This window comes from Urocitellus parryii, chromosome 10 (assembly GCF_045843805.1).
Source record: "Urocitellus parryii isolate mUroPar1 chromosome 10, mUroPar1.hap1, whole genome shotgun sequence".
In the NCBI taxonomy this organism is placed as follows: Eukaryota; Metazoa; Chordata; class Mammalia; order Rodentia; family Sciuridae; genus Urocitellus; species Urocitellus parryii.
In genome coordinates, this window is record NC_135540.1 from 131,841,789 (window position 1) to 131,985,967 (window position 144,179).

A 144,179-nucleotide genomic window follows, 5' to 3' on the forward strand; every position below is an offset into this window, starting at 1 on the left:
CTTGGTAATCATATCAAAAGTCAACTGACCATAAATGTCAGGATTTATTTCTGACCTCTCAAGTTTATTCCACTACCACACTGTATCGTTTTCTGTAACTTTAGAAAAATTTGTAGTTAGGAAGTGTTTGTTCTACAACTTGTTTTAGATATTCTGGGTCCCTTGACTTTCCATATGAATGTTAGGAACAGCTGGTCACTTTCTGAAAAAATAAAAAAGACAGGATTTTTCTAAGGATTGCCTTGAATCTGCAGATTAATTTTAGAAGAGTTGTCTTCTTAACAATATTAAATTTTCCTATACATGAATAAGAGCTGTCTTTGCATTTATTAATGTAAATTTATGTTTCTTTCATTGTTTCTATATTTGTCAATGTGTAATTCTTGCACATACTTTGTTCAAGTTATTCCTAATTAACTATTCTGTGTGAAATTGATTGCTTTGATAATTTCCTTATGAGTTCTTAAATCTTTCTGATCCCTAGATTCCTATGTAGATTTAGTTATAATATCAAGGCAATTTAACAAGTATCTAAGGGATATATATTAACTTCTATACACAAAGCAATTTTCAGGCTGTCATAGGGAATACAAGAATAGGGAAAACATTGTTTGTGTCCTAGAGAAAGTAATATGTTTATTGGAAAAATAACCCATATTAAATGGCAGAGCACCTGGCATATGATAAATGCTCGTGAAACAGGAAATAGATGAATAACATAATGATGGCATGGTGACAATCATGTTTGCCTTAGTCAAAGAATGTGTCACCCTTGCTTACCTTCTCAGTCCTGCCCTCTATTCCTATGTCCTCTCACTTTGCATCCAGGAGTTCGAAACCACCTACATCTCCATCACTGCCATTTTACCCTCGCCTGTCAGCTACTAGATGCCAAAGAGTGCGCTGAGACGCTTTTCTATACTCTGCCCACAGCTCCCCACCTTTACCTGAGCTTTTCTTACCCCTCTGGACTCAGTCCAGTTTAACTGTCACTTCCTTTGGGAAGCCTTCCCTGGCCCTTGTGTTGGCCCTGGGCCCTCTCTTGTTCTCCATGGCAGATCCTGATTAGCCTCATCTTGGCACCTTCAAGTGTGATGTTGATCCTCATGTCTGCTGGATTGAGCCCCTTGGAGTGATGACATTCTGTTTCTCCATTGTTCAGAGCAAAGACTGGCAGATAGCAAGTGTTCAAAACTCCAAGAGAATAATCTAACCCAAAAGAATAATGTTGCCCAGAGGTACTACATGTTCTCAGGGCTTTGGGTTTCATCTGTGTTTTCTCCTCCAGTGCCTCAGTTCTCCTGTTCTCTTCTGTTGCATCTCTACCTTTCTTTTCCTCTGCCTTCCATCTTCTAAGTTTTATGCCATGTCTGTTATTAAACATGGTCTCTGTTTAAAGTAACTTGAAAGCTTCTCTCTGACCACTGAGTTGTAAAACAATTGAATTCTTACATAGAACCATTATGGAAACTCTTGTAAATATTATGTATTTGGGGGGAAATATAATTATCTACTAGTTGGATTTAGTCAATATTTTGATTTTATATTTTTTTAAAAAAAATATATATAAAATACATGTTTTCAAAGCCTCTATTGTTCTACTGTGTTCTCTCTTGCTCCTCAACCCAATTTCTGAATTGCATATTTGGTCCAAAGTTGATCAACTATGAGAAGTTAAGCATATCACTTCACCTCCCTGACTTCTATTATCCAGGAAAATGACATGTGAACACCACCACCCAATTCTCATGCTAAGTGGAAGAAATGGAATTTAAACAACATGTTAACTATCCATCCTGGTTCCTGGCTTTTTGCATATGTACAATTAATTAGTCTCTCCCAATCCTTCTTACTTCTTAGGTAGATACAGCTATGGTCCCTTGTTAAATCCTTAATTAGGAGATTTCATTTTTGAGTAAATGCATGGTTGATGATTACTTTGGACAATTTATCAACAAAAAATAGAGAAGCTCCCTATAAGTCAAACAAAAATAATTTGATTTCTATGTTCCTCCCTCTCCCTCCATTTTTAAAAGGTTTATTTAATCACTCCAAACTCTGAAATTACGATTCCCTCTTGGGATTGGCTTCAGTTATCCCTCAATATATGCACCTTCCTCTAGAATGTCAGCGTGGTTCATTGACATTGCCATATTTTGCTCAGAGTTGACGATTTTCCAAAACCCTGTAACCCATTTCCCCTATAAATAATTCTTATTAATGTTTTTATGCTAAAATGCCTACACGTTGCATTTCTTTTAGTATGGGGGCAATTTCAATATTTCAAAACCCTTATAAATCAAGCATAGTGTTGTAAAAACGAAGCAATTTGGCTGGAAAAGCAAAGACGTGGTTCCTGTCTGACATTTGCCTCAGAAAGTCAGCCAAGCTTCTGAGTGCATGAGTCCATGGAAACAAGAGTCCTCTTATGATAAACAAGCGCTCTGGGAGACAGGGTATTATCACAAAGAGGATTATTTATGCTAGTTCGAGAAACAAGAAAGGGGGGAAAATGTAATCCCCTTCAGATCTTGAGGCTGCTGATCAAATAAAAGTTTCAAAGTAAAATTTTTTTTTTAAAATTGGCTTTGAGAATACTTATGGTTTTAGTCAGAAAAATAAGTGGGCAAAGGGACCTGGGGATGATAGAATATTGCACAAATACAAGGGTTAATGTTGAATTCTATTGAAGCAGGATTTTAGTTCTCTTAAATATCAGGAGCCATCCTTACTTCATTACAGACTTTGTTGAGAATAAAATCATCTCTGCGGGAGGTGGCAGGGAACCAGACTCAAACATACCCATATTGAAATGTACACTCATTTCAGAACACATACATGAAGTCCACAGACCAGAAAACACACTCTCAAAAATACCAAAATATGCCATTCATGATGTTTTCATGGTGATTCTGAGGTCACACATAAGCCTGGGGATGAACTGCAGGGTCAAGGGTTTAAGCCAAATTCCTACCTTTCAAAAGCGTGAAGTATGTTTACATTTAAAAAGGCCAGATCAAAAAAAAATTTTTTTTTCTTTAAAATGTTTCTAGAGGGGCTGGGGTTGTGGCTCAGAGGAAAGAGCACTCACCTAGCATGCCTGGGGTGCTGGGTTCTATCCTCAGCACCACATATAAATAAAATAAAGGTATTGTGTCCATCTACAACTAAAAAAAAAAAAAAATGTTTCCAGAAAATTCTAATCTGAGTATTCTTCTTTTGCTTTCTTTTATTCAAACAGAAAATTTCAAATATATATATATATATGTATATATATATATATGCAAAAAAACATCATTTTTACTTAAATTCATATACATATAAAGTAGCTTGAACCTTAGAAAATAGAGGGAATGGTGAAGAGGTAAAAGAAGCATCTTCTGCATACATCAGGTTAGAAACAAAGTGTGTCACCTATATTTCATGATTTGGAAAAATCAAAATCATTTGAGGAATCACTGACTAGTGGTCCAATGTGTTCAGTTGTAGTTATCAGCCATGGCTTAGAAACTGGGTCTATCTGCCATTTATAAGCTCTGTAGCAATGAAAAGATATTTAGCTTTGCTGTGTTAGTCCTGCAGTCTTTAAATAGATGTAACAAATACTTGACATTCAGATTACAGTCTCTTATTTTGGTATAATGCCAGGGACATATTAGGCATTCATTTAGTATAGTTATTATAATAATATAATGTAATATAATATAATATAACATAGCATATTATGAGTTGAGTATCCCTAATCTGAAAGTCCAAAATCCAAAATGCTCTGAAATTCAAAACTTTTTGACCATCCCATGACACTCAAAAAATTTTGGAATTTGTAGCATTTCAGAATTTGTATTTCCAGAAGAGAGTGACTCCATCACTAAGATCTATGCAAATATTCCAAAATCCAAAAAGTTAAAATCTGAAACATTTCCCAAGAAACTGAGATAAGGGGTATTCAACCTGTAGTGGCTTAAAATGATTTGTAGATTATATTAAATGGAGTCAATTTTAGGATAATCTTATTCAAGCTGTATTAAATGAGTAATGAGATATGTTCAAAAGAGATTCAGACTCTGAAAGCACAATTAAATGTCTTTAGTACTTTTTCATTCCAAATAGTTGCATTTATCAGCAAAATTCCTGGGTTCTTGGAAAGAAGCCCCTTGATGTACAATACCACGGAACAGATAAGCAGATGATACTGCACAGGCTAGAGGTAGTTTGGGGAGAAGGTAGATCTGCAGGAAAACTGCCTTTCAGTGCCAAACAAAGCAGCTTAATGTCAAGGAGAAAATCCATCCTGCACCAAACAATTGATGGGATGCATGCTTACCACTGCATGGCACAGTCACCAACTGAGGTGCCTTATGTCACAAGGATTTGAATTTGATGGAAGTCTCCATTCTGTATTCCTGAAATTTCATATCACAGCTATATCCTAAAGGATGGATGCAACCAATTATTCTGAGACAAGAAGGCAAAACAGTAACAAAGGCTTCGGGTTAAATGAAGATGATGCAAATCAATATCAGAGAGGATGGAGATAATAAGGACGGAGTTTTTAGGGTTCTTATGAAAATGCAATGAATGTAAAACAGCACATGGTTACTTCTCAGAAAATTTTGGTCAATTTTTGTTGTTGTTGTTCTAATAAATAATTAATTACTATAATTACTGAGCTCCTAGATAAACATATTATTATTTTAAATCTTATGCCCATTGAAAGTTTCAGTCAGCATGTACAGTGAATGAGAACAATGTTGATCAGGATCAAACTCCAAAGACTGAGAATTTTGGAGACAAAGGAACAATAAGACCCAATAAGATGAAAATGGTGACTGTAACTCAGAGAAGGCTACTAATGGGGATTTCTACTTCACATATTATCCAAGGAGTAGAAAGGCAGGTGGTGAGTTATGTCAAAGGAGTAGTAATGGGACAGTACAGTTCTTATAGCCCATTTCTTCATCCCTGTACCCCATTTTCATCTTTGAACTGTTTGTGTCTCTATGAGGCCTTTCATACTTACAAATGGTTCATTGATTTTCCTTGGCCATTACAATATCTTCATAAAAAAATAAACAAAAAAAATATTTTATACCATGTCTCATACCATCAAAATCCTGCTTGCTTTCTGATCTCTGAAATGACAATAATATGATAAAACTGCTCGTGTTAAGAAGATATTTTGAAAATCGCTGGCCATATAGATTTGTTTCCTTGAGTAACTGGGGGAGGGGGGACACAGCCTGTTATGGACTGAATGGTATTCTCTCAAAACTTACATGTGGAAGCCCCAATGGTACTATATTTAGAAATAGGACCTTCAAGGAGATAAACAAGGTTAAGGATGCAGCTCTTCTCCAATAAGGCTGATGTCCTTATGAGACAAGGAAAGGACACCAGTGATGGCTTTTCCCATACACAGGTCATGTGAGGACACAGAAAGTGGACGGCTCCCTGCAAAACAGGAGAAACATCCTCACCAGCAACCAACCATGCTGACACCTTGATCTTGGGCTGACCTCCTCCAGAACTGTGAGACATAAACACATGTTGTTTAAACCACCCAATCTGTGTGTGTTGTTCTGTTGTGTCAGCCAGAGCAGACGAAGGCAGAGGTTTACCCAAAGGACTGGATAAAATGGTGATAATTTCAGAAATTCTCAAAAATACAGTAAACAGACAATGCAAAGTGTGGACTTTACAAACCTCTCAAAATAATCCACAGAAAGCCTAACCTCATTTTCCTACCATCATAACTAAATATTTTGCTTAGTTATGCATTCTAGAAAATTAATCTTGCATTATGCTTTCTTAGTACGTTTTACTCAAGGATCGCCTGTTGCCAACAGAAAGAAACAATTCTAAAGGCTACTGAAGATTTTTTTTTCAGTTTTGGGGGAATGGAAGTATTAAGAGAAAGAAGAGGAATCTATAAAGGGATAATACTAATGTGAGGTGATGAGAACTTGTCACTCTTTTAATGTTAATTTCATAGAACAAATATACTGAGTTTCTGTCATTTTAATCAACAAAAAAAATATTTATTTATCAAGTACAACAGGAAATATGTATGTGTTGTAGAATGGGTGATCAAATCAACTGACATAAGCATTTCCTCAAATACTAGTGGTGTGTGTGTGTGTGTGTGTGTGTGTGTGTGTGTGTGGAGAATACTTAAAATTTGCTCTCAGTGATTTTTAAATATAACATATTTTTGTTAACTATAGTCAACATGTAGTGAGGTGACTAGTCAAAGAAGGACAAATACCACATGATCTCACTTCTATGTCTATATAAGTTAAAATCAGAGAAGAGTAAGACAGTGGTTTCAGGGGCTGGGCTAGGGAGATGTTGGCCAATGGAGACAAAATCTCAGATGGATAGGAGAAATATGTTCAAGACATCTATTGTATAATATGAGATGCTCTTCTACTTCACTAAGCTTGCTATATAGGAATACTTGCTACTGTCAGATCCTTAATTTATAGTGTGGATATTTGTTGCTCTTATCAAAATCTCCCTCTTCCCTCTGAAGTTGCTTGCCATGAAATCCTATAGGCAACCCTTCCTTAAAGAAGGTATTAATGTCAAAGAGAAATGTCAAAGCCGGTGGAATCCGAGTCTCACATAAGTAGAAATGTAAAAAAAAAAAAAATCAAGATTAACAGAGCTCTAAAACAAAATTAGAATACATGAAATGTTTTAATACATGGAAGAAGAAAGGATTTTTTTAAATGGTTGAAACATCTTAGAAATTTTCTCCCACAAATCCAGGGAGTAAAGGCAGAGATTATGTACCGCCAAACATGTCTTTTTTATGCACAGCTTTGTTCTTTAGTATTCATACTATAACTGGCCCTAAGGAACTTTCCCTGTGACCCTAACTTTGGTTATTATTTTCCTAGAGAAAAATAAAAAAAAACTCAAAAATCATTCTGTAAGCAATTCTTCCAAACATATATTTACTTACCCTGAGCAATTTTTAGACAATTTCATGGCTCACGGATATCTGACCTCAAAATTTTGGCAAATTGCTAGGCCTTGTCCAATCTTTTTGCTCCTACATTTTTTATTATCTTGTCATCACCATATTTGCAGGGTTGAATTTGTTTTGTGTGTAAATTCATATTACTGTATTCCCAGGGTTGTTCTCTCAAACTGAAAATTCAACTCAAGTTGATGGTTTTAAAAAACAGGAGCCTTGAACTACCCAGGGCATATCGTAGAATTTTTGAAGCCTGTGTAATCAAGTAATTGAAAACAAATTGTGCTTTTTTTCAAGGGCTTAACTCTAGCTACTATTTTCAATGATTTAATCTTCTGTTATATCACCTCCCACAAGACTGCCTGCAGACACAGGCTTCCAGTGGCACATGAACACCACCTCTGTCAAGTTTCCTGAACGGCTACAAAACATTAAGTAGCTATTTTTTTTCCTTCACTTTCATACTAAGAACCTAGTGCATGATGCATTGGTTAAAATCATCCTTTTATAATCCATACATTTAAATGACTTTTAATGAGTAACCTCTCCTCTCTGAATTTCAACTTTCTTATCCCTTGAATGTAGACAAGGAGATCGCTCCCAGGGAACTGTTTAAATAGCATGCACAAGACATGGGTTGCTAAGAATTCCCTCGTATCTATTCTTCCTTTCTTCCTTTTAATAATTAAGCCACCCTGTTTTCAATGAGAACATAACTTCTTGGTTATAGACTATATTCCCCAGCGACCCTGGCAAATGGGTAGACCCTATGACTGAGTTCAGGCTAGTGATATTTGACATAAATGATGTGTCCAACTCCTAGGTGGGGTTCTGGAAGAACGTTTCTTCCTCTCTCTGTTCACTTTCCCATGGGCTGGGACACATCCAGGTGGTGGTGAATCAACTTTGTCAAGAGCACAAGGGAACACCTTGGGGGATGATAAACAAGAGAACAAAACCCCTGAGTAATTCAGTGTGTAAAGCACATAGTGTAGATTCTCTGGATGTCAGAATAGAATATCTTACGTTGTTTTCTCTCTCTTCCTTTTGAGCAGAAATGGTTCTGACCCTGCAGAGAGGGCTCCCAAAGTCTGGCTCCATGATGTTGTCAAACTCAGACATTCCTTGTATACGAGGGTCACACTGTAGTTTAGGCAAGACTCCAAATGGAAAGGTCACTAGGCTTCTATGCACTGATTGCAAGTCAGAAATGACTGTCTCACTTTATGAATGGGGAACCCAGGATTCAAGGGATGGTAAGTGACTTCTCCATTCTCACTGTGAAGAAGTTGTCCAATTACACACACACACACACACAAAAAAAAAAAAATTCCAACAGAAGCTGTTTTTAAGTGTATACTATTGGGAGGGAAATTATGGAGGAATACTGAATAGCACATGTTGTGAGGAAAGGCCTCACCACTGGAAGAAAATAATCCAAAAACAATACTGGGTTAACCATAAACTAAGCCTGTGCTTCTCAGGTGGACAGGTAATTTGATCATGTAGGTGATGTCTACAGTTTACCTGCTCTTTCCTTGGTCAGGACCATCTTTAGGGGCTGGCTCACAAGCTGCTTTCCCTCTGAAGTCCTCCTTGGTTATCTAAAGCATTTAGACACTTGCTGTGCCATATCTTCACATAATGGATTATGATACTGATGGCGTCCTATTACTCATCTTGGCATCTCTCCGTTTCCCTTCAGGCAAAACCAATTTGACTTCTCTAACCCTTTCCTCGGGTTCGAATTGGCATAGTAGACATTTATTCAATATTTTGTATAAATAATTAATGCCAATAGTATTTTCTGTCCTTACAGTATACCAACCACAGTGCTAATTATCTCATTTGATTTCACCTTGCAAGGACTATTATTAACCCCAATGCACAGACAAAAAGGTTCAAGTTTAAATAAGTTGTCCAAGATTACACAACCAGTAGGAATCTCATGGACTCAGCCACAACTTTATACTTAGTCCTTATTAAACAGAAGATGAGCCAACTATATCTGTTGAGCACCTACTATGTGCTTCTTATTGTTAAGCATAGAATGTAATAAGAGTCATTACCTCTGGTCATCAAAACATGTATTTCATTTAAGGGGATACAAAGAATATATCCATGCATATTCAAACATGTAAAAGGGCAGAAAATGATTAGATATCAAATAAAAAGCCCCAAACACTCTCCATACCAATTTTAACTAAATTCATGAAAGCAAATGATGATGTTTAAAAATCTGTCATATGATGGTGGTGTAAAAATTCCTCTCTCTGTAAACATATTTATTTTTAACTTCTCTAGGATGATGAACTACCTATTCATAAAAATAGTAGGTTATTTTTTTAAAGCAATACAGTATAAGTCAAAATTAGCATAGATTTTCAAAGAAAAAAATCATGACAGAAAACGTGACTCTTGAGGTCATACATTCAGAGATAAATTGATAATGGAAGCACTGCAGAAGTTTTGGATTATATGTGATTTATTCAGCCCAAGTTAGTGTCTCAGGGAAACCTGCTCTTCTATTAGGCAGAATTGCTACAGGTGTCAGATGAGCACTGTCAAATAGATTGCATACTAACTGAAAGGTCATAAAACAAAGCATAATTGCAAATTGCATGGCATTTAGATGAAAATACCCAACCTGCAAGAGTTTATGAAACAGACAACCCAAAAGTGATGACTGTGTCAGACATTTCCATAAGCCTAAATATGAAACATCATAACTCTCCTGTGAATGGAGCAACTGAAATGTCAAATAAACTGATAGTTAGAGAAGCTGTCCTTCAGCTATCTAGTATTTGGGGTTTTTTCCATATGTTAATACACAATAACTTGCATTACTTTCATGATTCATTTGGCAAAATATTAAATTTGAGTACATATAGGAAGAAAGACAATTACGTTTACCAAGTGCCTAATATATATGCCATGTTTTCAGTTAGGAACAGTTAATAATTTCTCTTCTTTAAAAGTGGCATTGTCGTTCTGTGCTTAGATCCTAGCCTCACATGTTAACTGTGTGCCTTTGGCCAAGTCACATAATTTCTCTGTTCCTCAGCTTCCTCCTAAAGGTGTGGTCAACATTAAATATGTGATTTTGTATAAAAGGTTTGGCAGCTAATCTGTTTTGTTACCTGTAGCTAGATGGTTCCAATTTTTGCATTTCAGTTTCTTCATAATTAAATTGAGGATCCTTCCTGTCTTTTAAGGTTGTTATAAAAATGAAAGTTAATAAATTCAATTTTCTTATCAGCTTTCCTGGCAAAATAAAAATTCTCATAGAATGGAAACTGCTATTGTTAAGAAATTTACACATGCCCTTGGAACTCACGGCTTCAATCTCAAATTCAAATAGTTGTTCAGAAGCTATTTATATTTTTTAATAAAAACTCTGATTGAATGTTTATAATCTTCCATGATTAAAAGCATATACATCCATAATCCCCTAGACCAGCAAACTTATATCCCTAAACCCCTAAGCAAGTTTTTCGTCTATATTACTTTTTATACTGCCCTATTTATTGGAGATATACCAGATGTTTGGAGAGTACAGGGGTCATTTAAATTACTGCTCGATGTCAGACCCGGTAAATTATTCATCCTACACAAACATGTTCTTAATGTTAGAAGCATTTTGCAATACTGTGGCTTGCTTAAAAATCAGACATAAAATTATTTGACATTACAGTTTTGATTTACAAGTTATGCAAGGTTGACTCAGAAATAATACCTATTGTTACACTTGAACATAACAGCTTCTCTGGTTTGAGGATTGTCATCCATTTTTTAGAAAATCATTTTACTTTATATTAATTCTATCTAATATTAATTAAAAGCAATTAACCTTGACTACTGACCTACTGTGTGCTAGGCTTAGGGATAGGAAGAAAAAAAACAGAAATAGTGTATCTCTTGCCAAGAACTTAAAATTTTTGGCAAATACAGACAAATTAGAGACTGTAGCAATTATTACAGCAGAATCTTTATATAATTAGTTCTATCCCTACAGTATTCAAAACGATGAGTATTTATGTTAAAAAAGCAAGATTAGCAAAAGGACTTGTAGTTGTTGTTAGAGACAGATTTATTTAGGAAAGCAGATTCATACTAAGAGAGAATGTGGGCTATCTCAAGGGGCAAAGCCAGGAATGCACATTGAGGGGAGATTGCAGCCCATCTGCAGGGGAGAGGCAGCCACTCTAGACCTTGGACTCAAATTATACATTGCTAATGTAATGTAAAGTTGTGAATTGCTTTAAGTCTTTTTACAATAGTTATCTTATAATTATGCAGGTTCAAATCTTCTATCTTAGTTATTTTTCTTTCTTTCTTTCTTTCTTTGATTGCTTGCTTTTCCATCTTAGCTGATCAACTCTACCAGCCTGCCTTGTGATTAAGTAAAGGGCATGAAGTTCAACCCAGGACACTACAGAAATTTTTATCAGTGATGTAGTTTGTAAGAAAATTTGAATATTTTTTTCTAATTCTCAGATGAAAGTATATAACAATGGAAGTATTCACTATCATGCCAACTGTGATGTATTAGAAAAAAACAGATGCAAATGTAGAAATATCTTCTACAGTGACTATGTGGCTTAAGCTCCAACAGTGTGGCTTTTAAAATATTTTTAATAGAATCACCCATCATATACATTGATTAGTGTGAGATTTTTGATAATAGATAATGAGTATAGGAAAGTGACTGTATAGCAGTGTCAAGTGTCAACCCGCCTCCTGTCTAAATGAGAATAAAGATCAATGGATGTGCCCTCACTTTTATGTAGCACAGATTGTCCCACTGTGAATTAAAATTTACCTTGATCTGAACACTGAAAGTTGAGATGCAAAGGTCAAAATGGTACTTAACTCATCTCACAGGCTCTGTGCATCATACCAGATAATGTTCATAGATATTATTTTATATAATCTTCCACCCAAAAACTTCAAGAATGCAGGGCAAATATTTTTATATTCATTTAAAAAGTGAGATATTTAATTCTCAAGGGAAAAAAAATGCTTCTACACTGTTAGATAACTAGTAAGTGGTAGAATTAAAAGTAAGGTTTAGCTTCAGACTGTTCTGTAACCTTCCAGTAAAAATATGTAGGTCATTTTCTTTTACCATTTTAACTACTAGGCCACTTCTATTCTAACATTACATATCTGTTTTATGTTCTAGATACTTCCATATGTTGAACATAGTTTCTCCTCTTGGACTCTCAGGTGCTTACATCTCTCCCTCTAATGGTGATGTCAGTCCAGTGGTGATACCAGTCACTCACGCTCATGATTGTACCTCACCCTTGACATTTCCCACAGTGGTGATCTTTCCATAATATCAATCCTATGCACACCCCTCTTTCACAAGCATCTGCTTTCTTTCCAACTCATTTCCAGTGTTCCAACCATCCAGTTACATAACTTCCTGAAATCCTTCCATCTCACTTGCTCTCCTTGTTCACCTTGAAGTGCTCAACAATTGCATTCATTACCTTCTCCGTACTCTGAACTTCCTTGTCTTTCTCTTATTGTACTATTACATTGGTCTGAAAAATAAAGGTGGAGAATGTTTAGGATTCATAATACACTCTATTGTCTCTATTGTCAGAGAAGATTGGGAAAACACAATTCTATATTCTCTGCATGCTGAAAGTTGAGTAACATTATCCTTACTTTATATGAGTGTAAATTATTCCTCACGGATTAAGTAACTTAACCAATATCAAAACAAATAAAGACAATTTAAACTCATTTTCTCTCAGGTGATAAAACTCTATGGAAAGGTACTGATTTAGGAATGCAGAAAACTCTAGATTGCAATTCAAATGCAGACTCTGTATAAGTTTAATAGTTACTTAGAAAAGTAAGTAGCTGCTCATAAGTGCTGTATATAAATAGACTGTGTTGAAATTATTAAAGATAGGATATTTCCATCCATTTATTCACACAGAAGGCACTAATTCAACATCTTTGATGTAGAAATTATTGTGTTGGGATCCTCAAATTCAAAGGAGTTCACTGCATGGTGAGAAAGATGGATCAGCACAATTATAAGCCAGCAAGTTATGTATGCAAATAAGAAGCAAGCAGGCACTGAAGAGTGTGCTTAACCCCACCAGGGGTAGAAGGAGAGCCAAGTCAGGGAAGTTTCCAGAAAAACCTGCCAAAGTGCCTGGCATAATGCAGAAATGTAAATAAGTAAAGGTAGGTGCTCTTACTGTTATCTTCTGTTGAAGTCCTTTAGAACAATAACTGTGGTTTTCCAGAGAATAAAGGATTCTGACTCAGGACTACAACAGACATTTCCAGGCTGCCATTTTGACTTTCCAATAAATTTCAGACTTATCAGCTCCATATGAGTTCCTTAAAATAAATTTATAGAGATAAATGTAAAAATTTCTCTAGAGAACTATGACAACCCTGATTGACATAGAGGGCAAAGGACAATTTCACAATCAATCCTAGAAGAGTTTACTGAATTTTGGAAAAGAGTTCAGTGACAAAGATGAAAGGAAGTTGCCAGACTCAAGACAAGTTTAAAAGACAAAATTGTGGTGGGAGGTTAGGGAAGAATGAGTCAAGTGAAAGCTACAGAATCTTAGTTAAGCACACTAGGACTAGTGAAGCACTCATCCCGGTGAATTCTGACCACATTTCAGAGGTTCCTCCAACAATTTCCAAAAGAAGGGGAAATGATAGTAGGCTGTAGCAGTCTGGAACTCAGAGGGAAAGGACAGGTTGGAGACAAAGCTAGTGTGCCATTTGGATACAGCCAATGATGGAAGCCATTGATGTAAAAAGAGATAACTGGACAGAGAGAAGAGAGGGAAACAAGAAGGAAGCTCAAGACAAAGCTAAGAAAACTTTTAACAATGTGAGGTTTTAGATCCAGAACCCATCTGGTTCACACGTAGAGGACCCTGTCCAAATCCCAAGCCTTCTTCCACAATTTCATGTGAAAGTCATGACAGTTTTAGCTAACAGGGGAACCGAGTGTGTTAGACTAGGTAACACTGGTCAGTTTTACCAAGTCGCCAACATGTTCCTCTCCCAGGTGTTTCATAGGTAAAAGTAAACTCAGTGGTTTCTCTTTCATGAAGCACTTACTGACCATTTTTCTCTTGCATGGATCCTCATTTTGTAAATGTGTATTTCCATTAGAAAACTTAAGGTTTTTCTACCTGTCTTTTCTAGAACTTATTTTTTGTACTCTAAGGACTACCTCACTTATCTAAGGGATCAATTTATCAAGAGATAAATGTGATAGTTCTTAGGGTATTTCCTAGATGTTCAAGAACTGATAAGAAACAAAAAATGTGTAGAATATTAGAATTGCATTATTGATTTAGCATAGCTATCATCACTAGTTCTAGCCGTGCACAAATGCTGGGTAACTCTTACAATCTCATGTCCAAAATTCCCATCTACAATTATTTTGGGCAAGTTATGAAAGACCATACAGCTACATTCAGTCTATATAATTTTCTTCTAAAAGTGTATTTCCATCAATGATAATATTTTAATCTATACTCTATGAATCCTTCCAAGAAAGTCATTTGCTCCTGATCTCAACTATCTCTTCCTTGTGCAGTGAAGACTTTAGGTAATGACTCAGGGATATCAGAAAACCAGACACAGGAATTTAGAAACCACAGGGAAATTTTGGTGTGCATTTAGCACCATCCACCCCAAAAGACAAAGCTATTTGAAGGCCTTCATCCATTCTTGGCCACTGAAGTCACCAGTAAACATTTATAGAACTGCTCCAAAGTGACCTCACAGCTTTTCCTTTTCTTTCAGGTCTTACATTATTCAAAATAAGAATTGTGCCTTCTACCTCTCTACTCAAGATTATTCAAAATCTTCTTTTGAAAGTAAATCAGTGGTTTAAAATACACATGGAGAGAAAACTTAAACATACATTTTCTAAGAAAAACAAAATTAAAGAGTTTCTTCCTTATTTTTTTAAAGACAGTATCAACTTTGATGTGATGGGTGCACTGAACATGTCAGGCAGAATGTTATCAAAAGAAAACTGTTCCAGGGGGACATAGATTCTGAAGTCCAACTGTCCTTGTCTTACATGAAAGTACTTGGTTTAGAGAAAAATTTGCTTTTTTGGCCAAGAAATAACAAACACACACAATTAATATAAAAATACAACAAATCTAGGCCTTAGAATAGGGGACTTTGAACTCTTTGATTAAAGTCAGTTCAAACAACCTGACCAGATAATGCTTTCCTAAGAAAACCCAATTTGTAAACAGATGAAAATTGTTTCACTAGGTTCCCTGAGAAAATGGCAAGACCAGAAGTTCAATCATGAGCATTGTTTTGATCCCTGTAAGACCACTAAAATCCTCCCTTCTGCAAAGATAAATAATATCTTGTCCCCCCCCATCTCTATCTCTATCTCTATCTTTATCTCTATATCTCTGTCTTTCCCCTCTTAAAAAAAATTTGACAAGCAATTATTGTTAGGAACATCAAATAATTGTCAATCTAGGATTGTTTATATATTTTTTTCTTCTTCATTTCCTGTTTTGCCTGAGGCTATGGTCCAGTATGAGGAAGGGTTTCTACTCTTGTGATGCAACCTGATCCTTCCTAATTATAATTAAGAAAAAACAACTTTTCATATGTGAGATTTTAGCAACCACTGTGGCCTTTCAGAACATGAGTCCATCCAAATCCCAGCATGTTCTCTATCTGATTTGCTACCCAGAGATGAAATGAAAACATTTCTTAAACTCAGCCCCTGTGGCTCTGCCCTGGGAACTTGGAACCCAGAGTATTTTGCCCAAAGCAGAAATGCTGCCAAAAGAGAGCTTTCCCCCCTCTTGTCTTTCCATTCTTTCTTTTCTCTAAAGGAAAATTGCTGCAAGCCTCTATTTCGCCTGGAGGCATTTGTCTTACAAATGGAAGCACATCTTTGAAAGGGAGAAAAAAGTGAGGGGAACCCATGCTCCCCTTGCCAGAGGGCATCCTGAGGAGATCTGGGAACTCAGGTCCAAATCTGGGCAGGAGGAAGAGGGAAGAAGCCCCTGTCTGCCTGCAGGGTCATTTGATAACCTCAAGCTGGCAGACCACCAAAGAGAGCAAAGAGAAGGTGGCAGCTGGGGAACTAGGGGACTTGCATGAAGGAAAGAAAATGTTGAGCTGGGGGTGGGAGTAGGGTTCAAAGGAGGAGGGGGCTGGGGCTCCCAGTCATTGTATTTATTATTATTATTTATTTTTTTTAAAGAGGGCTCATCCTGGGAAATCAACAATGCACAGGAAAGGATTACCACCTCATGTTTATTCTATATTTTGGTTTTGCATTTATTTTATGTCCCAATATCTGCATATTGACAGATTCCCAGCTCCGTGCATTGTAACTCAACCTAAGCCTTACCACAGTTCTTACCGGATGTGGCAAATTCAAGCTAGTTTACAAAGCTCCTAATATACTATGAGATAAAAAAGCAACAAAGTAGAGTTATAGAGAGAGATTCTGTGCAGAGCTGCAAGGAGAATTATTTTAATGCTCACATTTAAAAATTGAAGGGATAGAATGAGGCACCTCTGCTAATGTCTTCTGAGTTGGCACTTCGTTTGCAGATAAAGCCCAAGCAGAGATAATGAGACTTGCTTTCATGCTCCAGAAGCATAGAGAAGAACTCCCTCCAGTCCTCAGTACTGACTGGACCATGGAAGCCTCAACCATCTGAGTCAAAAAGAAGTTCCTGTGGGGGTTGGCGGGGTGGGAGTCATCCCTGTTTTCCTGGCTGAGTCCATGAGTGATGGCCCTTCAATCTTGCTCAAAGTCATGAAGAACTCATCTCTTGGGACTGGCCGTGACAGAAGCCATTTATGACCCTCCAACTGAGAAAATCACTTTGCAGTGACCTTCTTATCTTACAAGGAAGGAATCCCTGTTGGATAGGGCTGGTTACATGGGGGAAATTGAAAGTCATTTCCAAATCCTGCCTTTCAGGCTGTAGAAGTGAATTAATTAGAGCAAGACTGGTTCACAAACACAAATGCACACTCTCTGGCACACAAAGGAGACACAAAAATAGTCAACCCTGACCTGCGTTGAGCTCTTCACTGGGACTCACCATGCTGATGCTCACTGTGAGATTCTGCTCAGAGCAGCAATGAGAAATATAAATTCTGAAGCCCCCAGTCTAGGTACTGACTCCCAGTCCCTCTCTTACTACTGTTTTCAAACTCTTTGTATCTGTACTTTTCTCATTAGTTAAAAGAGACACTTATCAACACTTACTGTTCAGGGCTATAAGACTGAATGACTTAGTTTATGTGATGAATTCAAGGAGAATGTCAAGTATGGAATGAGAACTAAGAGTTAATACTACATGTTTGCACCACATCATACCATTAGGCTGTATCTATTATTATCCAATTTTGCAGATGTATCTTGCTTATGTCAGCTATTAAGAAGTCAGGTAGAGGTTCAAACTCATGTTTATCTGATTTGAATGCCTACTGTACTGATCAAATTTTGTGTTCTGATATAATTCATGCCCTCAAAAAAAAAAGTTGAAATAGATGCAAAAACCAAAGTGAAGACTATAAAAGCCAGCATTTTTTCACATTGTTTTTTAGAAGACAAGAATACAGAAATCCTAACAGTTCACTTTCTCATAAGCTTCCTCTTTGTCTCCCTGTCTCTTTATCTTGCTCTCTTCCTCTCCTTCTTTCTCTAATGACAAAATGATCTGACATTACACAAAATGCAAATTATGTGCTATTGCCTTAAATTGTTCCAGTTCATTTAGCTCACCATGAGCATTCATTACAGCTAATTATTGTAACAGATTTTTATTATTCATAATTATTTTTTCATGTTGTAATGATCATAAATTTTAAAATTCCTGGCCATCATGAGTCGCTATTCATGCTTGTCAGAGGCTTCTTCTCCCTATTTTTCCTTAAAGAACATTTAGATGATCATTATCATCAATATATTTGTAGGTTATTATTATTCATATCCAATAAAGTCCTTTTGGGGTATGCAGAGTGTAGTAATTCTCAGGACTAATGATAAACTGACGCTCTGCTTAATTTTAGAAAATCAAATTAACTACCTCTGATTAAATGCATGGCAGATTTCACTGTGTTAATTGTGTCAGGCTCATGACCCCAGGCAAAAGAGATGCTTTTTTAACTCACCACTATGCAGAAAATATCCTTTTTTAAAGATCATCCTCTGAAACTGGTACACTAGGCAAATGTAAGCACTCCCTGGAAATGGGGAAATGATGAGCAATGCACCCTCTCTCCATTAGTCAGAGAAGCTTACTTAAACCACCAGCGACCAGAATTAGGGCATCTTTGGTGCAAAGCTCAGACCACATGGAACAAATTATCTCATTATTTTCTTTAGATTAACTTAGCTTTGGTTCATGGGAATTTTGGCTATTTGGGGCACATTCTTTTTTTAAAAAATAATTAATTAATTAATCTTAACTAGGTATATATGACAACAGAATGCATTTTGATTCATTGTACACAATTGCAGCACAACTTTTCATTTCTGTAGTTATATACAATGTAGCTTTGCACCACATGTGTAGTCATACATGTACCTAAGGTAATGATGTCCATCTCATTCCACCATCTTTTCTGCTCCCATGTCCCTTCTCCACCCCTCTGTTCCCTTTGTCCAATCAAAGTTTCTCCATTTTTCCCATGCCTCCCCCTCTTTGTGGATAAACATCCACTTATCAGAGAAAATATTCTGTGTTTGTTTTTTGGGGATTGGCTTACTTTGCTTAGCATGATATTCTCCAGCTCCATTCATATACCTTCAAATGCCATAATTTTATTCTCTTTTAATGCTGAGTAATATTCCATTGTGTATATATACCACAGTTTCTTTATCCATTCATCAACTGAAGGGCATCTAGGTTGGTTCCACAGTTTAGCTATTGTGAATTGTGCTGCTATAAACATTGATGTGGCTTTGATACTATAGTATGTTGATTTTAAGTCCTTTAAGTATAGAGTGAGGAGTGGGACAGCTGGGTCAAATGGTGGTTCCATTCCAAGGTTTATAAGGAATCTCCACACTGCTTTCCATATTGGTTGCACCAGTTTGCAGTCCCACCAGCAATGTATGAGTGTGCCTTTTCCCCCACATCCTCACCAACAATTACTGTTATCTTTATTTTATTTTATTTTTTTTTGGTGGTGGTGGTGGGACTTGGGCATGCTAGGCAGGCACTCTACCATATCCCCAGCCATATCCCCAACTATCTGTATTCTTGATAGATGCCATTCTGACTGGTGTGAGATGAAATCTTATAGTAATTTTGATTTGCATTTCTCTAATTACTAGAGATGTTGGACATTTTTTCATATACTTGTTGAACAAATGTACATCTTCTGAGAAATGTCAGTTCAGTTCCTAAGCCCATTTATTGATTGCGTTGTTTGGCTTTTTGGGTGTTAAGTTTTTTGACTTTTTTATATATCCTGGATATTAGTGTTCTATCTGATGTGCATGTAGCAAAAATTTGCTCCCAAAATGTAGGCTCTCTCTTCACCTCACTGATTATTTCTTCTGCTGAGAAAAGCTTTTTAGTTTGATTCCATCCCATTTATTAATTCTGGATTTTATTTCTTGCACTTTAGGCATTCTTGAAGTGCTAAGGGAACTTGATGGATGCTATTATGATTCAGGTCTTAAATATTCCCTAAAGGCTCATGTATTGAAGGCTTGGTCCTCAGTACAGCAATGTTCATAGGTAGGACTCTGGGGAAGGACCTTGATCTTGAGGGCTCTCTCATCATTAATGCATTAATCCATTGATAGGTTCATAGTTGTTCATGTTATTGGGAGGAAGTAGAAAGCATAGTTAGTGGAGCCCTGTTGGAGGAAGTAGGTCACTGGGCATGTCCATGTATTTTGTTCCCTGCCTCTCTCTCTTTCCTCTTCACAGTTGACATGAGGTGAGGAAGTTTGGTCCATCACATCCATCTGCCATGATGTCCTGCCTCACCACAGAATCAGAACAGTTGAGCCAACTTACCAAGACTGAAACCTCTAAGGGTATGAGCCAAACTAAATATTTTCTCCTTTAAGTTGTTTTTCTCAGGTATTTTGTCGCATCAGTGGAAAGTTGATGAGCAGAGGCACATTCTACCCCTTGAGGCCACATACTGGGAACTATTCAATGCCAAAGTGTTAAATAGGCATCTAACAACTTGTAGATCTTTAGCTAAACTTACAGCCATCACTTCTCCATTTCTGGGCACAGGTACTCACCAAGAGGCCATCCTTTCTCTATATTCCCACCTGAGAGAATCTCCTCAAGTTATAGGTCATTAAGTAGCAGCTGAATGTTAATGGTTTCTCTGTGTGAATCAGAATCTGTGAGTTGCTTTCTGAGCTTCAGACTCTGTATCTTCTTGATATCTCTTCATAAGTACCTAATAAACTTTCCAATCTTTGTCCTTAGCAGGGATACTGATTGGCTTCTCCAGACCTGCTCCTTTAGAGTTTCCCAAGTGGCATTACCTTCCACTCACTCACTCCCTGCCCAAGACCTTGATTCATTTTTATCTTTCTTTATTTATTTTTATGTGGTGCTGAGGATTGAACCCAGTGCCTCACCCGTGCAAGGCGGCCTCTCTACCTCTGAGCTACAGCCCCAGCCCTTTTATCTTTCTTTTCCACTTCTTAGCCATCTTGTAGCAAATCGTATCAACATTGCCTCCAAGACTGATTGCTTCTCACCGCCATCACTGCCAGAACCCTAGTCCATGTCCATCACCCAACCCCTGAGCTACCACAGTTAACACCCTGACTCAAACCTTGTATCCATTCTGACCTCAAGGCAGACCCTGGCCCTCCCTACCTTGCCCATAGCACATCTCTCCCCTTCCTCCCTCTCCAGCTGGGAGCTCCAGTGGCACCAGCCTTCTTCCTGTTCTTGGAGCTTATTTATGTGGCTATTAATATTTATTGGCCCAGGTGTTGCAATTACACAATTTTCAGGTGTTTTTCAATTTAATCCTCATAAGAGTTTTAAAAAATTAGATTATATTATTATGGTATTTTACAGAAGAAAAAAAAAATAGAGGTTTAGAAAACCTATACTCCGTGAGGCAGATCAGGGTGAGGGAAGTAAGGGAAGGAAAAGAATGATATAATACAGATTGGTGCGGCGTTGTACTCACACTGTTTCTTCTAAGCCAGGCACCCTCTAGTAGATGTAACCACCAACACAGCGGTCAGTCCTCCACCAACACTGGCTCCATTGCACTTTCCCTTATGAACCCTGGGCATATCTTTTATTCAATTAGCAACTCAATTAGAAATTACCAGGACAAAGAAACTTGAAAGAGTTGAAAGAGAATAAGGCAAACACACACATACATGCTCATGTATGCATACATACACATAGATTCATTCTTTCCAACTGAATATTTCTATCAAAAAGGAGACAGTTGAAATGTTCGTAAATAAACAGAGTGTGTGTGTGTGTGTGTGTGTGTGTGTGTGTGTGTGTCTTCTTCTTTATCAGTGGTTCTCAAATTGAGGCAAATATGTACCACCGAGAGCATTTGGTAATGCCTGGGGATTTGTTTGTTATCACCTATAGAGGACAGAGATACCCATGGGTACAGTCCAGAGATTCTGTAAACATTCTACAATGCACAGAAAGCTCCCTACAATAAAGAATTATCCTCCCCAAATATCAAAGGTCTTGATGTTTGAGAGGTTTGCTCTTTATGGTGAAATTTTACCCTACTAACAAAAAGTATGTGTGAGAACACTTGTTATATGGGCACAAATTCTGGAGATCTATAATGATATATTTAGAAAATGACAATCAGAATTGTGTTTTATGCTTTCAATTAAAAAAAATACATCACATACAACTCTTCTAAAGAAAAACAAAACACAATAAAAACAGACTCAAACAGCAGCAGAAGTTACCTCTGCACAATTATATTGCCATTAGTCCTTTTTTCTTTGTTCCTTTCCTTATTCCACTCAAGTGAATATATTACTTTCGTAACATGGCAACTTTTTTGTTTGTTTCTTTGTTTGATTTTAAATATTTCTGAAGAAGTAGCTCTCCTGTTGTTTAGAAAGCAAGTGAGAGATTAAGGTCAACCCACACTCACACACTCCTGCTGTGTTCATAGGCCCTCAGTTAATCTGATGAAATATCAGGATGAACCTGGTTTTGAAATCAGAAATTGGACCTTTACCTGTATACTCTTTCAACATTTAATCCATGCTCACTGCCAAAAATTGTATCAGGCTCTACACATACAGAATTGATGTATGCATATGATTATAAAACCATGTGGGGTGGAGGAGTAAATGGTTCAGAGGGTGTGTCTGGAGCAGTGAGAAAGAGGAACCTCAACTCAACCAGCCTGATGTTGAGGGCACACATTCTGGAGGAGGTGATTTTTTTTTTTTGGAGTAGGGGGTTACCAAGGATTCAACTCAGGGTCACCCAAACACACCACACCTCCAGCCCTATTTTGTGTTTTATTTAGAGACAGGGTATCACTGAGTTGCTTAGCACCTTGCTTTTGCTGAGGCTGGCTTTGAACTTGCTGTCCTCCTGCCTCAGCCTCCTGAGCCCCTGGAATTTTAGGTGTGATTTCGCACCCAGTGAGGAGGGATTTGTGAGCTTGGAATGAAGGTGGCAGAAGAGGAGGAGACTCCATGCCACCTCAGGTTAAAAGGGAGGTGTTTGCAAAGGGATGGACATCACCAGCAAATAGGTGTGTGCAGCGAAACTTCATGTTTCTGGTTCCTTCACACACCATTCTTGGGATTATCACCAACTTGCTCTTCAGCACAAGCCCCCCTACTGACTTCCAATGTTCCCTTCTCAGTCACTGAGGCAAATATACTGTGTCCATATACGTGCTTTGACTGTGGCATCTTGACCTGAATTGCAGCTTGTCCATGCTTTTCTAGAATCATATAAATCCCCACTAACTCCATTATTTACTTAGTTTTGGGCCCCAAAGGATCTATGGTTTATCAAGATTTTAGTATAATCAGGCCATATTTGGCTAGGCAACTTGATCCTCTGCCACTCCTTACCACTACCACCAGCTTAAAGATGATCATGTATAGAGAGAACCAGAGTTCTCAGAGCATAGTCCCTAAACAAGCAACAAAACCACCTTCTGATACTCGTTAGACATGTGTATTTTCAGGCCAGCCTTAAGAACTATTCAGTCAGAAACCGTGTGGGTGAGCCCAGCAAGATGGGATTTAACAGATATGCCTGGTGTTTCTGAAAAGCACTGAATTTGATGCATGACTGATTCGGAGAAAATGGTCAGGCGATGTCTTAATTGCTAATAAGTGCCACAATGAAATCCCTTGATGCTAGCTGGATGGAGAAGAGCTGTAAGAAATATTTCTGCACATGATAACTGATGGCCTCCTGATTCCTTTTCCTTAAAACCTTGCTATCAGTGTCCACAAAATAGTGGGGCTGGTATCTCACACCATTCTAGTTAAAAGTGCAGAATTTTAGGTTCTCCCAAAATTGAATCAGAATCTTCAGTACAACTACATCCCAGTTGACTTGGTGAGCATTAAATAAACACTACTATCAGCCATCTTCTAATCTCAGAGCTCTAAATCAATGCTTACTTGACTACACTCAGTTCAATGATATTGGCATGAATTTAGCCCTATCCATGCACTATGGGTGCTATCACTTAAAATTTCTATGTGAACCCAACTCACATTTTTAATAGAAAATGAATTGTTTATAGCCTAACTTTGTGTCAATTTCATTTAAGGAAAAGCATTTCAATTGTCTACAAAATTGAGTATACATAAAAACACAGTGAAAACTAAGCAATTTTAGTTTATTATAGCTAGACATTGACAACTGCCAGAGTCTCCTGAGCCTGCCCTTCCTCTGGGGAAAAGGAAAGGCCCAAGGAATAAGCAGTATTGAAACATCTAGCTTAGAACTCCTAAGAAGGAGCACTGAAAGAAAACGAGAAAGGGAATTGTCATTTCTGTCATTCAATATTTTATAAAGCCCAATTCCAGGCAAGTCTAAAATCATACAACTTTTTACCTAAAAATCAACTCCTGTATCTCTGCCAGCAATTCTATGGGAAGTACTGTTCCAGTAGAGTGCTTCTCCATTTTCAGTGCATCAAAATTATCTGAGGACCTTGTGAGATAGAGGATTCCCGTTTTTTAAGTTTGGGGTGAACTGTGGCTTCCTTTATTTCTAACAGACTGACAAGGGATGCCCATGTTATGGTTCAGGGGACCACACCTTGAGAAGCAAGGGTGCAGATAGGACCATAGCAGTCGGGAGGACTTTCTCAGGAAAGATGTTTAATGGGAAAAGGGGAAAAGGGGGAAAAAAACAAGATGGACGACAGCTTTCACATCAGCTTTTGTATAATTTTGCTGTGCTGAAGGTCTAACCTCTCATCATAGGTCATAGTTATGGAGGTGACAGTAGTTGCAGGTTTGGGAAAGATGATGCCTTCTCAAGTTTGAAGTATTTGATCAACAGTGGAATTATCTGGTCAGCATGTACAACAAAGAGGAGCTGGATGTAATAATTAGAGGCCAGAGACCATTAAACACACACACATCCACACACCTCAGTCTGCCTTTCCGAGGGATGCCAGCCTGGCCTGTCAAGTATTGCTCAGCTGCAAATTGACAAACTTCTTCATCAGAGAGCCCCAGCTGTTGGTAATGTCATTAGGTTTTATCTAAGAAGAATTCTAAAGAGGAGCAACTATAACCTTCTTAACTATACTATTCACAAAAACAACAGAAAGAAAGAAAGGAAAAAAGGGTGGGGTCTGCTTTTGGATCACCCATGCCTTTTAATTTGATCTTTTATTTTTAATATCTTTTTAGTTGTAAATGACACAATACCTGTATTTTACTTATTTTATTTTTATGTGGTGCTGAGGATCAAACCCAGTACCTCACATGGGTTAGGCCTGTGTTCTACCACTGAGCTATAACCCCAGCCCCTCAATTTGATCTTGCCTAACCTCTGAACCCTAATCTAGTTTAGTACACATTCATCACATAGACCTGGGAAGCATTCACTCTTACCATGTGCACTGGGGATAATTTAAAAAAAAAAAGTGTAGGTTACAATGCTCAAATGGGAAGCTCTCTTGTTTGATATTGAACAACTATCATAGGCCTGGGTCTGGCAGCATTCAGGCACACCTCGATCTGGCACACTTGGCCAAAAAGAGAAAGCAAAACTAATAAAGGCCTCTGAGTACATGAATCATAATGTCTGGCCATGGACAGGAGCCTCATAAACCCGTGATTCTCCTCTTCATGCCCTGGAATCATGTCTCTGGGCACAGTCATGGCCCAAGATAATCATTCCAAACCCCATTTCCCTAAATTCAAAATTCACTGGTCAGCTCTCAGCCTGTGTTCAGCTGATTCCTTCCTGTTCCTCAAAATAAAAAAAGGAAAAAGGCTATTTTGATCCCGTCAGGCAAACTGCCAGTCAGCTCGATGTAAAAGGATCAGCTACACTGATGTTTAACTGAGCTGACGAGGTGTGTGGTAGATTTTTCCTCCTTTTTTCTTCTCTGAATTGACACATCAAATCAGTCAGAAGAAATTACCAGCCCCAGGGAGACAAAGTCTAAGTTGCTGTCTCCTCTGTGTTCTTTCTAAAGAAAGGTTAAGATCACCCACCTCAAAACCAAGTGCCCCCTCTATTGTATTGCTGAAGTCATACACAAGAGAGTTAGGAAGATATCAGTTTTATTTAGCAAACAATTAGAGTTTACCATGCACACACATATTGACTAGCTTAATTCCCCCATAAGGCACATTATTATTTTACAAAAGAAAAAAATGATTTACATAGAGGTAAAGTCACTGAGGGAAAATCAGACAGGCAGTGGGTGCTCGGGCTAGGTGTCACTCAAGGCCACTTGGAACCGGAATCATGACGGAGACACCTCCATCTCGTGTTCATTGTATTTGGAGGTCATATTCCTAGGCTCAGAGGCCTAGAATCACTACCCATCAGGAAGCCAGGAGCCAGCAGTGGCCAGGACAGCCTCATGGTCTTGCAGTAGAGACCCAGTGTGATCTCAGTTGTCTTCTTCAAATTTTAAGAGAGCAACATTTAGAACTGTTCAGTTCCTTCAACAACCCGGGCTAGACTGAGTGTTGGGAGATAAGTGTTGTGCTTCATTCATTTGTTTGCTTACTTCTTCCTTCCTCCATTTGAATTCACTGTGAGTACTACACTAGGGTTAGGAGCACAGTCCTCAGAACCAAACAGATGTGGGAGGAGCAGGTCCATGCTGATATTCAGCAGCTGCAGTTACCATGGGGATGGATTATGCTCTGTTATTCATTGCTCTTGGTCTCCAAAACGGAACTGTGCTTACCTCATAGCACTGTGAGGATTAAATAAAATCACAGAACTCACATGATTTATCATCATATAACAAGTAGCATTATCTGTATAGGGCCTGACTCCAAAAAATTAATTTTTGTTAACATTGCTTTGTTATAGGCTGGAGAGGAGATGAGAAGAGAGACCTATCCTTGTCATTGGGCTAGTAGAATTTGCAGTTCTATCTCTACTATGATGCAGAACACACAGTACCTTGGGAACACAGAAAGGAAACTAACAACACCAAGGCAGTAGTGAATGTCCCACCAAGGTAGTAATATCTTTAGGTACTAACAAACTAAATAATGTATGTAGTGGATAAAAGAAGCAAATGTTGTAGAAGCAGCTTGTAAAAATTCAGCTACACATATTCTTTTTAAATGAGTTTGAACGGTTAGGGTAGGAACACATAATTTTGGTCAGAGTGAGGGGATGAGGGGAACACATTAGATGGGCTATTTCTAATGCAAAGTCCCTCAGCAGAGGAATAAGATGAGGCTCTTCCAGACTTTCATATTTGGGGTATTAAACAGAGGCTAGAAAGCCATCTCTCAAAAAGGGAAAGAGTCTTGATTCTCACCTGTGATGAGATTTTTGCACAGATCACTTAACCACCTTGAGCTTCTGTCCACTCGGAATAACGTAGTAACACACACTCAAGAGGTGCCTCTGGTGTCTTACATGACTGCATGTGTAGAAAGACTTTTAGAGAGTCATTCATCCATCGAGCGTTGTGTCTACAACATGCTAGGGAATACCTAGCATTTGGAATCTGACAGTGAACAGAACACCAGCCTTGCACTCAGGGCTTATATGCTAGTGCCGGGAGGTGTGTACCCCTACGTGTAGATGCAGGATGAGTTTCACGGCAAGTGTTATGAGGAAAGTAAGGCCAGAATGGGAGGCACAATAGTGGGACTGCCTCTGGTGGGGAGATCAAGAAAGTCTCTGAAAAGATAGTATCTGACCTACAGGCCATGAAATCACTAGCCAGTCAGGAAGGAGCCGGGGATAAAGGAGACAACAGAGAGGCTGGCTTCCAGGAGCCATGTGAGGTACAGTGGCAAAGAGGTGGTAACGTTCTTATTCTTGTGCATTGCTGAGGTTGGGACAAAAAGTAAGGATTGAAATAGTGAAGACTGAAGTTGATAATGGAAAGGTGACAGGTAATACAATGGAGAGGAGTGGCATTGGTAGGATGCTGGGGATGGAAATCTGATGGGAGTGGCTTCAAGAGAGGTTATGAGGAAAGGGGATGGAGAAAACGGTTGTAAATAACTCACTGGACTGCGGCAAGAGGAGCAGGGAAGTGGGCTGCAGCTCAACAGGAATGTGAGGTCAAGGGAGGGGTGTTCTCCTCCTTTTTTATCCCTGGAGGGCAGCTATTACAGCATTTTTATATACTGATAAGGATAATCCAGAAAAGAAGAAATAATTAATAGTACAAGTAAGAGAGGAGGAGACAGCTGACCCATTCCTTTAAGTAGAGGAGAGGGGATGGTATCCAGTGCACAGAGTGGCTGGCCTGGTAGAAGAACAAAGAATAGGAGAGAATTCAGAGTGCAATGGGCACACATCCCGGGAGAATGGAACACAGGCTAATAGCAAAAACTTGGCATGGCGGGCAATAAAAGTATAAAGTTTGAGAAAAGAGAGAAGATAGAAAGTAGTTGCATAATAGAAGCCTGAACAGCTAAAGCATGGTCAGCCTATAGGATTTGTACACAGCATTGTTGGAAGACAGCCACACTCACTCATCTACATACTCCCCATGGCTGCTCTCCTACTATAATGGCCAGCTTATGACAGGCAGTTTTCCCCAAAAGCTTATGATACTTGCGCTCTGACCACTTGCAGAAAATAACTGCCAACCACTGATTGAAAGAGTTGCATTTGGATTTTGACACAGTATTAGGATGCACAAGGTAGTGGCCATACATTTAGAGGCCAAATAGAAAACATGGATGTGCCTGTGTGTGTAAGTGTGAGGGTGAGAGGAGGTCTGGGAGAGGTCTCTCCAGTTACCTGCAGCCCTTCAGGTACATGTGTAGACAAGGAAGAGCACTGGCATCAGCCAAGGGTGGGTGTTCAGCCAGGCTAACACAATAATTGAAGAGAACGAAAGAGGGATTGAAAGAGTAGACAAGGTGATGGGTAAAAGACAGGGACATCAATGGCCATTCAATGAAGTCACAAAGGGAAGAGTGACATCCAAATAAAGTATCCATGGATTAAATTTTAGTGGACTTCAGGAAATATTAAATTGGCTTACTAAAGGGAACAAACACCAATAAGTATGATAAAGTTAGGATGGTGGAGGGATTGACATTGGAGTAATGGAAAGGCAAGTGAGCTTCTGTAAATAAAAACAGGAATATGTGCTCTTCAGAAGGCGTATCCCAAAGAAATCTAACAGGTCCTTTCCAATCTCCTAGACCTACGTTGGCACATGGTACAGCAAAGATTCAATTTGTGGAGCAAATTTAGAGAGCGTGAGCGGTGAAGAGCTTTTCTCATTTGTCTAGTATCCAGGAGATCAGTGAAATTGCATTAGGAAGAGGGAAAATCAAAAACAGGTAGGAGAGACTCCAGAAGCACTCAATGTATGTCTCCTTAATAACTCCATCTCCCCAGGGGCACGGCCCTGGCTGAAAGACGCTGCCCAGGATTGCTGTCCCTGGAATGGTTGAGATGACAGACAGAAAGCAGGGACTGCAGATTTCATTATTTCCCCACGCGGCTGATGAAATGGAGCCCAGGCTGAGTTATGTGAGGTTTTCAGGTCTTTCCAAACTAAACACAGTTTGTCAGTTTTGAAATCGTAAAGAATAACCCATCTTCCTGCCTCTACCCCTGACCTCACTCGCATGGCTTTCTTTTCTATTTTAATCATCGTGTGTCTCACATCAAACACTTTTAAGCGGGGAGAGTCCGGGTCTCTCCGACTCTGTCCACGCTTGCCATCTTTCCCCATCCACCTTCAAAGTTATGGATGCATTCCAAACTGATTAAATGGGTCACAGCCTTTCAGAGAGGCCAACGCCAGCTGGTTCAAGTCAATTGTATTGCTTCCAATTGGCAAACAATAAATGGAGTTTTTTTTTTTTTTTTTTACCCCCCTCAGGAGGTTGACTCCACCGTTGGTGATTGATGACTTGATATTATGCTTTTCAGACCAGAGTAACATCTCACCCTCAGCCAGAGTCCATGAATCTGTCTGGATGCTTGGATTAGCCTATCTGCCCACCCAAAACATTACATAGGAGTTTATTTGTAAATCTAGTTATGTATTTAAGGATTTAGTTACCCACCTATTTGCTTCTATATATACACAAATGTTTTCTCTTTATACAAATGATATATGATTATACATGTATATATGGCTATATAGATATGTACAAATTATACACATAATCTTGCATATTATTGAACTACTGAATATATATGTATATGTGTATGTATGTGTATGTGTGTATGTTTATACTGGTATAACTGGTATAGTATATATATATATAAATATATATATATATACACACTGGTTGTGAGGAAAGAGAGATCAAAGGGACAATTGCTCATCTAAAACTCTCACAAGCTACTGAGGACATGGAAAAATAATTTTAAAAAATTATCATAGTGGGACGGGGTATAGCTCAATAGTAGATTCCCTGCATAGTATGTGTAAAGCCATGGGTTCAATCCCAGCAACAACAACAACAAAAAAAACCAAAATCAAAACAAAACAAAAAAGCTGCATAAATATGATAAGAAATCAGACAGATTCAGTCAAGGGGAACCTGAAGGAGAAGCATCTAACTTGGCCTACAGGAGGTTCCCCAACCTCAGTACTACTCACACTTGTGGGTAGACAGTTCCTGTGGGGCTGGAGGATGAATGGTAGAATGTTTAACAGCATCCCTTATTTCTACCTGCTAGATGCCAGGAGCAACCCCCTACGAGTTGTGACAACCCAAATGTCCCCAGACATTACCAAATGTCTCCAAGGATGGAAGGAGACAAAATTGCCCCCATCTGAGAACCACTGGGCAAAAGCTTCAGGGAAGGTTCCCTGGAGAAGATGGATCTTTAAGGATAAGTGATTGTTCCACCAATATACAAAAAGAAATACATTGTTAAGCAAGAGAAGCATAGGGTGCTCGCCTGGCATGCGTGTGGCCTGGATTTGATCCTCAGCACCACATACAAACAAAGATGTTGTGTCCATCGAAAACTAAAAAATAAATATTAAAAATTCTCTCTCTCTCGCTCTCTCTCTCTCTTAAAAAAAAAAGCAAGAGAAGCAGCCCACAAAGGGAGAGCATATTTAGATAATTGTAGGTAATTTGACAGTTTGTGCAGCATACATAGAGAACAAGGTGGAGAAGACTAGGCTGCAAAGATAGACTGGACCCGGAGTAATCAAACCCTTCAAAACTGGAATGTCATTGGCAATTTCAAAGCAAGGTATACTGTCAGAATTCCCTATGCTGATATTTTAAAAATCTGATTTCCATAATATTGATTCAGAATCCCTGGGAGCAAGTCTTAGATTAAGGAATATTCGGTTTTGCTACTCAAAGTTTGACTTAAAAACCAGAGTATCAGCATCATTTGGGCACTTGTGAGAAATGTAGAATCTCATTCCAAATCTACAGAATCAAGGCCTACATTTGGTAAATACCTCAATCGATTCCTGCTCATTAGAATTAAGAAACCCTGTTCTGGTTGACAGAAAGTCCTCCAAAGACACAGAAGTGAGCACTGTTAATGACCCCTAGAAACATACAGTAACATTTTTTAGCTATTTTCTTCCTTTTTTTTTTTTTTTTTTTTTTTTGCAGTGTTGAGCATTGAACTCAGGTCCCCTGCACTTGTTAGGCTAGACCTTTTCCTGCTAAGCTAGATCCCCAGTGCTGCTTAACATTGCCTGGCATGGGAGCTCACAGTTGTATTCCCAGAAACCTGGGAGGCAGAGCCAGGAGGATTGTAAGTTTGAGGCTAGCCTCAGCAATTTAAAGAGACCCTATATCAAAATAAAATAAAAAATGGGCTGAGGATGTAGCTCAGTAGTAGAGCACCCAAGGTTCAATCCTCAATACTATAAAAAAAAAAGTAAAAGCTGGACTTACACCGTTGAATCACTCTTTTCAAATTTGCTTCACATGATAAATTGAAGATTTATTAGTAATATAAAGTATGGTCAGCCTTCATAAAATTTTATGGGAAAGAAGAGGGGGGTGAATGTCACCATTGATCACAAAATAACTTCGTCTGACCCCAAATCCAATCCTAATATAAATCTGCATTTTCCAGGATCACAAATCAATCTGACTACTTTAGAGCCAACACGAGGCATGAGAAAATGAACTCCATGCTGGAATAATGACAGAAAGTAGATATTACTTTTAAGAATATTACATTTATCATTCCATATTGTTAGCATACTTTAAATGAAGAATGAATTGGAAATTGAACCCACCTACAGGCAATGGAGAGATAACTAACTATAAAGACCAATAACAATGACCAATTTGGAGAACCTTTACAAATTGCTGGGCACTATGCTAATGTGTCACAGAACCAATGGTTATAAAAATTATGATTCAGTTTAACACATGAAAACACTGAGGTGCTGTGTGAGAGTGTCTGTGGTCTCCCAGATGTTGTGCAGTGAAGTCTGAACACAGTTATCTATCACCTCAAGCCTTGACCCTTGCTCCTGACCACTCCCACTTAAGCTTAGCATCAAGGACACACATATTCCACCCTCAGCCATATCTCTCTGCAGGTTTAGTCATAAAATATCTGAGTCAATTTCTCCATTTGTAAATGAAAACCACTAATTTACAATCTACCATATTCTTAGGATTCACTGAGCTCTATATAAAATCCTGGTACACTGCCAATCATCACAGCTGTATACGTTTCAGCCAAAGCACAGAATGCTTTTACTGAGAAATGTGATTCAGTACCCCTCTTCAATTGCAAATCTATATAAAATTTAGAAATATATACAAAAGAAAACAAATTTTTGATCATACTTATCTCAGTGGACCCTGAAAGGAATGTAAGCACAGAAGTGAGCAAGAACTCATGCTTGGGTTTGTGTCTGGATCTGAAAGAGAAGAACAATTCTCAGGACGTATTAGTCAGAGTTCTCCAGAGTAAAGGGAAATTACATTTTTGTATTTATATATACAGTGAAAGAGAGGGGGGAGGGAAAGAGAGAGAGAGAGAGAGAGAGAGAGAGAGAGAGAGAGAGAGAGAGAGAGAGAAATTTATTTTGAAGAATTGACTCACATAATATTGGAAGCTGAGAAGACCTATCATCTATTCACCTCTATAAGTTACAGAGATACAAAGAAATGGTGAAGTAATTAAATCAAATTTTGCAAATCTGAGGACCAGGGGAGCCAATGGCATAACTCCTAGTCTAAGGGCAGGAGATGAGGATTCCAGCTCATGCAGTGAGGTGGGAAAAAAGAAAACAAATGTCTTTTCCTGGTCATGTTGACATGTAATATAAAACATCACACTGGAGTTTGTTTGCACTGGACAGTTTGAATGTGCAACTTATTCATGGCAGGAAATGGGGGTATGAGCTTTATCTTGGCTGTCTACCCATCGCTAGGGGCCACCATGAAAACTGAGGGTTGACTAGATCCATGGTCATGAAAATAATAAGCTAATTTTCTGGTGCAGTGGGGAAAATATGGCCTCACACAGAAACCAGGCAAAGCCACAGGCTCACTCAGGTGTTACTCTGTTGGAGAAGTGTTTTGAGCTGACTGACATGATGAGGAAGTGGAGAGTTGAAGAGATTGGAAGACGCCTCTCCCAATTAGCTAGACGAGAACCTGAATGTAGGTGAGAGAAAAGGAAAAAGGAAGCTCCCAGTCAGAATGAGCAGGTTCTGCTATAGAAGAAAGATTGGCCCGAGGAAATTACAAGGTTGTGTCCTGGCCCTTCAAGACTCAGGCTCTGAGAAGTCCTCCATCTCCACTGTACCCTCTGCTTTGCATAGGCAGGATGGCACTGTAGTTTAGGAGATGACAGGAGAGACCACCAAGGCTTAAGTCCCTGCTCCACTGGAGACCATCAGTAATATCCCTGGAGCGGTGCCTCAGTTTCTACATTTGTAAAATGGACATGATGGTGAGGCCTACCACATAAAGTTGCGCAGATCCCACAGGTGGACACAGAACCCTGAGGATAAGGCTGGGCTCCTAAGCACTCCACAGAGCTTCCCTTTGATCTCGGGCCGCTGTCCCTGCGATGATAAATTGTGATTATCATACAGAATTGTGTTTCTATGAAAAGGTGCTTTTCAAGAGTAGGAGGCTCTCTAATTTATCTCTGAGATGAAATGCTCTGGCAGACAGTTTAGGCAACTAGTTTAATCATTCTGGCTTGAACTAATGAAAGATCCTTAGCTGTGAAAACAGATGAAGACACTATGACAATTTGAAACAACTGCTGGACCAGCAGAAAGATCTAACTTTTTCCCAACTCTAGTTCTGAGGGTCTGTGTGGTTTTAAACATGTCATTCCTCCGTATCAGGATTCTACTTTCTCATAAATAATGTAGTCACACGAGTCTATGAATCTTCTAGAATCCCTTTTGTCACTAAGGCTTTAGGAATCTGTGTGTTATGCATCTGAATTGACACACTCAGAGATATCGGATGGGTTACGTCACTCCCAGATAAAAGCATTGGGACAATAGATTAAAACATACGATGTCAGGCTCTAGAAGCTGGATATTTAACTCTGAAGGAAAAGTAATAGGATCAGGTTCTATTTTATCCCATGATTCACACTTGGATTTTTATCTACTTGTCTTTGAAAAATGCTGAAAGAGCAAAAAGGTTTTCTGTGTTCGTGGAACTACAATTCACGGGGGGAGAAAAAGAAACAAATGTTGAAATAACAGCATGTGATACTTGCTGTGAAGGCATCCCGGTGTTTTGGTGGGTGAGGTGTAGTGTAGGGCATGAGCAGGGAGGTCCACTCTGAGTTTGTGACACTGGAACTTGCGCCCTATAAAGATAAGAAGACCAGGGGGAGGGATTCCAGGCAGTAAAATCATCTGGCACTAAAATGATGAGGTCAAAAAGAAGTAAGCATATTGAAGGACCTAGATTCAGTAGGCTGGTGGAAAGAAGAGGGACAGAGACAGGCACAGAATGTGCCTGGTGGGAGCTGTACCCCTGGAGCTCGTGGATAAATAAATAAAAGCTTGCAGATGTTCAGTTTCACTGATGATATTTAAACAGAAGAACTATGGCAAATATTGAGTTCTTAGTATGTGCCCGTTGCTTTCCTGAGTTCCTTTTACATATTAATCCATTTAATTCTCACAGTCATCTTATGAGATGGAAACCGTTATTATCCAACTACACAGAAGACGAATCTAGACAGAGTTTAATAGACTTGCTGAAGATCACACAGCCAGGAAGTTTGCAGGCCAGATCCATTTCTGGGCAGCCTGGCTCAGAGACTATGCTCTGAAATGAGGTGCTATCCAGGTCTGTTCCATAGATTCAAGGTCTCAGGTGCTTGATTTATGTAGACTGAAAGTGTTCCAGAGGTGATTTTGATTTTTTCTTTTCCCTACCTTAACAAGAAGCATTGCTTGACATGACACAGTGGTACATAATGTTTGTGAATGCTGTGAGCCTGACTTCTTCAAATTGAAAAGTCAACTTCTTAAAAAAAAGTAGAGTGGTGGACAAGGAGTCTGTGATGGCACTAAAAACACTTTATTTAAAAAAAAAATAACACGTAAAATGTTTAGCCTCTATGTTCAGCTAGGTTCAATTAGTTAAATTAGCCTCATTGTAAGTTTAATTGATATTATTCTGTACCAGTTTTTTTTTTTTTCCAACTAAAATAGTTGATCTAGATCTGGTAGAAATGCCAAGAATTCTTTGTCCCTCAGTTTGCACATCTGTGACATGGGGAAGATCTACATATGATACCTAGGTAGCTTAGGCAGATGGATAGATGAAGAGAAAAAGAGCAGTGATAGATATAAATCAAGAAAGATAGTGCTATATACAAAAGAGAAAGAGAGGCGATAAGGTATCTAACAGCATGGCTATTATGAATATGCTACATAAACAAAATAAGAGCCATTGACATGTATAATGAGTGTCCTTCATACTGGTTGCTCTTCCAAACAATTTACATGAATTATTTCAATCTTTTTTTTTCTATTTTTTTTTATTGGTCGTTCATAACATTACATAGTTCTTAATACATCATATTACACGGTTTGATTCAAGTGGATTATGAACTCCCGCTTTTACCCCGTATACAAATTGCTGTATCACATCAGTTACCATTCCATTGATTGACATATTGCCTTTCTAGTGTCTGATGTATTCTGCTGTCTGTCCTATTGTCTACTATCTCCCCTCCCCTCCCCTCCCCTCCCCTTTTCTCTCTCTACCCCTTCTACTGTAAATCATTTCTTCCATTTGTATTCTCTTGTCTTACCCCTCCTTTCCTCTTATATGACATTTTGTATAACCCTGAGGATCGCCTTCCATTTCCATGCAATTTCCCTTCTCACTCCCTTTCCCTCCCACCTCTCATCCCTGTTTAATGTAAATATTCTTCTCAAGCTCTTCGTCCCTACCCTGTCCTTGTTTACACCCCTTATATCAAAGGAGTCATTTGGTATTTGTTTTTTAAAGATTGACTAGCTTCACTTAGCATAATCTGCTCTAATGCCATCCATTTCCCTCCAAATTCTATGATTTTGTCATTTTCTAATGCAGAGTAATACTCCATAGTGTATAAATGCCACATTTTTTTTATCCATTCATCTATTGAAGGGCATCTAGGCTGGTTCCACAGTCTTGCTATCGTGAATTGAGCTGCTATGAACATCGATGTAGCAGTGTCCCTGTAGCATGCTCTTGTTAGGGCTTTAGGGAATAGACCGAGAAGGGGAATAGCTGGGTCAAATGGTGGTTCCATTCCCAGCTTTCCGAGAAATCTCCATACTGCTTTCCAAATTGGCTGCACCAATTTGCAGTCCCACCAGCAATGAACAAGAGTGCCCTTTTCCCCACATCCTCTCCAGCACTTATTGTTGTTTGACTTCCTAATGGCTGCCAGTCTTACTGGAGTGAGATGGTATCTTAGGGTAGTTTTGATTTGCATTTCTCTGACTGCTAGCGATGGTGAGCATTTTTTCATGTACTTGTTGATTGATTGTATGTCCTCCTCTGAGAAGTGTCTGTTCAGGTCCTTGGCCCATTTATTGATTGGGTTATTTGTTATCTTATTGTCTAATTTTTTGAGTTCTTTGTATATTCTGGTTATTAGGGCTCTATCTGAAGTGGAGTAAAGATTTGTTCCCAGGATGTAGGCTCCCTGTTTATCTCTCTTATTGTTTCTTTTGCTGAGAAAAAACTTTTTAGTTTGAGTAAGTCCCATTTGTTGATTCTATTTGTTAACTCTAGCGCTATGGGTGTCCTATTGAGGAATTTGGAGCCCGATCCCACAGCGTGTAGATCATAACCAACTTTTTCTTCTATCAGATGCGGTGTCTCTGATTTAATATCAAGCTCCTTGATCCATTTTGAGTTAACTTTTGTGCACGGCGAGAGATAGGGATTCAGATTCATTTTGGTGCAAATGGATTTCCAGTTTTCCCAGCACCATTTGTTGAAGATGCTATCCTTCCTCCATTGCATGCTTTTAGCCCCTTTATCAAATATAAGATAGTTGTAGTTTTGTGGATTGGTTACTGTGTCCTCTATTCTGTACCATTGGTCCACCCGCCTGTTTTGGTACCAGTACCATGCTGTTTTTCTTACTATTGCTCTGTAGTATAGTTTGAAGTCTGGTATCGCTATACCGCCTGATTCACACTTCCTGCTTAGTATTGTTTTTGCTATTCTGGGTCTTTTATTATTCCATATGAATTTCATGATTCTTTTATCTATTTCTACAAGATATGCTGTTGGGATTTTGATTGGCATTGCATTGAACTTATAGAGAACTTTTGGTAATATCGCCATTTTGATGATGTTAGTTCTGCCTATCCATGAGCAGGGTATATTTTTCCATCTTCTAAGGTCTTCTTCTATGTCTTTCTTTAGGGTTCTGTAATTTTCATTGTATAAATCTTTTACCTCTTTTGTTAGGTTGATTCCCAAGTATTTTATTTTTTGGGGGGATATTGTGAATGGAGTAGTTGTCCTCATTTCCGTTTCAGAGGATTTGTCGCTGATATACAGGAATGCCTTTGATTTATGCTTGTTGATCTTATATCCTGCCACTTTGCTGAATTCATTTATTAGCTCTAATAGCTTCTTTGTAGACCCTTTTGGGTCTGCTAGGTATAGAATCATATCATCTGCAAATAGTGATAATTTAAGTTCTTCTTTTCCTATTTTTATGCCTTTAATTTCTTTTGTCTGTCTAATTGCTCTGGCCAGTGTTTCGAGGACTATGTTGAACAGAAGTGGTGAGAGAGGGCATCCCTGTCTTGTACCAGATCTTAGAGGGAATGCCTTCAATTTTTCTCCATTCAGAATGATGCTGGCCTGTGGCTTATCATAGATTGCTTTTACAATGTTGAGGTATGATCCTGTTATCCCTAATTTTTCTAGCGTTTTGAACATAAAGGGATGCTGTACTTTGTCGAATGCTTTTTCTGCATCTATTGAGATGATCATATGGTTCTTATTTTTAAGTCTATTGATGTGGTGAATAACATTTATTGATTTCCGTATATTAAACCAGCCTTGCATCCCAGGGATGAATCCTACTTGATCATGATGTATAATTTTTTTGATATGTATTTGAATCCGATTCGCCAGAATTTTATTGAGGATTTTTGCGTCAAGGTTCATTAGAGATATTGGTCTGTAGTTTTCCTTCTTTGAAGTGTCTTTGTCTGGTTTCGGAATCAGGGTGATGTTGGCCTCGTAGAATGAATTTGGAAGTTCTCCCTCTTTTTCTATTTCCTGAAATAGCTTGAAAAGTATTGGTGTTAGTTCCTCTTTAAAGGTTTTGTAAAACTCTGCTGTATACCCATCCGGTCCTGGGCTTTTCTTAGTTGGTAGTCTTTTGATGGTTTCTTCTATTTCCTCTATTGTTATTGGTCTGTTTAGGTTGTCTATATCCTCCTGGCTCAATCTGGGCAGATCATAGGACTCAAGGAATTTATCTATGCCTTCACTATCTTCTATTTTATTGGAGTATAAGGATTCAAAGTAATTTCTGATTATCTTCTGTATTTCTGAAGTGTCTGTTGTGATATTGCCTTTTTCATCCCGTATGCTAGTAATTTGGGTTCTCTCTCTTCTTCTCTTCGTTAGCATGGCTAAGGGTCTGTCAATTTTATTCATTTTTTCAAAGAACCAGCTTTTAGTTTTGTCAATTTTTTCAATTGTTTCTTTTGTTTCAATTTCATTAATTTCAGCTCTGATTTTAATTATTTCTTGCCTTCTACTTCTTTTGCTGTTGTTTTGCTCTTCTTTTTCTAGGATTTTGAGATGAAGTATGAGATCATTTATTTGTTGGTTTTTTCTTTTTTTGAGGAATGAACTCCAAGCAATGAATTTTCCTCTTAGAACTGCTTTCAATGTGTCCCATAGATTCCGATATGTTGTGTCTGTGTTTTCATTTAACTCTAGGAATTTTTTAATTTCCTCCTTGATGTCTTCTAAAACCCATTGATCACTCAGCAAGCTATTGTTCATTCTCCAGGTGATGCTTGATTTTTCCTTTCTTCTTTTATCATTGATTTTCAGTTTCATTCCATTATGATCAGATAAGATGCATGGTATTATCTCTACCCCTTTGTATTGTCTAAGAGTTGCCCTGTGACATAGTATATGGTCTATTTTTGAGAAGGTTCCATGTGCTGCTGAGAAAAAAGTGTAGCTACTTGATGTTGGGTGGTATAGTCTATATATGTCAATTAAGTCTAGGTTGTTAATTGTGTTATTGAGTTCTATAGTTTCCTTATTTAACTTTTGTTTGGAAGATCTGTCCAGTGGTGAGAGAGGTGTGTTGAAGTCTCCCATGATTATTGTATGGTGGTCTATTAGACTCTTGAACTTGAGAAGAGTTTGCTTGATGAACACAGCTGCACCATTATTTGGGGCATATATATTTATGATTGTTATGTCTTGTTGGTGTATGGTTCCCTTGAGCAGTATGAAGTGTCCTTCTATATCCCTTTTGATTAGCTTTGGCTTGAAATCTATTTTATTAGATATGAGTATGGACACTCCTGCTTGTTTCCGCGGTCCATATGAGTGATATGATTTTTCCCAACCTTTCACCTTCAGTCTATGTATATCTTTTCCTATCAAATGCGTCTCCTGTAGACAGCATATTGTTGGGTCTTGTTTTTTGATCCATTCTACTAGCCTGTGTCTCTTAATTGGTGAGTTTAAGCCATTAACATTTAGGGTTATTATTGAGATATGGTTTGTTCTTCTATCCATATTTGTTTATTGATGTTACTAAACCTGATTTGTTATCCTCTTTGACTACTTTCCCCCCTTTACTGTCCTACCTCCCATTGTTGGTTTTCAATGTTATTTTCCATTTCCTCTTCCTGTAATGTTTTGCCAAGGATTTTTTGAAGAGATGGTTTTCTAGCTGCGAATTCTTTTAACTTTTGTTTATTGTGGAAGGTTTTAATTTCATCTTCTAACCTGAAGCTTAATTTCACCGGATACACGATTCTTGGTTGGAGCCCATTGTCTTTCAGTGTTTGAAATATGTTATTCCAGGATCTTCTAGCTTTCAGAGTCTGTGTTGAGAGATCAGCTGTTATCCTGATTGGTTTACCCCTAAATGTAATCTGCTTTCTTTCTCTTGCAGCTTTTAAAATTCTCTCCTTATTCTGTATGTTGGACATCTTCATTATAATGTGTCTAGGTGTGGATCTCTTATGATTTTGCACATTCGGCGTCCTGTAGGCTTCTAGGATTTGGGATTCTGTCTCAATCTTCAATTCTGGGAAGTTTTCTCTTATTATTTCACTGAATAGACTGTTTATTCCTTTGGAATGGAGCTCTGTGCCTTCCTGTATCCCAATGACTCTTAAATTTGGTCTTTTGATATTGTCCCATAATTCTTGGATGTTCTGCTCATGGTTTCTTAGCAGACTTGCTGAGCTGTCTATGTTCTTTTCCAGTTGAAATACTTTGTCTTCATTGTCTGATGTTCTCTCTTCTAAGTGATCTACTCTGCTGGTAGTATTCTCAATTGAGTTTTTAAGTTGGTTTATTGTTTCCTGCATTTCTAGAATTTCTATTTGTTTGTTTTTTATTACCTCTATCTCCCTGTGAAATTGATCTTTTACTTCCTGGATTTGTTTGTCAATGTGATCTTTCATTGTCTGATTTTGCTGTCTCATGTCTTCCTTGAGACTCCAGATCATCTGAAGCATATATATCCTGAACTCTTTATCTGATATTCCATCTGTTGCAGCTATTACCTCTTCTAAAGTTGAGTTGACCTGCATTGCTTGTGGTCCTTTCTTTCCTTGTCTTTTCATACTGCTCGCGTTTCTTTCTGCTTGGTGCAACTGTTGTGTTTTGAAATTTACCCCCTATTTATTTATGTTGCTCTTGTATACTTGAAAAGTCTCCCTTGCAGGTGCGGGCGGCGGCTGTGCCCCTACTCCAATTGGGGTGACGTGTCTACCACGCTGGCGGCTCTCTGGGCCTGTTCCGGGAGTGGAAGGTGGCTCTGCTCTGTCCCTATTCCAATTGGGGTGTCGTGACTACAATGCTGGCAGGTCGCTGGGCCTGTTCCGGGTGTGGGCGGTGGGCTTGGCTGGCGGGATTCCACCTATGGCAGTCCCTAACCTCCCTGCTTGCTAATTAATGGCTTCTCTGAGGCGCCACGCCTTCTGTAGCTGCGGGGCAGGCCGCGCGAATCAGTTGGCCTGGATCTCCGGGGTCCTGCTGCTGGCTGTTTTGATGTTGCAAGCTGTTGGAGAGTGGTGGTGTATCCTTCAGCTTTCCCGGATGGTGGCCGCTGACTGCCTGGATGGAATGTCCGCTGTTGGGGATGGTACGGGACTGTACTGCTTCCTTCCCCTTCTGAAATCCCGCACTCGGCCCAAGCGTCCGTGTGGGCTTGGCTGGCGGGATTCCACCTAATGGCAGTCCCTAACCTCCCTGCTTGCTAATTAATGGCTTCACTGAGGCGCCGTGCGAATCAGTTGGCCTGGATCTCCCGGGTCCTGCTGCAGGCTGTTGGGATCCCTGGCACTCTATCACTTTGATTTTTTCTGCTTGCCCCTCCCCCAGCGCTGGCTAGACAGGTTTCGTTTTGGCTGCTACTGGGAGGAGGGGTTGGAGGTCAGGTGTCTCTAGTTTCCCCCTAGTCTTTATGGAGGCTCAGCTTGATACTCCCTCTCCCGGCAAGCCTAGGAGAGATTTTATGCGAATTCCCGCTGTCTGGGGGGTGAGCTGAATGACACCGACCTGTTTTGATGTTGCACTCTGAAGGAGAGTGGCGGTGTATCCTTCAGCTTTCCCGGATGGTGGCCGCTGACTGTCTCGGTGGAGTGTCCGCTGTGGGGGATGGGACTGTACCGCTTCCTTCCCCTTCTCAATTATTTCAATCTTTTCAATGATTTCACAAAGTGAAATTGTCCCCATTTTGCAAATAGGACACTGAGGCAGAGAGACTAGGAAACTTAGATAACAGTAAGTGGTGGTGGTAAATCCCCCCCCCCCGCCTGGACTCAGAGTCTGCTCCCCTAACTGCTGCCCACTCCCTGACTTACCCATGCACATGTGCATATCTTAATTAGTGTCCCTTTATCACTGTCAGGGAAGATTTCCTCACACCACTACACACAGTGTAGCAACACTGGATCATGTTTCTGATAGTTGTCCATGAATGGGACCAATTAGTACGGAAGAAAACGTCATGGGGAGAAATCCTTTATATAAAATTTCATCTCTCTTGTCCTGACTTGTATTTAAAGAGGCAGCCAGTGCAGCTGTGAAGAACTCAGTCTTTCCTAAGCAACCCAAGTTAGGTACCCACACACATCTGTTTCTACACAGTCTCTCTCTGGCTCCAGCCATCCTACCTGCATCCACCAGGTGAACACCTGACAGCCTGGGTAGACATCTGCTCCTTTGTTGCCTCTTGCATCTGATGACAGAATGCCCACAGGGAGAGTGAGACCCCCTGGGGACCAGTTGTGTCAGCAGCAAGACCCTAGCTCTGAAGACACCCCAGGCATCACTGGTACAGAACTGAGTCACTAAGACTATAATTCTTTGTGATTACATCCTTCATACATGACTGTGTATGACTGAGGGAAGGGCTGTTCTTTATTTCTGTGTGTGTGTGTGTGTGTGTGTGTGTGTGTGTGTATGTGTTTTGGTTGTTGTTGTTCTGAAAAAATATAATTAAAGACATTGTGAAATATTTCTCTATTTCTTTCTGTCTCAACTATATAAAGATTCATGAGAAATGTCTTTCTATTTTTTTTCGGTAGTTAATTGCTGGGAAAGCTTCAATATTATGTTTTCTTTTGTGGAAAATCAAACTGTGTAATTGGCCATCTTTGAGTATTCATTCTTATTCATCCTTGCATTCTTTGGCCACTAGGAAACTCTCCTTTTTCTTTCTTTTCTTATCTATCTATCTATCTACCTGGTATAGGAAAGGACTGTTTCGTTAAATATTTAGTGAATGGATTAATAATTTAAGGAGTGTATACTATTGCTTTGTATGAAATTCAACTTAGTAAACATCTTAGAACAATTGTCACTAATGAGTCACAAACAAAATGAAAGAATATGGTTTATCTTAACATAATACTGTCTCTAAAATTAGAAGAAAATGCCACATTTATAATTTTCAGTATTCTTTCTGCAAAGAGAAACATATCTTCATTTTTTTTTCAGTAAAACTGAAGTAACACTAAATAATTTTAAGCAAATTCACATGGCTTTGGCAAACTAGATCAAGAGAGGACATCTAATTAATTGCAATCTATGCAACACTCTGGTAAAAATTCTGGCTATACCTGTATCCCAAATATAATACCTTTCATGACTGGCTGAAATCTATGCACTACCTGCTATTTTCTTTGTGGAGGACTATTGTTCAACACTTCCTGTTCCTTGGAGAAATAGCTTCTTTCTTCCTTTGTTGTTTTTATTTGGGCAGGAACCCTACCCGAGGCAACTTCCACCCCTAGGCAAAAAATTTGAACTCGACCTAGCAAATTGTAATAATCCATTTCAGGAACCACAGTGTTGGAACCAAGGATGGGCAAAGTGAACTGGGTTCAGCCAACAAGAGTCTTTCTCTTGGTTTATTTAGTTTGGAGCTGAAAGAAGAAGGACCGTTTAAAAACTCATGTGCATTGGAAGATGCTGGTCATTTTCCCCACTCTGCAAAAATGAGGGCAAGTGTCATACTGAGGAGAGACAGAAAGTGAGAAAAGAAGAAGCTGAGGGGAAGAGGAAGGAAGATGAGAAGGAGGAAAAAGGAAAAAGAAAGTGGAAGAGGAGAAGCAGGAGGAAGACAAGGAGTGGGAAGAAAGAAAGAGGGAGAGAAAAAGGAGAGAGAAGATGACGAAGGAGAAAAGGAGGAAGAGCAGGTGGAAGAGGATTCATGAGCAGACCCACGGAACTCATTTGACTCATCTGTTCCACATATGCTTGAAGTCAGCTTGGATTGCACTGAGGTCACCCCCCACCTTGTGACTTGTCATTGCAAATGTTTCCATTAATCAATCTCCCCTAACATTCTTCTTATCTGTCCTCAGTTATTACCCAACTTGCTATTCCTAGGTTAGAAGGAATAGCAAGTTGAGTAAACTCCTGTCCGGTTTGCACCTTAGGTGATTGTTCAGTCACCTACTCTGATTGTTCACGGCTCTCTAATAAGCTCTCCAAAAGCCTGATGGCTTATAGAGGCATTTATTTTGCTTATCTTCTTGATTCAGGAAGGACTCAACTCCACCTAGCTCTGCTAAGGCAACTGGAACTGGAAGACACACTTCTCTGTCAGCTTCGTCACATGCAGTGCTCAAGAGGAGGCTCCTGGCCTCTCTGACTCAGTGCCATGTCTCCTCCTCCACAGCTCAGCCGCCTTGCTCAAACCTCTCATGGCAGTAGGGCCCCAAAGAGGTGCATGTCTGTGACAGGTCCCAAGAGGGAACATCTCAAAAGTTAGAATTTGAAGAATCCCAGGTAGAAATCATAAGATTTCTTAAGATGTAGCTTAGGAAGTCACAAAGCAACTTTTCTATTAAACAAGACTTACTCAAACAGCCAGCTGAGACTCAAAGATTGGGGACTGCACAGGGATATGTCATTTGGCACAAGGCTGGGGGAGGATCTTTAGGCTCCAGGGTACACCCACTTCTCTCTGGAATGGTTTGTCCTTATTGTCCTGGTTACTCCTGCATAGCTCTGCATTCTTAGCATGAATATTTTCTCCTCCAGGAAGTCTCTCATTGCAAAGGCAAAGCTCCTTGCCCATAGATCTGTCATGGCAGGTGCTACATCCCTTAGAGAATGATTTACAGGTCTGCCTGTCTCCTAGACACTGAATACCTTGAGGGAGCTAAAGAAAGATGTCTTGATTCATTTTTATACCCGAGACCTTAATGGCTGGTGCTCAGTAAATGTTAGGTGGGTGAACAAGCATGTTCATGACAACACACCTACCTCCTTAGGCTGGGAGAAAAAAAAAAAAAACAGCAATAGATAATTCTTTCTCCGAGAGAAGTTTCAGGTTCGGGTCAGTGCCACTTGCAGACTCTTTATCCCCATGATGTCTTCACATTATGATGTCAACTAGAATAAGGGCATATCAAGTGGACCTGGCCTGAAGTAACCCAAGCAAATGACGTCAACTTGTTTCAGGGTCCTGTCAGCCTGAGAAGTCTAATGTCTGTCTGTTTCCTGGCACTTTCAGGATATTTATTAACTCATACACACAGAGTCAGGTTCACAAAAAAAGCAGGGAGCACAAAATGCAGCTAAGATTCAGCCAGATGGAAGTTATTTTCACAATTTCTCTCATTTGATGTTTTATGATTATTATGGTTGGACTCTGAAGTGTCCCCTGTGTGTTCACGACCTGGTCCCCAGCCGGTAACACTATTGGGAGATAGAACCTTTAGGAGGTGGGCCCTGGTGGGAGGAAGTTGGGTCTCTGGGGGTGTACCCTTGAAGGGGGTTTAAGCTCTAGCTTATCCCTCTTTTCTTTCTGGCCACTATGAGGTGAGCAGTATGCTCCATCATGAACACCCCACCTAGATTCTCTGCTTTGCTTTAGGACCAAAGCAAAAGGGTTAAGTGACCATGGACTGAAACTTCTGAAACTATGAGCCAGAATAACATTTCCTCCTTGGAGTTGAGTTGTCTCAGGTATTTTGCCAGTGATAGGAACGTGACCAAAGCTAACAGTAAGATTCACTAACTCTCCATTTTGAAAGGGAGCTGTGGGATGCTTGCTGCCTGTACTAAGGGAGCTCTATCCAGACTCCTGAAGATGAGATGTAAGCTACTGTAAGCAAGTGTGCAAACACTTGCACTTAAGTCTAAATAATCCTGAGGGTGAATGCTCATGTTAAAGTTTTCTTTCTTTCATTTACTGGGTATCAGGGTGGACATAGTGGCCTATATCAGTAAGCCCAGCTACTTGGGCAGCCAAGGCAGGAGGATTGAAAGTTCAAGGCTAGCCTGGGAAATTTAATGAGACCCTATGTTAAAAAAAAAAATCTGAAAAGTAGCTCAGTGGTACAGTGAGTGTTTGCCTAGCATGTGCAAGGACCTGGTTTCAATCCCCAGTACACACACACACACACACACATACACACACACACACATCCCACATATACAGAAGTCAGTTAAAAATTCTTGTTCTTTAATGTTCTCTTTCTTTAAATGAAGAATGAAATAGGACTTACCCAAAGAATGAGCCAGGAGATCAATGAAAGGAAAAGAAAAAGAAAACAATTGGATGCTGAAATCAGTAAAATCAACACAGCTTTAAAGAGAAAGAAAAAATGGCAATAAGAAAACCTAATTCAGGTTAATAGGTTTTAGAAAACCTATTTAAATAGTTGAATAAAGACCCTGCAGCTCATTGGAAAAACTTCTTGTTAGAGAAAACTTTTTTCTTTTTTAATTCTGATTTGACCCATCCTGCCATTCAATTAAATGTTAATGTCTAGGCACAGCATAGCAAAGTAGTAGACATCATAAGATAAAATGATGGATGTACCAAAATATTTACAGAATAGCAAAACTAAAATTACAAAGAAGCCAGAAGTGTATGATAGGGGAAAGTATGCTTAATGAAGCTGTCTAATAAGTACCAAGATGTCCCAGGCACAAAGCAGCACATGCTCTAGATCCTACTTGGGTGCTCTTGGTTTGGCCTGTGTGGCAGGCAGGAGACTCTTCCTAAACCCGTTGAAGCAACTTCGTTGGTGCCATCACTCAGATTGGAACATCAGCACTTCCCACCAGACCTTCTCCTTGAGCAGTAGAGATGGTTCCCAGGTGTTCAAAGAGTGTGAGAAGTACCAACCACAATGTGATAGTGAAGAGTACGGATGGAGACCAGCAGCTGCTGACTCCTCTGTAAGAGACAGGTTGTAGATATTTTAGACTTTGTGGGTCATGCAGTCTCTGTACAACAGCCTAACTGCCTTATAGCAGGAAAACAGCCAAAACCAATATGTCGACAAATTGGTGTGGCTGAGTTCCAACGAAGCTCTGCTGGATCATGGAATTTGAATTCCATTACATTTTCAAGTCACAAAAATATTACGTAAGAATTAAAAATGTAAAAACATCGTTAGCTTGCAGGTCATACAAAAACAGGTGGCAGGCTGGATTTGGTCTATGACCTATAGTTATTAACTAACTCTAATTAGTGACAAACTAAGGGAACACTTTGTGAGTGAGTGTGTGTGTCTCTGTGTGTGTGCATGTCCCAAGCATAGCCTAGGTTTATCTTGACAGTAGGTCTAATTGGCCCCAGGGCCACTATTCCACAAGTGGAAAGACAGAGATCAAAGTCTCCCCCCTCCCTCCCCTTCTCCCTCTTTCCCTCTCTCTCTTTCTCTCTCTCTCTCCCTGTCCTCATTATGTCCTCCCTTCCCCCCCATTTATCATCTTCTCTTTATTTCCACACATTCCTGAATACTAATCCAGTTATAATATAGCCATAATATCTCTCGTTGACCTGTATAACATTTTTAAGTGGTGAGGAAGTTTGAAACGAGAATAATATTCTGTGACATATAACAATTATAGGAAATTCAAATTTGTGTGACTATAAATTTGAAATATACACCTGTTGATTTGTTTATATATTGAACATGGCTTGTCAGCTTACTTCTGCCATCTAAGTGTTAGCTTAGGTGACACAAAATAATAATTAACATTTATTCTTTGTTTTATGCCAGTGTTCTAAGTGATTTATATTACATATGATCGTTTGTATTGAGAAAATGATGCTTCCTTCATAGAATGGCTCAGGAACCAGCATTTAAGACAATTTTTCCTAACTCTGAACAATGCAATTGAATTTTATCCATTAATCTACTCACAAACAAAACTAATGAATTGATGTGAAATTTTACCATAAACTTATTTACTTTTCCTTCCTAGTTTGAAACAAAAAAAAATATTCTCAAAATGATTACTTTTATGAAACGTAAGCAGTCCTGATAGCTAGTGTGTCAATCTTAAGAATTTAGACAATCAATACTCATATTTTACAGATGAAGGTGTGCTAGGAGCCACAGCAAAAATATTGATACAGGCACCTTTGGATTTAGTGACTGCCAGCCAGCCATTCATATTATGATTATGTTAAGTTACATTCATATGGTAATTGGACTCCTGCTGTTTACCTGGGCCCGTTTCGGGACTCAGGTTACTCATGTCACTCTTGTAATGGGGGAGTTCCCATTGGTTGGGAAAGGATGGTAGGAGGGTGTTCCGGGGGAAGTGGAGCCCCCCCCCTCAGGTAGAAGACACGTGGGTGGACCCACTTGTTAGGGGACGCACACGGCCTCTCACAAAATAAAACTTTGTTTCAGTTTGACTGGCTTGTGTTTTTGTGCCCAACCGGGTTGCAAGATTGCAAGCCCGCGTGCACTGACAGCCCAGTAGGGAAGCGCCCAGCAGGAGTGCGGCAGGCGGTGCTCGGTGACAGCAGCAGCAGGAGCGGAGCTCAGCCAGCTCGCTCGGCCCAAGGCCGAGAAGCCTGCAGCAAAGGTGGTCAACCTAGGTATGTTAATTCAGATCCACTAAGAAGCAGATGTAAAATGGGATTACACATGTAAGAGAGGTAAATACTTATGAGAAAGAAAAATGGAGAAGTAAAGGGAGAGCCATACTAGGATGCAGTTCTCATCCCTGTGGAGGACAGACAGAAGGACATGAGACTGAGCAAGAAAGGTCTTAGACTGTGCAGCTCTCAGAATGTTCTTTTTTTTTTTTTTTTTTTTGTACCAAAGATTGTACTCAGGGACACTTGACAAACTGAGCCACATCCCAAGTATTTTATTTAGAGACAGGCTCTCACTGAGTTGCTTAGGACCTTGCTTTTGCTGAGGCTGGCTTTGAACTCTGTGATCTTCATGCCTCAGCTTCCTGAGCTGCTGGGATTACAGGCATGCACCACTGCACCCAGCTCTCAGAAAGTTTTAACAGTCCATAGACAGATCTGCACCAATAAAGGTGTACCACTCCCACGAACATGCCTGCATGTGTAATCCTTCCTCATTCCGTTATTGACTGAGGGCAGTCCAGAAGGGTGGCCTCAATGTGAACATAGATGGATCTCAAAGCATAGCAATGGAGCCATCAATCAAGTAGACTTCCTGCAGTTGGAGATCTGAGAATTACATAATCTTTACTGCCACACCAAAGACACAGAGTTCCATGACAGAGATCTGAGAGTTCTTGGATATATGGACAGGACTAGAAACCAGGTTTTCAGACTATTATTCCAAAAACCACAATGCCTATCCCATGCCTTTACCAGTGCCTGGCCCCTTATTGAGATTGTTCCTCATCAGCAGATTCATTTACTCACTTTTGGATAAGAAGCACAGACCAATGTCTGGGGTCAGGCCAATGCCCTTTGCTGAAGCAATAAAACTGACAAGGTGTCAATAAGGGAAGATCTCTAAGCATAAAATGGAAAACTAAAACATTAATGTACATTATGAGTTACCTTCTAGGGCAGGGATCGTAACAAATTGATGGATTGTATGATAGACTGTAACCCATCAAAACTAAAAATACTTTAATTTTTTTTAAATACTTTAATTTGAAAACTTAATATGCCTAACCTCCTAGACAACACATCGTAGATAAACAGAACATGTACATTAGCCTATGGCTGGAAAAAGCCATCTAGCACTTTGCTATTTTATAACAAGATATTAAATGTTTCATGTTATTTGTTAAACATCTATATCCAAAATGTTCTGGAACCCACTACACAGTGATTCTATATGTCTCAAAATCCATGTGATTCATCCTATATATATTCATATATTCATTTTATATATATGATCACCATGTTTGGTGGAAGGTCATGGTTAATTTGTAATGTACACCATGGTTTGTATTCTCCTTTTCTAGTTACCCTGTCCTTTCTGTCTTTCTTTCCTGCTGACCAGTCATTTTATCTCTAAAAATCTATGAGCATTAAAAAAAGAAAAAACAATTTCACCTCAATTCTATTGTTAGGAAACCAAGGCCAAGGTAGAGAGTAAACCAAACAATGTGATCTATTGTGACCTGGCTTCAAAATCAGACAGGTTCAGGTGCACTGTCACACAGAATGTCCAGACAGCCTTTGTCAGACAGTTCTGAGCTCAAGTTCAAGCCCTGCTAAATAAAAAAAAATGCACACAAACCATTTCTAAGCAACAGAACTAACTTTCAAGATATTTTTAAACATATTTACAGAGAATAAATTAAGTCATATTTTAATGAAATCACTTGTCCAACATTTAAACCTGATAAACATACTGTTGAGATTCAAACTCAGGATAGATTCCAGGACCTTTCTTCTTTTAACAATAATGGATTCCATTTCTCTAAGGAACTGGGTTTTTTTTTGTTTGTTTGTTTTTGCTTTGTTCTTGTGTAGGCAGTTATTTGAAGGCAGTCCTAGAAATAATCAGGATAGGAACTGATTTTCTCAAGAAGTAAAATTGCTGAAAAGAAAACTGAGTCTTAGCTGAAATGGATTCCACAAGAATCCTTAGATTCTCCATTCAAAGACCCAGAAAGTCAAAGTGGGCACAGATGGGGAAAAGTGTAGCAATATTTTGTAATTTTTTACTCAGAGAAAGGTTATCAAATGGTTTTTAAAAATAGACAGAAACTGAGATATGAGTGAGTGGACAGAGTCCAGGTGAGAGTGTCCAGGGAGCCCCTAAGGAGCATCTGTGTTATTTTGCAGCAGGTGACAGACAACACACCTTTTTCTTCACCACTCCCTGCAGAAGAGAACCCTTTCCTCCCCTCCGTTGGGATATGGCAATAACCAGTTTGGAAGGCTCTGTCAGCTAAAAAAGCAAAATGATGAACTGTCTCATGGAGTAAAGAAACCATGAAAAATGATTACAATATTGACCCAGTGAAAGACAAAAGCAAGGCTTCAGATGAAAGCCTAAGAGCACTGAAGAATAAAGTATCACCCAAAATACATTTTGCAGCTTAAAAACCAGAGCATGATTTCTCCATGAAGCAATCAGTAGACAATGATCAAAGTTTTATTATTGATCTAAAAGAACAAGTGAGAACAATATCAAAAAGCAAAATGTAAAATATAAAACCTGATACAATGAAGAAAGGGATGATAAATTTGGACTCTCCATTCCTGTGAGAAACACACAGAAGGAATACCTAGATCCCCTTCTGGTGGTCCAGCTGTAGAGCCCTATAGGTTCACTGTAGCTGCTGAGACCTGGGGCACACCTCTCGAGTTGTCCCCCCATCTAATGGCTGATCTGTACTGCGATATACAGGTCCAACCATTTCTTACCAATTTTGGACAACTATCAGGGGCCATCTATGTTCCAAAGCTCACTAACTGGATGGGAAGAGACTGTTCCAGGTCTTTGATGTGATTCAACATCTTCTCCTTTTACCCAATCTTGCTTTCCTCCCCCTCTCTTTCAACGGAGTAGATTTCTAATAAATACCCTCCATGCCAAACTCCACCTTAGCACATGCAACCAATGGTACTATCCTATCACAAACAATGCTGAGAAAAGCAGGTGCTATGAGAGGTTTTGGAAATGCATCAGTTGTTCAGCCGGCAATGACTGCCTCACTGGTCTCTCTGTGGGTGGATGGAATATCATCTGCCTCTGTTACTCTCAGTGGCTCTCATTCACTATCAGGGTGATGACACCCAGCGTCTCATTAAAGGGTCCTTTTTGCTGCCCAGGATAATCCAAGCTTCTCTAAAACTTACCATCTCAGATAATTAGTAAGTAACAAAGCACAAATACTCAGAAATATATTTACAGAATGGGAAGCCCCTGATAGATCTAGTCCACATGGGTTCCAGAACTAGAGAAAGGGAAAATGGCTCTGGTAGTTTATTTAAGGGGGCATATCAAAGGCAGTGATAAGGTTTCAAGGGCAGAGTCTTGCTTCATGATGTCATGGCAGTCAGCAGGTTGACTGACATCTTGGCAGGTCCCACCCATCTCAGGCACTGTGTGGGCCACAGCAGAGTGGGAAAGAAATTCACATTGTCCCTGGGCAATTGACCAGAGAAATTCCCAGACACCAGATCTCTATCCACGTGGCTTCCATGCACAGTGACACACATGCAGCCCACGGATGGCTCAGCTCATGACAATTCAACAAGAGACACGGGAACCCAATAGCTGTAACTGCCTTGTCTAGCACCCTTGTTTTGAGAGACTATCAGGGAAGGACAGGAATCACCATTTTGGCTAAAGTTGGTGACTCTGAATAGCAAGGACAGGTTGCATTGCTGTTGGGAAAATCTGGCCAGAGAAGAAGGTGATTGGTACCTAGGTGATCCACTCGGGAACATTTTGGTTGTTTCTTGCCCAATTGTGTCTTCTCAACTGCAATTTCACAGTTGGGGAAAAAAAAAAAAAAACTCACTATGGAAAAGACCTATGACTAAAAACCTTATCTCCGTTCCAGATGTTATGCATATATAACCACCAGAAGTAAAATGTGATAAAATTTAATTATTAAAGTGATAAAACTTACTATGGCTTGAATATGGTTTCTTCTTGCTGGCTTCTGTCTATTTATCCAGCTTTTCCAATTATTAGCATTCAGTCAAGTACAGATGCTCTCACAATCTCTTTTATCTCTGTAATGTGGATACAATGACCCTCTTTCATTTTTATTTTAGTTATTTGGATCTTTTATCTCTTTTTTTCTTAGCCTAGCTAAAAATGTTTGTAAGGTTTGTGGATCTTTTCAGTAATTCAGTGTACAGATCTTTTCTTTTAAACAACAAAATCTTTTCTTTGTTGTTTCCCTATTCTTTATTTAGTTTGCCTATAATGTTTATCACCTCCTTCTTTTTGCTAGCCTTGGGTTTAGATTGTTATTGTTTCTCTAGTTTCTTAGAAGGTAAAGTTAGGTTGTTGATTTTAGATATTTTTCTTTTTTAATATACATGTTCACAGCTGTAAATTTCATTCTTAGTACTGATTTTACAGAGTCCCATGAGTTTTGATATATTGTTTCCTTTTTTTTTTGTCTTAAGACATTTTCTAATTTCCCTGTCATTTCTTCTTTGACCCATCAGTTGCTTAATAGTGTTATTTAACTTCTATATATTTGTGATTTTTCAATTTTCCTTCAACTATTAATCTTTATTTTTATCTTTATTTGTAATTAGAGAGGATACTTTGTATCATTTCAGTAGTTTTTAAATTTTTTGAGATGTGCTTTGTGTCCTAATATATGTTCTATTCTGGAGGGTGTTCCGGGCATACTTCAGAAAAATATTTATTCTACTCTTATTGGGTGTAATGTTTTATGTGTATTGTTAGATCTAATTGGTGTATAGTTATTTAAGTTCTTTCTTTCCTTATTGATTTTCAATATTGTTTTCATTAGTGAGAAGATGGAGACACCTATTATTACTGTAGAGATGTTTGTGTCTCTCTTTTATTATGTCAATATTGGATTCATATATGGAGAAACTATGATGTTTGGTTCATATATGTTTACAGCTATAATATATTCTTGATGAATTGACTCTTTTATTATTATGTAATATCCTACTTTGTCTCTTTTAACAGTTTTTGACAAAGTCCATTTTATCTGCTATTAGTATAGCCAGTGCTGCTCACTTTAATTTATATTTATATTTTACATGAAATAGTTTTCTCGGTCTTTCATTTTACCTCTCTATATGTCTTTACATCTAAATTGAGTCTTTTTTAGATAGAACATAGTTGGATACTATTTTGAAAGGTTTTGTTGTGTTTTGTTCATTCAGGTTTTTTTTAGCTCTTATTTTTATTCATTCTGCCAGTCTATGTCTTTTGAATGGAGAATTTAACCTATCTACATTTAATGTGATTGCTGTTAGAAAAGTACTTACTACTGCCACTTTCTTAATGTTTTATACATGTCTTACAATTTTTTTTTGTCCCTGTATCCTCCCTTACTGGCATCTTTTATGTTTAATTATTTTTTGTAAGAAGTAACACATTCTGGTTCTTTTCTCATTTTCTTTTATGCACATTCTGTTGATTTTTTGATTATTACGTAGATTATCAAAATGCCTAATGTTATAAAAATATTTTTAAACTTAAACGCCTTAAATTTAATAATATACAAAAATTCCACTTCTGAACCACTCCACTCCCCATACCATATAAATGGTATGATATGAGCCCTTTAACATACATTTATATATAAATATATATATATATATATGCATACTTTGAATTTTATTTATTTTTATAATTTGTATTTTAAATCCCATAGCATAATTAGAAGTGCTGTTGTAAGACAAAATAATAAAATATAAGTTTTCATATTTGTTAATATATCTTTGCTTAAGATATATGTTATCTTTGCTTAAGAACTGTCTACTTTTGTGTGGTTTTATTATCACTATCTTTTCAATTCAAAGGACTCCCTTCAGCATCTCTTATATGCTATTTTTAGTGACAGTGATCACCACAACTTTTGTTTCTTTAAAAAAAAATCTCGGGCTGGGAATGTGGCTCAAGCGGTAGCGCGCTCGCCTGGCATGCGTGCAGCCCGGGTTCGATCCTCAGCACCACATACCAACAAAGATGTTGTGTCCGCCAAAAACTAAAAAATAAATATTAAAATTCTCTCTCTCTTCTCTCTCTCTCTTTCACTCTCTCTTTTAAAAAAAAATCTCATTTTTTCTTCATTTTTAAAGGACAGTTTGCCTGATAAGATTAATCTTAATTGACAGTTATTTGCAGCACTTTACATATTTCCTGTTACCCTCTAGCTTGACAAATTTCTGCTTTAAAAAAAAAGAAAAGAAAGAGAAAGAAAAAAAAAACTGCTAATAATCTTACTGTGGTTCCCTTGTAAGATTCTACTGCTGCATCAAAAATTCTCTTTATCTTTGACTTCCAACAATTTGATTATGTGCTTCATTGTGAGTCTCTTTGGGCTAATTCTATTTTAATTTTATAGATTCTTTTATTTTATATCATTTATGCTCAAATTTAGAGATACTTCTGTCATTGTCCTTCAGATAAGCTCTCTATCCTTTACTCATTTACTTTCTTTCTAGGATTTTTGCATGTGTTGGTTTGCTTTTCCTATAAATCCTACAAACTAAGTTCACTTTTCTTTATTATTTATTTTTTATTGGTTCTTCTTAGTTATACATGCCAGGAGAATTCTTTTTTATATGATTAAATAAGCTTGGAATATATCATATTCTAATTAGGACCCCGGTTCTTGTGTATTTATAGATATATTTGGGAAAATTATGTCAGATTTTTTCCACTCTTTCCTTTTCTTACCCTCTCCCTTCATTCCATTCTCCTTTATCTAATCTATTGAATTTCTATTCTCCCCTCCCCTCTTATTACAGATTAGCTTCCAAATATTAGTGAAAACATTTGACCTTTGGCTTTTTGGACCTGGCTTATTTCACTTATAATGATAGACTCCAGATTGATCCAATTACTGGCAAATGTCATAAAGTCATTCTTCTTAATGGCTGAGTAATATTCCATTGTGTATATTATTTTTTTTCTCTTCTGTTTCTCAGACTCAATAATTTTAAGTGGCCCGCCTTCTAGCTCGTTGATTCTTCTAGTTCATTGATTCTTTTGCTTATTCTAATTTTCTGAATTTTGAATTTTTAATATTTTAAGTTTTCCAAATAAATTCTCTCTCTCTCTCTCTCTCTCTCTCACACACACACACACACACACACACACACACACACACACACACACATCATTAGTACCCAGGGTTGAAATCAGGGGCACTTGACCACTGAGCCACATCCCCAGCCCTATTCTGTATTTTATTTCGAGACAGGGTCTCATTGAGTTGCTTAGCACCTCGCCATTGCTGAGGCTGAAGTTCCTGTACTTTTTGGTTCAGATTTTCTGTTTGATTCATTTTTACAAATTTCTCTTTATTGATATTCTGGTTTTCTTCATATATTATTAGTTACCTGTATATAGATCCTTCTGCTCATTGAGAGTAGTTAAGAAATGACTTTGAAGTCCTTAATAAAGTAATTCAGAAACCTATGTGTTTTTATGGTCAATTCCTTAAAAAATTACTTTGTTCCTTTAAGTGGGTCATGTTTCCCCTCAGTCTTTGCCTATCTTCTGATCTTTCCTTCAGAATTCAGGATTTGAAAAACAAACCATCCCTCTTGGCTTCATAGTCCCACACCATGCATGAGAAAGCCTTCATGGGTCAGCATAGCATAAAGGTCTACATCCTGTCAGCTTTTTCTAGGGATGTCTTTCATAAGCTTGTACATGTGCTTTAACAGCATTTCTCTAAGGGTCTTAACCTCTCTAAGTGTCTCACTCCCACATTCTTGTGCCCTATTTCTCATAATCTTTTGCCCCTACACCCCCTTCTGTTGACTATATGCTGCTTATATGCAGCAGAGGCAACCTCTGGTGTCAGCAGCTTCAAACTTGAGATGCAATCCATGCCGCAGGCCTCACCAGCATTCTGAACCAGGTGACACAGAAAGCCTTCCCTCACTTGGTCCCTGGAGAAACCAGAATACAGAAAGCAAATATGACTTTTTCCTTTTGTTACACGGGAGGAACGGGGAACTAGGTGATTTCCATGTGAAGGTACCACACTGTGCCTGGCAAGACGAGAGGCAAGAATGTGAAAAAATGCTATAAAATACCCAACTGTTTTAAATGGAAACTTTTTCTTGGTGAGATGCTCACTTGGTTGCTGCTACTTAGTGATTTCTAGAGGTTTTGCAAGGTTACTTGGGTCCGTATATTGTTGAACATTCAGTTTTCTGTGTTGGGGAGAATGAATCTGGTCCACCATCTGACTGACATCTCTTTCTCTGAAGAAGTTATTTTTATCATCAGTTAGATAATAAGATTTTATGATTTACTTATTCTAGATATAACAACACAAAAATTTTGATAACTTCAGCTTCTACATCAATTTAAAGAATGCCACTATTTACTTGGACACAATTATAAAGCATCATAGTTTATTTAGACAAAATTATATTGTGTGTGCACCAGAATCAAATCCAATAATATTTCTCTTTCATTAATTTAATTATGTAGGAGCTTTGCTTTTACCTAACATTGAGCTCCACCAAAATGAATGTTTGTATTAGCATAATAAATCAAATTGTTTTATGTTCAATTTTTAACTTCTAAATTTGAAATATTATCAAAGATAATTCCAGATATTTTTGACAAAAGAAACTGAATTTTATATAACCCTTTTAATTTTTTTTAGAAATTAAACCATTATTAGAATTTTCCTAACTCAATTTTTCTCAAAGAATTACATGACATTGTTTCTCAACTAGGAGAAATCATCTGTTTGCAAAATTCCCTTTCTATTAGATTGGGAAAACATATCAATAGCTATATTCTATCTTCCTACCTTCAAAACGAAAGTTTTATTTGAAATAAGAAAAATTAAATAAAAAAAACAATTATTTCGTCTAAATGAAAAGTCACTTGTGTTCCCAAAATGTTATGTGAACATACTTTCTGCTTCTGCAAATAATCTATTGTTACTTTCAGAAACAAACTTTTGAAATAGTGGCTGATGCATTAGTAGCTTTGTGTAATCTGCTTATTCATGTACCCAAGAATATAACTATGGCTTTGTGGTATATGGTAAATGTAAAAAAAAAAAAAAATGTACAAATTAGATGTTTTTCATCACCCTTCTCCAGTAACAGAAACACAGTCTTTAAATTTCCATTAAACATGTGCTTTTGCTTGTTAGTGCTTATTATTTCCAATAGAGCACATTGCTAAATAGAAAAAAACATGGCAAAATAATAAAATTAATGTATGTGACAATAAATGACAAACCTCGGTTGCAGACAGTTTAGAGTACTTTAAGCATGCTCTATGATGACTCTTGGCTGCTCTTTCCCATGCATACTTCATGTTCATCTAAACCCAACTTTCATATGAGCCATTCACTGGTGGCCTGGCAGCTTTGTTTTCCATAGGCCACAATATAAACCATGAGAAAATTGGCCAGAATCACACTATGAGTGGTAGAAGTTAGCTGCCCTTAGCTTTGGATGGCAGATAGAAGACCTAGATTTATCAGCCAATGTCCTGCAGTAGATTTGGATAGTGTTGGAAAAGGAGAAGTTAAATTTAGATCTATAATCATGCAACTGAGCTATATAATAGAGAGAAAATCTTGTTGATTGTACATGCTCTATTATGAAAAAACATGGAAGTAAGCATGAAAAGGAAGAATTTCTTTCAACCTTCACCAAGATTGGACAAATCCCAAACTAAACAGGTGGCAGTAAAAATATAAGCACATATACTCTCAAGGAAATGGGAATATAATGTCAGTCTGTCCATCTGTCTATCTATCTATCTATCTATCTATCTATCTATCTACATTTATCTCATCATCATTATCCACCTCCAGTTTATGAATAAAGAAGCATAGGCTATCTTGGAGCTGTCTTGGGATATTCTAACAAGTTTGTTGATTAGTCTCATGTTGTTGTGTTTTTTTTCCCCCAAACCACCTATTTTTAGTCAGCCTTTTCTCACTGTGACCAAAATACCCAACAAGAACAACTTAGAGGAGAAATAGTTTATTTGGGGTCATGGTATCAGAGGTTGAATCATTAGTAGGCCAATTCCATTGCTCTGGGCTTGAGGTGAAGCAGAATATGGTGGTAGAAGATTGCTATTCCATTCATGGAAGCCAGAAAGCAGAGGAAGAAAGGACCTCAGGGAAGATGAACTCTTCCAGGGCATGACCCCAGTGACCTCCCTCCTCCAATCATGCCTCACCTGCCTACAGTTACCACCCAGTTAGTCTATTCCACTGGGATGGACTGATGAGGTTTCAGCTCTCACAATACAATCACTTCACCTCCAAACATTCCTGCACTGGCACAGGAGATTTGTAGGACACCTCATATCTAAACCATAATAATGCCCTTTGTTTTCCCAGACTAAACTCAAATGCAGAAATCAACAAGGACACTTCTCAGAAAGATTAGTGTTCTTGTGAGAAAGGATGCTGACATAAGGCCTTTATTTATTGACCTGCAGAACTTCGAAGGTCATTCTGTTCTGCTGTATCAGAGTATGTGGAATATTTTCTTTGAAAAGTTCAGCTACTATTCCTGGGAAAGAAATGGAATTTTGTGACTGATCCTTCTTCTTTTTTTGGTAGGGTGGGTGGCAGTGTTTACTAGGGATTGATCCCAGGAACACTTGACCATTGAACCACATCCCCTGACCTATTTTGTATTTTACGTAGAGACAGGGTCTCCCTGAGTTGCTTAGCACCTTGCTTTTGATGAAGCTGGCTTTGAACACTGGATCCTCCTGCCTCAGCCTCCTGAGCCACTGGGATTACAGCAATTTTTTTTGGGGGGGGGGTTGTTTGTTTGTTTTGCTTTTAGTACTAAATTCTAAATTCTGGATGAAGCTTCTTAGAATTGCACTGAAAATAGAGCAAAAACACACTGATATAAATAAAGGTCGAAGTTTTACCAAAGGACAAAACAGAAATGAGCTAGGGTCCTCTGAAGATAAAATAATCAAAGGTTCTAAGTTACCATTAGGAGAACTAACTTCTGGTGTTCTAATACATAGCAGGTAAATAAAATGTATGTATATATTTTTAAAATTAGGAAAAATGGTTTTGAATGTTTTCATCATAAATACACTCTAATTATTTGGAAAAACGGGTATATTTAACCTGATTTAAACATTTTACAATTACAATGAATACTGTGCATGAAAACATCACATGGTACTCCATAAATATGTATAATTTTTGCATGAATTAATGTTCAAGTGTCTATAATAATTACACTAATAATAATAATTAAAAACTACAAGGACTATCTGACATCTTTGGGGTCCCAGCAGGAAGAGCAGGAACTGGTAGTTCAGAGGTTAAAGTTGTAATACCAAATTTGACACTTTTAAAAATTCCTAGATATGAGACATATTTATGTATGAAATGATAGGAGAGATGCTTATGTAGGAAAATGGCCAGAGAAACCATGGGACTTGTCTAGGTATGCACTAGAAAGAGAAGAGTTACCACAGCAAAGTGACTGACAAATAATCCTATAAATTTTACTCGTGCTTCTAAATTAGCACTTCTAATATGCTAGAGGTGGATATGTAGATGCAATGTAAGTTGTGTAGAGTATATTGCAAGAAACCAAAAAAAAAATGTCTTTGTTTTTTTTATTTATTCTTAGTACCAGAGAAAGAGAGATAATTACATCTTGAAGTTGTCATGGACATTTAGGGTGTTTTCATATTTTGGTTTTTGTAAATAATGCTGCAATTAGCATAGGAATGATCATGGTATCTTTTAATAATCTAGATTTAAATTCTTTTGGTTATATTCTCAGAAGCGGGATGGCTGGACCATATGGTACTTCTATTTTTAATTTTTTGAGGAACTTACATTGGACTCTACTGTAAAGTCTGCATCATTTACATCACCACTAACAGTATACTAGTGTTCCAATTTCCGCATATCCCACCAGTAATTATTATCTTTTATGTGTGTGTAGATGTTGAGTATATATTCTATAACAGCCATCAAAGCAAGTGTGAAGTGATATTGCACTGTGGTTCGGATTGCCATTTATCTGATGATATACCTATTAGCTATTTGTATGTCTTCTTTGAGAAATGTCCATTTAAGCTCTTGGCTTATATTACATTAGATTATTTAGGTTTTTTTTTTTTTTCAGAAGAGTTATACATACACACACACACACACACACACACACAACAGTAGAGTTTCTTTATATATACACTCCTCATCAGATACATCAGATACATGGTTTATAAATATTTTCTTCAATGTCATAGGTTGCCTCTTCCTTTTGTTGGATTTTTTCTTACTGTGTAGCATTTTTAAGTTCAATGTGATCCCATGAATAATTAGATAAAGAAAATGTGGCTGAATGAACTGCTGGCAGGTGGTGGGAGCTGCAGGTGAGGGGGCAGAGTTGAAGGGAGTAGTCACAGGGGCACGGCTTAGAAGGGTGTTTCTTGTTCACAGGCTTCCCATCCCCATTTCCTCTCTGACCCCCTCTCTGTCTCTCTCTTTCTCTCTCCTCTCGTTCTCCCTCCCTCCTTTGCAACTTCCTGGATGCCCGGGGCTGAGAGGCTTTCCTCTGCCAGGCCCTTCTGCCAGGATGTTGTGCCTCACCTTCAGCCCAGAGCAATGGAGTCAGCATATCAGGGACTGAAACCATGGAAACTGTGAAACATTGTAATAAAGCCTTCTACCTTTAAGATGTTTATGTCAGGCATTTTGTTCAGAGCAACCAAAAGCTGAATAAGACAGAATCCATTGTCCATAACAAAAGTGACTGATTTTTTTTTTGTTTTCCCCTATTTTAACCTTGCCTGGGTGGCCAAAGGTGCTTATAGACAACTGTTTAGCAGTAGTGATAAACACTTGAATTGAACTTCTTACTCTGATGTCAACTGAATTCTTTATGCTTATCAAGGCTTGGGGTTTGAAAGTGTGATGATAGCACTATCTATCACCACAGGATGCAACTGTGAGCATAACATACACTGCTTATAATAACTTCTGCTTATAATAACTTTAATTTTTTCTCATTTGTACGTTTTGCTTGGCTCATGGGTTTCAGCTGGGAGCATGTAAAATCACATGAATTTTAGTTTACAACACAGTGTGGCACTTCCACCCTTTGATATAAAAACATTTATTAATGTTAGAATGGAGCTTTCAAAAGTCAAGCAGATTTAACTTGAAACTTATGAATAAAAGATTTGCAGTTAGATTAAATTTTTCTCTAAGGCACCTGTGTCTTCCCTTTATTGATCATTATGTTGCACGAGGAAGTTGTACTAATTCATCCTGTAGCTACTTTGATTAATGCTCAAATGAATTTATTCATTCAGAGACACACCAGAATCTCCCGGCCTGGGTCAGCACTTTGAACTCTTTTTTCTTTAGCCTGCTTTTCTTTTTCTTTTCGTTTTAGAGAGGACCTTCTTGCAAATGAGATAAAAATTCTGTTTCAAGTTGCTTAAATGATTTATTTTGGACTCAATGTAGGTAAAGATCTAAAAAAAAAAACTTAGCTGAATTCTGGATTGAGGATTAAAACTATCTAGAATTTTGTATTAAAATGAGTTCACACTTTTTAACCTTCTCCCACACAGAAAGAATAAAATGTTGAGAAATTAGAATTTTAGGAGAACTTTTAGAGAAGGTCATTAGGGTACTATGAGTCTCACTGTCTCCAAGAAAGAAGGAATGGGATTTCCTAGACTTCACTTCAAAAATAGATTTCAAACTCAGGATATTCATTTTTGCACTGGAAATTTAAGGAACAGAGTAGACTCACTTCTGTCTCTTGCCTGTCAAAGATCTAAAGAGACAGGCTGACTTCAGAAGCCATTTGACATAGTACCATAGCAATGGTAATTTAGGGAGTATTCGTCTACCCTATGAGTTCGGTCTCAAAGTGTCTGATTCCCATGAACTACCAGAGGGGCATTCATGAGAAAGAAAGATAATGAGAGACTTTCATTTTCTAGTATGGGAATGAATATGCAAGAGATCTTGCAAGAAGAAAATTGGAATTGTATTTTCATTAACTACAAAGTTAGGGAGAAGTTCTGGTTGACCTGGCAATGGTGTGGTCACATTGTCCATTTGGACAATTACATTAGAGTTTTTCCAGTGGTGGGAGAGTCTCTTAGGAATCCAGGAAACGTTTCAATGAATGAATTAGTATACTTCAAACACTTCCTAGAACCAGAAAGCAGCAAACCCAGCTGATTGGCCATATAGATTTCTTGAATGAAAACATTTTTTTAATATCTGTGCTTTTTTACCTCAGTGTTAAAATTTACCAAATTCCACTGGTCAGCAATCTATTAGAAGGGTAAGATGTAAAAAAAAAAAAAAAAAAACAAAAGTGATTCTCCAAAATTCTATGACATTTCCATCTATATGATCTGCATGGGAAACTTAACATTAGGTTGTTTGAATTGCTTCTTTTTAAAATATTTTTACATCAATTATTTTATGGTGTAAAATATAGAGTAAAATTCAGATGGTTCCCCCCCTTTTTTTTTTCTTTTCCTCTGAGGTTTGCCAATGCACATGGTCATGTAAGCACTATCGAAATAAAAATTTAGAAAGATCCCATTAATTCAAGAAAAGCTCTTATAACCCTTTGTAGATATTCTTTTAATTTAGCCCAACCTCTGATCTATGTTTATGTATATAGTTTGAATTTTTCCAGAATGTTATAGACAAAAAAATAAAATGTAACTAGCCTTTGGGGGATGGCTTCTTTTGCTTATGATAGTGCATTTAAAATTAATCTACTTTGTTGTATTGTTGAAAAGCATGCCACAGTATGATGTTTCTCAGTTTATTTACCCATATACCTGTCACTGGACAGCTCAGGTTTTTTAAATCAATTATGAAAGAATTTGCGATAAATATTTGCATGTGACTTTTGCAGTAAACAAAGTATTATCGTTTGGTGTGAAGTGTTTCCCAAAAGCTCTTGTGTGAGACCATGCAAGAAGGTTTGGAAGAGAAGTGATTGAATTATAGCCTTGCCCTGATTAATGAGTTGATTCCTTGTTAGGATTAGCTGTGTGGTACCTGAAGGTAGGTGGGGTGTGGCTGGAGGAAGTGGTTCATTGGGGAGCATCACTATGGAGTACATATTTTTTATCTGGAAAGTGGAGTTTCTCTAATTCTGGATCATCACGTGACATACTTCCCTCTACCATACTCTTCTGCATGACATTCTGCCTCACCTTGAGGCCCAAGGAATGGAGACAGCCTTATAATGATTTTTTTAAATCTTCATTTTCTTTTCCATTTCCAAGGAATGGAAACTGTAAGCCCTCAAATAAACTTTTTTTTCCCTAAAATTACTCTGGTCTGGTTCTTTAGTCACCACAGCAAAAAGAACTGACTAAAACACCAAGTGTTCATTTCATGTAGACAAAGCCATAGGGGTCAGACTTTTGGTAAGTGAATATTTAACTTTCTAAATAATTACAACTTGTTTTTTAATTAGTGTATCCTTTTGCATCCTCAACAGAAAATTATAAAGAGTTCTAGTTTTTCTGTATCCTTACAAATATGCTACATTGTTAGTAATTTAAAATTTTGTTGTGTTCATACTATCTCATCATGGTTTAATTACTCATATGACTAATATTGTTCAGTATATTTACAAGTGTGTATTTGCTATCTGTGGACCATATGGGTTCAAGTATTTTTTTTTCAAGCATTTATTGTGTTGTTTCCTTATCATTGAGTTTTCACTATTTTTTATTCTGGATACTTGAATAAGTCTGAAATGTGATATAAAATATTTTCTTCAAGTCCATGGTTTATTTGTGTTTCTATTTTCTTAAGAATGCATTCCAAAGAGCAAGAGTTCTGAAATTCTTAAAGTCGATGAAGCCCAGGATGTCATTGTTTTCTTTTACAGATTGTATTCTTATAGTCTGGGTAAAGAAATCTTCAACTAGTCCAAGCTCACAAAGATTTTCTCCTGTGTTATCTTTGTAAATATTTCTATATGTCATTTTTATATATGTGATTCATTTTTTGTTTAAATTTCAAAGGATTTTGTTTGTTTTGTACATTAATATCTAATTTTCCTAGCATTATTTGTTGAAAAAATATTTAACACTGAATTGCTTCCAATTCTTTACTAGAACATCATTAAATACATATCCGTGGGTCTACTTCTGGACTTTCTATTCTACTTCTTTGATTTATGTATCTCTAAAACCATCAATGTTGCATTTCTTTAAAAACAGTTGCTACCTAATGCCTTTAAGTTGGGTATTACTGGCACTCAACATATTTTTCAAAATTCTTTGGATATTCTGGATCTATTGTCATCCTACATAAACTTTAAATTGAGGTTCTTGATTTCTACAAACAGTTTTGCTGGGATTTTAATTTAAATTAAGTTGAAGCTGATGATCATTTTGGAAATATTTGACATCTTGAAAACACTAGTCTTAAGTTCATGGGAACAAATTCTTACATTCATTTAAACATTTCTTTCATCAGTGTTTTATAAAGTGTACAGAACTTACAGATGGTTTGTTAAATAAATAAGTAATCATTTCATGTTTAGGGTGCAATTATAATGTTTTTTAAAAATCTTCAATATAGCTAGTTATGTTAATTGACAAATCATAATTTTATTACCTTGAGTACAGTGTGATGTGTATCTGTGTGTATATATATATATATATATATATATACCCTTGTGGAATGATTAAATCAATGTATTCAACATATCCATCACCTCATTTGACATATTTTTAGATGATACTTTTGAAATATATAAATATATTCTCAGTTATTTTGAAATATACCTTATTTTATTATAGGTTCCCCCCTACCAGCTGTGCAATAGACTACAAATTCTATTCCTGTTCAGTAATTCTTTGTTCTCTTGCTCTTCCTAGCCTCTGGTGATCATCAGTCTAGTCTCTGCTTCTGGGAAATCACCTCCTTTATATTCTGTATGGAATGAGATCATGTAGTATTTGCCTTTCTCTGGCTCATTGATTATACTTAACATTGTATCCACTAGATTTACCCATATTGTCCCAAATCAAAATTTTCCTTCTCTTTTTTAAGGGTGAATGCTATTCTGTTGTGTGTATGCTACATTTTCTTTATCAATTTGTCCATTGATGAGCACTTAGGTTGATTTCACACCTTGGCTGTTGCAAGTAGTGATGCAGTGAACAAGGAAGTGGAGATGTCCCTTTAACATGTGGACTTCAATTCTTGTGAATATGTTCTCAGAGGTGGTATTGCCAAATCACATGTTCTTAGAGTTGGTATTGCCAGATCACATGATTAGGAGAATGAGGTTTTGGAAGATGACAAAGGGTCAAATTAACCAAGGAAAATGGGTTGCCCCCATACTGCACTGTGAGTGGTGTCATGACTGACATGTTCCTGATCTATAATAGTTTTCCAAAACACATCCCAGCAGGAATAAATTAACCCAATTTTCATGCTTTATATAAAGATGGGGATGTTTGTACTGAGTATTCAAACAATGTATTTAAAAGGCTCTAAACACAAAGATATATAGACATAGTCACTGGTTCCTATACATTTCCTAGTACTCACAGTCATCTAAATAAGCTTCCCAACAAGACAGAAATCCTATTTTATGGAATTGCTTCATCATTGCTGTATGGAATATACATTTCCACCAAGAGTGTATCTCACCAACACTTGTCTTTCATCTTTTTGTCAAAAACCATTCTAACAAGTGTGGAATGACATTGTGGCTTTAATTTGCATTTCTAAAATGATTAGTTATGTTGAATTTTTTTATTAATCTGTTGGGTATCCCTGTGTCTTCTTTTGCGAAGTGTGTGTTCAGATCTTTTGAATATTTTGTGATCACATTGTTTTCTTGCTATTGTTATTGGAGTTCCTCGTATATTCTGGATGTTATTCCCGTCTCAAGTGTATGGTTGGCAAGTATTTCTTTCCATCTTGTGAGCTCTCTGTTCACTTGTCAGCTGTTTCTTTGGTTGCACAAAAGCTTGTTAGTTTTATGCCATCTTATTTGTCATATTTTGCTTTTGTTGTCTGAGATCCTTGCCCAGACCAATGTCACAGAACATTTCCCCTGTGTTTTCTTCTAACGGATTTATATTTAAAGTCTTAAATCTAAGTCTTTCATCTATGTTGAGTTGATATTTTCTGCATGGTGTAAAATAAGGGTCTCACTTCATTCTTCCTCCTGTGGATGACCACTTTTCTCACCATCATTTATTGAACACATTATCTTTTGTCATTGAATGCTCTTGACACTTTTGTCAAAATCAATTGGCCATATATGCATGGATTTATTTCTGGTCTTTCCGTCCTATTCCACTGCTCAACCAGTCTATTTATGTCAGTATCATGTTATTTTGATTACAATTTCTTTATGATACATTATGATGTTAGGTACTATGATGCCTTCACCTTTTTTCTTTTTGCTCAAGATTATTTGGGCTATTCGTGATCTTTCATGATTCCATACAAATTTTCATATGTTTTTTCTACTTCTGTGGGACAAAATACATGTGATAGAGGTTGCATTTAATCTTTAGATCACATTCAGTGGTATGGACTTTTTAACAATATTAGTCCTTCCATTTAATGAACATGGGATTTCTTCCATTTACTTGTGTGTTATTCAGTTTCTTTCATTGGTGTTTATAGTTCTCAGTATACAAGTCTTTTATTTCCTTAAATTTATATCTAAGTAGTTTTTTTTTTGATTGCCATTACAAATGAAATTTTTAAAAATTTTCTTTTCAGATAGCTTATTATTAGGGTAGAGAAACTGTCCTGATTTATGTAGGTTGATTTTGTACTGTAAAGCAGTTAATTTTTCTTCTACCCTTCCTATTAGGATGGCCTTGCTTATTTTTCTTGCCCATTAATTCTTTCTAGAACATCTAAAACTATATTGATAAGAAATGGTGAGGGGCTGCAGTTGTGGCTCTGTGGTTGAGCACTTGCCTAGCATGTGTGATGCACTGGGTTCGATCCTCAGCACCACATATAAAGAAATGAATAATATAAAAGTCCATCAACATCTAAAAAATATGTAAAAGAAAAAAAAAGAAAGAAATGGTGAGACTGGGCATCCTTCCCTTATTCCTGATCTTAGAAAAGAGTTTTCAGCATTTCAACATTGAGTATTATATTAGTTATATGTTCACCATATATGATTTTATTGTGTTAAATAATTTGTATATTTTGAGCACATTAATGAATTTGCATATGCTTGACCATCCTTGTATTCTGGGGTTAATACCACTAGATCATTGAATTGGGTTTGCCAGTGTGTGTGTGTGTGTGTGTGTGTGTGTGTGGTGTTGTTTTTTTGGTTTTTTTTTTTTTTTTTTGAGGATTTTTGCATTTGTGTTCATCAAGAATATAGTTTACTTTTCTAGTAGTACCTCTCTTTGGTATCAGGGTAATGCTGGCCTCACAAAATGAGTCTAGCAGTGTTCTCTCTTCCTCAATGTTTTGGAAGAATTTGAGAAGAACCAATTTTAATTCTTCTGTAAATGTTTTGTAGAATTAAGCTCTCAAGCCATCTGGTCTAGGACTTACAAGAAATTCTTATTTTATGTTGCTCCAGCATTCATTTTGGATGTAATTTGAACTTGCTCATATGAGAAGCAAGGCTCAATCAGCCTTGATGCCGTTTCCAGTGATACACCTTCTCCTGGTTCCTTAATGTGGTTGATTTAAGTATCTGCCTTATGCAACTTTCTTCTGGTGATGTGAATTTGCTCCTGACCTACATGATAGTAAGGATTAGGAGAATGAGGTTTAGGAAGAGACATAGGGTCAAATTAACCAAGGGAAATGGGATGCCCCCATACTGTACTGTGAGTGGTGTCATGACTGACATGTTCCTGAGCATCATAAGAAATCAAAGCTAAGATCATCTCAGATCTCCACTCATCCATTTCACCAGGGCCCATTCTGACAGCAAAAGTCTTTAGTAGACAGAAGTTGGTTGAATTGGTTGAGTCATTCTTCAGTAAGAATTTGGGCTGTGACAACAGAATGGCATGTGTGCCCTTAGACCATGGTAGAGACTTGTGGAAAGCTAAAACATTTGGTTACACATCAGAAAGTCACCTTTTGGTACATGTATAGAGGCATGAATTGGCGTGAACATACTCTATACACAAAGGTATGAAAAACTGAACTCTATATGTGTAATAAGAATTGTAATGCATTCTGCTGTCATGTATTTAAAAAAATAAAATCAATAAAACTAAAAAAAAAAGCAAAAATGGGGAAAAAAGGAAAGAAAGTCATCTTTTGAGGGATCTGTCTGGGTCCACGGCTTTCCTACTTTGTCAAGTATGAGTCTGTTGTCCACACCAGCGATTTTTTTTTCCTGGCGTATTTGTGTTGTGTTTGGGGGCCAGGATTGCATGACTTTATAATTTTATCCCCTCCTAAAATTAAGGTCTTAAGAGTTTTCCTGGCTTTGGAGCTATCTAGACAAACACAGTTACTTTATGGTATCACAGGTTGACTTGGCTGTGGTTCCTGTATACAAACAGATTGGAGAAAAGAAGGGCAAAGTGCTTTGTTATATTGTAACTTTGTAAAGTTTCTTTTTTCCTGTTGGCTAATAGGAAAATAGATACTTTGGAAATCTTCAGACTTGCTGTAGGCTTCATGTTTAATGAGGTAAAGGATATACAATAGTTTTACAAAACACGGCCCAGCAGGGATAAAATAACCCAAGTATTAGCAATTTGCATGCTCTATATAAAGATGGGGATGTTTTACTGAGTATTCAAACAATGTACTTAAAAGGCTCTAAACACAATGATATATAGACATATTCATTGGTTCCTACACATTTCCTAGTCCTCACAGTCATCTAAATAAGCTTCCTAACAACACAGAAATCCTGTTTTATGGAATTACCTCAGTTTAGCAAAGACATGGAATCACTCATAGGCTTCTATTAGAGACTCTGACACAATCCCTTTATCTTTCCTCTCTTCTTTCCCTATCTGAATAAGGAGAATCTGCAAATGTGATTTTAATACCTCTTAAAATCAATTTAATTGGGAAAATATTACAGTGGTTGATGCTGCCTGGTTACATTCTGAACAATGCAGCTTTCAAGGAAAACACATTATGTTAGAAGAAAAGAAAATAAGTAAATAATTACTACAAGTTGACATGTGACCACAGAAGAGCAAGATAGGAGCAGTCATGGAAAATTTCACAGAGGAGTTAGATCTGAGATTTTAGAGAATGAATGGAAACTCCTCTCTCCCCCTCCCCCTGGTTGAAAAGTAGAGATAACTGCAGGTGGTGAGACTACCCACAGCCCTGCCTGACCAGGAATACACAAGTGGCTCAACTTGGTTATCAGATAAATTAAGCTTTGTTTTGAGAGTGTAGGGTGGGCCATTGCCACAGACAACACTGAACAGATGGTCAGGGAGAGATCAGGAAGGCCTAAGAGGCAATGCTAAGAAGCTTGGATATGGTAAATTATTGGAGGTCTTTGTTGGATTTTACTCAGAGGAACTGTTTGATCAGATTTTATTTTAAAAAAGAAAGTTACATGGAAGCTAGATCAAATTGAAACGAGACTAAATACAAAGGGATCATTCACTCAAGATGCCATAGAAAATTCAGGCCAAAAAACTAGAGGGGAGTAAACAAAGGAAGTATTCTGATAAAAGTTGAATCTATAAAACCCCAGTGGTTGGAAAATGTGAGGGAGCTCAGAGGGTTAGGACAGCAATGAGAGAAAGAGACTTAAAATTTCAGAGATTTCCTATTTCTATTCTCCCTAGAAACACGGTGCCTCATGCCCATGCTACTCAAAGTGAGGTCTAGGCACTTCCCGGAAGCATTGGCGTCACCAGGAAATGAACTGGAAGTGCAAATCATGGGGTGGTCTCGCAGAGCCTCTGGTAAAAAGACCCAAGGACCTTTCTTTTTTGGTAAATTTTACCCATGCTGAATCATCAGAGAAGCACCTGAAAAGCAGGTTGTATGTGATTAAAACTAACATTCTACATATCCCTCCCATGAAAATGCCCCTTTTTCTCCCAGCTGTCTCTGGCACTTCTATTTCTACTTCTGCTTCTGCCTGAAAGCTAAACAAAAGTAGCCTATGAGAATGGTGTCCCGATTTGGAACTGAGGACCCTTTTTTTCCAATACTAAATATGAGGCTCATTAAATTGTTGAGATGTTTCACAATCCACTTAGTGTGTCTCCAATATGGTATGAGCCTGCTTGTTATTGCATTAGACAAAACACTTACAAAGAATAGACACCCCAGTACTTGAACTTATGTGTATTTTCTCTCCACGGTTCTCATTTCGATACTACCAATGACAGCAGTGTCCTGCTGTGATACTCTTTATGACAAATGCTCCCATTGTAAATAGAGCAGAAAAGAGAAGTTGAACTTACAATGCATTCGTGAAAGGATGGAAAGCCTTATTCCTAATTAGGCTCTCGAGTTTGAAAAACTCCATTCTTTTCATGAGAGGAAATACTTCAGGCTGAGCATCAGAAAAAAAAAAAGAGAGAGAGAGAGATGGTCTCTAAGAACGGAGAATGAGAGATTGACACACTAAAGAGAATATCCAATTTGTTGCATTTCTGAATAGAGGTTTTCAGTGTTCCGCCCCAGATTGTCTCACACTATCTACTGCTCTTTCCCTCTTTTTCTCTCCCTGACAATGGCAGTTTGGGGAGTTGTAGCTTTCACAATTCATGTCCTTCCTCTCCATTTATTAATCTCTTTCCCCTCTATTCTTTGAAGAAGATATACTTTTAAAGGAGTATACTACTTTCTCCTTTTTCAAAGAAGCATCCCAGCAAAATTAAAATGAAGATGCCTATAGAAAAAAAAATAAAAAAATAAAACAAGAGGGGGGGAAAGGGAAGAAAGGCAACACTTAAGAAAGATAATGGAAGTCCCCTGTTGGGCTCCTACACAAGCTAGCAGGAGTGAGGCGTGGCCCAGACTGCACCAGACAATGAAGATGGAGCAGTAACCTCCACTTAGTATCTTTGAAAGAAGAAAAAAATTATACCTTTTCTGTTCCTATGAAGGAACAACAGGACCACCCAGGAGGGATAAAAAGAGAAGGGGCTCCCCTGTTCTTTCATGAGAAAAAACGAAGAGAAATAAAGCGACATTGCAAAAATTCTTCCTGATTATAAAAACTTGAATATGCTGAGACTCTTTCTAAGCAGAGATTTTGGAAAGTCTCTATTCTGATGAGTGTTGCCTCTTTCTAATTTGGTCCTAGAAGTGCAAAATCACCCCAAGACCCTGACAATGATGAACTCAGCTTGGGATACCTACTTTGAGGACTTGTTTCAGAATAATTTTTCCTGTCCTGCAGTGTTTTAGTTAGTTTGTTTGGGAAAGGAAGGCTTTATATCTTTTATTTATTTTTGTTGTGCTGTTGTTCATTTTATTCTTAAAATTGGCTGTTGCAGGATGTGGTTGTGAATTCTGAGGATCTGGCCAGGAAAGGGGCCATATTAGAGACAGCATAGGACTCTGACGTGCACACACAGAGGCAGAAACTCAAGACTGAGTTCACAGTGACAATGGTCACCTAGGCTCCTTATGCTCCAGTCCCAACTCCAGAGGCTTCTTTGTGAGATGTGTGTCTCCCTGACCCCAGCACCAGTCCTCCTAGACTCCAAGTAGTCCCAAGAGTGCTGCCTCATCCATCCCCCGCAGTGTGTGCAAAGGACAGGAAAGGAATGTCCACCTACTTTAAAGTAAACAGGTGCTAAGAGTTTGGTGGCCTAGTGTTCTGCTACACTCTTGTGTTTTTCCACCCATCTCTATTGTTCTTGCAATTAGTGAAATCTATCTCAGATTCCAAAGCAGGACAATCATTATTCGTTCAGTTTACTGGTAGTATATTTTAACCCTTTCCCTCTTTTCATTACAAGTAATTATTGGAGGTACACAGAAGCTATGTTCATTCAGATTTTTATCTTTCCTTATACATACAGTGTCATGCATACAGAGTCCATTTTATGATTATGAAGTAAATCAGACTAAATATTATTCTGCCTTCACCTTGGGATAACCAAAATAATTGGAAATAATCTAAGTACCTAAAAATACTTCTGTTCTACTCTTCTTGAACCCTCCTGCAGGTGTGATAGCAAGTTTATCAAAGAAGATGTTCCCTAGGGCCAGGCACTGCTGTGGAGACCTCCTACATGTGCATGATGGCAGCCTTACCTCTGGCCCTTCTGTCAACTAGAGCTCAGAGGCTGACCTTTCAGCATCCTACACCTTGGATCTCACCACCCTGGGGACAGGAATCAAGGCTCCCCTTGACATAAATAGAGCTTAGAGGAAAGCTTAATTGTTCTTCTGGTAGGCAAATCAGGACACTCTCAGAAGTCAGTGCCACATGGACAAAGATACAGAAAAAGTTACTGTGTCACATTAGAAGGTGATAAGATTTGGTTGGTAAACGGCAGAGGTATATGTAGCAAATATGCTACATAGAGTCAAAGTGCTACTACAAACTAAATGCTTAGACCAAATTTCTCAAAATGTAGTTCATGACCCAATTTATCAGAATTACCTTGAGCTGATAATCTAGATTCCTAAACTCTACTCCAGACCAATTAAAGAGTCTCTAAGATTGGGGCCCTTAGAAGTTACCATTGAGATTTTAAAGTGAACTAATTTTAAAAAAATATCTTATGATCTATCCCAGGGTTTTAAATGACTAAATGAGTCAGTTTACCACTTTTCAAGTTATTTTATAAATTGGAGAAGCATTATGATATCTTTAGTAAAATTTGTAGGTAGTCATATTACATATCAGTCTACAGAAAAGCTATTCTGTATATATATACACATATATACATATAAGTGTGCTAATTTCCCTTTAACATACACTTTTTTAACATACACTCCTAAAACTGTTTATATATTAAAAATTCTAATTATTTCCTCCATCTATTTGTTTCAGATGAATAGGTCAGTGGAATCCAACTTATAGTTAAGCTCCCGATTATTATCAATTAGACTTGCAGGCTTCAGATTTGAAAACTATTGTTTCCCAGCCCATATCCCCAAGTTCAGTCATTTTTTAGTATAAGATCCCTGTCTAATGAATATTTATTTTCCCATTCCTTCATCTTAGTCCAGATCATTATTATTGCATACTTGAAAGGCTTCTTAGCTGGTTATGGTGACTCCAAAATTCCACAACATTTCCCTCATTCCAACTAATTTTTGAGAAAAACTATATTATGCCTAATCTGATAAAACAGGAAATTGATGTGGGAGCACAATGATTGGAATGCAGGAAGAAAAAGTTTTTTATTGTAGATGCTATGATCATATGTGCAGAAAACATCACTGAAAAACTATTACAGCTAATAATTGAGGTCAGTTAGCTACCCCCAAACAAAATAAATGTTAAAAAAAATCAATAGCCTTCCTATGAAACTGAAAAATAATTTGGAAGAGATAATGAAAAGAACATTCACAGTCATAATTTTTGTGATGCCTGAGCGGTGGAAATCCCTGCAGTGAGTGATTCCCTGATCACTCAGGGAATTGAAGTATGGCCATCTGGAGTCACAGTTCTGAGTTTATATTCCAACTGCCACTTACTAGCTTTGTGACCTGAAGGAAGCTAAATAAGCCTATGTTTAAGATTCCTCATTTTTAAAATGAGGTAATTTCTATTTTTAAAAAAGAATTAATATGGGTTATGTGTGGAACCAACTTAGACACCCTTCAATAGATGAATGGATAAAAAAAATCTGGTATATAACACAATGGAATATTATTCAGCAATAAAAGAGATGAAATCATGGCATTTGCAGGTAAATGGATGGAGTTAGAGAAGATAATGCTAAGTGAAGTTATCCAATCCCAAAAAAACAAATGCCAAATGTTTTCTCTGATATAAGGAGGCTGATTCATAGTGGGATAGGGAAAGGGAGCATGGGAGGAACAGACGAACTCTAGATAGGGCAGAGGGGTGGGAGGGGAAGGGAGGGGGGGGATTATTAATGATGGTGGAATGTGATGATCATTATTATCCAAACTAAAGTTATGAAGACATGACTTGGTGTGAATATACTGTGTATACAACCAGAGATATGAAAAGTTGTGCTCTATATATGTAATAAGAGTTGGAATGCATTCTGCTGTCATATATAAATTTTAAAAAGAATTTAACTAATTCAACTGAATTCAAAGAAATTCAATTAATTCAATAAATATGTGTTGTTTTATTTAAAAAATATGGGTTATACTCTATGACTATGACTATAATACATACATGACAGACCATGATAATACATATGACTCTATCTGCCATTTACTTGGAGGTGTCCAGTGAAAATAGGAATGCTGGGTACACCTTCACAATGATAACATAGTACATGATTTACTGAAATGACATCAGTCTTGCACCAGCAGTCCACTGTTCAGGGTAATTTCAGAAATGCCAGGACTGAAGCTGATGCCTCTTAAGATTCCCTCCAGCCCTGAAGTGTTACGGCTCATTGAAATTTTAACTTGATATTTTTATTTCTCATCTCCTCTATGGTTTCTGTTAGCTTGAGGACTGGAGGTTGTTAAATATGTGTCCATGTTCTCTCATCTAAAACAAATTCTATTTCAAAAGGGAGTAGAGCAGTTTTAGCTAAACGTCTCTGAAACAGGAATCCACTTTCTGCTCACCTGTACAGTGAATTGAAAATTATGAAAGAGACGTTTGTCAGAGATGAATAGAACAAGAGCTATGGATCTAAGCTGCTGAGAGGGTGGGCTGAGTCAGCCTGCTCTAAGAGGGAACACTGCTTGTTGGAATGTAAAGAATGTACATGCCAAGACACTAATCTGAGCTACTGCATTTCCTATCTGGAGAAGCTTAATACATCTCATTTAAATTCTTAGACTTGGTTTCTGCATTCCTAAAATAAAAATAAAAAAAATAAATCTCTCAAAAAGTATCATAAGAGTAAAATTAAGAGTTTGTCAAAAACAGTGAGTGTCCTATGATAATCAAGAGTGAGTTAGTTGTCTCCCAGTTTTCTGAAATACAAACCCCTGTCTTGGTAGGTTCTGAATTGTTAGAGCAGAGCACTACAGAACAGAAATGTGCTTTTTCTCTGTTCTAGAGATTGGAAGTCCAAGAGCAGGTTGCTGACATCTAATGAGAGTCTTGTTATATCCTAGCATGAAGGAAGGAGGAAGGCCACAAAGGGAACTCTGTGTCCTCACATGGCAGAAGAGGAAGAGAGGGAGAGCCCTTTCCCACAAGGCTTTTCTATAGTGGTATTAATGCCTTCATGACAGCAGAGCCCTTATGACCAAACACCTTCCAAAGGGCCACCACTGCCATTACTCTCACATTGGGGATTAAGTATCAACATGACATTGGGAGGGGAAAAGAACCTTCGGACACTAGCACCCCCACAGTTGTTGGTATGCATGAGATTATGACATTATGAATTATTTTAGGGGTGGGCATGGAGGAAAAGCAATCCCTTCCAGGAAACTTCATTCATTAAATCTCTTTCCTCATAGTGTAAGGAAACCCATGTACCATGTGAGCTCTAGTCACTTTCAGTGAGAAGCATAATGAAGTAGACCCAATGTGAAGTGAAGTAGATAAAAGCTTCCCTTTATAATTCACACAGCATCATGTCTATCAGTGAAATATGAAAAACACAGATTAGTAACTATGACTTAAAAATGTTATGTGATTTGTCCACAAATTCACTTGAGACCTGCAATATATAGAGTAACCTCTCCCCAAATTCCACTTAAAAGAAATTTTTTTTTAATATGGTGATTTATATTTCTATATCATTCCCACAAACTATGAGAATAATCACACATTAAGGTGGTAACTTATTGTAAAACTAAAACATTTAGATATTAAATAATCCAAAGTTCTGTTACTATAAAACACAAAGACTTTGTGCATATTAGTTAGAACAAAAAATGAATTTATATGCAACCATCTTCTTAAGATACATTTTAAAAGCATCCAGATAAACCTCTCCCATACTAGTACACTTCAGCCTAATTCTAACTACCCTGTCCCTCAAATCTGAAAACTCATTAATTGTTTACATCCAATATCCAAGTCAGTGTCACTGAGATTATTAGAGATAATATCCTGAAATATGTCCAAGGACTGAGGGATGAAAAATTAAAATTAACATGACTCCTATATTATTGTTCTTTCAAAGTACAAAATGGGAGTGTGGTGCCTTTTGTTTAATTTGGTATCTTTCCTTCAGTTCTTAGGTTGCAAGCAAAAGAAACTAACTCTGACTAACCAAAGTAGAACAGAGAACGAGAGATCAAGAAAGCAATTGAAATAGCACAATGAAAATTAGGGGGATCTCACAAAATTAAAGAAACAATTGAAAAACCTTCTATAGACTGAGGAGTCACTGGGTGATATATGATAAGGAATAATGAACTTTCCTGAGTTATCTGCCTATGGCATCCATCTTTGGGTCACATGGTTCCGGATGCACTTCCTGGGAGCAATGGTAGCTAATCAGAGCTTGAAGGGAGGATCTCTTTGTCAGGGGGAGAGTGGCATCTTGATTGGCAGTTCTAGCAAGATTTTATAGAATGGGAGGATGTGTTCCTCAGTGGAATTTCAGAGAAAGGAAACTGAAATCTGAAAAGTTGATGAAAGTCCCCAGACGTCCCCTAGACTTTCCATAAATAGGCAGCTGCGGAATTCCTTCCCCCTCTGTGGTGTAGCTTCAGGAGCAGACTCTTCAAGGGTGTGGGCTGGAGTTCCGCAGTAAACTACACTCTCCAAATGGTTCCAGGTTGGGACTAAAATACCCTCTTTATAAGCACAAGCAAAACTTAATCCAGGTAAATATTACTGTGTGCTTTTATGCTGAAAATCTCAATTCAATCCAAAGTGAAGGAATACAATTATACCATGTACTTTTGCATTTGCATAGTTTTAAAAATTGACAGAAAAATTATCTTTTTATCACTTACATGGTACAAGTGATTTTCCTGGCATTCCACCCCTCTTGTTTTTTTTTTTTTCAGACTATTGTCCATTACTTTCTTTTTCCAAGTTAAAAAAATAAAATAAAAATCTATTTATACACCAGAGGTGCCAAAGCACACATTAAGGATCATGTTAAATAAATTTCAATAGGAAACTCTCCAAAGATGTGCCTTCACTTGAGACAATTATCCAAAAGAACTTACCTTTTGTAATAAAAATAAATCTTCTTGTAATGTAATCTTTCTCCATGTCAATGCCTGTACCCTAATATGGAAAACAAACAACCTGTTGGACACAAGTTCAAAGATTTTGAACTGTATCCTTACCTTTCTCACTCCAGCATCTGGTTGACAAAATTGTTGGTTTCTAACAAATAACTGTCTTAGACATTTTTTATATTGAAGCTACAGAAGTTGTGATTGAATAGACAAGATGTTTTGATATTTATAAAACTGAATAAAGTTCTCTAGATTTCTCATGCTAGCTTCTCAAATGGTGTGGCCATGAGAATGTTTTAGAGGGAAATAGAAGGCAGAGAATTGGAAACATATGTTCTGATTCTATTACTTTTCTGGTCTCTGGAAAACATGCGAAAATACGAATAGAAAATTTGAAAAGCTCAAAGAGAACTAAAGTCATATCTTTTAGATAAATACACATTTTTACTGAAATTTTGAAATCCTTGTTATTCATCATGTACAAGTATGAGGAACCCTGGCACAGAGAAAAGGTGAGGGCTTTGGAAGTAGAGAAAGTAAACTCCAAACTGGGTTTCCTCAGTGCCCCAAGCATAAGCCTTACATGTTCCTGAATGTCCCGAATCTCATGTTTTCTGATAGTATTCTAAGGGCTTTTTGAAAGGATTGGAAGCAAATTTAAGAGCCAGGGAATTACCTGGATGAGTAAACGATAGCTGATATAAACTTCCTCATAATAAAAAAGAAATTTCAGCATGGAAGCCTATTCTGCCTGGTACCACAACATAAAAGACAAAATGTCCAGGCAAAAACAGGTGCTTTTTCTAAGGGATGCTGTTCATTGGAACTTCTTACTCCAGGCACAGGATAGAGACTACAAATAACATTTATGTCCAACAGGGATGAGATTCTTGTCTTAGGTAAAATCCACTAAGAAAAGGTGAAACCAAATCACAGAATCAAGTTCTTATAACCCAGCTACATAATAGTTCCTGCTTCTGATTCAAGTCTTTTAAGTCTTCTGTTGTGTGGTGACATGTCATTTAAGAATCCACAAGTCTGGGTCATATCCACAATGGCATGCTGCTGCTGTGACTTGGTGTGGACTTTAGAACTTCAATGAACTAATTTTCATGAATTCTCAATTAGTAGAATTATATATTTTTTTCTGAAATTAGTAGAATTTTATTTTTTTAAAAGAATGTATGTTACATTTGGATAGTCAGCCAAATTTGATCAGAGAGTTGTTACCATACTACTGCTTCAAGCTGCATAGAAATGCAGAGATGCTGGAGTTGACTATGGCACATCTGCACAGTAACTATGAAAATGGTTGCTCCTAATTGGTACCAGTGCTGGGGAAATTCTGGACTTAACATTTTCCCAATTTAAAATCATTCAGCACTTCAAACAATCCTCTGAATTATATGTTTTATCCATAACTTAAAGATGCAGAAACAGGAGATGTTCGGAATTGTACAGCCCATGAGAAGCAAGTCTCGGGATTGAATGTAGATCCACATGACTCCAAAGCCTGGTTCATAAGGACCACCAGCATGGCTATGAGGATCCTTTCTTAAAGGCAAGGCTCTGAAATCAGGTGGCTTGATTAAGACCCATGTATTGCCACCAAATTTAGATACATGGATTAATAATAATAATTATAATGATATTAATTTATTTTATTTACTTATCAATATTATCAATAATATTAATACTCATAGTGATAATAGTGAATATTAATATAGTAGGTGCATCGTGATGTTCATATGATCAAAGCTCCTTGAGGGTTTCATGAATTGTATCTTCAATGTCCTCCAAAGGCACGTGTGCTAAAGATTGGAAGCCAGTCTGTAGCACTATTGGAGACGGTGGGGCCTAGCGGAAGGAATATAGGGCAATCTGAGTATGCTCTTGAAAGAGATATGGGGACCCACACCCTTCTTCTCTGTCTCTGCTTCCTGGCCACCATGAGGTAAGCAGTTTTGATCTGACACATGCTGCCCACCATGATGGTCTCAAAACACCACAAGTCCAAAATCAATGGAGAAAAGTGACAATGGACTGAAACCTCTGAAACTGAGCGAAATACATTTTTCCTTCTTTTATTAGGTATTTTGTCACAACAGAAAGTAAAACAGAGTGCCTTGGATGAAAGCCAAGTCACCACAAGGATATTGTTAATTGAGTAGTTTCTAAGGAACATTAAGAAATAATGGACAATTCTTGAGATTTTACCATCCCTATATCTGTGGACTTCTCCATTCTAACAAAGATTAATTTAGTTAGAACAGCTGTAGTTACCTACATGGTGGTCTGATTTTTAGTCATTTTATACTCATTTGCCCCTGATTTACACAATTACAGTTTGCAATGCAGATCACAAGATTTCCTTTGCCTTTTAGACTCTAATGATAAATTCTATACTGCCTAACTAGTTCATTTATTTTTTGTGTAAATGCTGTTTTATTCATGAATATTTGTTGTGGGCTATATTTTGTTACTGTATGTCTTTAACTGAAAGAAATGTCTATGAAGCTGCAAAATTATCCTTTCTCCTTCTCCCTCTGGGTTGTAGTAAATTATATAATAATTCAAATATGAAGTAAAACATATCATAATTTTACTACTAATAAAACTGGTGGAGAATGGTGCAGGACCTGTTAGGTTCCTCTCAGAACCTATGGTTTAAGAGATAGAGGTGCCCAGAGTTTTCTACTCAGTGGCAAGAGGAGAAGAAGAAGAATAAAATTATGTAAACTGTTACTGTAGAGAAAAAGATGGCCTTACTCTACACCCTTATCATACATGTGGAGGAAAAATAAAGGAGATTATGCATGACCACTAATCTTTACCTTTGACTAAAAAAGAAAGGCTAACCCCAGTTAGCTCTCCTGAGATTTCCAGGTCAAATCCCACGTCCTCAGTACGGCCCTGAGACCCAGCCCCTGCCTGATCTCCCTCGTTTACAGTGTTCTGTCCACCGAAGCATTTTATCAGACTTTTGTACTTGCTGGTCCTGGTTCCAGAAACAATTTGCCACTTGGTTCTTGACGTGACTCACAGCTTCTTGCCACTCTAGTCTCAGATAAAATAATCATTATCTCGGAAGGATGCCAAGTAACCACCAAACTAAAGTAATCCCCTGGTGTCTCTATTATTCATGTTATCTGAAATTATCCTCTTTGTTTTTAAGTCTACTGAATGGTTCATCTTACTAAATCAGTGACCAATAATTGTTTTCTATAAAAGGTTGGGTAGTAAATATTTTAGACTTTGAGGAGTATGGGTTTCCTGTTGTAACTTCTAACTCTACCATTGTGCAAAAATAGCCATAGATAAAACAAATGTATTAGCATGACTATATTACAATAAAGTTTCATTTTTAAGAACAGATGGTGGGCCAGATTTGGGCTGAGTCTGTAGCTTATTGACCTCTGTTCAGACCTATGAACTTATAATTTGCCTGCCTTATACACCAAGTTTTCCTTTTCAATCAAAACCAGACCTAAAATATAGCAGGTTTCAAATAAATATATTTTCATGAATAAGAACAACTGTTCTGAGGTATGTTAAAGAGACTCCTTATGGAAAAACAAGAATGAGATGGGTTACAAATTCTCCCCTAACAGATCTAGAGTGTATTTTTATACATTTTTCTTCCCTTATGTAATAATTAATAAATGTACATATAATTGACATAAAGATGATTTTAATATCTTCCTAGAATCCTTCTATTAAGTTTCATCTAACAGAAAAATCACTGAGTCAGAAGATTTTGCTTCAGAAATTAAGTCAATTTGAAAACTAAGCCAACGTGATTTAGGGTTTTTGAGGGATTAATCAAATTGGATGACTAAGCAACTAAGATTGGTTTTATAGTCCTTTTTGCTGGAATGCAATTGGGAAGTAAAGGGAGATACAATCAGGCTCAAAACTTAAATCCACTCACAGCTTTATCATTAATTATTTCTGTGACTTCCAGGTCAGGCATTTTAATCTGAGTCTCAGTTTTCTTGTCTGTAAAAGTACTGATTACCTACAATAGCAATATCGTCTATATATTATCATCTACACTACAATAAGCAGTGACTTGAGTGTGTTAGACATGCCCCTTTAAAATAACTCTACAGGTATAGGGAGTTTACTCACAGGCAAGAAAACAGGTGAAAGGAGCTCAAGCAAATGAACTGCAGTAGAATCAAGATATCCATTTGGGTCTTGTGACACCAATTCCATGTCCTTGGCCTACACCACAAAGTCTGATCTCTAAAACCCCAGTGAGGTGAGCATAGTCTGTGAATCTACAGCAAATGCACTTTTAACATTTCAGTGTTTCTCATGAAGTATTTTAGGTATCCTGTAAGGTCATCTTCGTGTGACTCCCAACATTTTGAGCTACAGCAGCAACTAATAGAAAGTATAAACTTCTGCAATCTGGGGAAGTGTTATTGCAGTGTGTGAAAGTAAACACTGCTTCTTCATGACAAAAAGATGCCAATTATACTGAAATATACTTTTTTTTAAAAAAAAGTGAATTTTAAATTTGTATGCCAGAATAGACCTTTTACATGTTCTGTGTATTTTATAAGTAAAGAAAATGGAATGCCAAAAAGAGAATTGATTTAGACAATGCTTCTCAAATGTGTTGTCCCAGAAACAGATCTAGGGCTCCGAGAGTCTGACTCCCAACAGAGCGTCCTTTCCAAAACCAAAGATCAGGTTCTAATCACAAGAACAATAATGTAGGCACCCAATGTTGAATACAATTTTAGCATTAACAGTGGTGTGTGTGTGTGTGTGTGTGTGTGTGTGTGTGTGTGTGTGTGTGATGAGAAAGAGGGAGAAAGACACAATAAAAAACGACAAATGGAATTAAGAGGTTGTAAGAGAGAGTCTTCAACTTGAAACTGAATTGTGTGCAGGGGAATATTCTAGGCATTTTACCTAGATTGCTCCATCTCTATAATGATGCCATGAACAAGTGTTATTACCATTATAATCATTTTATAAATGAGGAAACTGAGCTTGAAAGTGATGAGGTGATTCGTTCAAAGACACACAGCTTGTAATTGTGGAGAAGTAATTTAAACTCAGGCAATATGATTCTGGAACTTATTTTTTTCCCATAGCAATTGGCAAACTTTAATATCAAAGAAAAATTAAATTCATCATAGGCATTAAAATATAGGAAATTTCATGCATACTTGAAGCTTCCAATTCAGCCTTTGTGACAACTTTTAGAATAAGAGTTACATATAAATAAAGCACATTATATAATTCTCAAACTTCAGAAATTTGTACTATGATTTATACCTACATCAATAAACTTGAAATTCATTGTAAATTTTAAACCCCAAGAAAAAATTTTTTTAGGAAAAAAATACTTAAAACAGCAAAAAATTACAAAATGTATAGAAATTAAAGGAATGCATGCTACTTTTGAATAATTTTTAAATGTTTTTTAATTCACTGCCTAGTATTCATTTTTAGAGTTTGAATCACACAGATGGTCTTTGTTTTTCTCATAGAGGCAAAAACAGGTTGACACCAATGGGTTGGTTTTTTTACTTAAATTTTTATTATTTTTTGCTATCAAATTTCGTTCTTTAATAATGTCACTTGTATTTCTAAATTTTAGCTTATATTTTAATTAAATTCTGAAACCAATTATTTCATTTGACTTTCATTTCTCCCTTACATCATGAGTGTTATTTTTTAAGTGTTCCATACAACTTTGGATCACATTTTTTCCTTTTAATTTTTTTAGCTAACAATCCCAAGTATAAAATTATAACATCAATCCAGTAATACAAGCATCACTGGATCCCACATTTTTTACATCTATGCAAACCTTCTTACTAAAAAGTGGCACACCTTTCCCTGTGAAACCAGTGCTATTGTCTGACATTTTGATTATTGGCTTTCATCTGTGGCTCACAGAACAGTCTAGAAAATCCTTCTTTCTCTGTGGAGAGACAAACCAAGAAGATGACAGTTTTATTTTGTTCTTTAGACACAGACTATGAAAAAGTTTAACAATGTGGGTGTGCTTGTTGTGTCTTCTGATTAAATGCACTTGGGAAATGCTGACATAGACTAAGGTCAGCATGTTTTGTTAGTTTGCTTTTTGTTTACTTGTGAGAATTCTCATGAACTAGATAATCTAAATTTATGAATCTAGAAGAGGAAATTTAGTACTCAAAATTTCTTGTTTATTTGCTCATGGAGGCCTCCCTTCCCATACCTATAACACCCATGCCTGTTACCCCATAGTGATGCAATTTTAGGAATTAGATTAGAAAGTTCAGAAAACAAAGAACTATCAGAATGATTCCCAACATTTTATATAATCCTGAAGATTAACACCTCTCAAACCCTGTACCCTGTTTGGCTGAGGTTTGCCCACCCCCCCAGTGGCTCACGTGCTAGAAGCTTGGTCCCTGGTGTGATGGTGTAAGAGGTAGTGTGGAAACTTTAAGCAGTTTGGCCTATTGGGAAGTGGTTAGGTCACTGAAGGCACTGCCCTTGGAAAATATTAAGGGTTCTCATAAGACCCCAGTAAGTTCCCAAGAGAGTGAGTTGCACTAAAGGAGCCCTTCTCACTCTCTGGCTTTCTGTCTCCCTGAGTGATCCCTCTTGCACACACTCCTCTTATGATTCCATGTGCCATTAGGCCCTCACTAGAAGCTAAATCAAAAGGCATGAACAATTTTGGACTTTTACTTTTCCAAACTATAAGCTAAACATATTTTTTTTTTCCTTCACAAAATGCCTACCTTCTGATATTTTGTTATAACAACAGAAAATAGACTAATACATTACATGAGGGGAAAAAAGGCAGAAAAAGGGACTAGGAAGGTATTGGAAAAATCAGGGACACTCAATATCCACAGAGATGGCTCTTATATTTAATACAGTGCACCGTAATCTTTTCTAGGTGGGAGTAACATTTCAAGCAATCAATAAAAGTAATTTTGTTTAAGTGAAGAGACTTGTTATACTTAAATATTTTTAGTATATTTTTTAGTATTTTGTTATACTTAAATATTTTTACCATGATGTAGTTATGAGTTAATGCCAGAAATCACCACCAACCACCTGAAGCCAAGAAGCAACAAGGAAGAGTCCAACCCCATAAGCAGCATGGCTCTGCCTACATCTTGATTTCAAATGTCCACTTCCAGAGGCAAGAGAAATTTCAGTTGTTTAAGGAACTAAGTGTGTGGGACCTTGTTAGAGCATCCCTAGAAACTAATACAATGTTGATTCTCATTGTACCATAAGGCAAATTCTATTTCTCAAGCAACACCAACATGACTATGTATGTTCTAGAGCTCTGGCTCTTGTGAATATAAGAGTGTAATGTTTAGACAACAAAATTACATTTAATGCACAATAGCGATCCAGGTTGAAGAGTGAACAATTAAGTAATGTAGTAGTTATGAGGGAATTTAATAGCCCTAAAGTCATTGCCAAAAGTTTCCAGTGCTTCCAAATCCTACTGTGTTCACAAATAAACTGTGTGGTTACAACCTTCTGAAAGGACAGTGAACAGAGGCTGGTAAAGAATTAAAAGCTGTGTCACTCTCACCATGACCCCTGAAGAAATCCATGGCAAATGCAATCATGGTGCTTCATATCTATAGGTGGGATGTTGAATGTTCTTCAAAGGTCCCTATGTTAAAGACTTGGTCCCCAGGGTGGCTCTATTGGAAGGTGCTGTGAATATTTTGAAGGTGGGACTTCTGGGAGATCCTCAGGTCATTGGGAGCAAACACTCACAATGGATTGTAGGTCCCTACCAATTGATATTCTCTGTGTGTGTGTGTCTTTCTCTCTTTCTCTCTCTCTCTCTCTCTCTCTCTCTCTCTCTCTCTCTCTCTCTGCATCATGGCTCATGGAGTGCTTTGTTCCACCACATGCTTCTGTCATGTGTTGCAATCACAGTGGCCCAAAACCATAGGACCACATAATCTTGGACTGGAACTCCTAAAACCTTCTAAAACTTTAAGCTAAAATAAACCATTTCTCTCTACAATTCAGATGCCTCAGATACTTCATTATAGGGGAAGAAAGCTGACTAATAAACCATTATACACACACACACACATAATTATATATAAAAACACATATATGAATAGTTATATATAAAACTCATAATTATCTGTCAATCAAAAATAAAATAGAACATTTTTTTAAAATTAAAATTAAAAATAAATGGAGCTGAGTGTGGTGGCACACACCTCTAATCCCAGTGGCTAGGTAGACTGAGGCTGGAGGATCATGAGTTCAAAGCCAGCCTCAGCAAAAGCAAGGTGCTAAGCAACGCAGTGAGACCCTGTCTCTAAATAAAATACAAAGTAGGGCTGGGGATGTGGCTCAGTCATCGAGTGCCCCTGAGTTCAATCCCTGGCACTAAATAAATAAACAAACAAAGAAATGGAGATCAATGAACAATGCTATCTTTGTAGATATGATATGAAGGTAGCAAGGCTGTTGACCTCATGTGAGTTAGATTGTTTGACCAAAATTTCCAACAAGAACAAGTTAGAGAAGGAAAGATTTATTTGGGCTCATGGCCTTAGACTGTGGTTGGCTAACTCCATTGCAGAATGTCATGGGAGAGGGACACAGCAGAGGAAAGCTGCTCAGCTCATGGCAGTTGGGAAGCAGAGAGAGAGAGAAAGGAAGGGGCTAAGGAGAAGAGAAGCCCTTGCAGGACATGCCCCAGTGACCTACTTTCTCCAGCTAGTCCCACCTCCCTGTGGTCCATCCAGCTATCAATGGATTCATCCATCAAGTAGATTAATGGTCAGAGTCCTCATGATGCAATCATTGCCTAAAAGCCCCACCTCTGAACTGGGCTGCACTGGGGAACATGCTTCCAACACATGTGCTTTTAGGGACATTCGAAAGCCAAATCACAACCTCATTGCATAGAGGGTACATACTTGTAGCCAAGAGAAAGTGTTATCATTGGGGGATTTTATTAATTTAGTTATTATAGGGACAGATTCCTGAGAATCACATACTGAGAATAATATTTGCCTGAAGATATAGTAGTGGGTGCTATCGCTATATGGAACAACACCCAGTAGAGTGAATGAAGGGCTTGGAGAGAGGAAACCTGAACCAGGACAAAGGTGAACTGGATGGTGGTCTTCAGCATTATCCTCCCTTGAGAAATAAAGGGTTGGGCCTATCTGTCCTTGCTTCAGTCACCAGGCATTGTATGTGGAATGTTCTTCTTGTGATTTAGGACAAATACTGAAGAACTCAGTCAAGAGCCCATGACCACAACTACTCCAAGCAACTGAGAAGTTGAGTATCTCAGCCCAATAGGAGGCATCAAATGACACTTTTTGTACTCTTCTTCTTTTCTTCCAAGAAATAGTTTCTTGTTTGGGCTTTCAAACAAGAAAACACAGGCAATAAAAGAGAGCAATATATTAATGACATAATTGATGTTGTCTTTTTTTATAGATACTGTGAAGCAAGGAGTAGTGAGAGAACTCTAGGACTCAAAGAAGGCTTTCTTTCCTCCCAGGTACCAGATTAACTTGGCCCAACAGAAAGTTTTGTGACTGAAATTAAGGTCTAAGTGTAGACATTAGAGACATGAGTAGTCCATACACCCCATACCCTTGAAGGATTATTGCCAAATAAGTTTACTTTAGACAGAAGAGGTCCATGGAGGAGATCTGTTAGCCTTTGTGACCCTGTGTTCCCAGCAGCAAGAACAGCACCTGGCCCACCGGTACACAGTCAAGTACTGTCGAATGAATGAGCGAAGAAACAATGTGATTCCACTCAGCTGGTGAGCAGACAGTCAAGGGCTCAGGGGTGTACGTGTGTGTGTGTGTGTGTGTGTGTTTGTGTGTGTGTGTGTGTGTTATGGGCATTTGTCTCACAGGTAAGCATAGATTCCAATACATGTTGGAATCTCAAGAAGCAGAAGGCAGAGTAATGGAGAGTAATTATGGATGGAACAAAATTTTAGAAAGCCCTAAAAAGCAGTCAAAGATTTTTAGAATAAAGACATAAGAAACAGGGAGCCACCAAGACTTCTAAACAGGGCACGAGATAAAAGCATTGTTTAAAGCAAATAATCTCAGCAGAGCAAAAGCAAAAAACACATTTTTCCATCAAACAAGTTGTTCCCAACAAGGACTATTTAACTTAATTTTAAATTTTACTTTTGAATGAGATTTAGTCAAACCACTTTTGTTATGGATATAATTAATTTGAGGGGGCTTTATTATAATTATGAAAAATTTTAATTTTGAAATATAGAAAATATATATAAAATATATTTAAAAATTCACCAAATTAACTAAAAAGAACTGATTACTGATATCCTTTCCCCCTTTTTCTCTGTATTTTACATAGTTGAGCTCAGACAATAGAGATGATTTTGTTACCTTGGTGCTCATTTCAAGTATGATATAGGTATTTTTCAGGTTATTAAAAACTCTTTAGAAACACCATTTCAGCAATTCTGTAATATTCACTTTCATGAATTATCTATAATGTGCTGAATATTTTCTCTGTTCTAGGTATTCAATTGGTTTCAATGCTTCAATAAGCATATTATATACAAATATTTGTGAATATTTTATATTATTTCCTTAAAATATTCCCAGATGGGAAAATTCTAGGTAACAAGACACTAATTAATGTTTAGTATATATCTCTAAACTGTTCTCCAGCAAATGAGATTCAGTCAGTACACCACCCCCCCACCAGTTACAAATGTACCAGCCTTCTACTAAAGCACCAAGTATTTCTACTGGAATGAAAATTACAACTGATTTGACAGGTAAGAAATTATGTTTCACCATGGCTTTCCTTTATATTTCTCTCATTTCCAACGAGGTTTAACATTTTACTCAAAGAGGTGGTATCCATTCATAGTTTCCCCCCCTTTTTTTTCCTCTCATCACTTTTTTATTCAAAATTCAAACTTTCCATCGATTAATCTTCATAGATTTTCTGTGAGCTTATTATATAATAAAGAAATTAACTACCCCAGGGTATATTTGTTATTATATAGAACACAGAAAATAATAGAATATATAGAACACAGAAAATAATAGAGTATTCACATATTGACCTTTTGTGACTTCTTCCATTTCTTTTAAAGTTAGGATGATGTTTACTTACCTGACTTAATAGCAATTGACTTTAAAAGATCAGGGGGATGGTGGAGGAGGGAAAGGGGAAATAATGGTGAATGATGTTGTCCAAATTACGCTGTTATGTTGTATGTATATACAAATATGTGAAAATGAATAGCACTGTTATGTACAACTATACTACACCAATAAGAAATAGGAAAAAAACATTGATCCATTAAGCACAATGATACTTTAACTACCTTAGACAAATTTTTGAAGACATAGTAAATGATAAGTTTTAATTTTAGAAAAATTAATTCTCTATTATTCTACTCAAAATACAGATATTTTCAGTTTTGTACATTCTTTCTGGTCTTTGCCTATATTTTTTTCATAGTTGCATATATCAGCTTGTATTCTAGATTTTTATTGAATTTTTTGCTTATTTTGAGATAATTATTTACATGCAGTTGTAAATAATACAGAGAGATCTCATGTTCCTTTATTCACTTTCCTCTAATGGTCACATCTTTTAAAATTATAGAACATTATCACAATCATTAATAGAGTTAAAAAGCAGATAATTTCTATTCCTATGAGGTTTCCACATGTAGTCCTTTTCTATTCTTCCTGATCCCATTATCTCCATTTCTATAATATTGTCATTTCAAGAGTGGGCTGGCAGTGGTGGTGCACATTTGTAATCCCAGCAGCTGGAGAGGCTGAGGCAGAAGAATCATGAGTTCAAAGCCAGCCTCAGCAATTTAGCAATGCTCTAAGCAACTCAGCCAGACCCTGTCTCTAAATAAAATACAAAAAGGCTGCGTATGGGGCGCAGTGGTTGAGTGCCCCTGGATTCAATCCCCAGTACTGGAAAAAAAAAAGAAGAAAAAGAATGTTATGTAAATTGATCATACAATATGTAAAAAAAAATCTAAATTTTAAAATGTAATTCGTTAGGACTGGGGATGTAGCTCAGTGGTAGAGTGCTTGCTTAGCATGCACAAAGCCTCAGTTCAACCCTCAGTACCACAGGGGGGAAATGGGAAACAAAATGTAAATCTGTAATACAACTTTCTTCTAGTGTGAGTAGTAAAATAATACACCAGTCAGGGATCTTTATTGGAAATACAGAAAAAGCCACTTATTCCTACTACCACTGTAGGAAAAAATCAAGTCTGAGCAACACTCACCTGTCCACTTAGTAACTTTTGACCCTAGTCTTGTCGAATTCGTATAATTTTGAAGCCCACATGATATCTTTCAATCAACCTTTGAAGGCTGCTGAGAGACATTTCCAAATGGTGACTTTGGAAAGGTAGAATTTATAATGTAGGAAATTCTCCAAATTTACCACAGTGTTCAAGGGATTGAGTATCTATAAAGCATGGATTTTTTAAAAAGTGTATACACACACACACACACACACACACACACACACACGTAGTGTAGAAGAAAGAGGCCAGGGAGAGAGACGAGGGGAGGGAAAGGAAAGCACTAGGGACTGAATTTGGAGCAAAATATATTTCATGCTTGTATAATTATATTAAAATGAACCCCAATATTATGTATAACTATAATGTACTTATAGAAAAATTTAAATTAAAAAAGATATTGAGTTGCTAAAAAATGACAAATGTTCACTTTAGGTGAGAAAACAAATCTATCCTTGTTTCAAGTAACTTGGTGGTTGTGCCAATATAATCTGTCAAATAATATTTCATTGTTCCATGGATGTATTGCACCTTTATTATAGTACATGAAATTATTAGATATACTTAAGTCATTTACTGGTTTGAGACTTTTCTTTTTTTGCCGTGGTGGGGATTTGAACCCAGAGCCTTGTTCATGCGAGGCAAGCACTCTACCAACTAAGCTATATCCCTAGCCCTGAGACAATTTTTAGTATTGGGGAAGTTTAATGTTTAATGGAGGCCTAATACCAACTTAGAGAGAGAGAAAACACACACACACACACACACACACACACACACACACACACACACACACACTTTTTACATATTCCACAGATTTCGTTTACATGTACCCAGCCTTCATTTGTATACATCGTGCAATCTTAAAGACTGTCTCCACTATTAGGTTATTTAGCATCTCTTAATCCTCAAATAATTAAAACTAATCATAGCACCCATACTCCTATCCACCTATGTCAGTGTTATCTCTTCTTTACAAGTGATAGAAGAAAAGAAAGCCTTATCTAATTAAAGCTGTAGATACAGGAACTAATACACTCGGACAGGAACTTCTTCCAGCTGCCATCTCCAATGCTGAAGACAAGCGCATGTGTACTAGTAGTAAAATTTCCCCCCTAGGCAGCTTACATTCCTGCTTATTCAGGATATAGAAAAATCATCCTCATGATTAAAAAATCACTTAGCACATTGCTCTAATTTCCACCAAGATCACATAATCAGAACATCAGAAGAAATCTTCAGCCCTCAAGAAATTTACCAATTATTTTTTTTTTGTAAAGTTGTTTTATTTAGCTGAGTGTAATAGGCCTGACTTATAAGTTCCTTTATGGTTCCAATTAAAGAGTTTATGGTGGGAAAGGGAGTTTAAGGCAGAAAATAAAGATGGTACACTCTATGGGGCTTTGAACGAGGCACATAAAAAGGGTAGCTTTAGTGTGGGCATTGCAGGATGCTTTGTCTTAGGCCCTTTTCAACCTAGAAGAATACAAATTATTACCCTCAGCAGTAAAGATAAGGAAACAGATGGAGCAGTCTTTTGTGTTTTTCTAACTCAGTTGCTCATCTTCAAAGCCCATACTCTTCCCTACACTGCCAGAGAGAAGCAAATGTTTTTAAATTTTTTTTCTCTGCACAAAGCCTATTTTCTCCCTATCTGCTTCAGACCCACTAGTGGATCCAACCTGAGCCGTCAAGGAGACACAAGCTTCCATGTGTGGTCTCAGAGATCAAAAATAACCTAATTATTTCAGTGTTACTATACTAAAATCACATCTCTAATGAGTTTTATTATTAGAAATAGACATCTCAAAAACTTACAATTTCATCTAATCAGAATAAAATGTTAGCAAAATTTTTTTTTAATTCCAATAATTTTTCAGAGCATTTCCTAAAATTTGTTAATTATATTTAATTATAAAGACATAAATTAAATTTATTATTTTGGAAATGGGTCACTAGAAACAAACGTGTGTGTCACTGGAATATGTTTTTGATGGTCTGATTGCTTTCTTCCAAACCTTAAATGACAGTTCCCATAAACCCCATCAGAACACCAGGCAGATTGACAGCAATTAGCAAGGCAGCCAGCAAAATTTTTCCCATCTGAAACCATCTCAGGAATAAATTGAAATAGCTGTCTTGCATAAAGCATCTGCTACATCAAGGTCCACTCTCTACCTTGCTCTGTGGTGTAACTTCTCTGCTTTCCCTGATCCCGGAAGTGGGCTACACTGTTTTCAGGCTATGTGAAGCAGAGGGTGGTGTTGATAAGGGGTTGCTGTGGAAGAGAGATGGAAGAGAGAATTTGCAGATGTGGAAGCTTCGGAGAGAAAGGAGGTTTTCAAAAAGGGATCATAGACGAAGTCCATGATTTCCTCAGTTATCTGACAACTAGAACTCAAGATTAATATGAGATTGGGCTTTCAGGTACTTTAGAAGTGATGCTGTTCAGGGACAGGTCACAAAGGGTCATGGCTTTATATATACAGAAGGTTAAATTAGATCACCCTTGGTAGATTTTGTCTTTTTGCATATTTTTAAAGTCTAACTACCAAAATCCATAACAGAATTCTTACAATGTCTTTGAAAAGTAATTCTATAAAGTACTCATATCTACAAATTTATAATGGACAATGTTATCACCTGAATGAGTTGTTGTCTTTAGCAGAGATTCTAAAGCTGGATGCTGCCATTTGGGGAGTATTTAATTTTTTAACGAAATTTTAAATTTAAAAAACTAAATTTAAATGAAGTATACACTTAATATTTAAATATTTTGCAGTGTATAAATTTTAAATACACAGTTTTCCCCAGCCAGTACAAGCTCAACAAATCTTAAAAGAGAATGAGTTTGGCAGTGGGATTCTACATCATACATAACCAAAAGAACAGGAAATTATACTCCATTGTATGTGATGTGTCAAAGTGCATTCTGCTGTCATGTATAACTAATTGAAACAGATTTAATTTTTTTTTAAAAAAAATGAGTATGAGTTTGGTCATTAACCAACTTGGTGTGTCCATATTCGTATGTTTCCAGTAAAATTGGTTTATAAATGCTGTATGAAAATTAACTGATTAATTCTTACATCAATTGCATTAGTGTCAATTATATTAATAATACTTTCTAATTATCTTACTGTTAGGGACTAAATGTTTGTGTCCCCCTGAACTTGATCATGTTGAAATCCTAGCCCCTATTGTGATGGGATTAGTGGGTGGGGCCTCTGGGATATAATTAGGTAAGGAAGACTTCATGAGTGGAATTAACGTCTGAGAAGATTAATTTTATGTGTCAACTCAACTGGGCTAAGGGATGGCTAGATAGCTGGGAAACGTGATTGCTAAGTGCATCTGTGAGGGAGTTTCTGGAAGAGACTGATATTTGAATCAGTGGACTGAGTGAAATCTCTCTCAGCAATGTGGACAGGCCTGGTTCAATCCGCTGGTTCTCATGCCTTCAGCCTCAGCCTCAGTTCCACCTTGACGTTCCTGGTTCTCAGCTTGCACACTACAGATGGTGGAGTGCTGGGCCTCATAACCCCAGGAGTTAATTTGTATGGATGTACATGTCCTTCTGGCTCTGTTCTCCGGAGAATTCTGACTACCGTAGTGTCTTTACAAAAGAGACTCCAGAAAGCTCCGGAGCCCTCTTTTCCACCCTCTAAGGATACAATGAAAAGATTGTGGTCAGCAACCTGAAGAGAGGCCTCCTAGCAGCTGACCAGGCTAGCACTCTGTTCTCAGAATTTCAGCTTCCTGAACTGCAAAAAAAAAAAAAAAAAAAAAAAAATTCTGTTGTTTATAAGTCATTTAGTCTTTGTACTTTGTTCTGAGACATGCATCATGCATTTTCTTTTCAGGTATGTTGGGTATATTTTCCCTTTTTCATGTATATCTTTAATCTTTATAGATTGGTTTAGCTGAAAAATTTTGCTCCCATTTATGAGAAAAGTCAAATTTTTAAGAAAATTAGCTATTTAAATTATAGGTCGTGTCTTCCTGAGAATGCAACATGAACCACCTGAGCTGATTCACTTCTCTTCTTTGTAAATAGGTGTCTTGTTACAGTTGGTTTTGAAAGACAAAAACAATTACAGCCATTTGTGGGAAGGACAGATGAGAGAAACATGATAAAAATATTATTACGCCTTCAACTTTTTAAATAGCTTTATTTTGTTTATTTATTTTTATATGGTGCTGAGGATCAAACCCAGTGTCTCACAAGCATTCTACCACTGAGCCACATTTCCCAGCCCCTACCCCTTCAACTTTTAATAAAGTTTTCTTCTTTTTTCTTTTTTTATAAGCCAGGGCCCTGTGCATGCCAAGTACACGTTCTATCACTCAGCTACGCTTCCAGACCTCAAATAACACTGGGTAACTCCCAGCACCAAGGGCAACCAGCACACCCTGGGAAATGAATCAACCGTTCATATAAAGGAACTATGAGAATTAAAACATTATATTTCAACTTATATTGATGATGCAGATTGTAAATACAGAAACTTCTCTGCCAGATCATAAGCTGAGGATGTAACTTGGATACATGATCCTCAAAATATAGACCTCAACTTTGATTTGAACTTTCCTGCATAGATGCACTAAATGCATTAGAACTGGAACCAGAACTTCTTTCTCTACACAAACAGGCAAATTTAATCCCATATTAAACTAATATTCATTGAGTGTTTTTCCAGACTCTGAGGACAAAGGGTTGGAGGACATAGAGAAAACCCAAGGAATTTATAAGCTAGCAGAAAAAAAATCACACAAGTAGGTAATTATAATGGAATTTTATTATGAAAACATTTCTGGGTCAAAATTGGGCCCTTGGCCCTGGAAGACGGCACCATTGTCCACGAACATGTTTTTACCAATTTCACATTGCTAAGATAGACTAATTCTACTACATTTTCATCCAAATGGGTGGGACATCAGCAGAAACATCCAACACGGCTTGAGAACTGTCACATATTATATGTAGGGAAGTGAGGTGGAGTTATATACTTTCCCTCATTTTGATATCTTCACTAATCAAGTTTTAAATATATATAGTGTCTAGCTGAACGTTGGCCTACAGAGTGACAATATTATAGTAGACAATACTAGACAATATAAATCACAGGAATTCGAATGTGTTAGAATTTCTGGGAAAAGCATACATTCATATACAAGTGGATAAGCAGATTGAGGAAGCATGATCTTTATCAAACACTCAGGGAACTCTTTAGAGGATGGCTTGTCAGAATTTTGTTTGCTGGTGAATTACAAAGAAAGTGCATCATATGCAAAGTTTTATAAAAGTATTTGATTTTTAAAAAATCAATGATTATTAAAGAACACAATATTTCGTGAAAGCTAAAGTTATGATGAAATAATACAATTAAGTGAAGATATTTTAGAACAAAGATGATAGACTATTCCAACCTTCTTCTATTTTAAGGTACCGTAATAGAGCAGAAATGCATTTCTTGACAAAACTGGGAACAAATTCCTTATCCTGGGAGATTTTCCTTTCAAATAAGAAACAATATGTGTTAGCTATTTTTTAGTAGTAGGAATGTCAAAAATGTACATTTTCTAGAATTGGACACGTTTTTGTCCTTGAATAACTCAAAACTTCTTTGTTCTTCTGAATCAAATTCAGTGAGTAATTAGTGCAAAATCAGAACCAGCTGTATCATCAGACTGTATTTTGTTAGAGCACACTTAAAAATACATAGAAGGACAGATAATCTGGATTTTCTTTCTAATGATGCTAACCTCAAAAAGTCATATGGTTGAAGAATATCTGATGGGTTAAAATATCTGTTTTGCTGATTTTAAGAAAACTCTTTGGTGATTAATTTTCCTCTTCCAGTTTGGTTTAGCGATAGACCCAAAGTAATGGGAGGTTTGAATCAAAGACCAATAGCATAGAAACAAAAATTCCGGATTCTAGTCACAGTTCTTTTGTCCACCATCTGAGGAGCAGTGGTCAAATTCCTTACCTTTCAGAGCACAAAGGTGCCAGAGAGAGGGAGGAAGAGGAAGGGGCAGGGTTTTGTAATCCTCTTCCAGTGCATGCCCCAGGGACCTGAGCCTCCCACTAGGGGCCACCTCTTGAAGGTTCTACCGGCTCCTGACAGCACTGTTCTGGGAAACAAGTTTTTAACACATGGACCTTTGGGGACATTTACAATCCAAACTACAGCACACTCAGTTATGTTAGAGTGTTTCTGATTTTCTGGGGACAACCAGAAGTTATTCGAGGATTAGATTCCTTCCCCTAAACTCCATTCCAATGACTACCTTGAAAGGGCAGTTCTTAGGAGTTGCCATCTTGGGAAGTAGCAGAGTAATCAGACACAGATAATAACAGAGAAAGAGTCAACAATTATGGAACATGAGGCATCATGCTGAGGGCTTCACACGGATCTAAAATTCATTTCACACTCTGAGCCAGCCTTGTTTCCTATTTGTGTCCCCCATTTTACACACAAGGAAAGCAAGATCCAGGGAGGTGAAATGGTCCAAGGTCATGGAGCCAAACCGGAATCCAACAGTTCTATTCTGAGAGACAAGAGAAGAGATTCTAGAAAGCAAAACAAGGCTACAGAAAAAGGAGAGAGAGAGAGAGAGAGAGAGAGAGAGAGAGAGAATACCGTCACAGGAGTAGAAAGTGATACTCGATTCATTATCATCCAACAAAGGCATGGAATGAGATTCCAATGGAGGAGTAGAAAAAGACCACCACAGGTGTTTATAGAAAAGGAGGGAAGGCAGGGAAGACCACACTTTGGAAGGCCGTGGAGGGGGAGGAGTAGATGGCTGCACTCCTTGAGTTTGCTAGTGGAAAACCTCATGATTTTTGCTGGTGGATCTGGTGTGCACACCTGGAGATGAGGACTAACTTGTACTCATCATAGCCCTTTTCCAGTTGGTTGGCCTGGGGGAAAGAGGAAACCCAGCACCAAGAAACTGGATGCTATGTGAGAGCTTGTTTGTTAGGGACTTCATTAGGAAAAGAGATGCACCTGCACCCATCAGGTCCGGGGAACCAGGTTGTTAGACACCCAGCAGGAATCTTCCAAGAAAGCTGCAAAAGTGACCCTGTGGTTAAAGAGAGGGAGGGGGAGGGGGGACACACATAGGTACAGATGTGGAACAGGACCAAAAAGTGTAGTCAGTTATATGATGTCGAGTCGTCGAGTCTTTCCTTATGTTACCAGGCCCTTCTCTCTTCTGCTAAGCTTGAAGTTCTCTGAACCTCGTGAGCAAGCAGATGGGAGAGAGAGGGGAGAGAGAGGCTGACGGAGGAATAGCGTAGGAGGCAACCAGTAATAAGTGCATAACCTCAAGCAGGTTAGAGCTTGAGAGAGAAAAATGTCATTAAACCACGTTCCGGTTCTTGATTGACAGCTTACACTGGACAGTCACGTTTCCAAAATGCAGACTGTGTTTGTTTCTTAAAATAATTATCAGACTGTGCCTTACCTAAGACTGTTGCACAAACATACAGGAAAACAAAAACACAGTTGTGTTTCCATGAAGCCATGAGTTGTGCTTACTTAAGACACAGTTCACACACACGTAACCATGCCTTCGGGTGATATCATAATCTATACTGGATTCCTGAAAATTTGTCTAGAGGAGAAGAGGACAAGGCCTGAAAGAATTACTTGTTGTTGTTGTTGTTTTTTTTAATGTTTGAAAATGTGCCTTTTTCCTTCTCTCCTTGGTTTCTACTAACACATTCCCATTGAACAAGTTAGTGGGATGCTTTTTGTCATGCACAGAGTCTACACTGAGCATACCCAAGCACCCTTCCTCTGCCTCACTCTCTCCCTTCTACACCCTCCCAGTCTCTAGTAAGCACCCAAAAATGTTTTCTATGAGGAGCTTAGCAGGGCTTGTTATGTTGGATATGAGAAATGGGTGTGGGTTCACCTGACACTGTCACAAAGCTGGTTTTCAGTCTCCAGGAGTCCTGATGTGAGTGAAGAGCAACAAAAGTTCATTCTCCCCAAATATTTCCAAGTACCGTGGTGGATACGAGGACCTATGGGGTGTGTTTGTCATCTCTGGAAAGTAAAACAGGAGCCACTGCATGTTTCAATCAGGAATGGATCTAATATTCAGAATGTGTGGCCCGTGACACCATGGGAAGGAACCAAGATCAGAGAAGACTGACGCCAGCTCTCGGGTTCCCAGTGCCTGTCCAAACACATCACCAAGTCCAGCCACACCCAGGACTCCAGGAGCAACAGCACACCGAGGAAGGTGGTTCCAACGTGCTCCCAGAAGCCCCTGTGAGGCTGACAGACCCTCCCCTCTGCCAGATGCCAGGTGCCACTGTCGCCAGCAAAGTGTCCTGGTTCTGCTCCTTTCCCCATCCAATCGCCATGCATTGTCATTTATCAGAGGGAAGCAGATCCTAAAAACATAGTTAAGAAGGCTGGGGAAGGGAGTGCCCAAGCTTCTAGCCCCTGAGATACAAGAGGAGCCCGAGAAGGCCCCCGGGGATGGCACTAAGAACCGTCACACAGCCCAGTACATGAGGGTCCCTGTGTCTGATGTCAACAGACACGTTCAGATAAAGTAGGAAGGTGATTAGATTTGTTTGTTCCTGTGATTCCAATAAATCAGTGTTTGACTCCTCAGTGACAGGTTTGGGGTTGACATGGTTCTAATGTGATTCATCACCCAAGGATTCACATGTCGGGAGCTTGGTATCAGTGGGTGATGGTAAGAGGCAGTGGGACCTTTAAGAGTTGGAACCCTGTAGGAGATCTTAATACATTGGGGTGCTTCCCTCAGAAGGCGTTAAGGTGGTTCTTGTGGGACCCTGGTGAATACTTATGAGAGCCTTGTTATAATAGAGCAAGAGAGACCACTTTCCTGGATTTTCAGGATTACTGTCTCACTGTGTAATCTCTCTCAAAGCATTCCCACCATGATGTCATTTACAAGCACATGATGCAGCCAGAAGGGCTCCCATCAGAGACCAAATCACCCCAGATACATTGTCCTATCTTAGGCTGTTAGCCTTTGAAGGCTAAAAGCTAAATAAACCTCTTTTTAAAATAAAGTACCCAGCTTGGAGTATTTTGTTATAGCAACAGAAAATAGACAAATATATAGATTTTCCAGAGGCGTTCTTCTTCCCCTCTGGGAATGCATCCATCATGTAAATAAAATCAGATACACTGAAACAAGCATGGAGTGTTGGGGATGCAAATAAGTCAAGTTGGCGCCTGGCAGTTTGCCAGGAGGAGTGGTTTTTCAGGCAATGCCACAGAGCCATTAAGATGGTGGAGATTCCTTATTGGCTGATTGCTGTATCTGGATGATGCTAATTGAGTCAAGCTGTGTGTAATCAGTTAGGTATATATACCTCTGCTTTTCCGTAATAAAGCAGTTCCCGTTTCAACCTTCAAGTTGCTTGTCACCTCCCGGTTATTTGCCCAGCCGGACTGCGGCAATGGAGGATCGTGTTAAACAAATCAAAACAATAACAACAAATAAAAATCATGTAAAGTTATACAAACCCAAACTCAGAAACAGGAAGACATACGTCATGCCCCATACTGACTTATAGCACAGTTAAACTTTGTACTGATCTGGATGGACATGGACATGGCTGTAAGCCAAATCCATGCAGCATAGAGATATTACTCTTTAATGCACAAAAACCATCAATAGAAAATTCTAACCTTAATTCTGATCAAGATCTAACAAATCTTCTCAATGGAATGACTATTTCAAAACCTATATACATCATGTTTTGCCTTGTGGGTGATAAAAAAAAATATATAATTTGAAAGGTAGGATTAAAGATGTGAAGAACAATTAAACAAATCCTGTGTGGCTGATCCCACAGTCTCCATTCTGCCCCTTCCTCCCTCCTGCTCACTTTCCACCCTGTCACCCAGGTTTGTCTTTCTAAAACTTAGATCCTATTTTGTCTCTTTTGCTCAAAAGTCTTCAAACACTCTCCAGACATTTTTTAAAATCAATTCTTTAAACAGTTATCTGCAGGGTTTTTAGAATATAGTTCTGATCAACCTCCACATTCATAGACACCCTTGAGAAAAGCAGAAGAAATTTTAGTATTTCTATTACATTAAGAAGTTGGGGTTCAGGGAGTTTGTGTGACTTGCCAAAGGTAGAGGGGTTAACACATGAATACACTTCTGAATTCAAGGTCGGATAGGACCACTACACTGCACTGTATTTCTTCCCCTTTGGGTATATAAAAAGTTGCATTTAGGAGCAGGTCCCTCTCTTCTGCCCCACTGCCAAGTCACCTGTGCCAACCGTTGCTCATTCCCTCTCAATTCTTTTCCTAAGCTCAGTGCGCTGACTGGTGAATTTTTCCCAAGCTGCCTTGTCAGTGTCTTCTGGCTCTGTGCAGAGAGTGGGAAGGGGAAGGCAGGAGGGAGGATCTGGACCACTCCCTCCCTCTCCCTCCCTCTCCCTCTCTCTCTCCTTCTCTCAGAGGATTGCCTTTGTAAATGACACAATTTCTTTTCTATAAATAAAAGTACTGTTTGATTTTTTAAAAGGACCATGTGGAGGTATAATTGTCATACAAATGGTACTGTGAATGTTTTATGTAAACAATTTGATGAATTTGGACATATGCACAACCTACAAACTATTGACTGTAACTACAATCAAGATAGTAAACATATCCAACATGACCAGAGATTTCCCCAGGCTGCTTTTTTATGTCACCAACACTTACCAGGCAAGCTACCATTTAAATTGTGTGGACTGCACAATATAGTCTTTGTGGTGTAGAGCACATCTCTAGAATTTACTCACTTTGTGTAACTGAAACTTTGTACCATTGAATACCTCCTTCCTAAGCCCCTGACAATTACCTTTCTATTATTTGCTTCTATTAAGTTTATTTTATATATCTCACACAAGTAGAATGATATTTTTCCTGTGCCTGGCTGATTTCATTTAACATAGTATCTTTCAAGTTCATTCATATTGCTGATATAGAAGAATTTCCTGAATAAAAATTTCATTGTATGGTAGGTAGGTCCATTTCTATATCCAGTCATCTATCAATGGAAAATAAATTTGTTTCATCTGTTGGCTCTTGTGAATAACCCTACAATGGACACAGAGCTGTGGTTATCTCTTAAGTGCCCTGATTTTATTTCCATTGGATAGAAATAAAGCAGGGATTTCTGGATCATATTATCATACTATTTTTAATGTTTTGAGGAAACTCCGTGTTTCCATAGATACTGCATTATTTTGTAGTACTGTCTCTTATCGTATACTAGGGTTCCCATTTCTCCAAATCTCACTGTATCTTTAGCTTTTTCATAGCCATCCTAACTATAGGTGTGAGGTGGAATCACTTTTCAGTATTAATTTGCATTTCCTTGATGACAATGTTACCCACTTTTTCATGTACTTATTATCCATGTTGATTATATCTTTGGAGAAATGTAAACTCAAATTCTTTGCCCATTTTTAATGGGGTTATTTGTGGTGGGGTGTTTTGTTTTGTTGTTTTGTGTTGTTTTCTTGTTGTTAAATTCTAAGAGTCCTCATACATTAACCCCTTACCAGAGAGATGGTTTACACGTTTTTTTCTCCCACTCCATAGCCACCTCTTCATTTCTGATGGCTTCCTTTGCTGACCATGAAATTCTAGTGCGCTGCAGCCCACTTACCTAGTTTTACTTCTATTGGCTGAAACTTTGTTGTAATATCCCAGAAATCATTGACAAAACCAATCCCAAGAAAACGTCCTTCCTATGTTTTAAGAGTATTATAGACTCAGGTCTTTCTTACTTTTAAGTCTTTGATTCTTTTGAGTTTATATTTGTATATGGCATAAGATAAATACTGAAGATGATGGAAAGAGAGAAAAATTGATTTATCAATTACTGAATTGGAAGTTTTCCCCCAGAATTTCCCCCTGAAATTACTCATGTGTTAACTTCCAATGCCTTTTGACAAAGGACTCCTTTTATTGTTCACAACACTAGACATCATGTTAAATAAAAGCAAAGATTTGGAAGGTAGGTTGAACGTGTGATGGACTGAATTCATGGCCGTCATGTGCGTGAACTATGTGTCCACTGTGTGCCTGAAAAAAATGATAAATGAGTTAAGGAATTTACAGTGTGTGTATGTTGGGGGTGAGGGGAGTATAATCAGCCCCTCTTCCAGAGTAACAAAGATTCCAAAGGAGAAATATACAAGAATGTAGAGAAGCAGTCTTACTCTACAGTTGAAATATTTAGGAAAATTATTTCTCCAAAAGTTATATTTGAGCTGCATCATGAAAGATAAATGTGAATTCCACAGAATAAGAAAGGAGCTTTAAAGCACAGGAAATAGAATTTAAAATAGAAATGAGAGACTAGAGGAACACAAATGCAGAGTTATATATAAAATACCACTATTTGTATACTGAAATGGATATATGTGAATATGTACATTTATGTAAGTAAACATATGCAAAATAGATTTAAAAATATGTCCCAAAATACTGATAATTATAGTTTTTACTGCTGGGGAAGGAGAGAAATGGGGAATGTTTACCTTGTGTTCTGCAAACCTCTACACCATTTGACTTGTACAATGAGGGTGTATATATCTATTGCTTGCATAAAAATTTTAAAAAAATATATAGCATGAGCTCTTATGTGTTACTTCAAGTGCCCAGAGAGGCAGCAATCCAAAGAGCTTGCAAGATACAAAAGTCTTCAGATCAAGGACACCCAGTTCTGAAGGACCTTGTGTGTGCTACCAGAGCATGGAGACGTCAATCTGCAGACTTGTGGATCATTAAGCTACCCGGAAAGAGCACAGGGAGGCATGCTTAGAAAGCAAGCTTGTCTTGCTGCACAGAGTAGAAGGAAAAACATAACTATGAAAATAACAGTTACAAAGTATATTAGGATAGGATAGAATAATACATGCTGTGGTAACAAAATCTGAGATCTCGGAGATTGTCCCCATTAACCCCCATCCATGGCAAATCATCGTTCTCCTGTCCTTTTTTGTACCAAGAATTGAACCCAGTGTACTTAATCTCTGAGCCAATCCCAAAATATAATTTTGACATAGATCCTATGGTTAACTTGCTTAGAGCCTTGCTGGGCTGCCGAGGCTAGCTTTGAACTCTCCATCCTGCTGCCTCAGCCTTCTGAGTCACTGAGGTTACAGGTATGCACCACTGCCAGCATGCTTGGCTATCATGATACAGCATCCACAACATGTTTGGTCTCAAGAATTGCTAGGGAAGGGCAAAATATGTATGATAAATCACTTCTGCTTTTAAATTTTTTGGTTAGATGATATACAGATCACTTCCATGCAAGATCCTTTGACCAGATCTGGTATAGACCTGTATTCAAGGAGGATTGGCCAGGTAGGGAAACTCCTAAATATAATTTCCTACCCATGTCATAAAGTATGCTATCAACTCTTGTCAGTTAACTATAGAAGATGCAGTGAATACAAAACCCAGGGCATTCATTTAGTGTATAATTGAGAAAATCTATTAACTGATAAATGGTCAGAGAAAGGGCAATAGGAAAAGAAAGCATAAACAGGGTAAGTTAATATCAAAGGTTATGAACAGATAAAATGGCAATTCAGTTTCTCAATACACACAACTGAAGATGGTACTGCAAATCGACATCAGAATATAGGTGAGAGGGGTGTGTGGAGGGGACATGGTAAATAGTAAGGACCTAAGTTTTGCCTGATGTGGCTACAAGACTACCAATTACATATGCTAATTAGGCAGATGAAAGTACTCTTTGAGAGTCACTGGAACTTCAGAATGCTTGGGAATTGCATGGAATGTGGCTAGCAGGAGCATGGAAATTCAGCAAGTGGCCCAGGACACACATGAGCCACAAAATGGCCTGCATAGATTTTTGCAATTGCCTCTCTGTATAAAACCTTTAGCTATAACAGAATATTCTAAAAGGCAGAAGGCCAACCTAGGTATATTTTGTAGGATGGTGATACTTTGTAAGATGAGGTACACTGGCTATACACCAGTCTATTCTAATGTCAAGCTAGAACAAAGAAATGACTGAGGTTTTGCTAAAATGTATTAGAAGTTTATATGGTGAACTGGTGACAGTATACATTGGGGACAACATCCTTATTCAAACTCTGTTGAGGCTGGTTGCACATTTAAGTAGTACAATGATGATAGATTTTTCAACACTATGAAATCTCATGAAAGTATGTGTCATAACAACTTTTCAATGCTGTATTAGTCTTTTGATCCATTTGAATAGGATCTCCATCTCTAAATTTCTAATTTCATATAGATGTGCCACAAACCCATACATACAACTTTATAAACGTGTGGTACAGTGTCTGTAGAGAAGAATCTTAGAAATGGAAGGCTGGGAACTGACCACATCTAAGCACCCAAACAAGGAATAGAACAAAATAATTGGAGGATGACAATAAGCAGATCATTTCTTAGAAGCCAAATGAACAAAATGAGAGAGATCAACTGGACAAATTCACTGAACACCATGTGTCAAGGCCACTGTTTGAAGAGCCCATGACAGCCTGGTTGGAGCTGTGGGAAATTGTCTAAGCTAGAGAGCAGGGAAGTTAGCTGCAATCAATGCAAACTTTTTGTTTATTATAAGTTTGGCAGTATTGTACAGAAAGCAGAGGTAAAATTCTGTTTGCATGTTTCCTCTACTGTCTACTTCATTCTATCCTCCACCTACTTGGAACTGCCACTGAGATTATGCAACATGAGGACATTTTGCAGGATGAGATACAATGTGTCACAAGAAGCTGGGCTCTCTTACAGTGTTGAGAAGCAGGGAGACAAAAGGAGGACAGTAGGCTTAGAGTCAAGAGGCACAAAACGATATACATCTGGCTGGATCACACACAGATCCACAGGAAGCCCAAATTTAATAACATACCTAGGGCCCAATAGCCTTCTCTTTCTTTAAACAGAGAGAGAAATGGATAGACTAATGTGTTCTTAGTTTCCTTATACACATTCCAAAATGGCAACATGTTCTTTATGTCTTTTCTCTGCCAAAAATACTAAACCATTTATAAATGTCCATTTAAAAGTCAACAAAGGAAATGTTCACAAATAAATAAATATGGAAATGTCGAGTTTTGATTATATCCCAAATCAGGATTCACTTAGAGGCTATTTCCTTTCTCCTGCATAGAAATATCTTTAGGATATGGGTTTGTCATGGAACTCATTTTATATTTCTTCTTCTATGTAAATAAAAAATGTGGCAATTATTTCCATCTTCCCACAAAGGCAGCAGGGAAGCATCAACGCTCAAAACCAGAACACTCAGAGTTAACAGTCTCATCACTTTTTCTATACGTGGTTTATGGATCCTAAAATTGCTTTCCCCTATTTTTCAATAAAACCTGATGTTTACAAATATCAATACCATAGAGAAAAGTGGTATCAGCTGCCATGCTCTCAACAAAAATTCTTTCAATCAGTCAAGGACAAGTACAGAAATGTGTTTTAAGAAATGGCCACAGAAATTTGCTTTTTTGCTCCTAATAGCAACACAATTTATTTTTCCATCTAATGTTCACAAGAAGGTCTGTGCTGCTCAAAAAAAAAAAAAAAAAGTTCTGGGCTGGGGCTGTGGTTCAGAGGTAGAGCACTCACCTAGCATGCATGAGGCTCTGGGTTTGATCCTCAGCACCACATAAAGTAAAATAAAGACATTGTGTCCACCTATAACTTAAAAAGTAAATATATAAAAAAGGAAAGTTCTTAGATATTTTGTTTGATGAAAGCCTTTTTTCCCTGCTGATTATAATGTATTCTGGATAAACTTTCATTATTGAGCACTAAGACAACCTCATATTATCCTATTTCTCCACATGTCACTGAACAATCAGCCTTGCACAGAATTCTTCCTTGTTTCTCTTTCTTATTCTTCTCTCCTTTTTTCTTTCTCTAATTGTGATCCATAGGCAAATTTATCCATATCCAAGTTTTAAATTAAATCTATCTTCTGAATTCTTTCTAAGCAATAGTTGATTCTCTTTAAATTTCCCAACACATAGCTCTAGCAATCATGTTAAACTCAATTTGACAAAATATTGACTAATTAATTTTACTCCCAAAAGTACCATAGTTGAAAAATAATATTTGATAAATGATGTCATTATCTTCTTTATTTCAAAAACCAGAAACTCTAAAATCATTCCTCTCTCCCGTCACTATAAAACATGATCCCTATCAAACTTACTGCTTTCTTTTTTTCTTAAGAGACAGAGAGAGAGAATTTTTTAATATTTATTTTTAGTTTTCGGTGGACACAACATCTTTATTTTATTTCTATGTTGTGCTGAGGATCGAACCCAGTGCCCCGCGCATGCCAGGTGAGCGTGTTACTGCTTGAGCCACATCTCCAGCCCCTTACTGCTTTCTTTTTCCAAGACATTTTATTTATAACTTAGCTTTTTCTCTTCAACATCAAAGCAATTCTGAGAATAAGTAGAAAGCCCATATTCCATTCACATTCAATAGCTCCCTATCTATTATGGTTACTTGCCATAGGTCTTTCTTTTCTCTTTTCAGAGTTGCTTATGTAAAATAAACTCTTTAATTTGCTCATGTGAAATAAATATACTCATGTACTCACATTGATAACTTCCATTGATTCCCAACAATTTATTTAAAAAGTCCAAAATTCTAGCATGGCTTAGAAAACTCTTTAGTGTATTCCTGAACTATCTAACCAGTTTATCTACCACTTGGACGTCTCATAATTTTTTGAAACCACTTCAATTTTATTAATTTGTGCATTTCATCCACTTATCTCACTCTACCCACTTCATCCCACCAGTAAACTCCTAAACACTGTTCAACCCTTGTGTGTGAAACTGCAAATGTCCACTCACCTCCCTTCTCTTCTTGCTTGGTACAATACTGGACATGGTCCCAGACAATGCAAGGAGAAGTAGCATTTCTTAGGTCTACCCCTCAAAATTATCTGCATAATTTTCCATGAAGAATTATCTATAATAACTTGGGCAATCAGATTGGGTAAAGGTCTCAGATGCTCAGAATATGATGGGAAAAAGCCTGATTCACTGAATGATTTCATGAGGCAATGCTGTCCTAGAAATTATCATTGCAACTGTAATATGAGCAAGAGATAACTTTCATTATGTTCAGTCATTGAGATTTAGGGATAGCTTGTTATAGCAGCTACTGTTGCTCACCCTGATTAATAAAGTGACCTAACAAGGTTACTCTTTTCAAAGAATTTCAAAAGAGAAATACACTTGCCAATGGGTTCTTATAGTAATATATTTATGCTCCCTTAAAAAAGCATAAATTTTGTTCTTTTGTCCTACTAACATTTGATTTCTCTAGTTGCATATTTTAATAGAGAGCATTGTCCTAGAGATGATAATAGGGTGTTCTTTAAAATATGAGTTTTCTGAAGGTCAAGGGTCATATGTTTTATATGTGGAAGCTAGAGAGAAAAAAGGAAAAGAAAGGTGAGAGATGAAAATTAAAGACAGATCAGGAGAGTACAGGAAAAGGACTGGGAAAGAGAGGAGCAGATAAATGGGGAGACACTGAGGAATGATTCTGGTCAAATTATATTGTTATATTGTGTGCATGTACAACCATGTGTCGACAAATCCCACCATTGTGCACAACTATAATGCACCAATAAAAATATGGAAAATAAATAAGAGTTTTGTGAGCAAGTATATTTGGAAAACACTGGCTTAAACAAATTTAAATAAGCACATGTGACTATGTAGTCTAATTGCATACTTCTCTGTCTTACATGTGGAATTAGAGTATGCAGAATTGTCCAAACCTCTTCAAAGAATCCCTTTTCAAGGAGAATATATCTATGACTCTTTAAGCAGGCTTCTAAGTAATAGTATGAGATTTATAAGATAAGCTTTACTAATGACATGACCTCTTTGAAGGCAAGGTCTATGTCATACTTATTTGCAGCAGATAGCACATTAATGACACAATTGTTTCTTAATATATGTTCATTTTTCAATGAGTAGTCTCTGTTTTCATAGTAAATAAATATTTAAAAATGTTTTGACCTTGCATCTTCTTCCCTCAGAACATCTAATCTTGCTTCAAGCTACTCTTGAGCAATGAAAATTTACTGACGTTTACTGATTAATGCTCTTTCCAGGCATGTACCCATGTTCCTTATAGAAGTAGTATTATTCCATAGTAATGTTGTTTACTCATGTTATCATCTTTAAATAGATGTATTGTCCCTTCTATATTTCCCCTTAACTAGTTAAAACAAAAATACTTACCATTAAAATTTTTATTTTTATCTGTATATTCTACTTTGCCTAACAATATGCAACAAAATATGTAATACATTAAAAATATACAGTATATGTTGTATAACCTTTAAATATGATATAAAGTCTGGGCAGCATAAAATATTTAGTATAATTCTTTAAAAACTAATCATGGCAGAAAGAAGAAGCAGTAGAAGCCAAAGAAATGGGTAAAAAGGAAAGGAGAAAATAACTGTCAATTGTCTACCATGTACCAAGTTCTATAGTTACTTCACTTGAATGTAAATACCATTTAATATGTAAATCAGGCTCATAATTTGGGTACTATTTTTATAGGAATTCTGAGGGCTCTCTATATATGGGAAAGGCAATGAACCTATGTCTTTCTTTTCTCCAAGTTCCGAAGCAATTGAGAAGGGGTAAAATATGACAAGTGGCTGTAAAAATATCAGCTTTATTACTGCAAGGCTTCCTTGGAAAAGTCATTTTGGTCAATAGGCAAAATCAGACTTTATATTTCTTCCTCATGAATTCAGTTACCCAATCAAAACTTCATTGTCCTCCCAAACATGACCATTTGAAAGAATAAAAGACTACATATCAACAAGCTAAGGGAGGAAAACTATCACATAATCATATTAACATATTCAACAGGAGCATTCAGCAAAAGTCAATAATCATTCTTAATTTTAAAAATCTTAGCAAACTAGGAATAGAGGGTACATTCCTCAACTTGATAAAGAATAGCTACAAAACCTCTACAGATGCTATCATATTTAATGCTGAGAAAACAGAAGATTTCTTGCTAAAATCAGGGAAAGGTAACAGTGTCCCTTCTCTCCAAAATTTACTGGCATCATATTGGAAAGCCTAGTTAAAGCAATAAAACAATAAAAGGAAATAAAAGTTACATGAGGTGGGGAGAAAAGAATAAAATTATGTTAATTCATAGGTGAAATGATTATCTACTTGCAAAGTCAGAAATAAATGACAAAAATCTCCCAGAAATAATAAGCAGTTACAGTTGTATGATAGAAGTTTAATATATAAGAATTAATCCTTTATATGTATATATGTATATATATACACACACACATATATATGTAATAAACACATGAAATTTGAAATTAAAAAATGCAATACCATTTACATTAGTACCCCCAAATCAAGTAATTATGTATAAATCTAGCAAAGTTTATATAAGATAATGTGTAATAAGAACAATTTCAAAGATACTGAAGGAAAAGCAGAACCAAATAAATGGAGGGATGTTCCATATTTATGATTAGGTATACTAAAGATTATAAAGATGTCAATTCTTCCCAAATTGTACATAGAACTAATTCACTTGCAATCAAAATCACAAAGGGTTATATTGTGAATGTCAATGAAACAGCCTAAGTTTTATATGAAGATGCAAAAGAACAGCATATTCAACACAATGTTGAGGGAGATGAACAAAGTGGAAGGATTGACATTACCTGACTTTAAAACTTACAGTAAAGCTAGAGTAGTCTAGGCAGTATGTTATTAGTGAAAGAATAGACAAGCAAATAAATAGGACAGAATAAAGTTCCAAGAAACAGATACATGTGAATATTTCAATGTACATTTGACAAAGGACATAAGGCAAAATGATGGAGGACAGATGTTCTTTCCAAAAGAAAAATGGTACTGGAACAACTGGACATCCAAATGCAAAGAAACAGACTTTTTTACACCCTTCACATGTAAAAAAATATCACTTAAAAGAAAAAATGCACAAATATACCATAGGAGAAAATCCAGCTGTCCTCAGGTATAGTGATGACTTAAGATACAGACAAGATTCATAAAAATATACTGAGAAACTGGGATTCATTAAAATTGAAACTTTTGCTCTGCAAAAGACACTGTCACTGACATGAGGTTGAGAAGGAAAGACACAGGCTTTAAAAAATTGCAAAAATATATTGGATAAAGGATTTCTATCCAAAATATACAAAGAGCTCCCAAAAGTCAACAATAAAAAACATGAGCAACCCAATTAAAAAATGAGTGAAAGATAAAAGAGACAACTCATTGAAAAAGATAAACAGACAGCAAATAAGTATAGAAAAGTGTACATCTTATGTCATTGGGGAACTTCAAATTAAAACATAAATGAGAATCCACTATACTTCTATTTGAATGAGAAAAGTCCAAAACACTGACAATTCTGACAAGCATATGGAGCAAAAGGAACTCAAATCCATTATTGATGGGAATGCAAGTTGAGACCACCATTTTGAATGACAGTTTCAAGGTTTCTTGAAAAACTAAACACATTTAACCAGATGATTCAGTAATCAATCTCCTTATTTAACCCAAATGAGTTGACAACTAGTTTCTGCACAAAAACTTACACACAAATAATTATAGCAGGTATAATCATAATTGTCAAAACTTGGAAGCAGATAAATGAGTATGTCCAGAAGTGTTAAAACCCAATTAAAGAATCTTACCTTCTTTAATGATTCCCATCAAGGTATTGAAGAATATTACAAAACTATTCCAGGAACATGGAAGAATGGCAGAAGAAGAGGAAAGGAGTTGGAGTAGGTTGCTTCTAAGATGATCCCCAATAATTCTTGCTACCTGATATCCAAAGTCTTTAACAACCCTTTATTGTCATCTTTCTTTTGAGTAGTTCAAGATTAGATGCCATCTCCATTATTAGATTTCAAGAGATTCTGACTTCTACCTTGTTGGCTCATGCCCTTTTTTTGCCTTCTTTAATGAAGCAAGTTGCCATGTTAGGAAGGCTCATATGAACAAGCAACAGATGAAGACTCTAATCTCAGTCCAACAGCCCAAAAGGAACAGAAGTTTGCACACAACCACTTAAAACAGCTTGGAAGTAGGTTGTTCTTCACTTGAGCCTTTGTATGAGACCATAACCCCAGCTGAGGCCTTGAGTGGTGTTTTGTTGAGAGACACTAAAGCTGAGAACCCAGGAAGACTGTGCACACATCCTGAATAAAAAACACTGTGACACTCATACATGGCTGGTGGGACTGCAAATTGGTGCAACCACTATAAAAAGCAGTATGGAGATCATCAAGATGGCAGACCAGAGGGAGGCAGCATTCTGTGTGGCTCTGTGATCCAGATCTCACCTAGTTGGAGTACTTCATCTCTGAGAGTGTTAGAGGACCCCAATATAGCTGCTCTCTATAGATATCACCAGTGTTGTGACCCCACACAGGGCTCCAGGCCTCAGTGTTTGAGGAGGATGTCGGTGTTCGAGCAGGACCCAAAGCCTGAAGTTTCAGTCCACACAAGACTGGGGAGTGCCTTAGCAGAATCACCTATCAACACATCTGCAGATATTGCCAAGACTTCACTCCACTCTTACGGAGGTCCCTCAGCTGCTACCTGTTGGGTGTGTGGGAAACTCCCTCCTGAATCTAAGTTTTCATCTTGCAAGAACATCACATAATCCCTTACTCCTCCTGCTCCTCTCTGAAGGGGCCAATACGAAGAGCGCCAAATTCAAAGGTTTTCTTGACCAATCCCTGCAGGACACAGTGTCTGCTCGCTGTTCCTGAGTCACCCTGCCAATCAGCACCCACCCATCACCTATGCAACCCTTCTTAACCCCAAGCTTGGAAGCTCACGTTCTCTGCCCTCTTCCTCTTCTCTCTCTGTCCTCTTTCTCTCTGCCCTCTTCCCCTTCTTTCTCTCCTCTCTTCTACTCTCTTTCTCTATGCCTCCTCCTCTCCTCTCTCTGCTCTCTGTCTCTCCTTTTCTTCCCCTTCAGGCAGCCTTCCAATAAAATCTCTTGGTTGAATTTCTGTTTTGGGTGAGTCACTCACCTTTCACTACCTACCCATAGCACAAGGCCATCGCCCATCTCCCCCAAACTCATCAGACACCCCAGCGTTGAAAGCAGACCACCACAATGTTGGCTTCAACATTCTTGCCATATTAGGTAGGGGCAGTTCCCAAATTGGATCTCCAGGGGCCAGTGGATTTTCTCAGAAATCACCAGCGCAGTGACCACCGGCACAGAAATCAGAGCCTCTGGGCTCAAGTAAGTCTCCAGACTTGGCCCAAAGCCAGCAGTTCTAGCTCATCCACAACTCACAAGCAGCTTAGCAGAAACACCAATTAGCACCGCTACAGAACTACAGACTGTGCTCCATTCCCATCCTGGTCACTCAGATGCTACCTATCCACAGCACAAGGCCATCGCCCAGCTCCCCCCACATCAACAGACATCCTGGCACTGGAAGCAGACTGACTCCATCTTGTAAAACCTTCCTTACCATTTTGTGGTGGGCATGACTATCAGATGGATAGCCATTTGAGCAGGTACCTGATTTCTAATTCCTCCACCTACCCAATGAAGTTAACTCAGCACAGTGGCCTCTGAACACAAGATCAGCTCTCAGTTGGACAGGAGTGCAGTGTGAACAGGGCGCCACCCTCCTGGTGTGAACCTGGGGATGAGAAGTCCCGCAGTTGGGACCTGATAAATAAGAGAGGGGTGGGGACTAAAGTCTGGAGCATAACAGACAGATCAGGATTTGGGAAATCTCCAGGCAGGAGAGGGGAAGTGTTCTTAAAAACACTAGAAAAACTAGGGATAACAGGAATATATCTCAACATCATAAAGGCTATCTATGCTAAGCCTCAGTCCAACATCATTCTAAACACAGAAAAATTGAAGGCATTCCCTTTTTTACCACTTCTATTCAACATAGTTCTTAAAATACTGGCCAGAACAATTAGACAGCTGGAAGAAATCAAAGGAATATGTATAGAAAAAGAAGAACTTAAAAATTAGCACTATTTGCTGACGATATGATTCTATACCTAGAAGACCCAAAAAATTCCACCAGAAAATTTCTAAAACTAGTAAATAAATTCATCAAAGTAGCAGGATATAAAATCAACACCCATAAATCAAAGGCATTTCTGTATATCAGTGACAAAGCCTCTGAGAAGGAAATAAGGAAAACTACCCCATTCACAATAACCTCAAAAAAACTAAGATACTTGGGAATCAACTTAACAAAAGAGGTGAAAGATCTATACAATGAAAACTACAGAACCCTAAAGAGAGAGATCAAAGAAGACCTTAGAAGATGGGAAGATCTATCTTGCTCTTGGATAGGCAGAATTAATATTATCAAAATGACCATACTACCAAAAGCACTTACAAATTTAATGCAATTCCGATCAAAATCTCAATGGCATTCCCCCATAGAAATAGAAAAAGCAATCATGAAATTCATCTGGAAAAATAAGAGACCCAGAATAGCTAAAGCAATTCTAAGCAGGACGAGTGAAACAGGTGGTATCGCTATACCAGACCTTAAACTATACTACAGAGCAATAGTAACAAAAATAGCATTGTATTGGCACCAAAACAGACTGATAGACCAATGGTACAGAATAGAGGACACAGAGACTAATCCACAAAATTACAATTATCTTATATTAGACAAAGGTGCCTAAAACATGCACTGGAGAAAAGATAGCATCTTCAACAAATGGTGCTAGGAAAACTGGAAATCCATATATAACAAAATGAAATTAAGCCCCTGTCTCTCACCATGCACAAAACTTAACTCAAAATGGATCAAGGACCTAGGAATTAAATCAGTGACTCTGTGTCTAATAGAAAAAAAAAGTAGGCCCTAATCTTTATCATGTGGGATTAGGCCCCAACTTCCTTAATAAGACTCCTATAGCGCAAGAATTAAAACCAAGAATCTATAAGTGGGATGGAAACAAACTAAAAAGTTTCTTCTCAGCAAAAGAAACAATCTGTGAGGTGAATAGAGAGCCTAAATCCTGGGGGCAAATCTTTTCCCCTCACACATCAGATAGAGCACAATCTCTAGGGTATATAAAGAACTCAAAAAGCTAAGCAACAACAACAACAAAAAAAAAAACAAGTAATCTAATCAACAAATGAGCTTTAGGACCTGAACAGACAATTCTCAGAAGAGAATATATAATCAGTCAACAAATATATGAAAAAATTCTCATCATCTCTAGCAATCAGATAAATGCAAATCAAAACTACTCTAAGGTATCATCTCACTCCAGTCAGAATGGCAGCTATTATGAAGACAAACAACAATAAGTGTTGGCAAGGATTTAGGGAAAAGGTACACTCACACATTGCTGGTGGGACCTCAAATTGGTACAGCCAATCTGGAAAGCAGTATGGAGATTCCTTGGAAAACTGGGAATGGAACCATCATTTGACCCAGCTATCCCTCTCCTAGGACTATACCCAAAAGACTTAAAAACAGCATACTACAGGGACACAGCCATATCAATGTTTATAGCAGCACAATTCACAATAGCTAAATTGTGGAGCCAACCTAGATGCCCTTCAGTGGATGAATGGATAAAAAAAAATGTGGCATATACACACAATGGAATTTTACTCAACAATAAAAGAGAATAAAATCATGGCATTACAGGTAAATGGATGACATTGGAGAAGATAATACTAAGTGAAATTAGCCAATCCCCAAAAAACAAATGTCAAATGTTTTCTCTAATATAAGGAGGCTGACTCATAGTGAGGTAGGGAGAGAGAGCATGGGAAGATTAGATAAATTCCAGATAGGGAAGAGGGGTGGGAAGGAAAGGGAGAGGGCAGGGGATTAGCAAGGATGGTAGAATGTGATGGACATCATTATCCAAAGTACATGTATAAAGACATGAATTGGGGATCAACATACTTTTTATACAAACAGAGATATGAAAAATTGTGGTATATATGTGTATTAAGAATTGTAATGCAAAAAAGGCAAAGTACATGTATAAAGGCATGAATTGATGTGAACCTACTTTATATACAGAGATACGAAAAATTGTGCTCTATATGTGTAATAAGAATTATAATGCATTCCTCTCTGATCATTAACTGTTACCATTAATAACTATGTGAACCTCACTAAATTATATAATTTCTCTGAGTTTCTTTTTACTCATGATTTAAATGGATATAGAACAGGATTATATAAGATAATACAAAGCGAAATTTGAATATAATCCCCAGACCACATAAAGCATTTACTATATGTTACTTATTGTAAAAAACCATGAAAGGTATTTTAGTTACCTGATATACCAATTTGCAGTACAGAGCTTAAGGTTGTACATCTAAGACAGTCCGGCTGCAGCAAAATAACCGGGAGGTGACGAGCAACTTGTGTAGATTGATACAGCAGGAGTGAGAGCCCTTTATTTTAGGAGGTATTTATACATTCCACACAGCTTATTTAATTAACATAAACTAGATACAGCAGTCAACCAATAAGGAATCTCCACACTTAATGGCTCACTGGTGTTACTTCATAAACCACTCCCTCTGGCAAAATGCCAGGCGCCATCCTGACTTGTTTACAGACCCTAACAATTTTCTACATGTTTGTGATTAAAAGACCTCATCGAATTATCAAAAGTGAAAACAAAGGTGTAGGAATAAATGTGAAGAGAGATAGTCCTGCAGATCCTTAACCCAAAATATCTTATTGCCCCACCCCCCCCAAAAAAGACAACATAGTAAGGCAAAGAGATCTGTCTTCCCTGGAGAACAACCCTTTCCCCAAACTCAAACCGAGTAGATTGCTGAAGAGCTCAATAAAATCATGAATAATCTTCAGTTGTACATGGTCCTTGGGATTCAAAAGAAAGAGCCATTTTCATTTGTATGGGACTAAAAAAAAACATTCTTGACTCAATCAATAGTTAACAAAGGTAAAATCATGACTTAAACACACTACACTGTATTCCCTTAATTACAGTCTTGCCTCTACAACTACCTTGTTAAACCATAATTGAACATCTTTTGTAAATAAACACCTAACAAAACGTCCTGAAAGCATATTAATGAATCTAGAATAATTTCTTGCTAAAAAGTTGTTTATGAGAAATATGTTCTTGGGAAAACATGCAAAATATGAGATTGAAAGAGAAGAATCTATCCCCAGTTGACTTAGCGTTATTAGCACAAAGAGACGCAATATAGGTCACACCTCTCTGTGCCTTCTCATTCCCAATGTTTTCTTGCAAAGATTCCAGAAAGACAGGTGTCATTTTACAAACTACAGAGCTGTGCCTCAGAAAATGTTTTGTTTACTGAAATATATGTAGGCATAATTCTTATCACACTTCTATCCTAAGCTTTATATGGCATTCTCAAAATCAAATCTCTCTATGAGCTACAGGTGGCTTCCAATATTAAAAAGAAAGAAGGTGGCCACACTTTAGCCAAGAACAAATTTCTAGAAATGATTTCTCCACAACAAACCAAATATTTATGCCCAAAACAAACAATAAAGCAGCAAAACTCTGAGATTTGATATCAGAAAGTTTATCTAAGCTCTAATCTTGATTTTCTGACTATTTTGTTGAAGAATTGTGATGTCCTTTTTAAGGTGATCAAAGAAAGGAACAATTGCATGAATATTATGACTAATTCTTCAAGATTTTTTCTTCTGGGTTTCTTGTTAATATTTTATTTGACAGTTCAAATAAAATTACACTAAATCACCCAAATATTTTGTGATAATTTCCGAGCAACAATATGTATGAATAAAGTGCAAGAAGGCCACAGTTTACAACTATGGATCTCCTGCTGTATCAACGTTCAGGTGTGTGGACAGTGGCCATCACTAACACTAGTGAGGGCCATGGTGGTATAAGGTGGAGTGGTCTTTCTCAAAGTACAGTTTCGTATGGGTTGGTGACAACTAAATTGGCTGCTGTATGAATATCATCTTTATTCAATGTATCTGACCTTGAGATATCCTTTCATCATTTAGGAAAAGCTTAAGATTTTGAACAGCCACCAGACTGGAAGGTATATTTGTTTCATAGGTCTACCCAAATAATTTATCACAAACTTAATGACCTAAAACATTAAGTTTCTCTCTCTGGAGATCAGGTCATGCTCTGCTCTGAGTTACTCCATGAAATATAGAATAGCCGTTTTTAGGCTGCACCTAAACCTGAGTTATTCCATTTTGTAAAGCAGAGTTTGCCATAAGCTATTCCATTTTGAATGGTGGAATGGAGTCAGTGGAATGAATTCACACATTGTTTGCACAAGTAAACAGCCACTAACTGTCTGGCACAACCGAAAGGCACAAACTGATAAATAAATTGATCATGCTAAGAAGAGAAACCACCTGGGAACTTATTAATCAGAAGCACTAGGATGCATGAGAGTATAAAGCTCATATCAGAAAAACCAGGACTGTCAAACATACCAGGCCACAAAATGATACAACCCCTCCCTCAATACCTCTAAAAGGAGGAATCCCAGTCACATGGTCACTGGTCTGGAAACTTGCTTGGAAAAATCACCACAGTGACAAACCTCTGATTCTCTGAGTTCGGGTTCTCCTGCCCATGACACCATTCATGGCCCACAACAAACTGACATCTCATGCAGACACTTCAAAGTGACACTGAAACTCATCAAGACCTTGCCCTAGAGTAAGTTCTTGTACTTTGAGCTAGCGCTCTCTCTCTCTCTCTCTCTCTCTCCCTCCCTCCCTCATCTGATGTTTTGCATTCTGACTCTGCATATATATCTGCTCTCTACCTTTACTCTCAGTTGGGCCTCCTGAACCCCAGGGCTGCCTTACCCCTTTCTTGGCTTTTCTTTTTTATTGGTTCTTTTGAGTTATCCAGGACAGTAGAATCCATTTTGTCATGATTAAAGAAGCGTGGGATATGTCTTGTTCTAATTTGGACCCCAGAGCCTCTCCTTCCCCTTCACTCTCTCCACCCCCTGCTCCCTTCTTTTTATTGATCTTTCTGTCATTTTCCCAGAGTTGTTTTTTTTTTAAATTCTTTTCTTTATGTATACAATTATGTAATGTGTGATGTGTGACTTGAGTACTGCAGATATTAGAAATTGATTGGAAATAGATTGGAATAAAAGAACTTGTGTTCATCCAGCTTGTGACTACCAGATGACCCACAAGTATTCAGTGAACTGACATTGATGAAAGTGAGGTAGCCTGTAAATTTATTGTTTTTCAATAAAGTCTGACATTGTGGAAAGACACAAACGTGCTTGGTCTATGTGAATGACATAGCACGCTCACAGCTCTCAGTTCTAGAGGTCAGAGTGTGAAATCAAGATGCTTTCAGAATCAGAGTCTCCTTCCTAATTTCCTGGCCTCTTCTAGCTTTTAGTGGCTCCAGATTTAGAACTGCCTGACTACAAACTCTACCTCTATCTTTACCTGACCTTCTTTTTTGAGTGTCTCTTTGTGTCCTCCTCTTCTGTCTGTTATAAGGACATGGGGGATAATGTCGTCTTCAGATCCTTAACTTAATTACACCCACAAGTACCCTTTTTTCCAAATAAAAGCCCATCATCAAGTTTGAGAGGTTGGGACATATATTTCAGGGACCACCTTTCAAGATGCTATAGAAGACTCCCAGAGTTCTAAACTGCATGCTCCAGAGCCGGTACACCTGGGTGTAAGTCTGATATTTGGTCACTAACAGAATGATCCAGAACAGTTTTACTCTTCTATAAAATTCAGGGGATTGTATCATCACTTTTGCCTTAAATTTATGGTGAAAAATCACATGATTGGGCAGTGATACCCATTCACACTGTCTGCTATAAATGTTTCCTATGTTTTCCTAATAGCTTGTATTACTAGAGTTAGATGAGCCTTGCTCAGGCAAGACCAAGGAGCCAATATCCAGCCAGAGAAAATTTGAGATGTGTACATCATTGGTCTCTTGTTGTAGCTGCGCTAATTTTGTAAGATGGTTCAAAGTGAGCAGACTGAAAATGCTTTAACTACCTAAGCTTAATATAGAGGAGGTTTAGGTAAAGTGGAATGTTACAGAGGATTTGTCATTTAAGACCTTTTCACCAACAATGGGAGGATCCTGAAGATATAACTTCAGGGTTTGTACTCTGCACCAATACTGAGAAATATATTTATGAGTGGAGGGCTGGCATCTTTGAAGAAAAATTGTAGAGCTTTGTGACCATTCTTCTCTGTAGGTCAGAACTTGTAGTGGGAGTTACAGTCACTGAATTGGAAAAGCTAAATGCAAGGGAAGTAAATGGATTGCGGGATGCCAGGGGCTAAGTGGCATCCCTCAACTGCCAAAGGCAAAGGTTGGCCTGGGTACCTTGATGAATGGTAGACAGAGGAACAATTAGAAGAGTCTGATCCCTCCAGATCTATGGTTGGCTGGCTGGTTGGTTATGGCGTTTCAAGACTAGAATACATAAGAAGCTGTTAAAAATCCTTTCGGATGTATATAAGGACAAAGGATTTATATGAAGCGCAAGTTCTGGAGAAAAATATTTCAATTAACGTCCCTTTAACTTGGAATGTGTGCTCTGTCCATTTCTTTGTGGTTCCCATGGGTTTTCCATTTAGCATGAGAAAGAGATACCAGTTTGATGTAAACTTACAGCAGCCTCGCTTCAATAATACACTAAATGCTGCTCCTGTGCAGCCTTAGCCCCATCCCCTTCAGTTGGTGATGTCACAAAGCCACCTGTGTACACATAGTGTGTTCAGTATCAGAGGTTCTTACTGAACTGTTTTTTTCTAAATTAGCCTCTCATATGTCGACAAAAAAGTAATCCCAGCTTAAGTGTCATGAACCTGCATGTCCAGAGACCTTTGTGTCTTCACCCCTCTCTGAGTCCCTGTCTAATGTCATTCAGTTAATCACGAGGGACTCCTCTCATGAAGGGAAGGTCCAGGAGTGACCAAGTCCATTGCCATTGTTTCCCTGTGCTGTGGTTGAAAGAGTGTGTCCCTCCCCAAGTGCTGTTGAACCTTCAGTGCCGATGCAGCAGTCCAGAGAGGCAGGCTTTCAGGAGGTGATGAGGTCATGAGGCCTTCTGGATGGGGTATATTCCTATGGCCAGACCTTGTCTAGCAGACAACAAGGGCACACCCAGGCACACACACATGCACACACACACACACCCCTCCACTCCCCCACAGGCAGACACCAACATTTTATAATGCTGTGCATGGTGGGAACTGCTATTACTTCTTGTTGGTTGGGAGGCTGAGGCGGGGGGGGGTTGCAAGTTCAAGACCATCCTAAGCAACTTAGTGAGACCCTCTGTCAAAAGAAAAATGAAAGAGATAGGAAAATAGCTCAGGAGTAGAGGGTTTGCCTAACATGGTTTCTAACTATCACCAGGGAAGAAAGAACATATGAGAGAATGGAAAGGGCTTGAAGGCATGAGGTCAGTTTCCTTCCCTTTCATCCAGATGGGGACATGGCCAAAAGGTCCCATGTTAGAAGGAGAAAGCCAGACCCCTCTAGATGCCCAGTCTCCTGGTATCCTGACTGTGGACTCCTCAGGACCCAAAGGTGGGAGCAGACAGAGCAGCAGGAAGGCACCGAGGCACCTTGGGCACCTCTACCTCTCTGCTCTATGGGAGGGTCACCTGCTGGCCGCAGGTTGTTTGGCTGAAAGGATCACCCTTCATCCTTTTGAAAATACCAACCGGCTTCAGGGTTCCGGGCAGGGTTCTGGTGAGAGATGGGACAGGACCTTCTGGGAGAGTGATGACCAAGGTGCCCTTCCTCTCCGCCCCACAGATGTTAGGAACATGGCCATGGGCCTTAGAGGGCAGAGCATTTTGTTCCAGTGTGGCGATGTGAGGGAAGTGCTGCCACACTCTCGACACCAGCCAATCCGAGTTGGAAGAAGAAGGAATGGAATAGCTTCAGAGGACATAGGATTGGGTCTTCAGGAGGCAAAAGTTAGGACAGTTTTTTGTTTTGTTTTGTTGTGTTTTACTGATGATGCAAAGGCCACAGGAGCCTGGTACAACAGGTTTGAATTTCTAAACCAGGAAATATCAGTGTCCAGGACACAACAAGTTTATAAAAACACAGAGCATTGGCCTCTTAGTCAATTTCCCAGATGTGGGCCAGTTACAGGCCCTTGAGTCCCTTGAATAAGGGGAAGCCAGTTCTCCTTGAGGAAAGACTCCATGATAATTTATAGTTAGTCTTTCTCCCAGTCTTCAGCAACAGGGCCAGTGACTTATTCATTCAGAAAAGGGCAATAATCAGACCTTTTAGAAATACTGCTTCTGGTCTCTGAGCTGACTCTAATTCCAAGAGACTCAAATTGCCACTGTGGTCCACCAATCAAAATAAATGATTGTGGAGGTTAGGTAATCCCAGTTATTTTGGCTCCCATTGCTCCTGTGAGTACCTGAACCCCTCCTGCATTTATTTGCCCAGGACCAGAGTGCATGACTAGAAGAGATACACCCAGTAGCAGGCAGAATAGACACACTGGTTGTTCATTCTGCAGAGTAAGGAGTGATTATTATGGGAAAGGCCACCTGGAAACTACCAGAACTGCCAGGAAAAGAGTAAAACAAAAGTAATATTGCCTTCCTGGAAGGACTGTAGAGATGTGCCACTATCACAAACTCAAAGGAGGCAAGGGAGCTGGTTCCTGTCACTTCTCCTTTTTGCTCACCTCTTTGCCTGTGTGGAAGGCAGACAGAACTTGGGGAAGGACAGTGGATCATGATAAACTTAATGAGGTGATGACTCTATCTACAACTGCTCTACCAGATGCAGCTTTATTGCTTGAGTGAATTAACACATCCCCTGGTAACTGATATGCAGCTATTGATCTGGCAAATGTCTTTTTCTCTATCCATGTCAATGAGACCTACCAGAAGCAGTTTGCTTCAGCTGGCAAGGGCAGCAATACACCTTCACGGCTCAAACTAGGACTATAGCAACCCTTCAGCTATGTATTATGAGTTAACTTTGCAGAGTTCTAGATCACATTTCCATTCTGCAGGATAGCACACTGGCTTAATAGATTGATGAAATTGTGTTGATTGTACCTAGTAAGCAAGAAGCAGCACTATCATACACTTATTAAGAAATTTGCACATCACAGGGTAGGAAACAAATTTTAAAATTTCAGGAGCCTTTGACCTGAAAGAACTGTTGAGGGGTCTAATGATGTAGATCCTGTAGAGCTACACCTCCTAAGGTAAAGAATAATTTGTTATATCTACCCATATCCACCAAAGAAGCACAAAACCTAGTGGAGGCAAATATTCTTCATTTTAGGGTGTTGATCCAGACCATTCAATGAATGGCTTTTTTAAAAAAAGGCCTTGCTGGGTGATGGCCCCTTAACGTGGGAAGCCCCTATAATTCATTGCAGCACTGTCATCTTCCAGGGGCTTAAGATTTTGGAGCAAGGTTCTACCATCATCCATAGATAACTATTAACTTTGTGAAAAGAAAATGCTTTTGGCCCAGGTGTCACCTTGTCACCTTAATAATGAGCTTCCCATCATAAGTCAGGTGTTATGTGACCCACCAAGGCATAAAGTTGTATGTGCCCAGAAACACGCTACCACCAAAAAAAGTGGTATAAATATGATCAGTGTGGAGCAGACCCTAAAGACATAAGTAAGTTACATGAAGAAGTGGCCTTTGGGCATGATTCCATTCCTGCTCTACTCCATTCTCTCCCAGCCTTCAACCATGGCCTCCTGAGGAGACCCTTTTAATTAGTTGATAGAGAAAAAGAAATTTTGAGTCTAATTTAAAGATGGCTCTGCATAATGGGCAGGTACCACCCAAAGTGGCCAGCTGTGACACTACCAATCCCTCCCTGGGAATCCTTGAAGACAGTGGTGAAGGGAAATCTTACCCATAAATAGCCAGATTAAGGATTATACATAAATTCTGGAACATAGCCATTGGTTAGACAGGATAATCAAGGACCTGGAAAAATATGATTCAGAAATTGGCAACAAGGTAAATTTGGAGAAAGGTAAGTGGATAATCTCTCTAAACTGTCAAAAAAATGAGGAAATCTGTGGACTCTGTGAATGCTCACCAAAGAATGATCTCAGCAGAGGAGGACTTCAGTAATCAAGTTCATAAGAGACCCACTCTGCAGATACCAGCAGCCTGTTTCCTGGGCCTGCCTGACACTTTCCAGGGGGTAGCAGTGATGGATGTTATACATGAACTCAGCAACATAAGGTTTTGTTGTAGTCAGCTTTTCCACTGCTGTGACTAGAAGGTCCAACCAGAACAACTATAGCATAATGGAGGAAAAGTTTATTTGAGGGCTCACAGTTTTAGAGGACTTAGTTGATAGAAGGCTGGCTCCATTCCTCGGGGCTCCAGGTGAGACTGAACAACATGGCTGATGCATGTGGCAGAGGCAAGGAGCTCACAAGATGATCAGAAAGCAGAGAGAGGTCTCCATCTTGCCAGATACAAACATATACCCCAAAGTCACACCCACAATGCCCCACCTCCTCCAGTTACCACTCAGTTAATCCCATCCTAGGATTTATTCTATTTATTTATAGATAGGAGAGAGTTAAGGCTCTCACACCCCAGTCAGTTTTTCTCTGAACTTTCTTGCATTGTCTCCCATGTGAGCTTCTGAGGGACACCTCACATACAAACTATAACAGGCTTCAAATCACCAAGGCCAACTAGTTAGTTACTGCTGAATGCCCATTTTTCCAGAAAAAGAGACCAAAATCTAGACCTCAATAGGGTATCATTCCTCAGTATAATCCGCCAGCTACCTGGGGATAGAGAGACTACTTTGGAGCAATTCTATCATGGAAGAGGTAGTATTTTGTTCTTACTGGAATACACATTTAGTATGGATATGAATTAGCTTTCCCTGCATGTCATACCTCTGCCAAAACTGTCTTCAGGAGGTTTAAAGAATGCCTAATTCATAGCCATGGTATTCCACACCAAATTGCTTCTGACCAAGAAATTCAACTCAATGGTGAAAAAGTGATGTGGGCCCATCATTATGTAATTCACTGTTTTTCTCCTGTTCCCCATCCTCTAGCAGCTGGTTTGATAGAATGGTGGAATGGCTTTTAAAGACTCAATTTAAGGAGAGAGGCTGAGACCGGCTCTGAGTTACTTCATGTTGTATAGAACAACAGTTTTCAGGCTGTGCCCTGCTCTGAGTTACTTTATTTTATAAAGCAGCAGTTTACCCTTGTTGGAGTGCAGGTACTAAGGAAGAATGTCTTGGTAACTTATCTGAGCAAATGAATCATCACCAGATGTTGGACATACAAATGTTAACAAAAAGGATAACCCCTAGCTGCGTGACACATAAATAAGACACAGACCAACAAAGAGCTTAGGCATGCTAACAAAAAATGATCACCTGTGAACTTATCAAATTAAATCAGAAGCACGTGGGTGCATGGGTATGGGGAGCCCATATCAGGGAAGCCAGGCCCATGAGGTTATCAAACACTCCAGACCACCAAATAATGCAAGTTCCTCTCCTGAAACACATGAAAGGAAGAATATCTAGTACAGTGGTATAGTGGCGCACACTGATCTTTAATCTTCTCAGGCTGTCCAGTGAGTATGTGTCACGAGGTCAGCAAGTGATACTCCTCTGAACTCCCAACTCTGTCCTTGGGACTTCATCTCAGCTCAAACTCCCTGCTTGACATGGCCCACTTCAAAGGTGCCTGCCATCTGGACCCTCACCGACAACAGCTCCATGGCCTGACAAGCTTTCACGTTGAACAAGTTCTTTCCCTGAACAAATTCTTCTGCTAGTCCACACTTCTTGTCTGAGTACCTGGAGTGCCTCCTTTGCCTTTGGTCCTGCTCCCTGCCTTTGCTTACGGAGTAGCTTTTGGAAATCTGTGGCTGCCTGCACCCTTCATTAGCCATTCTGTAACTATCCATCATCATGTAAAGGGCAATGTGTGACCTGAGTGTAATAAATAAGTAAGACTGGAATAGAAGAACTTGAGGTTGTCTGGCTCGTGGCTACCAGGTGACCCATGGGAACTGAGTGAATTACCATTGATGAAAATAATTAGCTTATGAATTTATTGTTCTGATATTGTGGAAAGACACAAATGTGTTCTGTCTATGTTGATGGCATAGCTCACTCACAACAGTTACAGTACCAGTTTGGGGAAATATTTTGCAGATCTGAGCAAGGTTCTTTGAATGTCTCCTCCAAACTGTATGTCAAAATTTGTCATTGTAATGTTACTGAAGTGGAACTTTTCAGAGGGGTTTGTATCATGCAGGCTCCCTTATTAAGAAGGACTAATGGCATTACTGTAGGAATGGGTTTGATCTCCCTGCTCCATACTCCTCTCACTTTCTTGTCCTTCTGCCTTGTGCTGTGAGATGACACAATAAGAAAGCTGGGTAATGGATCCTTGATCTTCGACTTCCCAGTCTATGGAACTGTAAGAAATAAATTTCTGCTTCTTTATAAATTACCCATTATCAGGCATTCTGTTATAGCTGCAAAAATAGAATAAGACATGAACTTGGTATAAAAGAGTAAGACATTGTTCTAACAAACACCTAAATAAGTGGAAACAACTCTGCAACTAAATGATATGTAGAAGGCAGAAGAACTTAGAGGCGTGGGATAGGAAAACAGCCTATATTACCATGAACAGAGCGTGAAGAGCAATTCTGATGAAAGCCCCTAAGAAGAGGGGCACTAAGGAAAGTTCAACCTTCTTAGCAAGGACTCCAACATGCATGATCAGAATGCTGGGAGAAATATGGTCAGCCAAGACCATTCAAACGGAAGTGAAATGTAAGAGGAGAGAAAATAATTTTAAAATAGGATTGATAAATCAAAAGGAAGCAGGACATAAAGATTTGGAAAATTATCACCCTGGTTATGTGAAGAATAAAAAAAGTATGTTTAGAAGAGAAAACCAAGGATGTGGCCAAGCAATCGTATGATAAGGAGAGTTTTGTGAACAGAAGAAATCTAGGAGCCATTTGTAAAAAGAATGAGATAATGACCCCTAAGATATTTCAGAGACTTGGGGCTGCATCTCCCATCATAGGCCAGAGCAGGGCCTTGAGGTCAAGGTGTCCATAGAGGCACCTGTGAGACCACCGATTCCAGTGCCCTCAGTTGCCACAAGTATCTGCTCCTGGCCTTCCAATATTGTGGAAGGATCCCTAAGTTGAGTTCAAGTTCACCCTGGTGCAACTTTGGCCTTTGCTTCAGAAGGCACAGGCTACAGATCGTGGCCACCTCTCTGTGGTGCTAGTTGTGTAGGTGAATGGTGTACCTGGGCTGTCGAGTTCTGGCTTCATTTCCCTAGATCTCAAAGGATATACTAGACAGGGTGGGGGCCTGGGCAGAAACCTGCTGCAGAGAAGAACCATCACACATAGTTCTCACCAGAGCAGTGCCTAGTGGGGTCTCAAGAAGAGACCTCCCCTCAGACACCAGAACCATAGAGCTACCAGTGCGCAATTTCAACCTGGGAGATGTACAGACATGAGTCTCTAACCCATGAGAGCTACTGCATTGGACGTGCCTGTCAGAACAACAGGACTATGACCTATAGGGCCTGACACACCCCACTGTGTTCAGGAGGCCGGGCACAGGGTCAAGGAAAATTTCCAGAGCCTTAGAATTTATTTTTATTTCCCTGATATGTTTCAGACTTACATGGAACCAGTTTCCCTTCCTTACCTATTTCTCCCTTTTGGAACAGGGATGTTTATCCTGTGCCTATCCCACCAACTTCTTTTTCTGGAAGCAGACAATTTGTCCTAATTTCACAGACTCACTCTTAGAAGACAATTTGCTTCACGTTAAATCCTTCCTTGAGGCTCAACCATATCTGATTTAGATGAGACTTTGGCCCTAGGATTTTTGAATTGATACAGGAGCCAGTTAAGAGTTTGGGGCTGTGGGAAAGGCTTAATGTATTTTATCTGTGAGAATATGAATTTGGGGAGACCAGAGGCAGAATACAATGGTTTCACATACTGAAAATAAATTGCCACTGAGGCAGTATTAGGAAGTGAGACTTTTAAGGTTGTTTAGGTCGCGAGGACTTTGCTCTCATGGATTGACAAGTGCCATTATTGTAAAAAGTGGGTTCATAACTGCAAGAGTTAGTTCATCCCTCTTACACATTCTTGATTTCTCTCTCTTATGCCACTGTCCTTCTGCCTTCTGCCATAGGATAATGCCACAGAAGGCCCTCACCAGATGCCAGTCATTGTGTCTTGGACTTCTTGACCTCCAGCACTATAAGAAATACATTTCTGTTCTTTACAAATTACCCAGTCTTATATGTCCTGTTTCAGCAGCTTCATGACATTAGACTACAGATCTTGGAACCCCTTCGATTTCTATAACATGTGAGCCACAATTATGATATAGATAATATCTGTATCACCTGTGTGTGTATACATACACATAGAAGTACATACATGTGTGTTCTATCTATATTATCTCTGTGTATATTTATATCTATATTATCTCTCTATACAGATGTGTACACATATGAATATATATTTACATATACAAATATACAGTGTATATATATAATCTATTTGTAAGTCCTGCTGAAATCACTTGCATTACAGCTTTTAATTCACATTTGATTTCAATATTGATAATTTAGCATTTATCTTGTCTCCCTTCAGAGTACATATTCCTTGAAAGTTGAAAAAAAAGATTCCCTTACAATATAATCTTCCTGAGAGCAGAAATAATATATCTACAAGGCACAGCATGGGGTTAGCCTCAGAGTGAATTGCAAATAATTAACAACTGAATGAGTTAATATTCTTCTTATCTCATCCTTAATAAATATTTATTAAGTTGGATATTCATAAGAGCTCACTGTTTAAAACCTCGTTTTTGTGTCTTCTACCCAGCGTTCTGCAAATGATTACTGTTCAAGCATGTCTATTGAGTATTCCCCTTTAAGAATGTTGGATGATTGTAAGCTGGTAACCTAACTGCTTCCAAACAGCTGTGGTTAATCTCACCTTAAGTTACCTTGATGGTTCTAAGGCCACAGCTAACATAATTGTAACATTCCAGGTTGGTAAATTTTATTTCCAGAGTTGAAGACAGTATAAAGAACTGATATAGAAAACTGAGTTATAGCACTAGTTCAGTGGCTGGATGTGATTTCAGGGCTATGCCAAAGTCTGTTAAACATGATCCATGTAGCCTGGCATGGGGAAGCGTCTATTGATGGACTATTTATGGACTTTGGAGGGCACATAATCACTCCCACAGGTATTTTAGAACAAATGGCAACTACATCACTAAGCTACTAGATAATGAGTGGGTGTTGGCCTTGGATTTGATTAAATGAAGCAATTAGAATAGAAGAGCTCCAGGCAGAGCAAGCTAGAGGAAACTGAGAATGCTCCTCGGGCCAGGTTATCAAGATGTCAAATTTAACCTCTAACTTAGTGGGCATTCTAACGAAACAAAGCTTTTTAAAAATTAGGAGTTATTAAACAGAGTATATTAGTTTAGGGCTGTTGTAACAAAGTATCACAAAATGAAAGACTTAACAGAAATTTATTGTCTCAGTTCTGGGGGCTGGAAATCCAAGATCAAGATGTTGGCAGGGCTGTGCTCCCTCTGAAGGTGTGGAAGAAGAATCTGTGTGAATTTCTCCGCATGTGAGTCTCCATGTTCATATATCCCTTCTATAAAGACCCCTTTATTAAGGAAGCTGCTCAGGTGTGACTTCATCCAAACTAAAGCCACCTGCAGCAAGCCTGTTCCAAGGTATCATTATGAGGTGATGGGGCAAGGACTTCCACACTGAAGCACAGAGGTTAGGATCTCACTATCTATCAGGGGCACACACTTCAACCCATAACACAGAGTAATAGAGTCAATAAAAGAATGCTGCCAACCAGGCAAGATTTTGGCAGAAATGCTTGGTATTTCAAGGGTCTTGCTTTTCACGTACCAACAGCCTAGCACACCATTAGACTGAGTGGACGTGAAAGCTGAGGGTAATTTTAAATGCAAGATTCTGTTTCTCCCTTTTCCAGGGGCAGCCTGCTGAGCTGAACCCGGGAACCCAGGCCAACCAACATGAAAACGCAGGCACAGAGTCCAATTCTGTGCTTATCACCTGGACAATTTGACTGATGTTAAAGAGCTCTTTGGATGCCAAAGAGCAGTGGGCCATGGGCCTGCTGAGGCAAACAGCCTTGACGTTTTGGGGAAGAAAGACATCATTCAAATACTCTTCCTCCCGACAGCTCTGACTTTCAGGCAGCCCAACACTCTACTTTCTCAACTCTTTGAAGTAAAGCACTTAGCAAGAAGTCGCATGTTATTTCAAACTGAAAGGGACACAGTACCACTTTCCACCCTGCTTTGAATCAATGTGGCCATTTTCCAATATTAATAAGAAGTTCTCTTTCTACAAAAATAACTTCAGCCTCCATTCTCTGCCCTGAGTTCCAAGGGTTTGATGGCAAACTTGGCATACTCAATTTTTTAGATCCAAATCAATGTTGAACACAAAGGAAAGCCCGGTGCCCTATGGTAACACAAGAACACGATTATTGTTGGACTCAAACCACTACACACAAGCACAGCTGTGAAGGTCTTGTCCCACTTCCAGGAGATTGTCTTTTTATTCCAAAGAGTATCCAAACATCAGGAACCAACCTCAGACAGCATTATTAATAGGACATAAAATTATGTCACACTCTGGTTTCAAAGATAGTAAATCTACCAACACCACTAAAATTAAATTAATATTTGAAGTCTGAAGTTAACATGCAGAAGAAAGCCAGGATAAATGAAAATTTCAAATTCTCTCTGACCATTAAACATTAACCATATATAGACTACCAAAATACAGTTTGTTCAATGATGAAACTTTCACCTGCATGGATATTATTATGTATAAATATATGGTTGATCTGTATATACAGAGTGCCATGCAGCCATAATGAATTTTTCTTAACACCATGACACGATCATGTCAGTCCCCTACCTAAACATTTTACTGAAACTACATATAATTTGGAGTATTTTTAGGAGGCTTTAAGATTCCAGTTTTTGGTCAATTATTCCTACCCCATGACCCCCCTCTTGTCTACAACTCCCTAAGCTTCCTGCACCTATAACACCCACATTCCTCACACCAGTTACGCTGTGGTCCACCCTTAAGAGGTCTTATGCATCTTTATTCTAGGATTTACTATTCCATTAAAAAAATGCCTCTGGAAAGGATCCAGTGGTCCTTTTCTGGGTTTCTTTATGTTCACACACAGTACAGCTATCACTATACATTTTAAATGTGGAATTTAAAAAAACTATGTCCTTCATCAACTGCATGCCCATTGACAACAGGAACCAAACATTCATATATTAATCGGTCAATAGATGTTTAGTGAATAACTGCTGAATTAACAAGTGAAAATTGTCACAAGACTTTGACTGTACCCCACACATGATATAATTAAATTTGGTTAAAAGACAACTAATAATGGAGAATGACACTAACCAAATTATATTGTTATAGTGTGTGCATGTTTGAATATGTAATAACAAATTCAACCATTATATACAACTATAATGCACTGATAAAAATATGTAAAAAATTAAAACATATTCAGTGCTATGGATATGGCTGAGTTAGTAGAGTGCTTGCCTCACATACACAAGGCCCTGGGGTTCAATCCCCAGGACCACAAAAATTTAAAAAATAAATAAATAAAAATTCATAAAAATTAAGTTCAGTAAAAGAATAAAAGAGATGTGTTCAGCAGATGAGTCATTCTTGAGGGGATTTTATTCAGTTTTGGACACTTTTTTAATTACTTTTTTTCTAATTTGTTATATATGACAGCAGAATGCATTACAATTCATATGATACATATAGAGCAGAATTTTTAATATCTCTGGTTGTACAAAAAGTAGAGTCACACCATTCGTGTCTTCATACTTGTACTTAGGATAATGATGTTCATCTCATTTCACCATCTTTCCTACTCCCATGTTCTCTCCCTACCCCTCCCTCCCCTTTGCTTTATCTAGAGTTTATCTAATTCTCCCATGCTTCCCCCTTTCCCATTATGAATCAGCATCCTTATATCAGAGAAAACATTCAGCCTTTGGTTTGGGGGGATTGGCTAACTTAACTTAGCATTATCTTCTCTAACTCCATCCATTTACCTGCAAATGCCATGATTTTATTCTCTTTTAATGCTGAATATTATTCCATTGTGTATATATACCACATTTTATTTATCCATTCATCAACTGAAGGGCATTTAGGTTAGTTCCACAGTTTAGCTATTGTGAATTGTGCTGCTATAAACATTGATGTGGCTGTGTCCCTGTAGTATGCTGTTTTTAAGTTCTTTGGGTATTGACCAAGAATTGGAATAGCTGGGTCTAATGGTGGTTCCATTCCCAGTTTTCCAAGGAATCTCCATACTGCTTTCCAAATTGGCTGCACCAATCTGAAGGCCCACCAGCTATGTATGAGTGTGCCTTTTCCCCACATCCTCACCAACACTTATTGTTGTTTGTATTCTTAATAGCTGCCATTCTGACTGAAGTGAGATGAAATCTTAGAGTAGTTTTGGTTTGCATTTCTCTAATTACTAGAGATGTTGAACATTTTTTCATATATTTGTTGACTAATTGTATATCCTCTTCTGAGAAATGTCTGTTCAGTTCCTTGGCTCATTTATTGATTGGGTTATTTGTTCTTTTGGTATTAAAATTTTTCAGTTTTTTTTTATCCTAGAGATTAGTGCTCTATCTGATGTGTGTGTAGGAAAATTTTGCTCCCAATGTAGGCTTTCTATTCACTTCACTGATTGTTTCTTGCTGAGAAGAAGCTTTTCAGTTGGAATCCACTCCATTTATTGATTCTTGATTTTTATTCAGCAAAGTAGCAAGATATAAAATTAACACTCATAAATTAAAGGCATTTCTGTATATCAGTGACAAATCCCCTGGAAAATGAAACTAGAAAAACTACCACATTTCTAATAGCCTCAAAAAAATAAAATAAAATACTGGGGAATCAACTTAACAAGAAGTGAAAGACCTCCATAATAAAAACTACAGAACAGAATGCTAAATAAAAAAATCAAAGAAGATCTTAGAAGATGGAATGATCTACCTTGTTCTTGTATAGGCAGAATTAAAATTGTCAAAATGACCATACTACCAAAAACACTATACAGATTTAATGCAATTACATCAAAATCTCAATGACATTACTCATAGAAATAGAAAAGGAAGTCTTAAAATTCATTTGGAAAAAGAAGAGACTCATAATAGCTAAAGTAATTCTTAGCAAGAAGAGTGAAGGGGATGGCATCACTATACCAGAACTTAAACTATGCTACAGAGCAATAACACAAAAACAGCATGATATTGGCACCAAAATAGACTTGTAGATTGATGGTACAGAATAGAGGACACAGAGACAAACCCACTTACCTACAGTTATCTTAAATTAGACAAAGGCACCAAAAACATACATTGGAGAAAAGATAGCCTCTTCAACATATGGTGCTAGGAAAACTGGAAATCCATATGCAACAAAATGAAATTAAATCCCTATCTCTCACCATGCACAAAACTCAACTCAAAGTGTATCAAGGACTTAGGAATTAAACCAGAGACACTGTGCTTATTAGAAGAAAAGGTAGTTCCAGATTTCCATCATGTCAGATTATATCCCAACTTCCTTAATAAGACTCCTACAGCACAAGTTTTGGACACTGTTATTTAATGACTTTTCAATTTTTTCTATGTACTGCTTAGTTCATTTAAGAAATCTTAAGGAAAAATATAATCCAAAAATTATTTAAAATATGTAGTTTACCCATATCCATGAAACACATATACTAAATATTTTTATATCTGTTTTTCAGTTTTTTTACAATTTAATAAGCATGAATATTTAAAAGGATGGTGACAGATTAAACCAGATCAGTATAGTCTTTAAAATAATAATGTGGAACCAAGAAACAACTACCAATATCAGAAAGAAAGAAGGAAAGAAAGAAAAACAGGATAACTGTCTCTAGCACCTCCAAAATCATGTGCAAAAGAGGAATTCTTCTCATAACTGTATCTTTCTGAGAGAATCCTAGAGGGAAAATTTGGATTTCAGTTTAATATAAGAAATAATATATTAAATATGAGGGCTTTCCAGAAATTGAAGTAGGTTCTTCAGAATCTCATTTCTTTTACCTAGAGGTAATTAATTAGAAACTAGTTGCCCATTTGTTGATAATATTGCAGAAGTGACACAGCCATAAATTAATCTCAGAAATGACCTTTCAAGTTCCCTTAAATTCAAGACTCAATGATTCTATGACAATGGCTTTTTAAAAATTCATTATTGAGAATAATTTCAAATGAATTATTATAGGCAAGAAATAATAAAAAAGGTAATTGATTTTATAGAGGTTCAAAAAATACACACATATATACACATGTAATATTTTAACTATTCAAAAAGTATGAGAAATGTTTACGTATATTCAAAGACCACCATATAAGAGAATGTTCATTAGCTGTTTATCATAGCCTCAACCCAGAAACTATCCCAAAACACCAAAACTCTATAATAAACAATAATTATATATTTACCCTATGAGATACTTTGTAGCTATAAATTGAAAAAAAAATACCACTATATGTGTATGAGTTTCACAAACATCCAATTGACCAAAAAACACAAAAGAATAAATGAAATCAGATAAATGTAGTGCAAGGTGTTAGAAGTGAGGAAGGGGGAACCCTTGTGGGTATGCTTACTCAAAAGGAGACTGAAAGGTCTTCTAGCATGTTAATGATTTTATGCTCCTTGGTAGGGTTTTAATTTGTGATAAAACATTGAGCTGAACACAAGGTGGGGTGTTTTTTCTGCACATACAACTTACTTTGATACAAAGGTTAAAAAAGTCCTCTGGGTTCATTAGTTTTCTATATTCAAAAATTGTGAAAAAGGTCATGTGACCTTTTTTTAAAGAATTCAAAGTTCTGAGAACTTAATCATTAACAGAATCTAAATATTGCAAAATGTTTAAAAATTATCCAGAAGTTATGAACAAAAATAAGTGCTTTGGAGAGAAATATTATCAATGAACTCTGGTCACTTTGATATGTTTCTTCTAATTTGTACTGAAATCAATATGTATTAATAACTAATTATGGAATTATGTTAGATTTGTTTGCATGCTTTATAAATATGTTGGTTTATTTGTCATAGGAACTCTAGCAGATAGCAAACCCAATATTTTTAAGCTTTTTCATTTATTAATTAAAATATGTAGCCATACTATTGTGCTCCTAAAAAGCCCTCCACTTAATAAGGTAGTGCAGGATTTAGCAGGCCACTAGCCACAGTCACCCAGATAATCTCTGCAAACAAGACCTTGAATGTCAGATTCTTTACATTTTCAACACCAACAGAATAGGTCTAGATAATATTCCTGGTAAAAAAAAAATATAATGCTACATCATGTATGGAAGGAATTTTAAAATCCTATCTGTAACACAAAGCACATAATGAATACTCAGTAGGTATCATGAATGAATAATAACTTTGCCTCATGTTGCCCAGAGGTTCACACTTACTGAAAATAAATATATTGGTACCAAATAATTGATGCATATTTGGTGGAAAGGTTTTCTAAAAATAGAATCTATGCAAGAATACCTTGAAGGGTTCTCTATCCCAAGACATGATCCTTGTGATGTGCTGTTGAATTCATTTTGATAGATTGAAATCATTTTGATAGTTGAGGATTTTTACATCTGTTCATCAGGGATTTTGAAATGTATTTTTCTTTCCTATTCTGGATTTTGGTATGATGGTAATGCTACCCTTAAAAAGAAGTTTGGAAGTGTTCTTTCTTCTTTACTATTTTGAAGAGCTGGAGAAGAATTGGCATTAATTCTTTAAATGCTTAGTGGAATTCACTCCTGAAGCCATATGGTCTGAGCTTTTCTTTGTTTTTAAGATTTTGGTCAGTAATTAACCTCTTTATTCATTATTAGTCTATTTAAGTTTTTTATTTATTCATGGATCAATTTTGATAGATTGTATCATACGGTTTATACAAGTTTATCCATTTTGCCTAGGTTATGCAATTTATTAGTAGTCTTTTATGATCCTTGTATCGATTTGGCACTACTTGCAAAATCTCCTTGTTCAGTTATAATTTCATGTATTTGGGTCCTCTCTTTTTCCTTGTTTAGTCTACCTGAACATTTATCAATTTTGTTGATCTTTTTTGGTGCTACAGATTGAACCCAGAGCCTTGTGCATGGAAGGCAAACACTCTACCAACTGAGCTATCCGCAGCCCATATTGTTGATCTCTCATTAAAAAAAATTTTTTTCATTGTTTTTTATCTTTTGCCTTTCTATTCTCTTTTTCACATTTATTTTGTTTCTGATCTTTATTATTTTATTCCTCAGTTGGCCTTCAGTTTAGTTGTTCTTAGCACCCTGAGGTATAACATCAGGTTGTTTATTTGAGATCCTACTTTTTTTTTTCTTAATAGTGGACATTTATCATTATAAAATTCCCTCTAAGCACTGTTTTTGCAGAATCCCATGAGTTTTGGTATGCTGTTTCCATTTTCATTTATCTTAAGACACTTCTTGATTTTTCTTTTGATTTCTTCTTGCATCCACTTGTTGTTCAGGAATATCTTATATAATTTCCACATATTTGCAAATTTTCCAAAATGCATCTCTTTATTGATTTCTAGTTTCATACCACTGCACCCAGAAAATACTTGACAGAATTCCAATCATCTCATTATTTGTTGAGACTTGTTCCATGGTCCAACATATCATCTATCTGAGAGAATGTTTTATATGCACTTGAGAGGAATGGGTACTATTTTCTATTGTTGGATGACATACTCTATAGTTTTTATTAGGATATTGGGTCCATTTGGTCTAAAGAATAGCTCAAGTCTAATGTTTCTTTTTTGACTTTCTGTCTGGATGACTTATCTGTTGTTGAAAATGGGGTATTGATGTGCCTACTATTGTTATATTCCTGACTAATTTTCCCTTTAGCTCTGTTGATATGTGCTTAAAATATTTAGTACTCATATGGTTGGCTATGGTTGGCTAACTCCATTGTTTTGGGACTGAGGTAAGGCAGATGGGCATGGCAGAAAAGAGCAGCTCAGCTCAAGCCCAGAAGCAGAGACAGCTAGAGGGAAGAGCCAGGAACAAAATAAATTCCCAAGGGCCACTACTGACTGACCTCCTCTAGCCATACCCCATCTGCCTAGAGTTACTACCCACTAATCCATTCAAATTATTATTCCATAGATTAATCCACTGAATGACTAATTAACTCTGATTTTAACTGAAAGTCTAATGGGTTTGGTGTAAGTATAGCCATTTCCTGCCTCTTTTAGTTACCAGTTGCATGGAATGCTTTTTCCATCTCTTCACCTTCAATCTATGTGTGTCCTTACCCTTAAAGTGAGTAGGATGCAAATAGCTCATTTGTGCTGCTGCAACACAATACTACAGATTGCTTAACTTCTGAACAATAGAAACTGACTTCTCATGGCTCTGAAGGTTCAGAAGTTCAAGGTCAAGGTACTGGCAGAATTGGTCAGGGCTGCTTTCTCATTCTAGATTGGTGCCCTATTGCTGCATTGTCCCAGGTGGCCAGGGGGCAGTGCTCTGCCCTCACATGGCACAAAGAAATGGAAGGGCAAGGGCACTATCCAACCTTCAACCCTTTCATAGGGATGGTAATTCCATTGAGAGAGCAGAGTCCTCATGACTTAATCACTGTCCAAGGTCACACCTCACTACATCAAGGATTAAATTTAACATGCGTTTTGGAGAGGACATCATTATTTAAACCATAGCCAGCAGCATATTATAAAATCTTGTTTTTCAACCCATTAAACCATTCTGTACATTTTCACTGGAGAATTTAACCCATTTACACTTAAAGTAATCATTGATAAGGGAAGGCTACTGTCATTTTGTTAATGATATACTGATGGCTTTGTTTTTTCTTTTTACCTTTTGGCCCATCTTGCTCTTTTTCTTGCTATTTTTTCATTCTTTTTTTTTTAATAGTCTGTATAGCTACTAGAGATATTTTTCTTGCTGTTGCTATGGGGCTGCATAAACTATTTCATAGTTTTAAAAGTCTATTTTAATCTAATAACAATTAAAATCTAACTGAACACACACAAAAAAACTACATTTTTACATTTTTCTCCCACAATTTATAATCCTGATGTCACAATCATACTTTATATTGTATCCATCAACAGCAAGGATGGTTAACTTTGTGTTTATTTCAACTATTTTGTGTTAAAAATATACCTAAAATACGTCAGTTTTTTTGTTTTTTCAACTACAAGATGATAGCAATAGCAGATTTGTCTTAAATGATTGAAGATCTCCCCAGTGGTAGAGTCATTGCTATTATAGGCATTGATTCTTCCTATATAGAACTCTGGGTTTACATGATTGGGATGCTGAGCACAAAACATAATCTCAATGAAGCTTTTCCACTCTAAATCATCAATATTGATTTGTTGTCTTGTCACTGGCTTCATGCTCAAATGCCCCAAATAGACCTGTTTCAGATCAGTTGTGCATGTTTGAAATCACAATGAAATAGTGTTCCCTAAATTATTTCGTAGGAACATCAAGTGCAAATAAATATTGGAACTCTGACAAAATGGAGAAGAGATTAAAAGAATGGTATTATGGAAAAGAATTGCAGTTCCCTACCTCTTTGAAGTCAGAACTGGTCTTCATTTTCACTGCTGAGTGAAACGTTGAGTGAATGTAAGGAATCCCTCTCCCAAGAAAAACTTTTGAGTCAGCATGTGGTTCATATCACTGTCCTCTTTACCTTCTGCCAAGAGATTGGAAATGTTCAGGATAGAAGTTGCTCCATTAGTCTCTATCTCCAAGTAGAGATGGTATGGAACAACAAATGTGAGATAGACTTGTAGCAAGAATGAGAAATAATCCTCCAACTCTGTGTGTGTTACTACAACATAACTTTGCAATTACTGACATGCAATGCATGTAATTGTAAATGTAATTAGAACAAGTTCCTTTATTTAATAGTTATATATATATATATATACACACATATATATGTATATATAAAATAGTTAAATAGAGAGAGAGAGAGAGAGAGAGAGAGAGAGTAAACACTTCTAAAGACACAGGATTAATGACTCTCCCTTGACTATCCCTAAGGTACAATACACAGAATAGTGGATGAAACACTTCTGAACTAGAGGATTGGATTACCTGCAAATTGTCTTTCAACTACATCATTTCCATCCCTTGAATTCTAAGATCTGCTGGATCTTGGGAACAAATCAGAGACAATGAATCATTATGTGAAGCAGTTAGTTGACAGAACCTGGGAAGCTGGGCATCTCCATGAACCTTCTTAAAGGTGGTCCTCTTTCCCTTTGGCATCAAAAACCCATGCCAGGAGCATGGATACAAACAGGGGCAGATCCTATGTCCCGTTGCTGTGGAGAAGCCACAAGAAATGGTCAGCCAGGGTCCTTCTCTGTCAACATCCACGAGAAAACCAGAATCCACTCGGCAGACAACATTCCTTAGGCTCGGTTTCCAGAGGTTTCGGCTGCCTCCTCCTCCACTGGAAATGGCTCTCCAGAGGAATCAGGCAGGACCATGTCGCGGTGACAGGAAGCCTGTGAGGAGCACCACAGAAACACAAAGGCCACTTTATTATTTGGCTGTGGCCTGCTTTTGATTTTCCAAGGACTCTGAGGTATGGACGCGAAGCAATTGAAACCAGCAAGCATTGGGTCTGACGGTGTCCCCTTCTCCCCTCACAGGGGCATGCAGCATTTTATAGGCCTCATAAAAGGGTTTATGAGGCTTTGATGGGAAGTTGGCAGCCCTGGCCGCCTCGGGTGACCTGATGAAAAACAGCTCTTCTCTGCACCTTTAAGCAGGGTTTCTGGGTGTGCTGCTTACCCAGAGCCAAGGCAGGGCAGGCCAGCGCAGTCCAGGCAGGGACCTCCCAAACAAAGGTGGAGGGAGGAACTTAGCTGTCACTTGTCAGAACTTGGAAAAGCATCAGCCCTCAGCAGAGATCCTGAACTGAGTTCCTGAGGAGTCTGAGAACACAGTGCACCCAGCTTACCCACAGTGGCCTTTTCCCCAACTTTTCCAGTGAATACTCTCTCTTCCTCCTGATGCTCTCCAGGAATCTTCTGACCTGCTGACTGAGAACATGGGCTTTGTAGACATGGAATGTGACTTTAAATTCTCTGGCTGTGTGATTTTAGATAAGGCATTTAAATTCTCTGATCTCTGTTTCCTAGTCTTGCTTCAGAGCAATTCAAAGAGATTATTTTTTACCAAGAAATGAAAATTATGTGTGCAACACAATACTATTTGGAAGTCAATGGATAGTCACCAAAAGATCTGAGTTTGAGGCTTGGTCCCACCATCAAAGACAGATTTTAAGTTTCCCCATTGACGACATGAGGGATTGGGAATGAGATCTTAATGAATAAATTAAGATCTTATAAGTGAACATGATTTGTAAATTCTAAGATGGAATACAAATTTTAAAGGGATCATGCAACTCTTCACAATAGTTCTTGAATTATAATAATTACCATTTATATAGTGTACGCCATATGTCAAACCTATTCTAAGTATTTTACTGATATTAAGACATAATCTTCATCATGTTGCTCTGAGCCTCCTTTATTATCTAAATAATGATGGAAATTGAGGCACATGAGAGATGAAAGAACTTGCCAGAAGCAAGGAAAATATTAAAACTCCTGCAGTCTGACTCTTTTGCCCTAACTATATTAATTTCCTATGATTTCCATAAATATTTGCAAATTTGGATATACATTTTCAAACTGTCAGACATACAGATTGGGGTTTTTGGTTTTTTTTTTTTTTTTTTTTTTTTTTAGTTAACCGGACGGCTGGTTCTATGTATGTGGCAAGTGTAGCTTTAGCTAACCCCACAGACTGAGAATATGTGGATTATCAAGTTTTTATCTATTTCTCTTCTAAATTTCACAAATATTAACTGGATGTATACTGTATGGTAGGTACCATAATAGATGCTGACAAAAGAACACAAGTGAATTTTTCAAAATATTCTTCGAGTTTCCTGCATTTTCTACTTAGAACCCATTCCAAACTCACTTCACTCTATCATGCAACTAATTAACTACATTCTGAAATGACACATTCTAATTTCTTACTCCAATGTGTGTGTGTGTATGTGTGTGTGTGTGTGTGTGTGTGTGGTGTCACTAACCTGTATTCAAATTCTTTATCACCTTTGGTTTAAAATTCCCCACTTAGCTTATTTAATAATCTTTTCTCCCTGGAAAGTCATTTCCTCTGACTCATTCTCCTCCCCAGGCTTCTTTTCATGGAACATTCTTGACTTTCTAATGCTACCTAACTAAACTCTGTACTCCAGGATCCAGTAACTGTCAAGGTCAATTCCCAAGACACTCATCCACTCATCTAGCTTTCCCTCTCACCTTCTGTTCCATATTCCCTCATCTTCTGTGTATTTATCCAGTTTGTTCCCTGAATTAAAACTGGTTTCACCATGAGTGTTGGGTCACGGCCTCTTCTCTCTTTAGGCTGAATCTCAGGTAGGAGGAGCTTTGCCTTCTATGATGCCAATTGACTACACGGCTCTTGCCTCTCTCAAGATGACGTGTTTCACCTTGACCATAGCCTGCTTGGTTTGTCTTTCAGTCTACAGGAAGCTGCAGATACCTCAATGACATGGGCTAGTCTTTGTCATTATATTCTTTCCCAAGCCCGTCACACGCTTGTACTCAAGGTAACTTTTTACCTGGTGGGTGACCAGATGGATGCACTGATGATCTTTGGCTCATGTAATTAATAGGCTAATCATTCAAAGGAGTGTGATTTACAACATTTGGGAAAATAATTGATTAAATATGCATATTGGCAGTTGTCTTCTAAACATATTTTTATTTTAGAAAATATTCTTGATTTTATACATTAGCAAAATTATAGGAAAAATATTTTAATTTTTTATATTTTTATTCATGCATTACAATTATACATAGTAGTTGAATTCAGTATGCTATATTTGTAAATGCACATAACATAATTAGATCAATCTCATTTCCCAATACCTTCCCTCCTGCAGTCTGATTATTTTACCCTTACTGTAATAATATATATATGTGTGTGTGTGTGTGTGTGTGTGTGTGCGCGCGTGCGCGTGTGTGTGTGTGTATATATATATATTTTTTTCTTTACCCATTTCTTAGTTGATGGGCACCCATGCTGTTTCATAGCTTGGCTATTGTGAATTGTGATGCTATAAACATTGGTATTCATGTGTAATGTATAAACATTGGTATGCATGTATCACTATAGTAGGCTGATTTTAGAACTTTTAGAGTAATACCTAGAAGTAGGATAGCTGGGTCTTGTTGTGGTTCCATTCCCAGTGTTTTGAGGAATCTCCACACTTCTTTCCAAAATGGTTGTACCAATTTGCAGTGCCACCAACAATGTATAAGTGTAACTTTTTGGCCACATCCTCTCCTGCAATTTTTGTCATCTGAATTCTTGAGATTGCCATTCTCATTGGAGTGAAAGGAAATCCCAGTGTAGTTTTGACTTGCATTTTCCTCATTGCGGGACACATTGTTGGCCATTTGCATTTCTTTTTTGAGAATGTCTGTTTAGATCTTTCCCCCATTTATTGATTGGGTTATTTGGATTTGGGGTGTTAAGTTTTTTGAGTTCTTTGTGTATTGTGGATATTAATCCTCTGTTGGAAGAGTAACTGGCAAAGATTTTCTCCCATTCTATAGGCCCTTTCCATGTTCAAGCTCTTATTTCCTTTGTTGTGCAGAAGCTTTTTAATTTCATGTCATCCCACTTATTGGTTCTTGGTTTTATTTTATTTATTTATTTATTTATTTATTTATTTTTGAGGTTTAAGAGCTTTACTAAAAACATCAGTGTCTGCACCAATATGTTGGAGTCTGGATGTGATGTTTTTCTCTACCACTTGTAGTGTTTGTGGTCCAATTCCTAGGTCTTTGTTCCACTTTAAATTTGTTTTTGAGCAGGGTGAGAGAGAGAGATCCAGTTTCATTCTTCTACATGTGGATACCCAATTTTCCCAGCACCTTTTGTTAAGAATACTACCTTTTTTTTCCAACATATGTTTTTGGCATCTTTATCAAGGATCAGATGATTGTACTTTTTAGATTTGGCTTTGTGTCTTCAAGTCTATTCCACTGGTTTTACTGGTTTTTGTCAGTACAGCTCTGTAGTGTAATTTGGTATTATGATGCCTCCAGCATTGTTTTTATTGCTCAAGATTATTTTGACTATTCTGAGACCTTCTATACTTCCATAGGAATTTTAGAACTGTGTTTTCTAGTTCGGTAAAGAATGTCATTGGTATTTTGATGCATTAAGTATGTAGATCAGTTTTCCTAATATGGCCATTTTGACAGTATTAATTCTGCCTATTGAAGAACATGGAAGGTCTTTCTACCTTCTAAGGTCTTCTTCATCTTTTTTCTTCACTGTTCTATAATTTTCCTTGTAGAAATCTTTCCTTGTTTAGTTGTTTGTTTGTGTAAGGCTATTGTGTATGGAACTATCTTCCTGATTTTTTTCTCAGCAGATTTATTATTGAGGTATAAGTAAGATATTAATTTGTGTATGTTGATATTGTATCCTGAACTTTTGCTGAATTTATTTATCAGCTTTAGAAATCTTCTTGTGGAATTTTTGGGTCTTCTAAAACATCATCCACATAATCTACAAATAGATCATTTGACTTCTTTTCCTGTTTGTCTCTTTTATTTTACTTCTTTGCCTCTTTTTTTTTTCCTTCCCTTACTCAATTGCTCTTGGAGTTTCAATAACTATTTCGAGTAGGAATGGTGAGAGTGGACATCCTTGTCTTGTTCCTGATTTTAGAGAAAATGCTTTCAATTTGTATCTGTTGGCTTTTGTTTCGTCGTATGTAATCTTTATGATGCTGAGATATGTTCCTTCTATCACTAGTTTCTTCAGGGTTTTTCACATGAATAGGTGCTAGATTTTGTCAAAGGCCTTTCCTCTATCTATTGAGATGACCATGTGATTTTTATCCTTAATTCTGCTTATGTGATGAATTACATTTATTGATTTTCTTATGTTGAACTAACTTTGCATCCCTGGGATAAAACCAACTTGATTGTGGTGTACATTCTTTTCTTAATGTATGTTAAAATGTGGATTGACAATATTTTATTAAGGGTATTGTGTCTATATTCATCAGTGATATTGATTGATGTTTGTTTGTTTTCCCCCCCTTGAGGTATCTTTGCATACCAGGGTGAGACTAGCTTCATAGATGAATTTGGGAGTGTTCTCTGCCTTCTAATCTCATAGAATAATTTGAGGAGGACTGGCATTGGCTCTTTATTAAGGGTCTCGTAGACTCAGCTGAAAATCCATGTGGTCTCATGATTTTTTGTTGGAAGGCTTTTTATTATTGTTTCTTGTAGCTTGATATTTGTTTAGTTTTTTCATACCATCGTGGTTCAATTTGGGTAGGTTATATATGTCTAGAAATTTGTTAATATGTTCTAGATTTTTCAATTAATTAGAGTAAAAATTTTCAAAATAGTCCCTGATGAGCCTCTGTATTTCAGCAATGTCC